General features: G+C 37.6%; 1 long non-coding RNA gene, 1 other non-coding gene and 1 pseudogene across 6 annotated transcripts; 2 read left to right on the top strand and 1 right to left on the bottom strand.

Annotated features, from left to right (window-relative positions):
* Positions 1–1,468: 1,468 nt before the first annotated feature.
* On the bottom strand, positions 1,469–1,540 carry TRNAG-UCC (transfer RNA glycine (anticodon UCC)). Its single transcript has one exon. It is a non-coding gene; the product is annotated as a tRNA-Gly (tRNA).
* Positions 1,541–65,704: 64,164 nt separating this feature from the next.
* On the top strand, positions 65,705–137,385 carry LOC143677592 (uncharacterized). Of its 5 annotated transcripts, none has more exons than XR_013172706.1 (5): positions 65,705–66,017; positions 79,185–79,476; positions 80,065–80,226; positions 109,512–109,656; positions 137,103–137,385. It is a non-coding gene; the product is annotated as an uncharacterized LOC143677592 (long non-coding RNA). The 5 variants fall into 5 exon arrangements; XR_013172705.1 differs by lacking the exon at positions 137,103–137,385 and adding an exon at positions 113,601–114,097; XR_013172709.1 differs by lacking the exon at positions 109,512–109,656.
* Positions 66,075–67,242, top strand: LOC143676781 (citrate synthase, mitochondrial pseudogene; annotated as a pseudogene).
* Positions 137,386–144,179: the final 6,794 nt, after the last annotated feature.

Here is a 144,179-nt window from a genome sequence, read left to right as displayed (position 1 = left end):
AGCTCAACATAGCACAGCCCAAGCAGTTCAGCATACCTCATCTCGGCACTAGCAGCTCAGCCCAGGCCTTTGGAGGTGCAGAAAGAAACCACCCTGGGGAAAGTTGTTGGAACCCAGAGACCTGGAGAGAAGGCCAGCAGAGACCATCCTGTGCCTTCCACGTAAAAAAGAACCTCAATGGAAAGTTAGCTGCCTTTCCTCTGAAGAACTAACAAAATAAATCCCCTTTTATTAAAAGCCAATCTGTCTCTGGTGTGTTGCATTCCAGCAGCTAGCAAACTAGAACATCCATAAAAGATGGATGTTTTAATCTATATCAAAATATAGATTAAAACCAAGCCTCAATAAAATCAAGATAACTAACCAGTCAGGAATTTTATAGCCTGCTAAAACAAAATTCAACACAATATAGAGGGAAATAACAAAATTCTGTTTTTTCAACACATTATAACATACAACATACAATAAATTACTAGACATTCAAAGGTACAAGAATATGTAATAAACTCATATTCTGGAGAAAAAAGTCCATAGAAACAGAGGGAAACATGACCCAGATTTTGAAATTAGTAGACAATGTCTGTAACATAACTACATTATTTCTGTTTCTGGCTGTAATGAAATAACTGGGAGCTGATTTGCCCTCATGCTGTAAGCATCTAAAAAACTAGACAAAATATTTAAAACAAATAAACAAGCAGTTTTTGGACATTGGGCATTAGAAATTGCCCAATTTCTGAGGAAAAGTGGGAAATTGTGATCTCTGAGGCAAAAGGGGAAATTGATTTCTGAAGAAAGGGGGAAATTAGGTGAGATCTACAATCATTCCAGCTTTCTGTCAGAAAGCGCATTTCAAAGCACAGAGCAGGGTAACAGAAATCAAGCATGGCAATCTCATTAAGTTTAGGAGTGAGAGATCACGGTAGAATGAGGTGGTTGGAATTTTAAAGTAATGAAGCCAAGAGAACTAACTGGAGGAAGAAGTTCAGAAAACGGGTTAAGATTCCCTTTTCATTCATTGCTATATTCTATGTCATGTAAGTATAAGATGAAACTCCATGAGGTCAGGCAAGGAATGACTAGGGAGCGATATTCCCAGAGCTCATATAGGGCTGGGAGAAACTGACCTCCACCCATCAGAGTGGACATTCTTTGTTTAATATCCAGGGTATTCAGTAGAGACACTCATCAAAATCATGTCTTGGAAGGAGAGCTAAACTAATCCTGGGTTAAAGGATATTTTAAGACCGCTATAACAAACTGACAAAGAAGAAGGCTTAAATGGATCAACCTGGTCTGTAATTTAACTACCTGTCAGAACAAAGACTATATTTTTTCATTTTTTATTTTTATGTTTTGCATGGGCAGGCACTAGGAATCAAACCTGGGTCTCCAGCATGGCAGGCAAGACCTCTGCCTGCTGAACCATCTTGGCCCGCCCAAAACTATTTTTCTTTTTGTTTTTGGGTGCATGACCTGGGAATCAAACCCAGGTCTCCTGCATGGAAGGCAGGCATTTTAACCACTGAACTACCCATGCACTCCCAAGACTAATTTTTTTGAAGTAGAAAATTATGATAAAAATTCATCACTTGATATAATATTCACAATTTGAAATATCAAATAAAAATTATTAGACATAACAAGAAGGAGAAAAATGTGGTCCATAACCAGGAAAATAGTCAGTTAGAAATGACAGAGATAATAAAATTACTAAAGACTCTTAAAAGAACCTTTACTTACAATCACATAAAGAATAATGAGAGAAATAGAAGCCAAAAAGAAAGAGCAAAATCAAATATAAAAAAAATAATAATACAACTGAAAAATATAATTCTTAAAATGAAAAACACTGGAGAGGTTAATAGAAACTTCCAGAAAAATGACCAAATAGATTTAAAGACATGGCAATAGAAATTATACAAACTAAAACATATATAGAAAAAAGACAGACCAAAGATCAGCAGAACTTTAATGGAATGATATCAAGGCCAGCACATTGTAATCAGTGTCCCATAAGATAAGGAGAAAGGATTAAAAGCATTTTTAGAAGAAATAATAACCAAAATATTTCCAAATTTAATGAAAAGTGTAAATCCACTGACTGAAAAATCGTAATGCATCCCAAGCAGGGCAAACACAAAGAAAGCCACATAAAGGCACATTGTAATAAAATTTCTGAAAACTAGCAATAAAGAAAAAAATCTTGAAACCATCCTTAAAAGGCCTATTACATTGGGTAGCAAAAGTAAGAATGAGCACAGATATCTTGTCATAAATTCAAGCTAGTAGTCCAGTTGTTTCTTGTTGTAAACAAGAAACAACACTTAGTAAAGTGTTGAAAGAAATTTTTTTTTTAATTTTTGAAAAAATAATCGTCAAAAATGTAGGGAAAATAAGTCTCTTTCAGGTAAACTAAAGCTAAGAAAATTCATCCCAAGAAGACTTGCACTATAACATATGATGAAGAAACAAATTTTAAGACTGAAGGAAAGCAATCCCAGACAAAAATTTGGATTTACACAAAGCAATAAAGACTTCCAGGCAGGATAAAAATGTATGAAATAGAAGTGATTTTTTTCATTTGAAAATATGTTTTATTTTTAATTGATGGTGATGAATGTACAATGATGTGATGATACTTTGAGCCATTGATTGTAAACTTTGTATGGACCATATGATGTGTGAATATTGTGATAGTAGCACAAAAAGGACAATTGAGAACTTGTTTCAGCTCCAAATAATAAATAACTTGGAAGTTATCCCGCCTGACTGTTAGGCATGGAGTCATTAAGGAATTCATGCAGGACAGTGAGTCCAGGTTTATTAAAGGGAAAGAAAACAGAGAGAAAGCAGGGAAAGAGCCAGCAGACAGAAGTCAGTGAAGCCTGCCAGCAAAAGGAAAGGAAAAATGGCTCCAGCTCTGTTCTGGAAGCTATGTTTTAAAGGAAAAGTAACATTGGGAGGGGAGGGTTCCTTTCTGCTTCCTTCTTCACTGCATCTGTTCTGACCTGTTTGCTCCTTATTTTTTGCCTCGAGGAGCATTTGGCAAGGGGAGTCATGAGTTGCAGCAAGAACGAAAGTGGGGGGGGGGGGAGGGTCACTAGTTTCAGCTGTTGTAGCAAGGGGAGGAGGGGATGGGATCATGAATTTTGTCCCTTGTGACATGTCACTGATCTTACAACAAGAAAAACCTGGACTAGCTGAAAACCAATGAGTTTTCAAGGATCCATCAGAGAACTAGCATTATAGGGAAAATTTGACACCAAAATCTAGAGACAGAAACTCTATTAGTCAAGATTCTGCAGCAAAGCAGAACCAATAGGATATATATATATATATATATATATGTATATATATATATACACACACACGTATATATAAGATTTCAACATATATGGTATTTATTACAGAAATCAGCTCATGTGACCATGGAGATAATCTGAATTCCATATAGCTGGCCACAAACTGGCAACTCCAACCAAAGTGACCCTGAATTCTGTCAAGTCCTAAATCTGTAGGCAGGCTGAAAGCTGGAAACTCCCATAAAGGTGAAGTTGAATTCCATAAGGTACACTGACTGGCTGAAGTAGAGGCAGAAATTCTTCTTTCTAATTTCTGAAATGCTCAGATGGAGTTCTGCAACTCCAAATAGTTAGAGTTTCAAGACCTCCAACTAATTGGACAAGGAGACTCCCCACATTGCTGAAGGCAATGTCTTTTGTTGATTGTAGACACAATCAGTCATAGATGCAATCAACTGATTATGAATGGAATTCTATCTATGGAATACCTTCACAGTAACAATCAGGCCACTGCCCATTTGACCAAACAATTGAACACCATAACTTAGCCAAGTTGGCATCTAAACTTGGTCATCACACAGGCCCTACAGAGTTATAGACAACATAAATTTGCATACTGGTAGCAGAAGCTGCTCAAAATACAAACTTATAGGAGGGATAAATAATACTTTGATGAATTGCTGGAAGCAATGTAGAGTAGTGTAAAGGTGAGAAACTCCTGGTAGCCTCAGTATTAGAGAGGGCCCCATACTTGTGTAGACTTTCTTTCCAGGAATTCCACCAGGTTCTCACAGTGAGGTTCTGAGAAAGACCTCCTCACAACCCTTCCAGGGATAGGGAAACTAATCATTGTTAGACCTGATAGCAACATCACAAGATTTGGAAAAGAGAAGCTTGGAATACTCTAGAGACTTCAACACCCACTGTCACAGATTGATAGATCAAAAAAAAAGCAGAAAATCAGTGAGGCTGTAAATGACCTGAAGAGCATTAGCAACTGTCTTGATCCAATTGAAATTGAGAAAACACCCCATTCAACAACAGCAAAATGCACATTCTTCTCAAGCTCACATGATATATTTACCAAGATAAACCATATTCTGGGCCGTAAAACGCATCTTATAAATTCAGAAGGATAGGAATCATAAAAAGTATAATTTGGCTGGGTTAGGGATAGGGAGGTAATGCTTAAATTGTGCAGAATTTCTATTTGGGCTGATCATAAAATTTTGGTAATGGGTGGTGGTGCTGGTAGCACAACATTATGAATGTAATTAACAGCACTGAATTAAATGTGCCTAAAAGGGGAAATTTTAGGTTGTATGTATGTTACTGGAATAAAAATTTTTAAGAAACGCATAGGACCATATATCACAAATAATGAACCCTATTGTAAAAGATGGACCATAGTTAACAGTACAATTATAAAAATGTTATTTTATAAATTGTAGCAAATGTACCACACTAATACAAGGTATTAATAATAGGGTGTTATATAGGAACTCCGGATTTCATACAAATTTTTTTTGTAAACCTATAACTTCTCTAGTACAAAAAAACAAATAAAAAGTAAAGGAGTTGACTTAGATTTGAGTTCCTCTAGGGTCAGATCTGTACTATTCGTCTTCTTTATCACTTTTGCTTTACCTGATATATGCTAATATATAATAATATAATATCAATAAATACCTGTTAAATGAAAAAAAAATAAGAAGAGATACAAATTACCAGTGTCAGAAATGAGAGAGGGCTCATCATTACTTATCCTATTATATTAAAAGATAATAAGGAGATATGACAAACAACTCTATGCAAACAAATTTGATACATGAAATGGACAAATTGCTTGGAACTGCTAAATAATGAAATAGAATTAATACTTAAAATTCTTGCAAAAAATAAAGCATCAGACCTAGATGTTCTCACTGTTTAATTCTGCCAAATATTTAAGAAAAAATAAAACCAATTTTCTGCAGTTTCTTCCAGAAAATAGAAACAGAAGGAACATATCTCAACTAATTTTATGAAACCATTATAACTTTATTATAATTATATAAAATAATATAATATATATTATAATTTTATAATACCACAACAAGATAAAACATTACAAGAAATAAAAAAGTTACAGATCAATATCTTTCATGGGAGAAAATTACTGATATTACTATAATAATCACTCATCAGATATTAAAAAGTCCTTAACAAAATATGGGTAATTTGAATCTGGCAATATGTTTTTAGATAATACTTCCCAACTAAGTGGGCTTTATTCAAGGAATGCAAGATTGGTTCACCATTCATAAATCAATCGGTGTAATTTATTGTATGAATAGATGAGTAAGTAAAGCTATATATCATACCAGTACATGAAGAAAAAACATTTGAAGACATTCAAAAGTTATTCCTGTTAAACCACTAAAAAAATTAAGAATAGAGGGGAACTTCCTTGTCCTAGCAAAGAGTATATACAAAAATACCAACAGTTAACATCACATTTAATGTTGAGTGACTGGACCCATTCTCCCTTAGAACTGGGAACAAGACAAAAATGTCTTCTGTCCATACTTATGTTCAACATCATACTGGAAGTCCTAGCCAGTGCTATGAGACAATTAAAATAAATAAAAATATATGAATTGAAAAATAAGAAATACATTTTCTTTTTTCACAGGAGTTATGTTTTCCTATATAGAAAATTTCAAAGAATGTAAAAAAAAAATTCTGAAAGTAATATGCAAGTATAGCAAGTCACTGGGAGTAAACAATAAAAAAAGTCAATTGTATTCCTATATACTAATAATGAACAATAGGAATTCTTTTTTTCATTTCAAACTCTGTTAATATCATGGCCATATTTTGAAATAATACTTTGTTTAAAGTACGAAAATTGGTCAGATGTTTGCTTGGTAACCAAACTTTCAAATTTAAACATTGAAAAAATCTAGTACTCTTGTCATTTCCCAGTATGTACTCCTTGATTCATGAACGTATTTCCATCAAATTGAATTTTTTCTCAACAGTGCTAAAAAATACACAGCATTTTTTTCAGATCTAAATTATTATACACCATCTATATGATAGTAAAATTACAATATGGTTCCATCAAATAACATATTAGGAGAAATTACTGATATTACTATAATAATCACTTATCAAATATTAATATTTTCCTTTGAACAATTGGAATTTAAAATCTTAAATCAGCTTCCATTTACAAATGCACCCCAAAAATGAATTTCTGTACTTAATCAGATCTTCCTAAATTTCTTTTATCAGCATGAGATAGTTTTCTGCATATACAACTTTTCCACATTTTGTTAGTTTTACAAGGATCTTGAGATGGGAAGATTATTCTGGTTTATGCAAATCCTCCTTCTTCTAAGTGCATCATTCTAATCTCTATTTCCATTATTATACCTTCTCTCACTGACTTTGACACTCTTGTCTCCCTCTTTTAAGGACTTCTGTGATTACATTGCATCTACTTTGATAATCCAGGATAATTTTCCCATCTAAAGATCCTTTATAATCACACTGGCACAGTCCCTTTTACCATTGTGATGATGGTTAGGTTCTGGTGTCAACTTGGCCAAGTGATGATGCCCAGTTGTGTGGTCAGGCAAGCACTGGCCTAACCATTGCTGTGAGGAAATTTCATGGATGGTTGATAAAGCTGAAGGCTGGTGTATTAAGCCATCAGTCAGTTGATTGCATTCATAGTTGATCACATCTGCGATCAACTAAGGCGTGTCTCCCACAATGAGATAATCCAATCAGGTGAGGGCTCTTAAGGAAGAAGAGAGACTTTTTCATTGCTTCTTCAGTCAGTGAGCCTCTCCTGTGGAGTTCAACCAGACCCTTCATCAAAGCCGCCAGCTTCACAGCCTGCCCTATGGGTTTTAGACCCTTTGATTCCCATGGTTGCATGAGACACCTTTATAAAATTCATATTTACAGGTGTCCTGTTGGTTCTGTTTCTCTAGACAACCCTGACTGACACAATCACAGTCACAAATTCTGGCATTTAGGATGTGAATATCTTTGAGGGGACATTATTCTCTCTACCAGAGAGTGTAAAATGGAAATTTTTCCTAGAGTTTCTCATTTAGGATCAGCATATACCTACCTTATGATCCAGCAATTTCAAACAATTCTAAGTCCAAAATAAATAAATAAATAGAAGCATACATCTACAAAAATACTTATTCAAAAACATTCACAAAACCCTTATTTATAATTGGTCAAAATTGAGAATGCAAATGTCCATGAATAGTTGAATGCATAAACAGATTGTGGATTGTTCATAGTAGAATATACTACTTGGAAATAAACTGGAATAAACTACTGATACACAAACAACATGGATGCATCTTAAAAAACAGAACTTAAAACATCATGTTGAGTGAGAGATGCTTTACCAAAGCAGTACTTTCTGGATGATTTCAAGTTACGTGAATTTCTAGAACTAGCAAAACTACTGTAGTAACAGAATCAGAGCAGTGATTGCCTTGGGACAGGGAGGCAAGGAAAGAAGGCTATTGACTGAAAATGGGCACAAGGAAATTTCTGCTATGAAGATGGTCTATATCTTTCTTGTTTAGTGTGATGGTTTCATGGAATTTACATTTGTCAAAACTCATCAAGCTGTGCACTTATAATTGTTGCATTTTATTGCATGTAAATTAAAATGAAGTAAATGAAGTAAACTCAGTCTCCTACCCAACTGCTTAGTGTTTTCAAGAGAAAATATATTTCAGTGTTACTTGAAGAATGAGGAAAAATCCATTTATAAAAATTCCAAACCGTTTTCTACTTGCTTTGTCATTGCCAAAGCAGATCATAAAGGAATGTCATTATGGTACAAATGGACCAAATAAAGGGACCAGAGATATTGCAGAGGTACTAAAAGTTTATTTTATATCTACCTTTATGTGCCTGACTATTAATTTAAAACTTTTCTGGAGGTTTTGGGGCAACGTAAAGGAAGGATGCTTTACCTTAGCCAGCTGCCTGAGGAGAATTCGAGGGGCATGTGTCCAGCCCAGTGGATTAGAAGTCCACTTGGTCTCTGAGGCTACAAACAGCCCACTTTCCTCAGCCAATCCTACTCTGCACTCCCAACATACTTTTAAGCACTACTGAAATATTTGCATACATCTAGAAAGGTGCTTATGAATGTTCACTCTGATCACAAACTCTTACTTTATATCCCTCCTATGTACGTTTGTTTTTCTCCAAACAGAATTTTGCCACATTACGGCTTCTTGTTTTTAACTCCTGTTCTATTTTCCTAGTTTACTGGTTTCCCTACCCAGTCTAAACCCCACATTTAGACAGTTGAATTATGCGCTCGCTGACATCTTAGAAATTATTATTACTCAATATTCTCCCAGAAACAATGACAATCTACACACTCATATTAGGTCCACTTAATGTATATATTTTTTCTGACCAAGATGATAAAATTAACTGATAGTCTCCATATCTCAATCTCTACGCTTTACTGTGTATACCCTTAAGCTGCACTCTCTCTGCTGAAGAGGTGAAATATTTTTCTTCCTCTCTTTTTTTTACCTTCTAGTTACTTTTTATTTGTAGATACTTCTTCAATACTCACTTCATTGCTTTAACCTCAATATCTATTGATAAGCTACTGAGTACATTTTACATTTTATTTACATCAAGATCACTTGACATAGGCTTCCTCAAATTTTTACTGTTCTGCCAAAAAAGGAATATCTGTCTCATATCTGTTTGCTTAATCTTTCCTTGTGTTTTAATATTGACTCTTACCTGCAATGTTAACTACGGACTAAGTGCTCTTAAAAATCACAATACATTGGTTTTTATTTACAAATAAAGTTTATATTCATGGTACAAGATATGCAGATATTCAAAATGATGCATTTTTTTTTACATTTTAATTGTAAAATATAACATATATACAAAGCAAAGGAAGACAAAAACAATAATTATCAAAGCACACTTCAACAAGCAGCTACAGAACTGATCCCAGAGTTTGTCATAGGCTACCATTACATCATCTCAGATTTTTCCTTCTAGCTGCTCCAAAACACTGGAGGCTAGAAGGAATATTAATATAGCGATTCAGCAGCCATACTCATTTGTTAAATCCCATTTTGTCTTTTATTACCTCCTCCGTCTCCTTTAATCCCTCTCCTACTCTATCATGTTGGCAGCCTTTTCCTCAACTGAAATTATCTTGATATTTATTTACTTGACCATATAGTCTACTTCTCTCACCAGAAAATAATTTCCATGATACTAAGCCTCATAATGTATGGTTTAAATGTTGCATTTTTATACAACACATATTATTGAGTAGCTACTTTGTGCCATGTAATTTTCTACATGGAGGTAAGTCAATATATATTTATATTTGGCTGAGTATCAGGGAATTTTTTTTTCTGTTGAGAGAAGCAGAACATATGTTCAAGTAAATAAATATCAGGATAATTTCAGTAAAAGAAAAAGCTGTCAATGTTGTTACCTGGGGTCACTTGACATGGATGGGGAGATGGGGCAGAGGGGAAGGAGGATTATAGAGGGTGGTATGAAATTCCCACTGAGGAATGATACTTGAAGGAGGAGGAGGCACCTTATGAAAACCTTGGGAAAGGGTATGCCTGGCTCAGATCACAGAAAGAACTAAAGTCCTAAGCAAGGAACAAACTTGGTGAATTCACAGAATTGAAAGAAATTTAATGGTTGCATAAGCAAAAGTGATTGTGCAGGAGTATAAAATGTTCACATAGCCCTATCACTCAGGATTATTATGGCTAATTACACTCAAATACTTACGTATGTACTTTCTTTTGCTTTAATGCCACACACGCGCGCGCACACACACACACACACACAAATCCCTAGCTAACTTAAATAGAAAAGATATTTATTTGAAGGAAATGAAGGAGCTCAGAAAAGTGAAAGGAGACCTGAGGAATCAGACAGAAAGGATAGAAACCAAGCATTTCAGGGTGCCAAAAATATATGTAAATAATATACCCTCTGCACCTAGAATGGTTATCAGTTGTGTACAACTACTCTTTAGAAGAATTAAAAGAAAAGTCACTCAAATGAGTTTCTATAAAACTTATTTCTTTTCTAGAACTCTGGTTGAGAAAAGATGATGTGTATTGATACAAAACAAATCATTTTAGCCGTACAGCTCAAGATTCTCTGTCAAAGCTGTGTCAGGATTTGATTTAAAGCAAGCAGGACTCCTTTATTTTTTATAGTCCTACCATGACTTTGATAATTAGGGAAAGGTAGTTCCCCTAGGAAAATTGGGCTAATATAGAAAAAATAAATAAACGGATTCAGAGCAGCAAAATTCACAAACTATTCATATTTACGTATGACAATCTTTCCACATTCAGAAGCAAGTGGAAATTCAGTAATCGAGTATCTCACAATTTGTCAAATCCTCATTATCAAATATTAATGTGTCCTCTAATACTTTGAAATTATACAAAAACATTTCAATGAATATATGCATACCTATTTCTACAAATACAGCCTTAATTATTTATCTTAGAGATTTTTAATATTGGGTGTCGGTTTGCCCTCCAGAGTTCATAATCTAACCAGCCAAGGAAGAGACCACTTGTTTCCCCCACAACTTTATCATTTAGCCATGCATATTTGATAGGTTTCCATTGCTTCCTTTTAAACTAAATCAAATTTAATTTGCATTTATCTGGTCAGAAGTAAAGGTAAACACTTTACTCATATATAATTTGCCTTTTTAAAGAATAAACATCCTGTTCTTGTCTGCTGTCCATTTTTCAACTAAGGTCTTCATCTTTTTATTATTTTTTCTTAATAAATTTTATTTTTAGAATAGTTTAAGATTTACTGAAAAATAGAGAACTTTATGCCATAAACCGTATATCCTGGTACCATATATCCTGCATCCAGTTTCCCCTATTATTAATATTTTACATTGGTATGTACATTTGTTACAATTAATGAACAAATATTGATACTGTATTATTAACTGGAGTCCATCCTTTACTCAAATTTCTCTGGTTTTTAACAAATGTCCTTTTTCTGTCTGAGGACCCCATCTGGAATACTACATTACATTTCGAAGTCATGTCTCCTTAGGCTCCTCTTGGCTGGAGTAGTTTCTCAGACTTTTCTTCTTTTGATGACCGCAACAGTTTTAAGGAGGTCCACCAGGTATTTTGCAGGCTGCCCCTCCAGTGAAATCTATATGATGTTTCCTCATGATTAAACTGGGGTTATGGGTTTGGGGAAGAAGACCGCTGAGTTAAATGAAATCTTCATCACTTTATATCAAGGGAATATACTACAAATACTACTTATCACTATTCATGATGAACTTGAAAACATGGCTGACTTAATGTCTGTCAGGTTTCTCCACCATAAAGCTATTCTTCTCCTTCTTTTTATTGTTTTTAAAATATGACATGGGGTGAAAGTATAGTTCAGTGGTAGAATTCTCTCCTGCCATGCGGGAGACCTGGATTCAATTCCTGGTCCATGCACTTGCCCCAAGGAAAACAAACAAATAAGCAAAACAAGCAAAAATTCAACAAATGATACTGCAATAATGGGATACTAGCATGGAAAAATATTGAAATGTGACCCCGCCATATATATATATATATACACATATATGCTGTTTATTCTCATATATCCTATAAGCTGTAAATAATTGTTACATTTTTCTGCTTGCTTACATTTCATTGTTGATATTTCTGTTGAATATAAATTTTAAATATTTGGGTGATTTCTCTGATATTCTTTAAGGCCAGCTCTCTGTCAACTAAAATGATATATTGACATGTATTTTTCTTTTAGGAATTTATGTTTTTATCTATCTGCCTACCTAATCATATTTAAAATGTGTACATTTTCTGAAGATGACCAGTACCCTCTTCCTTCCCAGATGCCTCTAACTCTCATCTCTATCTATTGCTGTCATGAGTTTTCAAGACCCAACTCCAAATAGACATTTTCTGAGCCTTTCCAAGATACCTCCATTAAATTTTAGGTACCCCACCCCTCTATTCTCTTTGGGACCTACCATCTATAGTACTTACCAAACCAGTGTCATATTTATCATTTATAATTGTGTCATTTTTTCCTCCTGACCCTAGATACTTGGAAGACATCCATGCCTTATTCATTTTGCACACTCCGTAATGCAGAGAATAGTGTAGAGTATCCATAAATATTTGTTGAATTGGACCAGGTCTTTGTCTCTGTCTTTGTTTTTTATTTTGTCACATATCAATAAAACAAGCAAATTAAAAAAAAAAAAACTCAAACCAATCACTCCCCATTGCCAAATGAATATATTAAAATGTCTCAGCCAAATCTTCTCTATCTGGCCCAGATGGAACTTTGTAATTAGTTTTTACTGCTGTTTCCTTATGTGCATTACTCACAATGGACTACTTGCAGTCTCTAAGTCTCCTGGTATTTCCCTACTCTCAGTTTTTAGCTGGTATTGGTGAATGTTGTCACAGATCTACAAATTTTTTAGAAAAAATGTTGAAAAATTTCAAGAAATCTGCTCTTGGAATCTAGTAAGGAAAAAAATCCTAAATTATGGTAATAGGAGATGAAAATATTTAGTCCAAATAAGCAAGAACAAAACATTCATTCATATAATCATTACATTTTGTTACAGCTTTATTTATAATAAATTATTTCATGAGACCTGGGAATAATCAATATAAAACTTCAAAACTTATTTTCATGGTATTTGGGTAGGCTTTAAACTGGGTAAAATTTATTTCTAATGCTCCAGTTTTCTTTTCTAAATGAAAAATTAACTAGAAGCATTCTGCTTTCCTCTTTGCCTCAGAACTTTACCCATCCCATGACAAACTTTAAATTAGTACTACAAATAGCTCATTTACTTTCACACTCTTTTCCATGAAGAACTTAAAATACACTGGCTTACTTGCTCTTTCTCTCTCTCCCTCTCTCTAGCTCTCTTTCATATTAAAGAAATAGATGCAAATAATTTTTAAAAATCAAAAAGTCCTAAGATATTTTACAAAAAACAATTGTCCTTCCTTTCCATCCTACTTCCTCCAATTTTCCAGACACAACCATGTTCAATTATTTCATTATTTTTTCATCTATACACATCCATATTTCTAACAAATAAATATATGCTGTTGTGTGATTGTCAAAACAGCATCATGATCCTGACAAAGTTAGTTTAGTAAGGTCTTTAAGAAAATTCATGAAGATGCCTTGCAAAACAGGAGACACCACAGGACACTCCCAGACGGACCTGGAGCACAGGACATCTACGACATAAAGCTGTCCATGATATGCCCTTGGTGACTCATCTCTGCTCCAACAGACATGAGATGTATTTACCTCCATTAGAACTAGGTTGCCCATCAACATATAAGGAAGAATCCCTAAGAGAAGCCAGATTGAAATCTCTGTGTGATTGGGTGGTGCTTATAGACTGGGAATTCTCCTTACAGAGCTGCTTTTTGATTTCTTGACCGGCATGTGGGGGAGCTCCAAATTTCAGTGTCATAAGTCTTTTCTTTGTGTGTTTTTATTTCTTCAGAGAAGGACCTTCCAGGCTTCTTTTTAGTTTTTATCAGCCTGGCTGGTGGTTCTCTGGAATTAAGTGGGAAAAAGACACTAGTGAGCTTTACTAGTCAGAAAACAGAGTTTTACTCACTGTTTCAACTCTCAACAGGAGCCCTCCATTTGCCTTCCTCTAATGTCAGATATCCATTTCATGAGTCCCTCTGATTTAGTTTTGTAAAGGAAAATAAAATCAACTACAGAACTGGGAAACAGTAACAAGGAGTCCAACTATTCCTTTATATGATCGTTCTAACTATTGCTTAGTTTTCAGCCCCTGTCTTACTCTAACTCTCTGTAGCACCATTAGTTCCTGAGCCTTTAATACATAACATTTAAATGGAATTTGGGGGATGTCAGTGATCTCCTCATTAGTACTTCTCCTTATGAGCATGTGAGTTGGATTATCTGTCGAGTAATTTACCCCTTGTGATGGTTAGGTTCTGGTGTCAACTTGACCAAGTAATGGTGCCCAGTTGTCTTGGTCAGGCAAGCACTGGCCTAACCATTGCTACAAGGATATTTCATGGCTGGTAAATAATCCAGAAGGCTGGTTTATTAAATCACCAGTCAATTGATTGCAGTTGTGGCTGATTACATGTATGATCAACTAATGGCACATCTCCTGCAAATGAGATAATTCAATCAGTTGGATTTGATCCAGCAGTTGAAGAATTTTAAGGAAGAAGATAGAATTTTTCACTGCTCCTTCAGCCAGCGAGCCTCTCCTGTGGAGCTTGTTGAGACCCTTCACTGCAGTTGCCAGCTTCCCAGCCTGCTCTATGGATTTTGAACTCTTCCATTACCATGGTTGCATGAGACACCTTTATAAATCTCATATTTACAAATATCGTCTGTTGGTTCTCTTTCTCTAGAGACCCCAAGTAATACGCCACTGTTCTGATTGTTTTCCATATATATCATCCAAGTTACTGATAGCCCCTTGTTTCCATCAAAGATGGGATTTCTGTTTCTCATTTTTATATATTATAGAGCAGAGTCATTTTCAACAGTTATTTTGAATACAGAAGTTGACACAATCATGTTTAAACATGTGGATGTTGACTTCAGTATGCCCACATGGACATAGCAGGCAAAACACCTAAACACACTCGGCACCTGGTTAATAAGGGCCCTGAAATGTACCCAATATTTTCAAAGCCCCTAAGACTGCAATATGAGTGCCAGATGGGGTACCCATAGAAAACTAAAACTTCTTTCCTTCTGTCTCCTTTGCAATGGCTTTTGCTAAAAATGTGGGATATGGATTGTTACAGTGGGGTAGAGTTGAATTGAGAAAAACATTTTTTTAAACCTAGATTAAAGCTCAGATAACATATGATCAGGAAAACATTTTACTTCATTTAGATGGGTTTTGGAAATCACATTATCTGTTCCCATCATGTTAGTTGGCATCATGAGTTCCATCAAGTTTCCTTAGGGTCTTCAAGATAAACTAGTCTTTATCAGCAGGGACCCACAGGTTGACCTTGGTCACGAAAAGAAGCAGAACTCCAAGGAGTATTAATAATGCAGTAATAAGAAATCATGTTTATTAAGGCTGTGGGGAAATGATCATAGAGGAATGACAAGGAAAGAAGTAGTAGCAAATTATAAAATAAGACATTATTTTCTTTTTTATTTATGTGGAATAAGACTTGAAAATATACCAACATACTAATAGAAACTATTTTGGTAACTCTGAATTATTCATTTTTCATCTTAGTTTTCAAATTTTCTTTAATGAATGTATATGAGTGTTTTTTTGTTGTTGTTTGTTTGTTTTGTATGCTGTATGGTGGCGTCACACTTCATTATTTTTCCATGTGAGTATCCCATTACTGCAGCACATTTTGTTGAATTTTTGTTTGCTTGTTTGTTTCTAGGGAAGTCCATGGGCCAGGAATCGAACTGGGGTCTCCCGCATGTCAGCCGAGAATTCTATCCCTGAACTACTCTTGCACACCCCCGTTTAATAAATGCATGTGACTTTTAAAATATGCATTACTTATATAGAATTTAACTTTACAATATATTTCAAGCCTGACTCCAATGCCACTTCCTCGCTGCATTTTATCCTGATATCTTCAGCTGCAATGATGTTTTGCTCCCTTTAAAATCTACAAAATTTATTTTGGTACAGCTTTTGTATCACTCACCACATACTGCTTTGCATTTTAATTAGCTGCCTCGGAATTTTCTTTTCCAGTTAAGTGCCAGCATTCAGTAGCATGTGTGTCAGCAATCCCCACCGTGCCAAGCACAGTGCTTTGCATATAGTGGTTTTTCAGTAAATGCGTATAAAGTGAATGAACTGACTTTTCCAGGGTCCACGGTCATTCTGGTATATTCCATAGGTTCATTGCCTAAAACTGATTTTCTTTCTAAAAGTACCATGCTGTGAAAGCTTCTCATTACAAAACTCACCATATTTATTACACCCTGAAGGTGGGGGATTTTTTCCATTTGCTTTTTATCAAATATTTATCCTTTTTTTATCCATGTCTGTTGCCATAGTAGCAGCTCTAAGACAGAGATGAGCACACCATCAGAATTCTTATTCATACTGTGGTGGTGGCAGCTTGCTTGTGGTGAGTGCTTTCGCACGCCCCGAACGGCCCCCTTCCTTCAAAGCCAGATGTATCACTTGCCTTAACGAAGGTGCTTGCCTATTAAGGCTCTAAGTGCACAGTTAAGCAGAACGGTGCATGTAAGTGTCCGCTGAATTCCTGAATGCATTTGTTTCCATTTCTTAAGGCACCATAATAACTCTAGCTTTTCATTGACTACTCAAGTTCTTCCCTTCTATTGAGGCTCAATGCATGTTAAAGGTAGATACTTTTACATTTCCTAAGAGGAAAATGATCGTGCAGTAATATAACCCTTAGAGTCCTCTGGTCTGGCTTCTCTTGCCTTTAAGGAAGGCCTGGACTCTTCATAACCAGATATATGCCTATCTTTTCCCTTCAACTTTCCTGCTGCAACTTTGCTACTACTGTATCTCTGTGAAACTTTCCTAATGTCTACCCTAGGTCTTTGCCATTTTTGTCCTCTCTTATTCAGCCAGTTGGAAAAGACACTTTTAGGAGTCGAGTCAAGGGTCATGGAATGTTCTGTGGTGGAAAGGACCCTAGGGAATGTGTATAGCAACATTTTCATTTTATTTGCTGTGCTTAGAGAAGGAAAGTTCACTTTCAAATCCCACACAGTGAGTTAATAGCATATTGTTATAACCAGCATGTTCTGATTTCTAAACCAGGGTTTATTCTAATATCGTAATCTTCCTCGCCACCATTAACTCCTTTGTCCCTGGCATTATCTAAGTTTCAGTGAAAGACATGGGCTCTCCTTTAAAGTATGAAAAAAAAAATTCTGTTGAGAAGTGATCTGGGAGGTTGTAATAAAAAATGAAGGGTGGGTTGGGGCAGTTCCCCAAAGTGCCATATTCTCTCATGTCTTCTTATCATTTATTAGAACATCCCTCTCCCTTTATACTTCTAGCCACTATTTCATATCATTTAAGCAAGAATCCAACTTCCACTGCCTCCTCTTCAGATACTTTTCCCGAGTATACCCATTTGGTCCCTTTTTCGGTAAATGTCTCAGTTGTTGCACTTAGGCCGTCACACCATCTTATTTATTCAACCATGCTTTCATGCATTCATTTTGTCAAGTACTTATCAAGAACCTACTACTTGCTCTTCAGAGTTGTAGGTACTGTGGATGAATAAGAAAGAAACAATGTTTGTACTTCTAGAACCTTCCATCTAGTTGTGAAAATCCATAGCACATTTCTGTCCATATTTGATATCTAACTGTGAGAATGCTGAGAGCAGAATTTGAGTTTTTTGCATTATTATATTCCCAGAGTACACTATATAAACTTGGATTTTAATAAACATGTATTGAAAGAACTAATGAATGAATGAATCAGGTATAGACTGTAACATAGTAATTCTGGGAATGAAAATACCGATACAGACTACAGTCTTTTTAGAGAATTTGTGGGCCATTTGAGACTATAATTTTGTATTACAAGCACAGGAGAATTGGAAGGGAAATAAAGGAGAAAAGGCAGAATTCTAGACAGTGGAAAAAACATGGGACAAGTCCATAAAATGGGGGTAGGTTGAAATTCAAGTGCTATTCATGGATTCAGACAATAGCCATTGATGTTAGAGAGGCAACAACACAGCGATGCATAAGAGCAATCTGAGTATAAATTGTAATATTTATTTGAATAGTGCTTTTGCACTTAAATTATTTTATTTGCATTAGCAAAGTGTTAGAGATTAGTGAAAATATAAATAAAAGAAATTATTTCTATTTAAGAGCAGTATATATATATATATTATATATAATGCATATATATATATAATATATATATATATATATACTAACATGGGCAGGCACCGGGAATCGAACCCAGGTCCTCTGGCATGGCAGGTGAGCATTCTTGCCTACTGAGCCACCATGGCCCACCCTAACAGCAGTATTTTAAGATATGCTTTGTGAAGGAGATAATTCTGACCTTTTATTCACATCTTCAAGTGGGAAGAATATTTTATTCCTCTTTGTTTAAAAAAGCTTAACCAACTGACAAATCATCCATTCAGTGAGAAGATATTGCATGTGAATTTTTCTTCCAGGATTTTTGATATTCCAGTGTTGATCACCCATATGCTTTTGTCCTAAATTCCTTTTCATAAGGAATTATCACTGGCAATCTATAACCAATAAAAGAACATGAAATTAACTAACCATCCAGGGATTAAAACCAGACTAGATATACAATGGAATATAATATAATATAATATAATATAATATAATATAATATAGTATATTAACATTAGAATTCTTATATAAATATATTATTAATAAAATATAAGTTGAAAGTCTTAGCAGATTAAAAACAATTCTATAGTCCTGTATTGGGCAGAGAAATACTTTTACCCCCATTTTTAACTTTTTTTTTTGCATGGGCAGGCATTGGGAATCAAACCTGGGTCACCTGTATAGCACGTGAGAACTCTGCCACTGAGCCACTGTGGCCCACCCCCTCTTTTAACTTTTTTCTTCCTAATTAAAGAATGAATATAGAAGAGGTGCTTCATTATAACACAAAACTCTTCAGACCTCTAGGACCATCATATAATTATAACATTGCCTAATTGTATATCCAGTCATTATTTCTCTTGGGTAATACTTGGCATTGTATATAAGTAATTGAATATTTTAAACAGAGAAAGGTGGTGGATTTAAAGGAAAATAAGGTAAACGATGGAGAATAGTAGATCTGAGGATAAATAAATACTGTTCTTTTGTCCACTCTCCTTGGTGAAATTGAAGAACGCAATTAAAATTTTGATAGAGAAAACTATGACATGCTGTCCTTTTTTATCATCTTTCTTTTAATCTACTATTTTCTCTCCCACTCTCATCTACCAAAATTGAAAATAATTTGGAATTTATTTTATCTCCTTTTATGGCCCAAGAATAAATTTTTAGATCACGGATACTAAAGGTGACATCTCACAAATAAATAAGCTTCTCCTAGGCCATAGGCGATTTCAGTCATCAGGATACGGCATGGTGCTAATAAAGCTCAAGATGATAAGTACCCACCACATACGGTGAAATAGCCAGAAGAAATTCACTCATCTATTAAAATGGCCTACTTTGTCTCAGACACTATTCTGCATGCCAGAAGTAAAATAAGAAGTAAAGAATAAAGTCAAGGTCTCCTTGACTTTTTATTAATTGGGGTAAGCTAGCAAGGCTGCAGTAACCCCAGCATGTAAGAGACTTCACAAAACACTACATGCACAACAAGGAGACAGGAAATCTGCTCCACCCAGTAACTCAGGATCCTAGGCTTATGAACGCTTCCTTATCTTGTAATCAAATAGAAACACACGGCTTTCCTGGTCACTGCATCAGCAGAGAACAACCTTGTAAATTACAAGTAAACCGTTCATTGCCTGCTAGTGACCTGATATTCTCACTCACATTTCCTTGGCTTAAACTGATCACTTAACACAATGAAACTGTAAGAGGCTTGAGAGGAGCAGTCTACTGTGTGCCTAGAAGGGAAGAAGTACCAGATATCGATAACCATTCCATCCACTGAGATTATATTCTAGTGTGGAAAGCAGATAATAAACAAACAAGCAAGCAAAATAACTTCAGTAATAGAAAGGATAATATGTGGAGAACAATACCGTAAGCTATTTTAGATAGAGGCAGTCAGATAAGACCCCTATGAGGAGTTAACATTTTATATAAGATTTGAATGAAGAAAAGGAGCAGTCATGCAAAAATCTGTGGTCAGGATGGACTACATATTATCCTCAGGATGGAGGGGTGGGATAACACCAGGCAGAAGAGCAGCAAGCGTGAAGACACTGAGACAAAACTCCTTTATACATGAAGAACAGAAAGATGGGTGGTATGGCTGGAAAACAGTTAAATATAGGTAGAATGGAAAGAGATGGGGCTATACTGGTCACGTAGGACTTTTACAGTGAAAAAAGTGGCTATTTAGATGTCTTATAAGTACAATACCAACTTATTTGTAAGTTTTTAAGCCATGTGTGTGATAGTATCTAAATCACATTCTGAAAAAAGATGATTCTGCTTACTCTCTGAGTATTGAATTATGTAGATGGGCAAGAATGAAATCAGAGCGGAAGATGATGGCTTCCTAGGTTAGAAGGGAAGCATTACAGTTGAAGAGAAATTACTATATTCTCAATTTACATAGAGGAAGAGTTGATGGGCTTTCTTGATACATGTAATGTGAAGAGTGAGAGAAAAAGAGAAATAAAGGAACTTTACAATGTTTTTCTTCTGCACAACTAAGTGAATTCAATTTATTATAGTAGGGAGTAGTAGGTTTAAGGTTGGAAATTTATTGTTCCTGGGGCATGATACATTTAAGGGGTCTTTTTGAGCTTCAGATGACGATGTCTAGAAGCCAGTTGGACATAGAGATCAACAGCTCAGGTACAGATTAGGCTTAGAATAGTACTAAGCAGGTCATCAGTAAAGGAAGGGATTTTAAGTCAAAAATGTTGTTGAGATTACATAGCAAGAGAAGTAATGTGACAATGGCCCAGGACCATCATCCTGGGAAGTTCTAGGATTCCAGAGTCTTAGACTCTACAGAAATCAAGGAAGATGTTTGCTACAGATAACAGAAGAGAAAAAGAGAGAGAAAGGGGAAGGGGTAAGAGAGAGAGAGAGAGAGAGAGAACATATGAATCATAGAAAGATTGTCCCACACCGGCAGCAGACCAAAATACCATCTGTGTGTGCCAAGGGCAAATTCAGGTCAAATTTAAATAAAATCAGCAGCAGAAAAACAATTAAAAACATAAAACCATACCCTAACAACTGATGATTGCTGTCCATTTGAAAGAAGAGAAAGAGGATAACCTTTGCAGTTCTGTCTCACTGAACATCATTAGTAATGCACACTTCCAAAGTCTAATTATTAAAAACATGAGTGGAAATAGTCCACAGAACCCAAGTCACTGAGGATCATGAGGATCATAAAAAACACATTTACATTCCAAAGAAAGGAAGACACTTCTAAAACAGTGGGAATATGATTTGATGGGCAAATATTCTTTAAACCATTGAAAATTGCTCATTAATCCAAAAAATTGTGTCATTGCATCAGAATCTTTGGTAAATTATAATTCTCTTAAATGGATATCAAAAGAAGGTGCATTATACCATAGATTTGTTCTTGATACAAACTCTCATTTTCTTATCTGGAGGTTCTGTGTGAAAGAGAAGATGTGAGCAATGCTGTGATATCAGAGAAATTGGATTAAGTGTATAACAACAATTCTGAAAGAAGTTCCCCAGGAAATTTACAGCAGAATTACCCCCAGGCTTTTTTTATGCATTATTGGCAGTTGAGTATGCGCTACATATGGAATTAACAAGGCAAATTTGAGTTTAAATCAGAGCTCTTTCTGCAGGTAACAATGTATCAGAACCTGAACCAGTGTGGCTATGTATGTGTGTGTTCCTGTGGATATATGTATACCACATTTATTTTAAAGAATTCTCTCATGCAGTTATGAGGGCTAGCAAGTCCAAACATCTGAAGGGCAGGCCAGCAGGCTGGAAATTGACCAGAGATGAGATTGCAGTCTTGAGACAGAATTTCTTCTCTGTCTTTTGGCTCTTCAATTGATTGTATAAAGCCCACCCATATTATGAAGGGTAATCTCTTTTATTTAAAAGCAACTGATTGTGGATGTTACTCACATCCAAGAAATAACTTTACAGCAACACCTAGACTAATGTTTAACCGAAATAACTAGGCACCATAGCCTAGCTAAATTGACACACAAAATTAACCTCTATGAACTTCATTTTTTCCATATATGAAGTAAGAATGATCATAATTATCTTTTAAAACTATAATAAGAGGAGTTAAAGTATAAAATATATTTAAAACATCTAAGTGCCTAACATGCTACAGGCCCATAATTTCTTATAATGTAATTACAATATTCAAAAATGCTAGAAATAGTTTATATAGTTACACAAAAACAATTTATGTGTTAAAACCTGACTTAACCTGAACTTATTAGGCAGCAAAACCTGACCTGAGCTGACGTAAGGTTATTTATAGTCTCTTTATCCCACTTCGTGTGAATATTCATATTTTCATTAGAGACGCATGGCACTTGATTTTAGGGTACTCTCCCAGATCTCACTGTCAGTGTTACATAAAGTTCAGCTCATGCATATATTACCATTTTGAAACCCAGGAGATTCTGAGAAGGAATCACGGAACTTTTATAAGGTAGAACTAGGCAGCAGAGGTCATTCTTCTCTGTCCTCATTTCTGGATTCCCGAGTCACTTGTCTGTGCATCTTCTGATGAGAACAGACCAAAAGGAGTAATTCAACTAAAGGGTTCTGTTGACCACAAGTCTGAGCCAAGCCAGGAAACACAATACAGCTCGCAAGCGCAGGGAAAAGAGATGCCCTTACCCTGGGAGGAGATGGGATAGAACATGTTTCACACTTGGTAGCTTAATTCATCATTCTAAGTATTTAGACACGCAGAAAGTGGGCTCTATGTGTGTTCTTGTCCCAAATGCCTACTGCTAGCAGAAGGAATGGTAGCGTGTGAGTCAGCATGACCACTGTTCCAACTGCAAAGCCTAACTGGGTTCAAGGCTGGAAAACATTCTCGTGCTTCTCTTCCTTCCTAGCTGGTCCCTGATGCCTGTCAACTTTAGATCAGATGCATCTAATCTATTTAAGGAAACATCAAATTATTGTATCTTCATATATAAATGATTTCCATACAAAAATAATAAAACTTTCCCTTCTTTTAGGAATGATGCCTAGTGGCTGCAGCCACTTTGACCATAAGCACAAAAGCATGACAAGGAAAACCCACATTTTATTGGTTTTGTATTGGTCCCATGCTCACAACTGAAATCATCCTAGTTGATTCAAATGGAAAGGCCATTTTTTTGTTTAATACAAGAACATCATTCTAATAATTGTAGCTACCTAAAATGGAGTGGGCTGTTTCCCAAAGCAGTGGGCTTTTTCTTTTAGAGAAATGTTCATGCAGGTTCTGTGGGACCATATCTTGGTGACAAGAAAAACTCATGGATTCAAAAAGAAACAGGTTGTTGTTTTTTGTCATTGTGATTGTTGTAATTGGTTTTGTTTTATTTAAGCTTATTTTGTTAATGTTAAAGAAATTAAAGGAATCTGTACTTAATTCTTCAATGTGACATTCTGGAAATTACTGTCAATGTTATAAAAAAGTTTTCCATTTCTTTATCAAATCAAAATTGCCACTTCTTTAAAGTCCCTTGGCCTACATGAAATCCTCTCCAACTAAGCAGAATAGAAGCATCCACACCTATTCCTTCATTCTTAAAAGCTCAGCACCTATCCTAGACCCAGGTACACAGTAGGCAGTCAATAAGTGCTATTGAAGTGGTTGTCATTTCTATTGTAATCCTCCCTCATGTACTCTGACAAGGAATCAATTATTTTTCCTTCTTACTTTCAAATTTCCAATTTCTCTTATGCTGATGCTTATAATATTAACATAATGTAATATAAATATAATCAAATTTGATTACTGCTTTTAGCTTTTGTCAAAGGTCATACAAGAATCTGCCATATGAAATTGATTGCTACAATTGCAGTAAAGATGTTGTTGAAGACATTCCTGATTGCATTACTTTCGTGTTTCTAATGTAATAACTCCTGTGAGAAATTAATTTTAGAATTTGCTGTTAGAAAATCCTTTCCTCCTGGAGAATTTTCAGTATTGCACATAGTAGGAGTTCTATACATATCTGCTAAGTGAATGAATAAAAGGATTGCTCATTGCTCTTTGAAAAGACTTGTCTGTCAGCTCAGAGAAAAAAATGAGAATAAGCATAACACCTGTACTAGTTCTTATTGTGATTATATTTTTACATTTTCTTGATAATGAATTTTTCTATTTTACTAAATATCTGAATGTGTTTTTGTTTCACCTTGCCTAATTATGTTTTAAAAAGGAAGAAGGGCTAAAACTTGTAAACATAAGTGTGCATAAAAGCAAGGATTTTTGTAATTTTGTGATAAAAATTATAAATGAAATAATGTATGTTGAATTTAGAATTTACTCTGATGCTTTTTATTAAATATTTAGTAATATATGTTTCTCTTTACCTAATAAAATTAGTTTCAAATTCCCAGAGTTCAAAAAGAAAGTGAGAAAAAAAGACCCCAAAAGAAGCAGAGAAAATATAGTTTTCGTAATTATTGAAGGACAATACTAACAGTTACTGAGTGTTTCTTATGTTCCAGATACCAGTCTAAATGCTTTTACATACTATTTCATTTATGAAGTAAAAACTATTATTCTATTATTATCTTTACTCTCAGATAAGAAAGGTTAGGCCCAAAGAGGTTAATTAGACTTTCTGAGATCACAAAGCTAACAAGCACCTGCATTGGGATTCAAAATCAGACAGTCTAACACCAGAGCTTCCATTTATAATCATACTGCCTTATTCTGTCTCAAATAGGATTCATTTATTCATCCAAAAAATTATTGATGGCCTACGGTGTGCCAGGCATAAAAACAGGTACTAGCAATATGGCACAGAATAATAATTCACATGCAGAAAATGAAGAAATGATTATACTTTGCAAGTTCATATTTTAGTGTCACTTTTTGGTCTATTGCAATGCCTACCCAAGTGCAGGCTACAAAAAGACAAACAAGACAAACAATATAACATCCAGGGGATGTTTAAATGAGGTTTTCAGATTTTAGCGTGTGTTTAATCACAGAACAGACATAGGCACCTACCATACACAAGTCTAAATAATTTATTTAATCAATTCATTTCACAAATAAAATTTTCTTTCCTTGGGGTAATAACAAACATCATTGAATTGCATTTTCTTTTTGTCATCCTGCTTTGTTTGTTTTGTATGAGTGAAATGCTTTGGTTGTTTGCTTGTTTCCCCCATTTAATATATTTTCCTGCATTGCTCTCCATTGTCTTACATGATAAGCTACCAGAGAGCAGGGGCCCTTAATTTGAGAGGATCCCAGTTCATGGACCATGCAGGTGCCTGGATATTAAATTTGAATATGTTTCCTGTAAACTGGAGAAGGTTGAAAATGAAAAGCTTTTTCTCAAACAGATGACAACCAGGTAGCAGTACAGATTTCACAGTTAATATAAAAGAATCAGATTCCTTTAAGAAACAGTGGGTGGCTCAGAGTCAACAAGAACTGGAGACAAAGCTTCAAAGGACAGAGCTGTTTATTTTAACAGGAATTCAGTATTGAGTGGGCTTGTTTCTCTTCCTGACAAATATCCACATTATTTGAAAACTATTAATAGGCAGCAAGAGTACTACCACTAATGTTCAAAATGTTTAGCAAAACTAACCAAAGTCCTCTCTGGTCATTTGTATAGAAATTTAACTTGCTAAATTTTATATTCTTAGCTGCTGGTAACTTTTTGGATTGATGTTGGTAAAACAGGAATGAGTCTGAGAGTAGGTCCTCCCATATCAATTTGAATAATTTTAATGGCTGTGTGGTCTGTCAATCACCAGTAGTCATAATGAAGTGGGCAGACTAGTGGACTGCAACCTGACGTCATTGGGTGTCAAACTTAGTGAAGACATCATTGATTAAGCTGATTGAAATAGAAATAGAAAAATAAGTGCATCATAATCCATATGTGGATGCCAATCTTTCCTTGCATAAAATACTCTTAATGTTCTTTAAAAAACCCTTTATTATAATCTTTGAAAGAAAAACCCAGGGCCTAATATCGCCAAGCCTTAGCATGTTTTCTTTTACGTCACACAAATGTATACCAAACAGTTGATTCCTTAGCCCTCAAGGAGTCTATTCCAAGTTTTGTCCTCAGAAGCTGCCTACTCCCTCTAAAAACACTCTGGAATCCTCACCCATTTTGGAAAAGGTCCATAATTGAAAGTCAGGTTGAAGAAATGTCATTCAATTCCCTCTTCCTGACATTCTTTAGTACTAATTACACTCCCTGAATATTAAATAGAGACTTCTTCCATGTGAGAGCAATTATAAAACTTGTTAAAAACACGCAAGTGGCTTGTAAAAGCAATGTACACATTAAAGGCAACTTCCTAAAAGGACTTTTGAAAAGGTCTTCTGAAAACATCAGGAGATGAGTAAAAATGCATGAGATCTTTGATGATAACACTGTTTACTAGAGAATGGTATGAAATGGAAGTCAGGACAATGTCAGCGAGAACATTAGTTACCAAAGTCTGAAAACAACTTCACTGTAACTGTGAGGAAGTTATGCTTTCAGGCCCCATAACACAGTATTATCAGAGGGCTTTCTATTATCAGAGGACTAGCCAATGAAGCAGAGTAATTACTGAGTCTCCTTACCTGAGAAGAAATTTTGCATCACAGTTTCAGAAATGATATTGATATCTACGTATCAAAAGAGTATGGTGTACAGTGCCCGCCCATGCAAAAACAAAACAAAACAAAAAGAGCATGGTGTAGCAACAGGCAGAAGTGAATATTCTTTAATTCTTTTATTCAACAAATATTGCCTACCATTTGACTATTCTATGCTATAGACTGGAAATACAGTAATGGCTCTAAAAAGACGCATACTTTGAAGTCAAATAGACCTGCGCTCCTGTCTTACCTTTGCCACTTACTGACAGCTGATCTTAGGCACATATGAAAGATTAAATTATTGGCCCAATCCTTCAGTTTCTCTGTAACATTGCTTCTGTGCCATGTGAAGTTCATTTTTCCCCAGCAGAGGTAGAATTACTCTGTCCTACTGATGTTGAGCTTTAGCAAGTGTCTTGCTTTGGCAGATGTTTGACATGTGCTCATGCGGTTGAACTTGTTATTTCATGCTTCTGCCATCACTGTAAGAAGAGCACACTCCCGCTAGCCCAGCCAAAGACAGATGATGTGAAATAGAGCTGGAGTCAGCCAGCATCTTAGAAGAAGTTAGTCAAGCTTGGCCTAGAAAAGTTGACTCCCAGGTAATTCCCAATCTATTGGCAGCTATTGCAGGGCAAATAGATAATTCTTTTAAGCCATTAAAATATTAAAGTTGTTTGTTAGAGAGTAGTAGTAACTGATCTGTCATGTAACTGACTCTTTCTTGGACTCAGTTTCCTCATCCATAAAATGGAAATAATAAAAGTATAAACTACATAGGATTGCTATGAGAATTGTTAAGGTTTTCCACAAAAGGAACAAGCACAGTGCTGGTGAATAATAAGCACTCAATAAATATTTTTTAGCTTTCAATAGACTGTTATCTTCATGACGGTAAGTCTGTTTTTGTTATGGCTATTCTTTGGAGCTTAGAAAATTGGTTCCACATAGTAAGCACTAAAAAGCCATTTGTTCAGGGACATGGGTAGTCAGTGGTAGAATACTTGCCTTCCATATGGTACAGCTGGTTCAATACCTAGACCATGCACACACCCCTTCCCCCCAAAAAAATGTTGGAATAATAAATAAAACAAGAACTGCAGTATTAAAAACAGGAAAATTTTCTGCATTTTTTACACAATATTTTATAAGTATATTTCCATTTCTTAAAAAAAACTTATTTGACTTCCACTTTTGGGAAGATGGTGTAGGCCTTTGTCATGGTCAGGTTCCTGTGTCAACTTGGCCAGGTGGTGGCACCTCTGTGGTTGGGCAAGTGCTGGCCTGTCTGTTGCTATGACGACATTTCATAGAATTAAATCATGATCATGTTGACTGCATCCACAGTTGATTGTGTTTGTAATCAGCCAAGGGGAGAGTCTTCTGCAATGAGTGACATTTAATCTAATCAATGGAAGTCTTTTAAGGAGTATTCAGAAGAGACAGCCTCTCTTCTCTTCCTGCATTGGTCAGCAAGCCTCTATTGTGGAAATCGTCCAGAACCTCCATCAGAGATGTCAGCTTCACAGCCTACCCTACAGATTTTGGACTATACATTCCCATGGTTAAGTGAGACACTTTTATAAATTTTATATTTACAGATATTTCCTGTAGATTCTGTTTCTCTAGACAACCCTAACTAATACAACTTGGTATCAGGAATGGTTCTTAAGAAACAGAATCTTAAAAATGGGTTTTTATGGTTGGTTATCTACTCTGAGTGAACTCATATACACTAAGGACGCTGATTCCTGTTATCACAATGATACTGCCGATCTATGGGGAGAGTTGACAAAAGAGATAGTCAAAATATCACCATTTGATTCTTCTAATACTTTGTCTGTATGAAGCTAGGCTCTAGGGGATAATGTCTTTGACACTTCTACAGAGTTTTGTGGAAATAGGAGGTAAAGAGATGTTGGCTGGTTGTTGTTAGATACACTGAATACATTAATGAGTGAAAGGGATGGGCTTAAGGCTTCAAATGAGAAGCTTAGGTGCCATCTGACAGATGTAAATGCTTCTATGAGTGTCCTGAAGAAAAATCTTATTTCGTGTAGCTGTAGACTTGAGGTTTTTGAAAATCAGACTGTTCTAGTTTGCTGGCTGCCAGAATGCAACACACCAGAGATGGATTGGCTTTTAATAAAAGGGGATTTATTTTGTTGGTTCTTCAGAGGAAAGGCAGCTAAATTTCCACTGAGGTTCTTTCTTATGTGGAAGGCACAGGATGGTCTCTGCTAGTCTTCTCTCCAGGCCCCTGGGTTCCAACAACTTTCCCCAGGGTGACTTCTTTCTGCATCTCCAAAGGCCTGGGCTGAGCTGCAAGTGCTGAGATGAGGAATGCCAAGCTGCTAGGCTCTGCTACATTGCTTTCTCTCATTTAAGCACCAGCCAATTCAGTCAAACATCACTCATTGCAGCAGACCCGCCTCCTAGCCGACTGCAGATGTAATTGGCAACAGATGAGGTTCATGTCCCGCTGGCTTATGTCTGCAGCAACAAGTTAGGTGTGCTCACCTGGCCAAGTTGACAACTGAATCTAACTAACACACATACTCAGAATCTTATTGTTAGAGTAGCAACTTTACAACATAAACTGAAATCTCAATCTGGCATGGTGTCTGCCATTAAAGTGAGTGCATTGATTGGAAAGGATTGGGACCCTAAAAATTGGGATGGTGACATATGGATTGATAATGATGTTGGTGGAGAGGTTGAAACCCTAGGTCATGCTGAATCCTCTCTAGATAACCCTGCAATGTTCTCCCCAAAGGACATAGCAGCACCACCTCCAGCCTGCCTTGAGGAGTTGGCCACCCAACCTCCACCTCAGCAGATTAGCTCTAGAGTGATTAATCCTCTTTCACCAAATGAAACTGCAAATGAATGCCCTGAAGAAAATCGCTTGAAAGAGATTTCTAATTCTTTTCATGACCCACCCCCACCACCCCTCATTTCTTCCAGACCTATAATTAAATTAAAGTTCCAAAAGACCCCTAAAGGTGAGGCATATAAGGAGGAACATTATACTCCAAAAGAACTGTTTGAGGTTCCCAATTTATATAGACAGAAATCAGGGGAATATGTGTGGCAATGGATTTTAAGCATATGGCATAATGGTGGGAGGAATAAAAGGCTGGATCAGGTGGAATTTATTGATATGGGCCCACTAAGCAGAGATTCTGCATTCAATGTTATAGCTTGAGGGGTTAGAAAAGCAATTAACAGTTTGTTTAGATGGTTGGCTGAAACATGGATCAAAAGGTGGCTGACATTACCTGAGGTTGAATGCCAGAACTGCCCTGGTATAATAATGTAGATGAGGAGATCCAGAGGCTTAGAGAGATTGGAATGTTAGAGTGGATTTATCATGCAAAGCCTGCTCTTACACCTCAGGAATGTCCGGAGGATGCACCTTTTACCAGAACAGTGAGAAATAAATTTGTGAGACTAGCGCCATCATCCCTGAAGACCTCTGTAGTTGCACTTCTCTGTAGATCAGATATTACTGTGGGAATTACCGTCACTGAGGTGGAATCCTTAAACAGAGTGGGGATGATGGGATCCCAAGTTGGCAAAAGCCAGGTGGCAGCACTTAATCACCAAACACAGGGTGACGTGGCTATTACAATAGACAGCAAACTCAAAGCAGGAGTCAAAATAATCTGACTCACAGAGATTTGTGGCATTGGCTAGTAAATTATGGAGTACTTAGAAGTACAACAGATGGGCAGTCTACTAAATTCTTATTTGAGCTGTATAAACAAAAGAGTTCTAGGTCAAGTGAACAGAAATCTAACTTGAATTACAAAAACACAGAGTCATGGCCCCTTAATCAATTTCCAGGCTTGAAACAGTTTACAAACCCAGAATCCCTTGAATGAAGGGGGGGCAGATCTTTTGTGGGGAGAACCCTGTTATACTCCCACAAATTTATATTGTTTATCTTCCTCCAAGCCTTCCCCAAGGAGAAAAACCACCGTTTTACCAGGGTAACTCTGCACTGGGGGAAAGAAATGATCAGATATTCCAGGGATTATTAAACACTGGTTCAGAAGTAACATTAATTCCAGGAGACCCAAAACATCACTCTGGTCCACCAGTCAGACTGGTGATCAGGTGATCAATGGAGTTTTAGCCAAGTCCATCTCACAGTGGGTCCAGGGGACCCCCGGACCCATTCTGTTGTTATTTTCCCAATTCCAGAATGCATAATTGGAATAGACAAAATGAGCAACTGGCAGAATCCCCACATTGGCTCTCTAACTTGTGGAGTGAGAGCTATTATGGTGGGAAAAGTCAAGTGGAAGTGACTAGAACTATCCCTACCTAACAAAATATTAAATCAGAAGCAATACTGGTTTCCTGGAGGGATTGCAGAGATTACTGACACTCTTAAGGACTTGAAGTATGCAGGGGTGGTGATTCCCACCACATCCCCATTCAGTTCTCCTATTTGCCCTGTGCAGAAAACAGATGGGTCTTGAAGGATGACAGTGTATTATCACAAGCCCCACCAGGTGGTAACTCCAATTGCAGCTGCTGTTCCAGATGTGGTATCATTGCTTGAGCAAATCAATATATCCCCTGGTACCATGGAACTATTGATCTGGCAAATGCTTTTTTCTCAATAGCTATTAGTAAGGATCACCAGAAACAGTTTGCTTTCACCTGGCAAGGTCAACAATATACTTTCACTATCCTACCTCAGGGGTATATAAACTCTCCAGCCCTGTGTCATAATCTTGTCCGCAGGGACCTTGATCGTTTCTCCCTCCTACAAGACATCACACTGGTCCATTATATTGATGATATCATGTTGATTGGACCTAGTGAGCAAGAAGTAGCACATATTCTAGACTTACTGATAAGACATTTGCATGCCAGAGGATGGGAGATAAATCCAACAAAAATGCAGGGGCCTTCCACCTCAGTGAAATTTCTAGTTGTCCAGTAGTGTGGGACATGTCAAGATATCCCTTCTAAGGTGAAGGACAAGTTGCTACATCTGGCCCTTCCTGCAACCAAAAAAGAGGCACAATGCCTAGTTGGTTTCTTTGGATTTTGACTGCAACATATTCCTCATTTGGGTGTGCTAATCTGGCCCATTTATTGAGTAACCAGGAAAGCTGCTAATTTTAAGTGGGGTCTTGAACAAGACAGGCTCTGCAATAGGTCCAGGCTGCTGTACAAGCTGCTCTACCACTTGGACCATATGATCCAGCAGATCCAGTGGTGCTGGAAGTGTCAGTGGCAAATAGAGATGCTGCTTGGAACTTTTGGCAGGCCCCTATAGAAGAATCACAATGCAGGAACCCTTAGGATTTTGGAGGAAAGCTTTATTATCTGCTGCAGATAACTACTACCCTTTTGAGAAACAACTACTCTCCTTTTGGCCTGCTACTGGGCCTTAGTAGAAACTGAAAACTTAACCATGGGCCACCAAATTACCATGAGACCTGAATTGCCTATCATGAGGTAGGTGTTGTCTGACAAACCAAGACATAAAGTTGGGTAGGTGTAGCAGCACTCCATCATAAAATGGAAATGGTATAAAAAAGGATGTATGGACCCTAGAAAAGCCATGTTTTAATCTAAATCCCATTTTGTAAAGACAGAATAATCTCTATTCAATACTGTATGTTTGAAACTGTAATCAGATCATCTCCCTGGAGATGTGATTTAATCATGAGTGATTGTTAAGCTGGATTAGGTGATGACATGTCTCCACCCATTTGGGTGGGTCTTGATAAGTTTCTGGAGTCCTATAGAAGAGGAAACATTTTGGAGAATGAAAAAGATTCGAAGAGAGCAGAGACTGCTGCAACACCATGAAGCAGAGAGTCCATGAGCCAGTGACCTTTGGAGATGAAGAAGGAAAATGCCTCCTGGGGAGCTTCATGAAACTGGAAACCAGGACAGAAAGCTAGCAGGTGATGTCATGTTCACCATGTACCCTTCCAGCTGAGAAGCCCTGACCATGTTCACCATGTGTCTTCTCACTTGAGAGAGAAACCCTGAATTTCATCGGCTTTCTTGAACCAAGGTATCTTTCCCTGGATGCCTTTGATTGGACATTTCTATAGACTTGTTTCAATTGGGACATTTTCTCAGCCTTGGAACTGTAAACTAGCAACTTATTAAATTCCCCTTTTAAAAGCCATTCTGTTTCTGTTATATTGCATTCCAACTGCTAGCAAACTAGAACATGGTAATATGAGATAGGGCCAGAGCAGGTCCTGAAGGCACAAATAAGTTACATGAGGAAGTGGCCCAAGTGCCCATGGTCTCCACTCTTGCCACATTACCTTTTCTTTCCCAGGCCAGAGCTATGGCCTCTTTAGGAGTTCCTTACAGTGAACTGATTGAGGAAGAGAAAACTCAAGCCTGGTTACAGATGGTTCAGCATGATATACAGGTACCACCTGAAAGTGGACAGCTGCAGCACTCCAACCCTTTTCTTTGGTGTCCTTGAGGGACAGTGGTGAGGAAAAATCCTCCCAGTGAGCAGAACTTCACGTAGTGCACCTGGTTGTTCATTTTGCTTGGAAGGAGAACTGGCCAAATCTACATTTGTATACTGACTCATGGGCTGTTGCTAATGGTTTAGCTGGATGGTCAGGGACTTGGAAAGTCCATAATTGGAAAATTGGTGACAAGGAGGTCTGGGGAAGAGGTATGTGGATAAAACTTTCTGAGTGGGCTAAAAACATAAAGATGTTTGTTTTTATGTGAATGCACAGCATGTGAATGCACACCAGAGAGTGACTTTGGTAGAGGTAAGTTTTAATAACCAAGTGGATAAGATGACCCATTCTGTGGATACCAGTCAGCCTCTTTCCCCAGAAACTCCTGTCATTGCCCAATGAGCTCGTGAACAAAGTGGTCATAGTGGTAAGGATGGAAGTTATGCATGGGCTCAGCAACATGACGACCAAGGTTGACCTGCCTACAGCCACTGCTGAGTTCCCAATCTGTCAGCAGCAGAGACCCACACTCAGCCCCTGATATGGCAACATTCCCTGAGGTGACCAGCTACCTACATGGTGGCCAGTTGATTACAATGGACCACTCCTTTTATGGAAGGGGCAGTGATTTGTTCTAACTAGAATAGACACATACTCTGGATATGGTTTTGTTTTGCCTGCACACTATGCTTCTTCCAAAACTACCGCCCATAGGCTTACAGAAGGTCTTATACATCATCATGGTATCCCATGCAGCATTGCTTCTGATCAAGGAACACACTTCATGGAAAATGAAATTCAGGAATGGGCACATGCTCATGGAATTCTCTGGTCTTACCATGTTCTCCATCATCCAGAAGCTGCTGGATTAATAGAACAGTGAAATGGCCTTTTGAAAACTCAATTATGGTGACAACTATGAAAGGTTGGGGTAATGTTCTCCAGGAAGCTGTGTATGCTCTGAATCAGCATCCACTGCATGGTGCTCTTTCTCCCATAGCTAGGATCCATGGGTCCAGGAACCAAGGGGTGGAAATGGGAGTGGCAATACACACTATTACCCCAAGTGATCCACTAGGAAAATTTTTGCTTCCTGTCCCTGTGGTCTTGAACTCTCCTGGTCTGCCAGTCTTAGTTCCAAAAGGGAGAGTGTTTCCACCAGGAGAAGCATCAATGATTCCATTGAACTGGAATCTAAGACTGTCACCTGGTTGCTTTGGGCTACTCATGCCCATGGATCAACAAGCCAAGAAAAGGATTACATTACTGGCTGGAGTGATTGGCCCTGGCTATCAGGGGGCAAATAGGACTGCAACTACACAATGGAGTTAAAGAAGAGTTTTCCTGGAATATAGGAGAGCCCCCTAGGGCATCTTTTAGTACTACCATGCCTCATGATTAAAATCAATGGAAAACTGCAACAACCTAATCCAGGCAGGACTACCAATGGCTGTGAAACTTCAGGAATGAATTTGGGTCACCCCACCAGGCAAAGAACCACAGCCAGCTGAAGTGCTTGCTGAGGGTAAAGGGAACATGGAATGGGTAGAGGAAGAAAGTAGTGATAAATATGAACTATGACCATGTGATCAGTTACAGAAATGAGGACTGTAATGCTGTTCTGTTCATGTTATAGTATTTAAGTTGAAAGGTATCAAGTTTAAGAATGAATACTACCCAAGGACTTGCACCTTATTCTGGGGAGACTTAATGTGTTTCCAGTTATATGCAGGACAGTTGAGTATTGTTAGGTGAGGTAAAAAAAATGTGTTTTTTATTGTTTTCTATTTAGAAATTAGGTATGGTTTAAGGTGATGTGAATGGCTGCCAAGTTGACCAGGGGTGGACTGTCATAGTCAGGTTCATGTATTAACTTGGCCAGGTGGTGGTATCTGCTTGTCTTGTTAGGCAAGTGCTGGACTGTCTATTGCTATGACAACATTTCATAGAACTAAATCACAATGATCACATTGGCTGCATCCACAGCTGATTCTATCTGTAATCAGCCAAGGGGAGTGTTTTTTTCAGTAAGTGACATTTAATCTAATCAATGGAGGGCTTTTAAGGAGGATTCAGAAGAGACAACCTCTCTTCCTGCTTTGGCCGGCGAGCCTCTATTGTGGAGTTTGTCCAGACTCTCCATTGGAGTTGTCAGCTTCAACACCTTCCGTATGGATTTTGGACTCTATGCTTCCATGGTTACATGAGACACTTTTATAAATTTTATGTTTATAGATACTTCCTGTTGATTCTGTTTCTCTCGAGAACCCTAACTAATACAGGAGGTAATACAAGTCAGAAAACGTTTAGACAGTAACCACTTTGCTCCAACCAAAACAACAGAAAAATCTTCAACCTCACCTCTATTTCTGCCCAAAATGCCCAAATGGGGAGCTTAAATTCCCACTCTGACAAGGCTGTAAGGAGGCACCCCAACACCCCATCCCAGGGTTGTGACAAAGACCAAGTAAAGAGTGGGGGCTCTCATCCCCACCAACCATTAAAGCTCCAGACAGTATCAGTGGGGTTGACATGGGGAGCCTGGAATTCCACAGTCACAAGTTTCCCCAACCCATCCTCCCATCCTCACTGGGTGGAACCAAGTGGTGGAAATGAGAGTGGTGGAAATGGGGTGGTGTCAGAGTCCTAATGGGAAGTCAGTGCTTCAACTGCCATAAGATAGTGATGAGGCCACCCCTACCACGGTGTCACCGGAAACCACAAAAGGATTAGGAACTTACACACTTGCTTAGCAGTAATGTGGATCCCCCAATCTTGGATGCCCATAGTAAGTTATGTGGGAAACCTGGATTTCTACCTCAACCTAGCAGTAAAGTGGCAGTTCCCTCCTCCCTTCTTCTGCTGTAGTGATGTCAGTAAAAGCCAGCTAAAACAGAAGATTTAAGTAACACCCCAAGTCTCATAACATAATACAAAAACATCAAAATTTCAATAAAAATCACTCACATACCAAAAACAAAGAAGATATCAGAGTGAAAAGACAATTTACAGATGTCAACACCTAGATGATAGATGTAGTTAGAATAATCTGACCATGATGTTAAAGCTGTCATGATAAAATGCTTCAATGAGAAATTATGAACTCATTTCAAACAAGTAAAAAAAAAACAAGACAGCCTAAGCAAAATGATTAAAAATTTCAGGAAAAATAATAGAAAATATAAATTAAACAAAATAGAACTAACAAAAATAAAACACTCATTGAATGAATTCAACAGAAGAACATAGAGGATAGAAGAATGAATCAGTGACCTAGAAAACAGAACCATAGAAATTATCCAATATGAACAACAGAGAGAAAAGAGAGAAAGGAAAAAAAGGCTTAGGAACCCATGGCACTGCCACAAAAGGTCTACACATTTGTGTCATCAAAATCCAGAAAGAAGAGGAGAAAGATGGTCAGGCTGAAAAAACTTTGAAGAAATAATGACTTTTCAAATTTGGAAAGGGACACCAACCTATAGATTCATGAAGCTAAAATAATTCATACAAGATAAACACAATGAGGATGGGCCATGGTGGCTCGGTGGCAGAGTTCTTGCCTGCCATGCTGGAGACCTGGTTCAATTCCTAGTACTTGCCCATTGAAGCAATAAATAAATAAATAAATAAACACAATGAAATCTGAGTCAAGACACAAAATTAAACTCTTAAAGGCAAAAGCAGATAAATTTCAAAAACGCCCAAGAAAAAATGACACCTCATCTATAGGAGGAAAAATTCATTGGGATGACAGTGAATTTCTCATTAGAAACCATGGAAATCAAAAGGCAGTGACACAGGGTGGTGCAGCAGTGGCTCAGTGGCAGAATTCTCACCTGCCATGCCGGAAACCCAAATTTGATTCCTGGTGCCTGCCCATGCCAAAAAAAAAAAAAAAAAGGCAATGACACAATATTTTTCAAGAGCTAAAAGAAAGGAACTGTTAACCCAAAATCCTATACCCAGTAAAAATATTCTTCAGGAAGAAGAGGAAATTAAAATATTGTCATATGAAGGAAGACTAAAAAAATTCATAACCAGCAGAACTATCTTTAAAGAATAGTAAAAGAATTTATTGAAACAGAGAAGAAATGATAAATGAAGAAACATTGGAACAATGGAAAGAAAGACACTAAATTAAAAAAAGGGTATAAATGAACATAGAGAATATACTTAAAACAATTATATTATAAGTAGGAGAAGATAAAGAGAAGTAAAGGGAGAAAAAATTTCAATACTTTACTCAGGCCAATAAAAAATGGCACAAGTAGAGTGTGATTAGTTATGTATGTATATCGCCTAGAGCAACTACTGAAAAAGCTATACAGGAAGAAACGTTGAAAACCATATAGATAAATCAAAATAGAATTCTAAAAAGTGTTCAAATAATACACAATAAAGCAAGTAAAAGAAAACAGACAGGAGAACCTGTGAAAATTTACAGAAATCAAAAAAGGAAAATTGCAGATTTAAACCTAATTTATCAATAATGACATTCATTGTAGATAATCTAAATGTATCAATTAAAATATATAGATTGCCACGGTATCTTAAAAAATTGACCTATTCTGTCTATAAGAAATTCACTTCAAATATAATAATAAAGGCAAGTTGACATGAAAAGAATAGAAAAAGTGCATCATGAAAACATTAATCAAAATAAAGTAGTGATGGCTATATTAAAATCAGATTAAGCAGATTTCAGAATAATAGAAAAAATTAACCAGAGATGGAGAAGGATGAAAGAGTAAACCCAACAAGAAGGTACAGCAATTCTAAATGTGTATGTATCAAACAACAAAGCTGCAAGTTACGTGAAGCTACATTGATATAACTGAAGGGAGAATTAGAAAAATCCACAATCACCACTAGAGAATTAATTGATAGAACAATTAGACAGAAAATCAGCAGGGATACAGAAAAACTCAAAAGTACCATTAAACGGCATGATCTTATCAGCATTTATAGAACACTGCTCTACAATACAGAATACATGTTCTTTCCAAATGCCAAGGGATGATGTGCCAAGATAGATAAGCCATCCTGAGGCATAAGACAAACCTCAACAAATTTAAAAGAATTCAAGCCAAACAAAGTGTATTCTTCAACCACAATGGAATAAACATAGAAATCAATAACAGAAAGATACTAACAAAATCTCTAATACTTGGAAATGCAGCACACTTCTAAATCATCCATGGGTCAACAAGGAAGTCCTAAGGAATTGAAAATGTGTTGAACTGGATGTAAATGAAACGTAGAAGTATCAAAATTTAGTTGTGTAGGACACAATTAAATCAGCGCTGGGACAGGAATTCATATTACTAAATGTACACATTAGAAAAGAAGAAAAGTCTCAAGTCAGTATTCTGAACTCCCACTTCAAGAACCTAGAAAAAGAACAGCAAAATAAATCCAATACGTGAGGATGAAAGGACATAATAAATATAGGAAACAAAAAATTATCGAGAAAATAAATGAAATAAGGAGATGTTTTTTGAAAAAATCAATAAAACTAACCAACCTCCACCAAGACTGACAAATAAAAACAGAAAGAAGATACAATTACCAATCTCAGTGATAAAAAGAGGGATATCACCACAGACAGGTAGACATCCAGGGAAATAAGAGGGAATCAACTCTACAAATGTAAATTTAACAACTCAACCAAAGCTGTTTCAATGAGAAACAGAAACTACAACTTACCCAATATTACAAGTGCATAGGCCTAAAACTGTTAAGCACACTCAGTTTTTAATTTCAAACCTCCCTAAAAAGAAATCTCCAGGCCCAAGTTTTCAAGTATGAAAAAATGACAACTACAGTGAAATATCCCTCATGAATAAAGACTCAAATGTCCTAACAAAATAATGCCATATAATTATGATTCCAGCAATGTATAAAAAGAATTATATCCTATAGCCAGATGGGATTTAATTCGGGGATTCAAGTCTGTGTCAATATTTAAAAATCAATATAATATACTATGAACAGGCTAAAGAAGGAAAATCACATAATCACATTAATCAAGACTAAAGCAGCGTTTCACAAAATTCAACAGTCATTCATGATAAATCATTTCATAAAAATAATAGAGGGGGCTTACTAATTTTGATAATGAATGTCTACAAAGACCCTATAGCTAATTTTTATATAATGATGAAAAAATTAATGCTTTCCAAGCATTCACCACTCTTATTCAAATATGGCTGGAGTTTCTAGCCATTGCAATAAAGCAAGAAAATAAAATAAAAGGAACCATATTAGAAAAGAAGAAATAAAACTGTTCTTATTTGCAGGTGATATTTATCTGTGTAAAAATTCCCAAGGAATCTAACAAAAAGCCTCCTAGAACTAATAAGTGAGTTCACTCAGGTCACAAGATAAAAGATAAACATTAAAAAGTTCTATTATATTTCTTCGTATAACAATGAACATATAGACTCCAAAATTAAAAATATGATATAATTTACAACCACCCAAAAGAAATGAAACCCTTAGGTGTAAATTTGTGAAACATATTTAGGACTTATATGCTCAAAACTTCACAATGCTTAATAACAGAAATCAAGGAAGACATAAATAAACAAAGAGTCATATCACATTTATGAAATGGAAGACTTGACATAATAAAGATGTTAATTCTCCCCAAATTGATGTGTGGGTTTTAACACAGTTCCTATCAAATTTCCAGAAAGATTTTTTGTAGCTTTAGACAATGTTATTCCAAAATTATATGGAGAGACAAAGGAATAGAAAAGTTAAAATAATTTTGAAAAAGAAGAATTAAAGTGGGAGGAAACAGTCTATCCAATTTTTAAGATGTGTTATACAGCCATAGTAATCAACAATACGTGATGCTGATCAATGGACAGACAGATGAATGAAACAAAACAGAGAAATCAGAAGTTAAATAGCACAAATATACCAATCTCCACCCAATCCAGGTGGGTCTTGATTACTTTACTGGAATCCTATTAAAAAGGAAATATTTTGGAGAAAGCTGGAGATTCAGAGAGAACAGAGGAGAACAACAGAGCCATGAGACAGCCACAACAGAGAACATCACAGAACCACAAAGTAGAGAGTCTACCAGCCAGTGACTTTTGGAGATGAAGAAGGAAAACACTTCCCAGGAAGCTGGAGAGGAAGCTAACAGATGGCACAGTGTTCACTGTGTGCCCTTCCAGCCAAGAGAGAAACCCTGATCATGTTTGCCATGTGCCTTTCCACTTGAGAGAGAAACCCTGAACTTCATCGGCCTCCTTGAATAAAGGTATCTTTCCCTGGATGGCTTAGATTGAACATTTCTATAGACTTGCTTTAATTGGAATATTTTCACAGCCTAAAAACTTTTAACTTGCAACTTATTAAATTTCCCTTTTTAAAAGACATTCCATTTCTGGATTATTGCATTCTGGCAGCTAGCAAACTAGAACAGGGTTTTATTAATTTACAAATACATTTCTAAGGCCATGAAAATGTCCCAATTAAGACATCAACAGGACAATATCTTTTCTGAAGAAAGGCTGATGGCATCTGTCACATGGGAAGGCACGTGGCTGGCATCTGCTGATCCTTTTCTCCTGGGTTCTTCTCTGAGCTCTCTCTGAAAGCTTCTCTGCCCTTTATCTTCTCAAAAATGACTCCAATAAAGGACTAAGACAAACCTGAATTGGGTGGGTCACATCTTAATTGAAACAACCTAATCAAACTCCCATCCATAATAGGCCTCTACCCACAAGGATAGATATAAAAAACATGGCTTTTTCTGAGGTATATATCAACCACAAACTACCACACTTCAACCTCTGAACCTGAAACAAGCATGTTCTTTCCATATTCAAAGCACATTAACTTTATCACAGTATCACAAAAAACTTAAATCATTTCAGTAACAGTATTAAGCACAAAGTCTCATTAAAAATCAGTTACAAGGTGTGGTCTTTCCTATGGCAAAATTCTCCTCAGGATGTAGACCTGTGAAACTTAGAACAAGTTATCTACTTCCAATACACAAGTGAGGGACAGTAATAGGATAAACATTCCCATTTCCAAAAGGAGAAATTGGATGGAAAATAGTGGTCACAGAACTCAAATAGTTATGAAAACCTGCAGGGCATACTTCATTAGATTTCCAGGTCTAAAGTCATCTACTGAATAATGTTTTATCCTCAGGGCTTGAGAGACCCCTCCAAGAGCTTACACAGTGGCCCTATTCTTTCCAAACACTGGAGTAAGGGTTCCAAAATCTCCAAACATTGGCGGGTACGGGTGCTGTATTCTCCATTCCACCCTCTTCAAGCATCTGGGTGGGAGCTGAACTCTCTACCATCTCCAGGACACAGACTCACTCCTCTCTGAACAATGGGTCATGGCCAGGCTCTCCCGAATCCCTGGGGAATGTGCTTCACCCTCTCTGAGAACTGCAGCAGCAGCATTCTTCCTGAACAACAGGGTAGCCAAGTTCCCCTCAATTTCCCAGGCATCAGAGAGCCCTGGGGCAGCAATACTCTTCCTGAACAATGGGGAAGAAGGCCCACCCTCTGCAAACTCCAGGGCAAACTCACCATGTTCAAGTGCATGGGTGGGTCCACTCACCATTTCCATGTGGATGGGTGGGTCCACTCTCCTGGCCCAAGATTTCTTGGCTCCAGACCTTAGCTTTCATGATTCGGCCTTTGAAGTAATTTTTCCTTCAATCTTCCCCTTTTCAGACACTTTTAGTCTAGAATAACAGTGGTTCTATTTATACAGACACTGCAATAATCTTGTCAGTTTCACATACAGCATGCAGGGGTCCCAACTATAAAATAATAGAACTTTCCACAAATCCTTTCTGGATAACTCTATTTCCAATCCTGACTTGTCCTGAAATAGCCGGCTACTTTCATGTTTTGCTAAATCTTACGTAGGCACTATCCTCCAGTGAAAGCTCAGGGTTTTCCAAACTATCAATTTCTGATTTCTTTGTACCCAAGAGCTCAGTTCTCAGGTTATCCCTTTCCCTTGCATTTTACTATAAGCTACAAGGAGAAGCCAGGTTGCATTTTCCACAGGAAAATGGACATCTCTTTGGCTAAATGTTCCAGTTTGTCACTTTCAAATTTTACCTTCCATCTGACATCAGGTCTCAGTTTTGCCAAATTCTCTGCCACTTTAAAACAAAGATCACCTTTCCTCCAGTTTGCAATGACACGTGTATCATTTCTGTCTAAAGCTTCATCAGAAGTAACTTTCACATATATATTTCTATCAAAAGTCTCTTCATAGCAACCTAGACCTTTTCTATTATATCACAATTCTACTAGAAGCTTCCTCTCTTCTATTTATAAAGCCATTCCAGCATTTCTGTTATTTGCATCTCAGTACCCTACTTCTCGGTACCAAAATGTTTTGGCTTGCTAAAGCTGCTAGAATGCAATATGCCAGAAATGGGTTGGCTTTTACAATGGGGTTTTATTAATTTACAAATCTATAACTCCAAGGCCATGAAAATATCCCAATTAAGGCATCAATGGGACAATATCTTCTCTGAAGCTGCTGGCATCTAGGATTCCTGCTGGCATCTAGGAGTCCTCTGTTATATGGAAAGGTGCATGGGTAGCATCTGCTGTTCCTTTTCTCCTGGGTTCTTCTTTGATCTCTCTCTCTCCAAATTTCTCTGTCCTTTATCTTCACATAAAGGACTCCAGTAAAAGATTAAGATCCACTTTGAATTGGGTCAGTCACATCTCAATTGAAACAACCTAACCAAAAGGTTCCTGCCCACATTAGGATCTGGACCCACAAGGATGAATTAAAAGAACATGACCTTTTCTGAGGTGCATAACAACTCCAAACTACCACATGCACTTACCGTATAATACAACATTGCAATCTTGGGTTTTTATCCCAGAGATATGAAGACTTACAATGATGCACACACTTGTAATGAATATTTATAGCAGCTTTATTTGTAATAGACAAAACTGGAAATACACAGATATCCTTGAACAGGTGAATGAATGTCCATACCTTTGAATATTTCTTGCCAATAAAATACTTTTGATAGCATTATTAATGCTATTTATACTCCAGAGAATAGGCTGAGTAAAAAAAAGCCTATCCAGAATGATAACATGTTATATGATTCCATTCATAAAACATTCTTGAATTGGTAAAATTATAGAAATAGAGAACAGATTATTGACTACCAGGGGTCAGGATAGGAGGTGGGGGACAGAAAAGAAACTGGATACTATAAAAGGCACACAAGGGATCCGTATGGTGATGGAACTGTTCAATATCTTGACTAAATAAATGCCTAGGTCTTGGTCATTATAATTGTATTATAGTTATGAAGGACAGACTAAAGGGCACAGAGATCTCTCTGTTTCATTTCTTACTACTGCGTGTGCCTCTACAATACTTTCAAATTAAAAAGTTTAATAAAAAATATTCATTTTAAAATTCTAAGAGTAAATGGTATCTTTTCAAGTTTCCCATAAACCTTAGTAAATGAAACATAACCATTTACTCTTCTAAGAGGCATTTTATTCTTTCAATTTTAGGCAGTCTGTTCAGATGCTGAACAACTTTTTTTTACTATAGAGAGAAGCATCAGCTCATTAGGCAACCATTAGACTAGTGGATTCATAGCGCAGATATCAATATGGGCAACCAGCTGCAAATTCAGTGTCCCAAAGCCCTAAAGTGCCATCAGCATTTCCTAGGCTCACTCACCATGGTGAGCACATAGCTTCTTCTTTGGGTTCAGAGAATCACAGGTTGGCATGATTTCCTGTGTTGAATCAATGGACTCTAATCCATTTATGGCCTACTGAAGAGAAAGTTTTCATGTGCATGAAATCAGTGATTCCTTCCACTCCTGAAAAACTTGGAATTAGGTACAGAAATAGTTATTATCGGTGAGAAAAATATTCCTAAAGGTGGAAATGGAAATTTTTGCCTAACATGTAATGAGCACTCACTAGTCACTAGTCTTCTTTCCCTCTAATGAAAGGTGTAATTGAATAGTATCCTCTACAAAATTCATAATATCAAATAGATTCCTAGTTTCCTGAAATCTTTATTGCATCATATTTATTGTCTAAATGAACTTTTATGGTCTCTCTTAGTATTCTCAGATTAAGGTAAAATGAGCAACTTCATTTTAACTCAATCTTTTCATTGACCTTTAAGGAACATAGGTACATATGAATTTATATAATCTTTCACATAGGTGAAAATAAGGACACCATCCTTATAATCTTTCCTTTTTCAAAGTATAATTTTATCAGCATTCTCCTTCAGGATATAGATTACAGGGATTTTGTAACCTAATCTGGTTGTTCTTCTGTTCTATTAATAAAATATGAGGTCATCTAAAGCTTTATTATCATAAATCAGAGTCCAAAAGTTAGCTTCTTTTGAGTCCATTCAGGGGGTCAGCTTTCTCTGATTTTTCTAGATGTGAGAACTCAAGCAAGCCATTTTACCTATATGGGCTTCAATTGCCTAATGTGTAAAACTAGATTTTGGTAACCATACCAAACTTCTCTCATACACCACTTCATAGCCTATTTTCCCTACCTGTATCTTATTCCAGCTCCCTGCTTGGTGTAAACTCTAATGAACTTCATGCAAATGTAACTGCACAATGACTTGCCTCATGCGCATACAACTTGCTTTTCACTTTTTATCACAGGGCTTCCAATTGATCCTGATGCTACTCAGAGGCCACGCATTTGTAATATGGAAGAAGCAAGTAGTTAATAACCCCTGGGGAAATTTTTGATCAATGGAAAATTGAATATGGTGGAAAAATTCTTTCTTCTCACTCCCCCTGTGCAGACAGTCCTGAGATGTAATTTATATCATTTCTTGGAAAACTGTCACAAGGGTTTGAAGAATCAATTATACTTACTGGTGGGCAGCTTAGTAATGTATCACATATTGTCTCTTTCTATGCCCCTACTTCATTCCCTTTCCCTCATTATAAGTTACTGGGCTTGTACTTCCTAGTAAAGTAATTGCATATAAACCTTTGCCTAAGGCCCTGCTATCTGGGGAACTCAGGCTAAAAGGAGCAGCGATTACAAGCCTCAAATGGGTTTAGGGGCTAAGTCACTCATTTAATAATCCCCATTGCTGGTAGCACCACAATTACTAAGGCTTTCACATGAGATTAATCAGGATAAGCAACATGTGGAAGGTTTGGTATGTGGATATGCACAGGTAGCATATGTGTGAACTATATGGGGCAATGATAGGTTTAAGAATTTTAGAGTAGGCTATCTACTGTCACTCCCTTAGAGTACTCAAATAAAGAAAAGTTCCTGGATGCCACCTGCCTACTAAAGGCAAATTATGGAAGTCTGAAGGTCTTTGACAGCAACTCACAAAATGCACTTGTTTTCCTTATTATCTCCCATGCCATTTCTTGTTGCCTTTAGGCTAACATTCAAGGTCAGGTCCCCAGCAGAGTCCAAATGGGTAAGTATTTCTTGCTAACAGAAGATATAACTCACACACTGAAGGCATTGCACAAAACTTTCAGGTACGTATTAACACAGACTAGGAACAATGTAGGGGTGGCTCTTGTGGGTTGGGAAATATGGCTAGACTCTAAGTGGGTGACACAGAGCAGTCACCCATGAACTGGGATTCAATGCTCTTGCAAGGATATATTATGGTCCTAATATCCTACTGCAATGGGTTCTTGAAGCTTGCTAGGATGATGGCCAATCACAAGGACCAGACGTTCTTAAATTGATACTGAGAAAGTGGTCAGTAGGCTCAGGGAAGGTGGAAGTTTACTATATTAGACCCTCAAACCCACTACCTGACTATGTTCCCCGTAGACCAGATACTCTCACTACTAAGACAGTAAGGAATGTTTTAGTGTTAAGGACATTATCATTTCTTAAAAGCTTGACAGTGTCTGTCTTTTGTAGGACACAGTCAACAGTAGGAGATGCTGCCTTGGGACTGGGCTTCTTAACAACAGTGGGGTGATAGGACTCTGGAACTGTGACGATCAGGTGGCTGCATGTAACTGTCAGAGGTATGACAGACATAATTGCCATAATAAGCAGCTAAGGCTAAATAGTGATGAGAACACCTTGACCTGGCAATGAATAATAAATCATGATGTTCTAGGAGTGAGAGAATTGGATGACCCATCCAGTAATGCCAGACTGGTATAATAATAATAATTTAAAAAAATCAAAACCTGAGAAGCTCATGTCAGCTGCCAGAATGAAAACTGAAATATTGCATCCAGATACCAGATCTAAGAGCTCATTGATTGAAGTGGGGACTATGAGTGTTTGAGGAAGGGCTCGATACATGGTCAATATGCCCTCAATTCTTCCCCAATGTAACCTATGGCCATTTGTGACAATGAATATGCACTGAGGAATAAGGAATACTCAGACTTTTGAGGACTAAACAGTACAGGGTCTGAGCTGATATTGATACCAGAGAACTCAAAATACAGTCTATGTTTTCTGGCAAGAGAAAAGCTTTTGTAAGCTAGGCAATAAATGGATTTTCAGCCAAAGTACATCTCTACAGAGCCCAGGTGGTTTCCATTGTTCAAGTTTATAATCAGGATAGAAATACTTAGCAGCTCTCAGAATCATTGCATTGGCTCCTTGACCTGTGGCATAAGGACCCTTATCAGTAAAGGCCAAGTAAAAGCACCTAAAACTGCCCCACTGCCAGCTAAGATAGCACATTATAAGAAATATCCTATCCTGGAAGGAACTGCAGAGAACTGAACTTCCATCAGAACCTTAAAGGATGAAAATGCTGCAATCTTGATCATATCTCACAAAAAAAGGAAGAGAAGAGAGCAGAGAGGAGAGAAGGAGAGGGGAGGGAAATGGAGGGAGGGAAGGAGGTGGGAAAGTGGGGAGGGGTAAAGAGGGGAGGAATTTGCAGAAAAGAGAGGACTATTGTAATCAGATGATTGTCTCTGCTCTACCAGATATGTTACTTTTACAGGAGCAGATCAACACAGCTTCTGACCCTTGGTTTGTGGCTATTAATTTGGCAAACGTGGTCTTGATCCCCTCAGTGGGGAAGATAAGAGAAATCTACCTTCCCATGGCAGCAATGCAGTATAGACTCACTCTTTTGCACCAAGGCTATGTTAACACTCTTGCTTCATGTCATAATAGTGTCTTCAGAGAAGTTTTAAAATTCCATAGATTAATAGGCTGGTCCACTAATTGATGAAGCCATACTGATAAGACTTAGTGAGCATAAAGTGGTGGTATTGTAATGTCCTAGTATGATACATGTGTCAGGAGGGAGGGCGATTAACTAACTCTAGGAAGATTCAGGAGTGGGGGCAAGGGTAGCTCCGTGGTAGAATTCTCATCTGACAAGCAGGAGAACTGGGTTCGATTCCTGGAGCCTGCTTGTATTAGTTAGGGTTCTCTAGAGAAACAGAATCAACAGGGAACACTTGCAAATATAAAATTTATGAAAGTGTTTCACGTGACCGTAGGAACGCAGAGTCCAAACTCCACAGGGCAGGCTGCGAAGCCGATGACTCCGATGGATGGCCTTGATGAACTCCACAGGAGAGGCTCACCAGCCAAAGCAGGAATGGAACCTGTCTCCTCTGAGTCCTCCTTAAAAGGCTTCCCATGATTGCATTTAGCATCACTAATTGCAGAAGACACTCCCCTTTGGCTGATTACAAATGGAATCAGCTGTGGATGTAGCTGACGTGATCATGACCTAAGCCTATGAAATGTCCTCATTGCAACAGACAGGCCAGCGCTTGCCCAATCAGATGAACAGGTACCACAACTTGGCCAAGTTGACACCTGTCCCTAACCATGACAGTCCACCCCTTGTCAACTTGGCACCTATATATATATATATATATATATATATATATGATATATATATATATATATATATCACCTTAGACCATACTTAATTTCCAAATGAAAACAAATAAGCACACATTTTTTCTTTTACCTGACAATACTCAACTGTCCTGCATATAACTGGAAACACATTAAATCTCTCCAGAATAGGGTGCAAATCCTTGGGCAACATTCATTCTTAAACTTGATATCTTACAACTTAAATAGTATAACACAAACAAAACAGCATTACAGTCCTCGTTTCTGTAACTGATCACGTGATCGAAGTTCATATTTATCACTACCTTCTTCCACTACCCATTCCGTGTTCCCTTTCCCCTCAGCAAGCACTTCAGCTGGCTGTGGTTCTTTGCCTGGTGGGGTGACCCAAACCTTCATTCCTGAAGTCTCAGAGCCATTAGTGGTCCTGCCTGGATTGTGTTGTTGCAGTTTTCCATTGATTTTAATCACAGGGCATGGTAGTACTAATAGAACTCCCAGGGGATCTCCTATATTCCAAGAAAACTCTTCCTTACCTCCATTATGTAGTTGCAGTCTTACTTTCTTCTGATAGTCAGGGTCAATTACCCCAGACAATAATATGTTGTCGCCAAAATCCAAAAAGACCAACTAGGCATTGTGCCTCTTTTTTGGTTGTGGGAGGGGCCAGATGCAGCAATTTATCCTTCACCTTAGTAGGGATATCTCGACATGCCCCACACCACTGGACACGTAGAAATTTTGCTGAGGTGGAAGGCCCCTGTATTTTTGTTGGATTTATCTCCCATCCTCTGACACGCAAATGCCTTACCAGTAATCCCCTTCTTGGTGTGTTGATCCAGAGGCATAAGTAGCCCAAAGTGACCAGGTGGCAATCTTAACTTCCAGTTCAGTGGTATCACTGTTGTTTCTCCTGGAGAAAGCACACCCCATTTTGGAACTAAAACCTGTAGACCAGCAGAACTCAGGGTAGCAGGGACAGGAAGCAAAAATTTTCCTAGTGAATCACTAGGAGTAATAGTGAGTGGCACCACACCCATTTCCACCCCTTGGTTCCTGGACCCATGGATCCTGGCTATGAGAGAAACAGCACCATGCAGCAGACACTGATTCAGAGCATACACAGCTTCCTGGAGAACGTTACCCCAGCCTTTCAAGTTTTTGCCACCTAGTTGGCACTGTAATTGAGTTTTCAAAAGGCCATTCCACTGTTCTATCAATCCAGCTGCTTCTGGATGATGGGGAACATGGTAAGACCAAAGAATTCCATTAGCATGTGCCCATTCCCGCACTTCATTTGCTGTGAAGTGTGTTCCTTGATCTGAAGCAATGCTATGTGGAATACCATGACGATGGATAAGGCATTCTGTAAGCCCACGGATAGTAGTTTTGGCAGAAGCATTGAGTGCAGGGAAAGCAAACCCATATCCAGAGTATGTGTCTATTCCAGTTAGAACAAATCACTGCCCCTTCCATGAAGGGAGTGGTCCAATGTAATCAACCTGCCACCATGTAGCTGGCTGGTCACCTTGGGGAATGGTGCCATATCGGAGGCTGAGTGTGGGTCTCTGCTGCTGGCGGATTGGGCACTCAGCAGTGGCTGTAGCCAGGTCAGCCTTGGTGAGTGGAAATCCATGTTGCTGAGCCCATGCATAACCTCCATCCCTACCACCATGACCACTTTGTTTATGAGCCCATTGGGCAATAACAGGAGTTGCTGGGGAAAGAGGCTGACTGGTATCCATAGAACGGGTCATCTTATCCACTTGATTATTAAAATCTTCCTCTGCTCAAGTCACCCTCTGGTGTACATTCACATGGGACACAAATATCTTCATGTTTTTAACCCACTCAGAAAGGTCTATTCACATACTTCTTCCCCAGACCTTTTTGTCACCAATTTTCCAATTATGGTCTTTCCAAGTCCCTGACCATCCAGCCAAACCATTAGCAACAGCCCATGAGTCATTATAAAAATGCACCTCTGGCCAGTTTTCCTTCCAAGCAAAATGAACAACCAGGTGCACTGCTCAAAGTTCTGCCCACTGGGAGGATTTCCCTTCACCACTGTCCTTCAAGGACACCCCAGAAAGGGGTTGTAATGCTGCAGCTGTCCACTTTCGGGTGGTACCTGCATATCGTGCTGAACCATCTGTAAACCAGGCCCAAGTTTTCTCTTCCTCAGTCAATTCACTGTAAGGAACTCCCCAAGAGGCCATAGCTCTGGTCTGGGAAAGAGAAGGTAATGTGGCAGCAGGAGTGAAAACCATGGGCATTTGTGCCACTTCTTCATGTAACTTACTTGTGCCTTCAAGACCTGCTCTGGATCTATCTCGTATATACCATTTCCACTTTACAACAGAGTGCTGCTGTGCATGCCCAACTTTATGGCTTGGTGGGTCAGACAACACCCAACTCATGATAGGCAACTCAGGTCTCATGGTAACTTGGTGGCCCATGGTTAAGCATTCAGTCTCTACTCTCTACTAAGGCCCAGTAGCAGGCCAAAAGCTGTTTCTCAAAAGGAGAGTAGTTATCTGCAGCATTTGGTAAGGCTTTGCTCCAAAATCCTAAGGGTCTGTGTTGTGATTCTCCTATAGGGGCCTGCCAAAGGCTCCAGACAGCATCTCTATTTGCCACTGACACTTCCAGCACCATTGGATCTGCTGGATCATACGGCCCAAGTGGCAGAGCAGCTTGCACAGCAGCCTGGACCTGTTGCAGAGCCTCCTCTTGTTCAGGTCCCCACTCAAAATTAGCAGCTTTTCTGGTCACTTGATAAATGGGCCAGAGTAGCACACCCAAATGAGGAATATGTTGTCGCCAAAATCCAAAAAGACCAACTAGGCATTGTGCCTCTTTTTTGGTTGTGGGAGGGGCCAGATGCAGCAATTTATCCTTCACCTTAGTAGGGATATCTCGACATGCCCCACACCACTGGACACGTAGAAATTTTGCTAAGGTGGAAGGCCCCTGTATTTTTGTTGGATTTATCTCCCATCCTCTGGCACGCAAATGCCTTACCAGTAAATCTAGAGTAGTTGCTACTTCTTGCTCACTAGGTCCAATCAACATGATATCATCAATATAATGGACCAGTGTGATGCCTTGTGGGAGGGAGAAACGATCAAGGTCTCTGCGAACAAGATTATGACATAGGGCTGGAGAGTTGATATACCCCTGAGGTAGGACAGTGAAAGTATATTGCTGACCTTGCCAACTGAAAGCAAACTGTTTCTGGTGGTCCTTACTAATAGCTATTGAGAAAAAAGCATTTGCCAGATCAATAGCTGCATACCAGGTACCAGGGGATGTATTGATTTGCTCAAGCAATGATACTACATCTGGAACATCAACTGCAATTGGAGTTACCACCTGGTTGAGTTTACGATAATCCACTGTCATTCTCCAAGACCCATCTGTTTTCTGCACAGGCCAAATAGGAGAGTTGAATGGGGATGTGGTGGGAATCACCACTCCTGCATCTTTCAAGTCCTTAAGAGTGGCAGTAATCTCTGCAATCCCTCCAGGAATATGGTATTGCTTTTGATTTACTATTTTGCTTGGTAGGGGCAGTTCTAGTGGCTTCCACTTGGCCTTTCCCACCATAACAGCCCTCACTGCACGAGTTAGAGAGCCAACGTGGGGATTCTTCCAGTTGCTCAGTATGTCTATGCCAATTATACATTCTGGAACTAGGGAAATAACTACAGGATGGGTCCGGGGGCCCACTGGACCCACTGTGAGACGGACCTGAGCTAAAACTCCATTGATCACCTGGCCTCCATAAGCCCCCACTCTGACTGGTGGTCCAGAGTGACGTTTTGGGTCCCCTGGAATTAATGGCACTTCTGAACCAGTATCTAATAATCCCCAAAATATCTGATCATTTCCTTTTCCCCAATGCACAGTTACCCTAGTAAAAGGCCATCGGTCTTCTTGGGGAAGACTTAGAGGAAGGTTAACAGTATAAATTTGTGGCAGTGTAACAGGTTTCTCCCCCATAGGGACCTGGCCTCCCCTTCACTCAAGGGGCTCAGGGTCTGCAAACTGTTTCAAGTCTGGAAATTGATTAAGGGGCCGTGACTGTGTGTTTTTGTAATTCAGATTAGACTTCTGTTCCCTTGACCTAGAACTCTTTTGTTTATACAGCTCCAACAAGATTTAGTAGACTGCCCTTCTATTGTATTTCTAGGTACCCCATGATTTACTAGCCAATGCCACAAATCTCTGCGTGTCATATAATTTTGATGCCTCCTTTGAGTTTGTTGTCTATTATAATAGCCGCATCTACCCTGTCTTTGGTGATTAAGTGCTGCCACCTGGCTTCTGCCAACTCAGGATCCTGTCATCCCCATTGTGTTTAAGGATTCCAGCTCAGTGACAGCAGTTCCTGCAGTAATATCTGACCTACAGAGAAGTGCAACCACAGAGCTCTTGAGGGATGATGGTGCTAGTCTCACAAACTTATTTCTCATTGTTCTGGTAAAAGGTACATCCTCTGGACATTCCTGGGGTGTAAGAGCAGACTTTGCATGATAAATCCACTCTAACATCCCAATCTCTCTAAGCCTCTGGATCCCGTCATCTACATTATACCAGGGCAGTTCTGGCATTTCAACCTCAGGTAATGTTGGCCACCTTTTGATCCATGTTTCAACCAACCACCCAAACCAGCTGTTAACACCTTTTCTAACTGCTCGAGCTATAACACTGAATGCAGAATCTCTGCTTAGTGGGCCCATATCAATAAATTCAGCCTGATCCAGCCTTATATTCCTCCCACCATTATCCCACACTCTTAAAATCCATTGCCACACATATTCCCCTGATTTCTGTCTATATAAATTGGAAAACTCATACAGTTCTTTTGGAGTATAACGTACCTCCTCATGTGTGATACTTTGTACCTCACCTTTAGGGGCCTGCTGGGACTTTAGTCTAGTTATAGGTCTAGAAGAAATGAGGGGTGGTGGGGGTGGATCATGAAAAGAATTAGAAATATCTTCCAAGCCATTTGCTTCAGGGCTTTCATTTGCAGTTTCATCTGGTGAAACAGGATTAATAACTCTAGGGCTAATCCCTTCAGGAGGAGGTTGGGTGGCCAATTCCTCAAGGCAGGCTGGAGGTGGGGCAGCTATGTCTTCAGGGCAGACTATTACAGGGTTATCTAAAGAAGGCTCAGCATGGTCTAGGGTTTCAACCTCACCCCCAACATCATTATCAATCCATATGTCACCATCCCATTTTTCAGGGTCCCACTCCTTTTCAATCAATGCCCTCACTTTAATGGCAGACACCATGCAAGACTGAGATTTCAGTTTACGTTGTAAAGTTGCTACTCTAACAATAAGATTCTGAGTCTGATTTTCAGAGATCTCAAGTCTACGGCTACAGGAAATAAGATTTTCCTTCAGGATACTCATAGAAACCTCTACATCTTTCAGACGGCGCTTAAGCTTCTCTTTTGAAGCCCATCCCTTTCACCCTTTAATGTAGACAGTGTATCTAACAACAACCAACCAACATCTCTATAACTCTTATTTCTACAAAACTCTGTAAAGGTTTCAAAAACATTATCCCCCAGAGTCTGGCTTCGTACAAGCGAAGCATTAGGAGAATCGAATGATGATACTTTGACTATCTCCTTTGCCAACTCAGTCCATGGATTGGGAGTGTCATTCTGATTATGGGAATCAGAGTCCTTAGTGTCTCTGAGTCCAGTCAGAGTAGAAAACCATTCATAAAAACCCATTTTTAAGATTCTGTTCCTTAAGAACCACTCCTGGTACCAAGATGTATTAGTTAGGGTTCTCTAGAGAAACAGAATCAACAGGGAACACTTGCAAATATAAAATTTATGAAAGTGTCTCACGTGACCGTAGGAACGCAGAGTCCAAACTCCACAGGGCAGGCTGCGAAGCCGATGACTCTGATGGATGGCCTTGATGAACTCCACAGGAGAGGCTCACCAGCTAAAGCAGGAATGGAACCTGTCTCCTCTGAGTCCTCCTTAAAAGGCTTCCCATGATTGCATTTAGCATCACTAATTGCAGAAGACACTCCCCTTTGGCTGATTACAAATGGAATCAGCTGTGGATGTAGCTGACGTGATCATGACCTAAGCCTATGAAATGTCCTCATTGCAACAGACAGGCCAGCGCTTGCCCAATCAGATGAACAGGTACCACAACTTGGCCAAATTGACACCTGTCCCTAACCATGAAACTGCTCATGTGCCAAATATTTAAAAAAAAAAGTCTTCCTTTGGGTGCTGTAATGGTGACTCAGTGGCAGAATTCTCGCCTGCCATGCTGGAGACCCGGGTTCGATTCCTGGAGCATGCCCATGTCAAAAAAATAAAAAAAATTAGGGGCATGCCACGTTGTGAGATTCTTCTTTAAGATGCAGTGATCTAAATTACTTGAGATTATCTACCTTAAGAAGGAAACTAATGTGCTGCCCCTCAGGCCATCTACTATTAAGAAAGCAGCCTGTTTGGTGTACCTTTTTGGACTTTGGAGGTAGTCAATACTGCTCTTGGGAATACATCCCTGACCTATTTATGAAGTGACTTGGAAGGTTTCCAGATTTGAGCAGGGCCTAAAGAAAGCATGGACTTTGCCCCAGATTTAGGCTGTATTACAATCTGTTCTGCCTCTCAGGCAGGTATTTCAGCCAAGCTAACCTTGCTACAGTTGGCCTCTGTGCCTTAGTAGGAGGGTCACAGTGTAGAGTCCTAAGGTTCTGGAGCAAGGCTAGAATTCTGGAGCAGGGAATTACTCTGCCTTGTCAGCTACTGGGCACTAGGAAAGGCTGATCACCTGACCTCAGGACATTATGGCGGAACTGGGGTTGTCCATCTTCAGCTGGGTATTCCACTGTATCATAAGGTAAAGCAGGCAGAGCCGCAATTCACTGCATGGAGGAAATGGTATTTTGGGGATTATGCCAAAACAATTCCAAAAAGTAGAAGTAAATTATATGAAGATGTGGCTCATAATAGTATGTTGCCCACCTAAGATTTCAGCTTTGCTTCTCCTCAATTTATTTTTATAAACATATGGTGGATTAAGAGCAAACAGCTGTTCAGAAAGGAAAGAGATCAGGTTGGTGTGTTGATGATAGAGCTAGCACATTTCAGCCCCACTCTGCGTGACCATAAAGAAACGTAGCTAGGGAAATCCTCCCAGTGAACTACACATGAGCACTACTACATTTGGTCATTTGCTTCATGTAGAGGGGGAAGTGATCTGAGTTGCTCCTGTAGCAGCAAATAGTTTGGCTGGCAATTCACGGGTATAGAAGCAATAACGTTCAAAGACCAGAGACAAAGAAGCCTGCAAAGGAGGTATGTGGATTGACTTATGGTAGTGAACATAAAGTGTGCAGATTTTAGTATCTCTAGTTAATGCCCTTAAGAGAGTATCTACTGCCGAGGAGTTTCCTAACAATAAGGTGATTCATCTTGTGGATGTCAGGAAACTGCTCTTCTTGGCCATCTCAGTGGTGATATAATGAACTCATCAACAGAATAATCATGGTGGTAGGGTTGCAGGCTATACACAGGTCAAATAGCATGATTTCCTTCTGATGCCACTATTAGATTTCCAATCTGCCAGCAGCAGAGACTAACAATGAACCTACCACAGATCAACATTCTTAAAGGAAACCAGCAGGCTGCTTGATAGTAGGTTGAATGTATTGGACCCCTAATAAATAATAAACAATAGTAATTTTTCCATACCAAAACTGACATATTCTCTGATTATGGTATCTGCTTCCATGCCAGGAATGCCTGCAAAGGAAAAACTTCAGACCCTATAGGATTTTTAAAAAATCTATTGGCATGGTATCCCATGCAATATTGCCCCAGGACAAGGGACCCATTTTATTGCAAATATATGTGATATAATATAAAGTGATGACAATAGGATCCACTGGTCTTTCACGTGGAACTCAGTCCATCATCCAAAATAGACTGGTTTATTCAAAATTTTGAATGGACTGTTAAAGGCTCAGCTATGGCACCATCTGCAGCATTGGGATGCTGTCCCAGAGAATGTACTGAACATACAATTGATATAGATTGCTGGAATAAAAGGATCCAGAAACCAAGGGTGGAAATAAGAAATTGCTTTCACCATTATGAGCACAATCCAATTTTGCTTTTTTGGTCTCATAATTTTAGGCTCTGGCAAATTTTCTATGTTGGGGAGCTGTATCTTCAGTAGACTAGGGAACACAGGAAGGATTTCACTGAACTTTGAGCTGTAATTCGTCCTGTTCTCTTCGGATTCCTCATTCCAGTAAAGCAGCAGGCAAAGATAATGACTGAGCTGGCAGAGGTAATTGGCCCTGACCATCATTTCAAAGTTTCTCACCCTCACTTGTCTTGGAATCATTGGTTATTGAGATCTTTATGGATTCTAATTAACTTCAGGCAGGCCACCTGTCAGTTTCTTACTTCTACTTCAGGCTTTCCTTATTGCCTCCAAGTTATATGTCCGCAGGGACCTGACTCATCTTCACACATATGACAAGGGGACATGGGAGAGTTATTATCTCACGGGTTAAACTTTAGACCATCGGGGCATAGATAGGGTCCAGAAGATAAATTTCCCCACTTTCTTCCATATAGGCAAATGCTTCTGAGGTTCAGTTTTTATAACATCTTGGAGAACGGCTCTAGAAAATTGGAGGTTAGTAGTAAAATGCATGCTGTTGTCAGCTTTCCCCTCATCCCTGCATCACTCTCTCTGCCCTTCAATCTTGCTTTCTGGGATTGCACCCCATTATAAACTATTTAGAGAGGCTCTGCTTTCTAGGATACCAAGGCAACGACAATGGATCAGATCAATGTAGTCTTCAAACTTTTCTGTCCACACATCTTAAAAGAAGTTAGAAAAAATATTTATCTTTTTCACATTTTAAAATTTGACATATAATATTTTCCTTATAGGATAAATATTTTAAGAGATGTAATTTATGGTATATTGACAAATATTTGGCCCTAATATAACTATTTCCTCTTTTAGCATTGTCAGACAATGCTCGTTATCCCTGGATTCCATATTTGCAGCTACCTACTCCCTGATATTTATATGTAAACCCCAAATCAAAACTCATGGTGCTTTCACATTCATTCACAGAAATGTAGAATGCAGCAAGAGAGTTCAGTTGCCCAATTTGCAATTCCCAGCCAAGGTTGAACAAGGTGATGCTCTACCTTATTGTTTCACCTCTCATATGCTAAACTAGTGTCCTTTTCAAGATTTAATTTAGTGGCACATTTTCACATTTTTGTGCTTTTTTTTTATTTCACCATTTAAAATGGTCCCCAAGTATAGTGCTGAAGTTCTCCCTAAGCGTTCCTACATGCAAAAAGGCTGTGACATGAAAATACGGAGAAAATATATGTATTAGGTAAGCTTCATTCAGGCACAAGTTATCATGCTATTAGCCATCAGTTCAATGTTAATAAATCAACAATAGATAAATAGGTAGACAGATATTAAATAAAATGTTTTTAAACAGAAAGACTCATAAAATAAGGTCATATATTAATCAGTTGATGAAATGTTGTGACCAGACACTGCAAAAAACTGGTGGTTTGTATATGCTAATTACAGTATTCACAGGAACTACATAGAACTTTAGTATGAATAACAAAATTGCCTTTCTTTCTCTCTCTCTCTCTCTCTCTCTATATATATATATATATACATACACACACACATGCACTTCATATACACATATACACACCCTATGTATAGGTACACATACAGACACAAATTGGAATTTTTTATGTTGTTTTATTTCTTCTGACCAAAAGATTATTTTTCCAATTCATCATTACATTTATTAGTTTATTTTTTATTTTTTTTATTTTTTTATGGATGGGAGGGGAGAGGAGTGAGAGGAGGGAGGGAAAGGCCTGGGATAGAGTGTCTCACCAAGGGTCAGAGTGGCTGTGGAGGTGAAAGATAGGGGAGCCAGGGAGTCTGAGCCAGTAACTATTTACCAACTGATATGAAAGCATTTCATTCAATGAATTCTTAATTTCAGATACTGCATTTTTCAATTCTAGAATATCCATTTGATTCTTTTTTACAAATTCCAGTTCTTGGTGAAATTCTTCATTTTTTCATCTATTTTGTTCTTTTTTTTTTCCCTTTACTTTTTTTTATTAATTAAAAAAAATTAACTAACACAACATTTAGAAATCATTCCATTCTACATATGCAATCAGTAATTCTTAATATCATCACATAGATGTATGATTATCATTTCTTAGTACATTTGCATCGATTTAGAAAAAGAAATAGCAAAGACAACAGAAAAAGAAATAAAATGATAATACAGAGAAAAAAATAAAAACCAAACAAACAAAAAAAACTATAGCTCAGATGCAGCTTCATTCAGTGTTTTAACATAATTACATTACAATTAGGCAGTATTGTACTGTCCATTTTTGAGTTTTTGTATCTAGTCCTGTTGCACAGTCTGTATCCCTTCAGCTCCAATTACCCATTACCTTACCCTGTTTCTAACTCCTGCTGGTCTCTGTTACCAATGACATATTCCAAGTTTATTCTCGAATGTCGGTTCACATCAGTGGGACCATACAGTATTTGTCCTTTAGTTTTTGGCTAGTCTCACTCAGCAATAATGTTCTCTAGGTCCATCCATGTTATTACATGCTTCATAAGTTTAGTCTGTCTTAAAGCTGCATAATATTCCATCGTATGTATATACCACAGTTTGTTTAGCCACTCATCTGCCGATGGACATTTTGGCTGTTTCCATCTCTTTGCAATTGTAAATAATGCTGCTATAAACATTGGTGTGCAAATGTCCGTTTGTGTCTTTGCCCTTAAGTCCTTTGAGTAGATACCTAGCAATGGTATTGCTGGGTAGTATGGCAATTCTATATTCCGTTTTTTGAGGAACCGCCAAACTGCCTTCCACAGTGGTTGCACCATTTGACATTCCCACCAACAGTGGATAAGTGTGCCTCTTTCTCCGCATCCTCTCCAGCACTTGTCATTTTTTGTTTGTTGATAATGGCCATTCTGGTGGGTGTGAGATGATATCTCATTGTGGTTTTGATTTGCATTTCTCTAATGGCCAGGGGCATTGAGCATCTCTTCATGTGCCTTTTGTAATTGGGTTTTTCCCATTTTGTAATTGGGTTGGCTGTCTTTTTGTTGTTGAGTTGAACAATCTCTTTATAAATTCTGGATACTAGACCTTTATCTGATATGTCGTTTCCAAATATTGTCTCCCATTGTGTAGGCTGTCTTTCTACTTTCTTGATGAAGTTCTTTGATGCACAAAAGTGTTTAATTTTGAGGAGCTCCCATTTATTTCTTTCTTTCTTCAGTGCTCTTGCTTTAGGTTTAAGATCCATAAAACCGCCTCCAATTGTAAGTTTCATAAGATATCTCCCTATATTTTCCTCTAACTGTTTTATGGTCTTAGAGCTAATGTTTAGATCTTTGATCCATTTTGAGTTAACTTTTGTATAAGGTGTGAGTTACGGGTCCTCTTTCATTCTTTTGCATATGGATATCCAGTTCTCTAGGCACCATTTATTGAAGAGACTGTTCTGTCCCAGGTGAGTTGGCTTGACTGCCTTATCAAAGATCAAATGTCCATAGATGAGAAGGTCTATATCTGAGCCCTCTATTCAATTCCATTGGTCGATATATCTATCTTTATGCCAATACCATGCTGTTTTGACCACTGTGGCTTCATAATATGCCTTAAAGTCCGGCAGCTTGAGACCTCCAGCTTCATTTTTTTTTATTCGTTTATTAATAAATACATTTAAACAAAAATTTTGATAAACTGTGAGATACAAAATAAATTTTGCATGTCCTAATGAGGTAAATTCATTTAAGCATTTCCTAAACTTTTAAAATAAGATAAATGTGTATGATGATAAAAATCTAATTGTCCTGAGAGATGGCATTTTACTAGGTTATGAAAGTATTAGATATTGCATGTGAAAAAATAAAATGAATATTGGCTATAATTGAAACAAGGATTTAATAAAGAAGTTACACGTTTCTTAATGAGTAAGACACATCAACTCTGAAAAGATATCAAAAGTGAGTTTTATCCATGAATTTTGTCCTGTATGAAAACATTGGTAGTCCTAGAAAATTCTTCAGAAATATGTAGAAGATTTAGTATCACTAATCCATTCATCTCTTCAAGAATCTTTTCAATTATTGGCACTTTTTATTGATAATTAATAATGATAATTGAAAATAATTGCTCATATTTACTATATGAAAAACTGGCTTCAGTGGTCATTATTTCCTACTGTCATGGTTAGGTTCATGTGTCAATTTGACCAAGTGGTGATACCTGTTTGTCAGCTTGGGCAAGTGCTGGCCTGTCTGTTGCGATGACGACATTTCATAGAATTACATCATGATCATGTCAGCTACATCCACAGCTGATTACATTTGTAATCAGCCAAAGGGGAGTGTGTTCTGCAATGAGTAATGCTTAATCTGATCACTAGAAGCCTTTTAAGGAGGATTCAGAAGAAACAGGCTCTTCCTGTCTCAGCTGGCGAGCCTCTCCTGTGGAGTTCGTCCAGACCTTCCATCGGAATCGTCGGCTTCACAGACTGCCCTGTGGATTTTGGACTCTGCATTCCCGCAGTCACGTGAGACACTTTTATAAATTTTATATTTGCGAGTGTTCCCTGTTGATTCTATTTCTCTAGAGAACCCTAACTAATACACCTACCAATATTTTTTGCTTTGTTTTCACAGGACTGTCCCCCAAGAGCATTTCATTCTTTGACAAAGGTCAAGGGGTGAAATAGGCAAAGTCCTTAAAGGAAATTCTCAGTGAGTGGATTAAAACAACACCCCTTTATTATTTTACAGGTTCCATAGACCTACCCAGTGGCTCTATTTATAGTCTCACAGGTCAAAATCAAGGTGTCAGAAGGGTTATGTTCCTCTCTGTAGATTCTAAGAGAATGTCTGTTTCCTTGCTCATGTGAGTTATTGGCAGAATTCATTTCCATGCTGTTGTCAGAATGAGGTTCAGTTTCCTTGCTGACTGTCAGTGGGGAGTTGTTCTCAATTTCTCAAGGCCACCCACATTTCCTGGCTTGTGACCCCTTTTATCTCAGAATCAGCAATAGCAGGTAGAGTCTCTCTTATGCTTTAAATCTCTCCTGCAGCTTCTTTCTTCCTTGCATCTCTCTGATCCTTCTATGTTACTTTTCCAATTTTAAGGGCACATGCTATTACATTGGACTCACCCAGATAATCCAGATTAATCTCCTTATTTCTAGGTCCTTAACCTTAATTCCATCTGCAAAGTCCTTGATGCTAATTAATGTGACACACACAGGTGTAGCATTAGGGTACAAAGATCACGGAGACTAAAATCTGTCTACCACATATGCCCACATCATTCTTCCATCCAAATTTTATTGACTCAAAACAGACAGAAAAACAAAAACAAAAAACAGCAGTTTACCAGATGAATTTATTTTGAGTTGGAGTCCACTTATGGAAAATTGCAAAATTATTTCTCTTAGAACTGAAAATCTCTACCTATCCTCCAGTATTTAAGCATTCTCCACTCACAATCCCCCATTATTATTTTCCAAATATTATTATTTGAAAGCATTATTACTTTTCAAAGCACTCATTCAAACCAGGGGGAAGGATAATCTGTTAAGCCAAATATTTTGAAGTGGGCAGATCTAAAGCCCTCATTATATGGGAATCATGTAGATATAAACCGTAATTGAAAAGGCTATCAGATTAAAAACTTGGTTGAATTCTCTGGTTAGGTCATGAAATAATTAACCTGAGTGGAAGTTTTATCATTGCCTAGAAGATTTAATTGAGCTAATTAGACTCAAATTGTATTAAATTAATCCGCTGGTGGACTTTGCATTTGATATTATACCCTCACAATATATTAGATGTGGGTAAAGTCCATTTGAGCTCTCAAGATATAGAATATATTTCCAGAGAATCAAGCTAGCTAAAGGATTAGCTTGGGAGGAATTGCTTGTCCCTATTCTCACTAACTTATCCATATGGTGAAGCAAATAGAACACTCGTAATATCAAGCATTATAAGGCTAGAAAGCTATCTATTGATTGATGTCTGTTGCAAAACAACAATGTAATATTAACTGCCCATTTTCTCAAATCATAATCCTTAATTTGTGCAGTCATTTACAATGATACAGCCAGCACAAGCTATGCTTCTTGGACTGTAACTGGACTCATTTCTTCAGTTGCTTGTTCAAAGGAGGACGATGTGGCATCTAGACCTACACTGTCCATTAGAGGGGAGACACTACCCAAATATATAACTGAGCACTTGAAATTCATCTGATCTGTACTGAGATTTGCTGTAAATTTAAAATGAGCTAGTGAGATTGGTCAAGCACAGAGGAGAAGAGCTGCAGCCAGGCTGGAGAGGTACCGAGAAGAGGGGAAACAAGTCAAAACTAGTGTGTAATACATGAAGTACAAATAAAGTAGTACAAATAACATAATGTAAAAATAATATTTCACTAAAAAATTTTTATAGTGGTTATATATATTGAAAGATATTTGTAACTATATTTGGCTAAATAAAAGATATTACTTAACAATTTCACCAATTTCATTTACATATTGTTATGTGGCTACTAAAAAATTCAAAATTATAAATGTGGCTTATACAACATTTCTATTGGACAGTGCTAGTCTAGACCATATCAAATCTAAAAAAGGCTTCCAACCACATAAGATGGAGCCTAGCAGTCTTCTTCTTGTTTCATGACAAATGTTCAATCTTCCTAAAATTCTTTCCCTTCCTCCTCTACTGTTCATTTGAAGCAGAGCAACAGAACTATTAGCTCAGAAGAAAATGCTGATTTCTCATTAACTTCCTACCTTCTGAAAATCAGGGACTCAATTTTCATAGGATCAAAGTTTATATAGAAAAAGAAATAAATTTTAGTGATACTGAACATCAAAACACCCTTTGATCAGATCTTCTTGACTAGTGTAAGGTTTTTAATCTTGAATTTTAATCACAGTACTTCTTCTTCATGAACAAGCTGACACTTGCTCTCCTTTCACTTCCCAAGGCAAGATAAACACAAACAGAACTTTATTTTTTTTCTGTATGAGGATGAGTTGGATATGACTGAAAAAAAAATTGTTGGAACTAAACTGTCTATACTCTCAACACTAAATAGAGATGAATTCCATCTCTGATTAGCATGTAGAGCTTCTGGATAACTGTTTTTATACAGGAGGCTATCTTGGAGCCTTAGCTTTAGCCAGGAACATAGAAAAAAGTGGTATGCTGTATGCACTGTGATGACTGAGCTAGTGAGATTGGTCAAGCACAGAGGGGAAGAGCTACAGCCAGGCTGGAGAGGTACCGAGGAGAGGGCAATCAAGTCAAAACCAGTGTGTAATGGATGAAGCCAGCAGCAAGGCAATGTTACATAGAAAAGACTTGAAATTAAGTCATAAGAGTAAACTGAAGAGGTATAGAAATACTAACTGGTCAGAATTCTGGCTCAGCTCATGGAGAAAGTCACTGTTAATGAACCAAAGCCTGTTGACTGGTATGACTTTGTGCTCCACGTTGATATGATTTGAGCAAGGTTAGAAATCAGAAACAGGCAAGCTGGAGGGCAGTCTTGTGAAAAGCAGATGAAACACAGTTATTATTTGACAGAAGATGAGTGGAAAGATAAGTAGACAGGAAGATACAAGTTGAGGTGACCCAGTGTTTTAGTTTGCTAAAGCTGCAGGAATGCAATATACCAGAAACAGAACAGCTTTTAAAAAGAGGAATTCATCAAGTTGCACGTTTACAGTTCTAAGTCCATGAAAATGTCCGAATTAAGGGAAAACTATAAAAATGTCCAAACTAAGGCATCCAGGAAACGATACCTTTCCTCAAGAAGGCTGATGAAGTTCAGGGTTTCTCTCTCAACTGGAAAGGCACGTGGTGAACATGGTGACATCTACTAGCTTCCTCTCCAGGCCTCTTGCTTCATGAAGGTCCCCAGGTGCATTTTCCTTCTTCTGGTCCCTGGCTGGTAGGCTCTGTAGTTATCTCATCATTCTGAAGCTTTCCCTAAAAGGTTTCCTATTTTAAAGGATTCCAGTAAACGAATCAAGGCCCAAGTGGAATGGGTGGAGTCACATCTCCCTGTGAATAAAAGTTTGTACCCACATCTCTGTGGAGATAATCCAGAGGATTTAAGAGAGACAGCCGATCTAGGATTAAGACATAACTTTTCTAGGGTGCACAAATCCTTTCAAGCCAGCACACCATCTAATCAAAAGTTACCACCCACATTGTGGTTCACATCTCCATGGAAACATAAAAAAGATCCCACCCAGCAACATTGAATGAAGATTAAAGGACATGGCTTTTCTGGGGTACATAATAGCTTCAAACCCGCACACCCAGTACCAGAACAAAAAATAACCAACCCAATAAACACAGTGAAGGTTTATAGAGATCAACATGACAGTTAAGATAGGAATATTTCCTTCAACATTCCAAGGAAATAGTTAAGTAATTAAAGCTGAAAGTAAAGCAAATTACCAAATAACTATGAAACATTATAAAGAAAGAAAAACCAAATATATGGTAAATTCTTGCAGAGACAGAGTCAAGTGCAGGCAATCTGCCTGAAGGGATGGAGGGAAATGAGGAACAGGAATGGGCAGGTCCCGATAGAGTGTCCAGAATAGGGCACTCAGTCATTATGATGGCTCCATACCACAGACATGGCCCCGGTTTTAAATTTAACTGAACAGCGAAAGGATTTGGGGAGAGGATATCCTAACTTTCAATCATTTCTCCTTTAGTTCAAAATACTTCAGGTGCCCTTGCATTCCGCTACACTTCACTGCAGCATGTCAGCTCAGGAAGTGGGTCTGTCCGGAACTCTGAGGTCTATGATCTTGTTCAGCCTGTGCATGATCAGTGATGGTCTCAGACAGCATCAGCAAGTGGTAGGAGGAGCCAGGTGTGCCCACGGTAAACCTGGACTCTGCAGTGAAAACAGTTTAAAGTTCACAGTTCCTTCTAGACCCTTAGTTTTCACTGCACAAAATAGGAAAGAAAAAAGTAAATAAAGGTTTCTATTTCAAATCTGGCTCCTTCGTAAAGAACAAATGAGGTAAAGGAAAGCAGAAAAAAAGTGAGCCCCCCAAAATGGCAATTTTTGCCGCCATCACTCCTCTCACTGATAACGCTCCTCCCCTGTAATTTCAGAACTGCCATTAGGATAATGTAGCTTACGCTTCGGTAAGCCTCTAGCTGGAAGGTACATTCAAATATATCACTAACAGAAAAAGGAACCTGCCTTAAGAAATTATGAGGTTCCCGTGCCTGCCCATGCGAAAAAAAAAAGAAGAAATGATGAGGATCTTGCGTCACAACAGCCCAAGTCCCGCTCCTCCTCCACGGAGAGCAATAGCCAAGCATGGCTGGGAGGGGCGGTGCCGCGCTCAGGGCAGGAGGCAGGGCCAAGAGGGAGTCCCAGGCCTGGGCCCCTCTCCGAGCTTCTGCCTTGTTTCTCGCCTTCCTGGCCCTTTTCTGTGCCCTCCTTCCAGATCCCCTATGGAGCCCACAGTAGCTTTACTCACTCTGGCCGCCAAGATCTTCAGAGTCAAAGAATGCTTTCCTGTCTTTTCTGGCCGTGGGGTATACTGGAGCTTGATTCACAGATTTGAAAGGCTTGTTAACTGACGATATCTAAGCATCAGGTAAGAATTAAGTCCTTCAGGAAGCAATGTGTCAAGAAGGTGGTGGGTCAGATTGCTGTGGGCATGATGTATGGGGGGCATGAGAGGCGTGAAGGGACTGGCCTGAGAATTCTTAGTTCTTGACCCTGAAGACGGCGTCTGCTCTGGGGGCTATAGTATCCCCGGATGCCAGAAACTGCTCCCCAAGACCAAGGGTGAAGAGGAACCCCTACCCCAAGGCTAGTTTGGCTTCTGGTGACTGGACAGATTCCAACACAGAAGCAGGTCTTTTGGCTCTGCAAGGAGTAGGCTAAGGGGCCAGCTCTGCTCTCCCATGTGCTCACCATGCTGGACAACGTTCTGCAAAATCTACCCCTCAAGTCACAGTTCAGTGCAGTCAAAATTGCCCTCTATAGGGAAGTCACTTTCTGCAAGTGTACGCAAAGGGCATGCACCGAAGCAAGTACAGGGAGTATGCTTATGAAGACTCTGTGGATCTGATTAGCAGGCTATCACATGTTGCAGCAGAGCTTGACTACAACCTCTCCCGGAAGGGCAGCAGTTCTGGGACTGTGGACCCTACACTGGACTGGCCCCACAACTTCACCAGCATGTTAGGCTATACTAATGCTCAGTTCACTGAGCTCATGCACATGCACTTCACCATCCAAAACGATCATGAGAATGGTAGCATAGGTGCCCACACCAGCCACTTGGAGAGTGCTGCCGTTTCAGACCTTTGCAGCAGCCATGAACAGGCTAGCAGGGTCCCTACATGCGCTGACAAATCAAAAAGCGCTTGTCTGGCTGACATAGTTACAGAAAAAAGTTGGCAAAGATGTGTCAGATGAGAAATCATGAGACTCGATCTGGAACACCCTCGAATTGGGGCTATGGCCATGCAGTGCTAAGGAAGATGGAGCCATTATATACATGTCATAACAGTTTGGTCGAAACATATATCCAATGCCTCCATGATTAAAATGGTTGCTCAGCTCTGCAAGATTGTGGCCAAGATCCTCTTGGGGAAGACCCTCTGGCCCAGTGTAGATTTTCACAGCAGGGCACTGCTCCAGTGCTGTGGCACGATGGAGATGAATTACTGCACACTCCCATTTAGGGTGTCACGAGCCCTGGAGTGCTTGCACTGCTCATGTGGAGCTGTGCCTTTGGCCACTCTTTAGAAAAGCCCAGGCCCACGAACGCAAAGGGTCTGACGAATTTTGTGAAGTTTAAGTCAAAGTGAAACTGAAAACAGGGGTGGAGGGATGGGGTGGGGGGTGGGGGTGGTAATCTCTACCCGAAAGGAAGGGAAAATATAAAATAAAAATGTAAAAAGTATGCTTTGTCTTTTTTGTTCCTGGGGACCTTTGAAAATTTAAGATTAAATATGTCTGAAGCAGCGATGGCAAGTTTGACTTTAAAATATGAATTATGACTTTAAAAGATGGGAAGTGACCCCTTTCCCCCTAAGCAGCTCCCTTCCCTAGCCAGGTACCTACTGTTGCCACTGAGCAGGACTAGTGCCTGCGGTATGAGTCAGATGCGGTCCCTTGTCACCCCTAGAGTGGGAGTCGGGTCCCTTTCCTCGGGTAGAAATTGGTTACAGAAAATGTGCAGTCGCTTTGGAGTTTTTGGTTCTTCTACTCTGCCTGCCCTTAGTAGCCAGCAAGCCGGCATGCTGCTCTTTCTTTTTCCATAGGAGTTGTCTTATACCAGGCCTCACTGTCCTCTCCCATACACACAGAACACCCCCCAACAAGACCTCTTGGCTGGCTGGATATGCTTTGATGTTGTTGTTGTTTGGTTTGGTTTTGCTCCCAGGGTAGGGTAGAAGCCATGGTGTGTGTGGTGACTGGCACCCAGCATTTGAGTTTATTTCCCTTTTTAAAATTATCCTGTTAAAGTTAGGGTCTGAGGGGTTCCTATTCCCCAGTATTTTAATACTCACCTCCTTTCAGACCCTTTATACCTGCTGTGCCTTAGGCTGAAGATGCCTTGCCCACTGCCACCCCCTCTTGAGGGCTACCAGACATCCCTTTCAGGAGATTGTATTAGCCTGTCTGCCTGTGTCTTTCCCAGTCATTTGGCTTTCTCAGGGCTTGCTGTGAACTGAGCTTTTCACTTCCAGATGACACAAGCCACCATCTGACCTACTTTTTCTTTGTTCTTACATGCTATGGAGCACAGAACAAGGACTTGGGGATGACCAGGATGATACCTTTGTGGTAGAGCCCAAGGGTACTACCGTGTCTTTTTAAAGAGAAAAACGATTCAAGATTGTACATGGTCCCCTTAGATTATCAGGTTCTGGGTCTAAAAATAGTTAGCCTCCCGCTTCATCCCTGCCACAAGAAAATACTCCCTTATTTACAAGGTCCTTTCCCTGCCCCTTTCTCAAGAACTTAAAGAACAGTGTTAATTTAGAAGCCCCATTTGCACAGGCTTTTAGTGACTCAGAATTCTGCACTTCCTTTTCTTTAAAAAGGACTGAAATACGCTCCTGCTGTACTCCTTCTTCCCTAACAACTCCTTCCTGTGTGCCTGTGGATTTCTAAGCCTCAGAACCACATTTGAGATGGGCTCACTGTCTGTAAACCCCTGGGCAACTGTCAAATCATGTTGCAGACTTCAGGTTGTTCAGCATAAAATGCAAAATGAAGGCTTTTGGTAACAACAAAAAAATAAAAACTAAAAAGAAAACATCACAAAAAAGAAATGCTGGGGAATCTGTTAAAAATAGATCTCTGCCTTAACAGAAAGACTGATAACCCTGAATGTACAGCCTGTCATACACACAAATTCTTGATTTGGTCAGGTTCATTAGAGATAGTAAATCCAAAGAGATTTGAAGCAGAACCGATTATGAACATTTACCTTATACTGAATTCCGTCATGTTTGTATTTACCTTTTGCACTATTTTAAGGCTTCAAATAAAACCGTCTGGAAGCTGTTCTCCTGAATGTTGCTTGAGAGTTTGTGATCCAGGTCTCCAAACACAGAATCTTGGTGGCTTTATTATGACAATCATCATTAAAAATTACTGTGCCTATTTTCATATGGCAAAAGTGACAAGTGATACACAAAATTAGATGCATCCATAATCCACATGCTTGAGGATTCTGAATACAAGGACAAAGATAAGCATTGCTTGTAGACAATAACCTAAAAAGTAACTTACAATACATTTTTTGCACAGCCTACGAGTGAAGAATAGTTATTTGCATGAAACAATAAGTTGGAGGGATGGATTTCTCCACTGAGCAGAGTATACCGACATTTGATTAGTGCATAGATAATGGTTATCTCTGTTTTGGTTTGCTGATGCTGCCAGAAAGCAATATACCAGAAACGGATTGGCTTTTACAAGGAGGATTTATTAGATTACAAATTTACAGTTCTAAGGCCATGAAAATGTTCAAATTAAAATATCAACAAGAAGATACCATCACTCAAGAGGGATGACCATATCTGGGGTTTCTCTGTCACATAGGAAGACAAATGGCAATGTCTGCTGGCCCTTCTCTTCTGGGTTGATTTCAAAATGACTCTCTCAGCACATGTGTGTCCTTCTGGCCACTCCTGGGGTGTTTTCTTTCTCGAAGTGTCTGTGGGTCCTCTTTTAGCTCCTCTGGGGCAAGCTGTGGATTTCATCTCTTAGCTTATCATCTCCAGGGGCATGTTCTGTCTCCAGGCATCCATGTTTTCTCCACTTGGTTTTGTCACTCTGCTCTCTCTCTGTTTTCTGCCTTTATTTCTGTAAAACGATTAAGACCCACTTTGAATTGGGTGGGTCACATCTCCATGGAAACTACCTAATCAAAAGGTCCCACCCACAATAGGTCTACACCAATGAATACCTACCACAGTTTTCTGATTATATGTATGTAGTTGACCTATTATGAAAGAATTCTACAAATTCTATAAATTCAGAGAAATGTAAACTTCAGAACTAAGAAGATGTTGGAGTGATCAATCCCTGAGGTCCCAGTTTGCAAGACCAGAGAGGAGGAGTCCCACAGGCAGAGTCTGAGGATTTCATCAGTGAAGCCATGGCACCAGGTCTTCTGACTGATTCTCCTTCCATTTCATGGAGCAAATCAGTCATTCCCAGTCCATATGAAAGCAAAAGTTGAGAACTTTTAAGACAAAGATTAGCAGAACACCACATAGACAAACCATTTATTCGCTTTATAATTAGGATTTATAATGGTTTGTCCTCTAAATCAACCAGTGTAACTGACATTAGAGATAGTCACCTAAAACTATAGAGTCAAAACTTCTCAGGTACTATTATTAAGAATATTAAAAGTGTTTACTTATGATGCAAGTGTTTTTCAGACTAAGGAAGGCGTTTTTTTTACAGCAGTAGAAAACTCTGTTCCATTGCTGCCTTTTTTCTTGAAGCATTTGAGTTATTGAACGCAACATCTGCACAGAACAGGTAGTTTGCTTTTCAAAAAACTTTAGCAGAAAGAGATATTTGATGAATTTGTAATGTGTTTGACCTTGAGAAACTGATGAAAATATCTGGTTACTTTGATGCTTCAGTAAGTAACTTTTTAGAGCTGGATTTTACAAGCCCCTTAGCAAATTGGTTTTGCAACGGTGTTTTTCCTTGTATCTGATATATTACTTGGATGCTGACAAACCTGCTGGAAAAGAAAAACAAAAAAAGAAAAGGAAGGTCTAGCCAATAGCTTCTGCAATCACTATAGATGCCCAGTGGGTATTGTGGGGCCTTTTAATTGAAACCAAATTATGTAAATCCACTTCGATGTGTGATGAAAATGCAATAATTCCAAAGAGTGAAGAACTAGACCCATCAGCACAGTTGAAAGTTAACTTCTGAGACGTTAAAAGATGTTCCTAGGTCTGCAACTTCTTGTTCTTTGTCCAGGAAATTTATTTTCCAGACAATTACCTCTATAGGGAAAACCCAGGGCTGGAGGGAACAATTTTACAGAATCTCACTGTTATTGAGTCAGCACTGCTAGCTATTAAATAACAGGTGGCAGACTGTGATTTATATGCGGAAGTTGCACTAAGTAGTCATCCTACAGAGGCCCTGGCCCTCAGGAAAGGAAGCAAAGATGATACATCAATTACTATAAAAATAAAGCATCTCACTTCTTTAGTTCAAATTGCTTACCTATTAAATAATAAAAAATATAATTCATGATTCAAGATACAATGTCACCAGACACTATCCACATATGTGACACTATCCACATATTTCATTTCAGTCTTCAATCACCCTTTACATGTTCATCACACATTGGAAAAAGAAAACATTAATGAATGCTGCCTTTCATACAACAGGCACTGGGTATTTCCTAGTGATGTTTGTGACAGCGAGCCACAAAGAACTTGAATCAAAGTGTTTTAATTGAACAACCCCCGAAAGTTTATTCAAAGAATGATTATGAAATATTTATTTTAAAGTATTTTTGTTTTTTCATTTGGTATTAGTCATTGGTTTGTTTGTTTGTTTTCCCCAGTAATACCGGATGTATTCCACATGTCATGTATTTTTGTCAATTCACCAGGGCTTTGGGTTTCATAGACATATGCGGGATAAACTGGCATTCTAACTAGTCTGATACTAACCGCAAACAAAGAGCTTTTGGAATTGTGTGGGAGTGCTTTTAGCTGTTGGGGATAATATTGGAATTTGTTGATTGATGATTAGTAATGCAACACACAAAGCAGTCTGCACAATGAGGGATGTCCCACAGAAATGTAGATAGTGCCACCCTGAAACAATACCCGAGGAGTCAGTCACCCTGCCAAGCAAGCAATCTAAATAATTTAATTCACTTCAGGTCTTTATCTCACTGGTGAGTCTTATGCACTGCTATAGCATGAGGTCCATTCTTCCCTGTAGCTTGGGGCAAAGTAAGATTAAACAGATCCAATTTTGTAGACCCTAAGAGAATGTTTTGGCCACCAGACATACTCCAGGCTAAAGGAGTCAAGAAATACCCTAAACCCAAAATAGAAAGAGAGGATTTTCAAACATTTTATAAGGTTCCAATATATAATAACTTCCTAAGACTCCTCTTAAAATTCATGCTGACTCTCCTGGATGATGCAACAAAGAAGAGGAAGAACAAAGGAACATTATGGGGAAACTAGCAGTCTTCATTTTTTTTATCTCAGAGAGGATCCCCTCCACTTTTGGATGGTTGGCTGTTGGCATGGATAGTTTCCAGCATCCACTCATAAATAGTGAAGCATCAAGGTGTTATTGGATATTTTGCAGATATTTTTCAGAGCCATATTGCTGTCACACATTCCCTTTCAGGGAATGAATGAAGGGTGGTAGATTTGAAGTGTGCTGCTTGAGTTAACCTTTTATATCTATTAGTATGAAATAAGTTTAAGTCAATCAAGTTAATATTGAAATAAAAACACACCAACTGCTCCACTTCCAGGGGCCAGCCCCTGACCAAGACAGCTGTGCAACTTTGAAACTATCATGTACCCCAGAAAAGCCATGTTTTTAATCCTCATTCAATATTATTTGGTGGGATCTTTTTGAATAAGTTGTTTCCATGGAGATATGACCCACCCAGTTGTGGGTGGTTCCTGTTGATTAGGTGGTTTCCATGGAGATGTGTCACCATTCATTCAAGGTGGGGTTGCTTACAGGAGTCCTTTAAGAGGGAACTATTTTTGAAAAAGCTTCAGAGCCCCAGACAGCCAGAGACCTTTGGAGATGCAGAAGAGAAACATCCCTGGGGAAGCCAATTTGAAAGGAAAAGCCAGGAGAGAAAACTAGCATACATCGCTATGTTCCTTCCCAGCTGACAGAGAAACCCCAATGCCATCAGTACTTTCTTTGGAGTTAAGGTATCTTTCTCTGGGTGCCTTAGTTTGGACATTTTTGTGACCTTAGAACTGTAAACATGCAGCATAATAAATTATCCTTTTAAAAACCAACCGACTTCTGGTATATTGCATTCTGGCAGCATTTAACCAACTAATACAACGGCCTTCACCTCCCTTTAACTTGACTATTTAAACAGGCCTCACCTTGGCCCCAGGCCCCCAACCTCCCTCTCTGTCCTTACACAACCTTGATACACTTGAGAGGCTCTTAGCTAGGTAATGCCTTATCTCCCTCTCCCTTTCTCCTTGATCCTTACCAACTTCAGGTGGCCTAATTACTGCAAAGGTTCAAATCCACATTAGAACACATCCATTAAGAAATAAACCAGTTTCTGCTTGATGTCATTACTAAGGAAGTACATTACTTTCTAGCTACCTCCTCAGTATTTCCTTAGTTAGTCCTCCCTTCTTTCATGTCATACCCAAACTATTATACTCATTCTTAGAAATGACATGTGATCAATAGACCTTTGATTACGTTCTTATATTAGCCCCTGAGATGTTTCCAGCTTGAAAATGATATATGGAACATAAATGATACATATAATTGAAGTCTAACACAAATTCTGACCCTTCTGATATTAACAGTGTCCTGAAAAGCCCCCCAAACATTTGATAATATTCTTCTACTGTTTCCCCATGACAGTCCATTGAGTCTCCCAGGGATGCTGATTTGGAACCACCCTATGTATTTTGAGCCTCTTCTTGCTTTTATTGCCATTTTCATTTTGATATTTCTAATTCTTAAAAGAAAAAAATAGTGCTTGTTACCTTTGAAGGTTAAGGCCAATTTTGTAACCCACCTATAAAAGTCAAGATGGACCAGTTAATGCTGCAGTAACACCAGTCCCAAATCTTAGTGTCTGAACACCACAAAATCTTTGGTTCTGAGACTCTACAATAAGTTAAATTTAAATGAAGAAGAACAAAAATCCCCAGATAGTAGACATCTGGTCTGGTTAGAATCTGTTATGTACCCCAGAAAAGCCTATATTCTTTTAATCCAATCTTCTGGAGGCAGATCTATTGTTGGGTGGGGCCTTACAATTAGGTTGTTTGCATAGAAATGTGACTCTGCCCATTCAAGGTGGGTCTTAATCTACTTGCTGGAATCCTCTGAAGGGAGAGACATTTGGGGGGAGAGTTCAGAACTGAGAGAGTTTAGACAAGCAAACGAAAGAAAATGCCCCAGAAGAAGCCAGAAGGACCCACAGTAGCTGAGAGAGTCATTCTGAACCCAACCCAGAAGAGAATAAGGACCAGCAGACATTGCTATGTGCCTTCCCCTGTGACAGAGAAACCCCAGATGCCATTGGCCTATCTTTAGTGAAGGTATCCTCTTGCTGATGCCTTAGTTTGGATATTTTTATGGCATTAGAATTATAAATTTGTAACCTAATAAGTTCACTTTGTAAAAGCCCATCCATTTCTGGTATATTGCATTCCAGCAGCTTTAGCAAACCAAAACAACATTTTAACTCTTTGAAGACAAAAACAGAATGGACTGTTTTGACTAAACATCCATATGCTCATTATGTTCTTCATTGATTGAAATGTTTAAATACACTCTATCTGTTAGAGGGGAGTACAAAGATCTCTATGAAAGAAAAAGAAAAAAAGATTTCTCACTTTCACTTCACATCCAGTGTGGGCCAGTAGGGTTTCTGTTCATTCCAGTACAATAGGCTTCATCTTTTTTTAAAAATATTTTTATTATAAACAACAAACGTACAAACTTCTTGACATAAAATATACTTGACATGATTACAATCAATGGCTCACAATATCATCACATAGTTGGTTATTCATTACCATGATCATTTTTTTTAACATTTGCATCATTCCATAAAAAGAAATAAAAAGCAAAAGAAAAAACTCATACATACCATACCCTTTACTCCTCCCTCTCACTGACCACTAGTATTTCAATCTACTAAATTTATTTTAACCTTTGTTCCCCCTGTTATTTGTCTATTTCCTATCCACATTTTTTACTCATCTGTCCACACTGTAGATAAAAGAAGCATCAGACACAAGGTTTCCACAATCACACAGTCACATCAAAAGCTATATCATTATACAATCATCTTCAAGAAACGTGGCTACTGGAACACAGCTCTACAGTTTCAGGTACATCCCTCTAGCCACTCTAATACACTATAAACTAGCAAGGGGATATGTGTAGAATGCCTAACAATAACCTCCAGGATAATCTCTTGACTCTGAAATCTCTCAGCCACTGACACTTTGTTTTGGCTCATTTTTTAATTCCCCCTTTTGGTCGAGAAGGTTTTCTTACTACCTTGATGCTGAGTCCCAGCTCATTCTAGGATTTCTGTCCCATGGTGCCAGGGAGTTCTACACTCCTGGGAGTCATTGTTCCATGAAGGAGGGGGAAGGGCAGTGAGTTCACTTGCCATGTTGACTGAGAGAGAGAGGCCACATCTGAGCAGCAAAAGAGTTTCTCTGAGGGTGACTCTTATGCTTAATTTCAAGCAGGCTAAGCCTATCTTTTGCAGGAATACATTTCATAGGGGCAAGCCCCAAGATTGAGGGTTTGGCCTATTGATTTGGTTGTCCCCATGGCTTGCAAGAATATCAGAAATTCTCCAAATGGGGAAGTTGAATTTTTTCACCTTTCTCCCCATTCCCCCAAGGGGATTTGCAAATACTTATGTATTCACTGTTCAAATCACTCTGGGATTTTTCGGGGCATCACACTAACCTGGACAAATCAACAAAATCTCATGAATAGGTTTCATCTTAACCCATACCTCTTTCACCTGGATGGGGAGTGTTCTAGTGTGCTAGCTGCTGGAATGCAATATACCAGAAACAGAATGGCTTTTAAAAAAGAAAATTTATTAAGTGGCAAAGTCAGCTAGCTTTCTCTCCAGGCTTCTTATTTCAAGAAGCTCTCCCAGGGGCGTTTTCCTTCTTCATTTCCAGAGGTCTCTGGCTATGTGGGCTCTTGTGGCTCTTAAGCTTTTTCCAAAATGGTTCCCTTTTAAAGGGCTCCAGTAAGCAACCCCACCTTGAATGGGTGGAGACACATCTGCATGGAACCCATCTGACCAAATGACCACCCACATCTGATTGGGTCACATCTCCATGGGAACAATCACAAAGCTCCCACCCAGCAATACTGAATGACGATGAAAGGACATGGCTTTTCCGGGGTCCACAAGAGATTCAGATCGGCATAGCAGAGAAGAGTGCAGCATTTACACAGTGTCTTTTGAAGGCTTCTTTCTGGAAGAAGCATGCAGGCCGCTTTGGGCTCCTGGTCACATGTCATTGATCAAAGTAAGGCGATAGCTCACTTCAAAGAGGGCAGGGAAGCGCTATGTCACATGTGCCCAGACATGGAAGAATGAGAATGTTCATAAAGATCTCCAAGGGCTTACTCCCCACCTCCCAAATCTTGTTCTCAGCAGTCTAATGCCTTGGAATAGCATACTGGCACTTGGTTTTGTTTCTGCCAAATCCTCTACTTAGGGAAGACAATGATAATCCCAAAAGCATGTCTGTTAAGACTCATTTACGACACTATATAAATTTTAAGTATGTTAGTTAAGTTCACCATGTTACATTTAAGTTCAACTTACCCCAAGAATTCAATTATTCATTTATAAAACTGCCATTTATAAAACTGGGTCAAAAAGAAAGTATATTCACGATTCTAGTTAAGACAATAATTGGTGACTAGAAAAACCATTTTCTATTCATATGGTCACTTCGTGTTTTCCCAGGACTCTTTCATATCCCAAACTCATTATAATTATTGTCCATGATCCTATACTTAGCAAGTTCTTTCTGATCACCTTCCACCCCTACTGCCAAACTCAAATGGTGCTGCTGCTCACGTCTAAAACGTTTAACATTATCTACATTCAGTGCATCTTCCAACCTCAATTCTATTCTCCCTCTTCTCCAAATTGTCTTCTCTCACCTATTTTCAAGGTAGTGCCACTTATTTTCTATGCTAAATAAGGCTTGTCTGAGGAAAAAGAACTAATTGTTACAACTCCCATTTGGAAACAGCAAAGGTTGTTAGAAACTGCTCCCTACTGCTTGAGGCTACAAGTGCTTCACTAGGTTTTACACGTTTGTTTGACAATCTCTCAGCAGGAAAGGCTGTGGGGAGAGTTAGAAAATGAAATAACAAGGAGATTGGATGTCAAACTTTTTTTTTCTATAAGTTCTCCAAATAAGAGTATCACTTCATTGCCGAATATTGAAGACTTAAAATTTTGGCAGACCCACAGTTTTGACAGCCTTGGAATATGGCTTTCAGTTACTATATCTCATCAGTTTATCCTATAGAAAGTCACTTTCTTATCATCCTGGGCCAGACTTGATCAGCTCAACTATAGATTATTGCCACTAACTTCAAACTACTTCCCCAGTTTCCAAGTTGCCCCTCATCCAATGCATCCTACTGTTAAAAGTTAACTTGCTTAAATACTTGTGGCAGGGTAAATTATTGAGATGTTAATTTTACTTTAATCTCTTTGTTTTGCAGACAAATAATTAGAGGTAGATTTTATGCCCATTCCCAAAACCTGTTCGTTCTGAACCTAGGCTGTTAGGTTTTTGTGAAGTAGAGCTATAAGCAGAAATTTTCAGAATCTAGAGTCCATCCCCCATATTAAGTCTTTTGTTTTGTGGGAATAAGCCAATTGAGGGAGGTTAGTGCTTAGGGGGAAGAAAGCAGGACAGGCTCCCTAATGGAGGAGACATGGTTAGTTTTAGCAAGATGGTGGAGGAGTCAGAGTTGTCAGGTTTCTAGAGTAATATGGAACTGTGTCTCCTTCCCATACAGGTGCCCAAATGGTGAAAGGATCCATAATAGAATAACAGGCCTTCACCACAGAAGGTCATGGTGTTGGAGCCATGGAGAAATAACATGTCTTCATCCTTGGTCAGGGGGTCTGTAGCTGTCTGCTTTGAAAGAGACACATGGGTTGAACGAGGATATGGGAAGTGCAGCATCTGTGGACTACAGATTAGAAACCCTTCCCCCCACGCCTCTTTGACCTGAATCTCAGGGAGGGTGAAACCGACCCCCACCCATCCCCCCAAAATGTAAATATGACCGAGGTTGTACTTACTGTCATCTCTGGTAGGTAGAGGTCAAACCTGATGTTTCTGATCTGGAAAATAAAATTAGGTGAAGATTTCCTCATGTGAGTGATGCACTTTATGAAAGAAAATAAAGTTCTGGACAATGTGAAACAGGCAAGGATGACTTTATTCATAGGTGCCATGGTAAGGGAGAGAGAACTAACTGAACTCAGTTGAAAAAAAAAAGACAGCAAGCTTTCCAAGAGCTGGGTTGGAGGATGGCAGGGGCAGGGCCTGTTGATCACTGGGGTGGGTGAGGGATTTACTGAGGTTAGAATTGGGACCGCTTGGTTCTGAATGTTTTCCTCTGCAGTTAATAGGCCACCTGTGGTCTGTGAGGGCAGGGAAAGCAGGAGAAGGAGATAAATACCTAGTTAAGAACCACTCAGGTGCCTGGAGACCATTAGGGCTTGGTGAGAGGGAGGGCAAGGGCCTGGAGTCAGGGAGAAGATGGTCAAAAGTTTAGTCAAGCTACAGGAAAGTTAAGGCAATCTTGGTCAACTCTAAATTCATAGCCATCTCATCATAGCTAAATTCATAGCTAAATTCATAGCCACTTTCAACAGTGTACCATTGACCCTCCTGCTCAGGAACCTTCACAGTATATCCTTCACCTATCCCAGTGATGAGACCTACTTGCTGTATTAAATCTAAGCTCCAGGGGTAAGTGTTCAGAGGCCTCTAGAGTTGGTCTCTGCCTTAGCTATCAAAATTATTTCTGCCTATACCCAAATACTCATTTCTTACTCTGTTCGGACTTCCATCTTCACTCTGGCCCCATGGGCCAGTGTTTGCTCATTCCTTGATCTCTACAAGCTTTGTCCCTATGTAACTTTAGGGTATGAAATAAAGCACTTTATCTGTACAAGCTAGAATTATTTTAGTTACTTCACTAGGGTTAAAGTTCTTAATAAGATTAAAATCTCCTTTGGGGAAAGAATCATTTCTTACATTTCCATCACTCTCATAATGACTCATAAGGGGTCAAACGTGAAATAAATAAACACTTCTTAATCAATTGCATTATATGTAAATGCTTCTTATATAGCACAGAGTCTGGGTCAAGTATCTCATTCAGAGAGACAGCACACCTTTCAGGATAAATAATTGATATAAAGTCATCACAGTAGAGAAGTACAAAAGATGATTGGTTGTTTTATCTGCAGATATTTTTAACTGCTTCAGAAGACATGGAAACTGGATTGACCAATAACCTGCTACTTCAGCTCTGTAGAGTACAAACTGGTGCTGCCTGGAAGGTGAATATTTCTGCTCTGAAGGAAGAACTGAAGCCCAACAAAACTGGACAGATGCTCAAATCACTGAACAGTGAGGTCAGAAGCATCAGGTCCTGAGCTTGTATTTTCTCTGCAGTGCTACTGTAGTAACTACTAACTTAAAGGAAGCAAAATTGGAGAGACCAAAATCAGAGGAATTATACAAAGGAAAAGACCAGAGGTAACCCCGATAAATAACTTGGCTGTTTATCTCATTTAGGAAAAGACAGTAGGTATAGAAGTCTCCTTTGCATTGCAAATGCTAAACTAGGAACTATCATTGTACCAATTTTTGTGTAGGATCTTAGACTACTATATGTGTGTTTTTGTGTGTGTGTATATACATACATACATATATATATATACCAACAGGTTTAATTATTCACCTTTCAAATGTGCCCTGAAAAGCAGAACCAGATATCTGATTCAGTACTTCAAAAGAGAGAAACATGTCAAAAGATGAAACCAAGTAAATTAACGTTGTCTTGATGTGATAATCCAATCTTCATTAAAATGCAGGCAATAAAACTTAATATTGCTTATGTATATGCTCTTGCCATATCCCCCCATGACAGGAAATTCTAAGAAAGTGACTGACTCTTACAGGTCTCCCTTTTCTGCTAACCTTTCTTGTTATGAAAGGCACAAGACAAGATCAGTCATTGATTGGGGAATTGAAGCACTTCCATAAAAAATGAGTATGTCGACAGAAATGCCATCAGTTCCCCGGCATGCAGGTCAAATATTCCTTAATCTCACTTGTGTCAAGGGATTGTATGACCCCCCCCTCGGACAAGGACAGCCAATATTGCCTGCACCAGGGACCGGACCTGTGGAAAACGTGTTGAAAAGAGACATTACGAACCGAAGAACAGCAGTGCCTCCCTCAGACCGGCAGGATTGTGTGTAACTGCCTCTCAAACGCCACACGGTATTTTCAATTTTACTGTCTGACATTTACCGGAGGGAAAAAGATACATAAGTAATGAGGCAAAAGGGCATTATGAGCCTGGTGTGTATTTTCTCATTACATTAAGAAATGAGCCTGGCAAAAATTGCCCTCAGAATTCAGAATTAAAAATGAATTAAGTGAGTATCCTTCACAATTGTCAGAGCATCCTCAACACATTCAACAATTCTCAATGCATACATGCGGTTGATCTTTTTTATGACTCACCCCTGCGATATCACTCACTTGTTTTCACTGTATTAAACTGCACATTTTTTTTAAGTTGGTATATAAATGCCTGCATCTGTGCCTGTCTCCTGTAACTATGGTATTTTCTTCATAACAAGAGCTGCTGCCACTACCGACTGTCTCATATTTGGTAGGCACAGAATTAGTATTGTATATGCATTCTATCATTTAATCCTTTTAAAAAACCCTGCACAGTGGGCATGATCACTGTAATTTTGCTAAGATAAAGAAGTTAAGTGAAGTCATGCAACACCTAAGCGGTGGATCTAGTTTCTTGAGGGCAAAATTGAATCTTTCCCCCTTTACGTTTTCCCCTTATAAAGCCCAGCCTTCTCTGAGTTCTCAGTAAAGACATTTCTTCCTGGATCAGCTTGCACACATGAACAAAACAGCAGGTTGAAGTGTAATTAATGTGGCTGTATAGTGTATACACAGACAAGTCTCCGGGTCAGCTCATTCCGCTCTGGAGTGACTGATACTTACACATGTGCACACTCAATCTCTCTTTCTCTCTCTCTCTCCTGCACATGTGCGTGCACACAGATAGAGTTGGACTGCATGTTCGGGTCTTAGCACACAGAGTCTGATTCCTGATGATACTGAAGGGATCGGACATTTTTTCAGCTGAGAGTCACCTAGTCATGCTAGCCGGGGGGTCTGTGCAACCAGATTTGCATCAGATTCTTACCCAACAGCTACAAAAGGTGCTTCACAACGAATAGGTGTTTAATTTTCTGGCTTTTAAATCCCCAAAACACTTACTCCTTCCTTGGGATTTCCTAGTTCTTGGGTGGTTGCTCTGACAAGGAGGAAGGCAGGTGGTCAGGGTTGTAATTATAGTCTAATGGAAACTGCTCTTTACCTTTAAAAGGCACCTCTATATCTGGCTTGGTTCCAGGAACTTAGAAGTTCTTAATGCTGTCTCATGTCTAGAAAAAGAAAAAGAAAGAAAGAGAGAAAACCTCTCCCAGCACCTGTATAAGGTGCTTAAAATGTCATTACCACCTGTAATTACATGGAGAATCCAATTACACAGCTAAAGAATCAGATTTGTACCTATAATTTGTACCTGTTGACCATGTTGCCTATAAAAATGACAACTGTTGAAGCACACATAGTGGGTGATTGTGTGCATCTTGAATAAAAGCTCCGAAGAGCAATTAGAATATTAAAAGTAATAAGGAATAATAAGAATAAATGAGTTTCACTAAAAATAATAGAATTTCACAAATGTTAGGCTGTCAAAGTAGGAGAAAAGTGTCCTTGAATGAAAAAATAATTCATATAACATTGGAGTAAATAAGAAAGAAATTTAATACCATTCTAATCGAGACATATTGCAGTTTTCATATTCACTATAGAGACTTGCCTCATGTCGCATAACAAAATGTGAGGATCCTCTACAGAGATGTAAAGTTTCCTGGGAAGAGACAAGTGGGTGGGACATAAATGAATGTTGGAATCAGTGAAACAGAGCCAACCAAACTCCTTGTGACATTCATCGTAGCAATTTCATGGTGACAATAAATTATGATCCTTTTTCTTATAGATCGTGGAGTGATAAATGCAGAACTGTCTGATAACCTATTACATGGTCGGTAGCAGGGAAGGGAATGGAAAATGACAGGAATAAATAACATAGTCTGATCAGTTACTGGCACACAAAGATTTCTGGGGCCTCTGCTCTGCGTGACAATCCCTGGTCTCTTGGGAGCCGATTTAGGAAAGATTGCCTGTTGCCACAAATAAGTTCAATTGTGTGAAGAACAGAAAGCATCAGTTTTTAGAGGCTCTAGTTAGGTTTTTTCTATACTGCTTACTATATGAAGTAAATTAACTTTATAAAAGGGTTGGTTGATACAAATTAAATTAGCATGCCACGTGAAAAAAAAAAGACAAATTCCCTAATTGAATTATAAATCCTTCAAGGGACAGAGTTTATGAGTCCTAATTTATTTCTAAATAATCTGCAGATGTCCATAAGTCTTCTAGAGGAAATAAGATATACAATAAATGCTTTTTGCTTAATTTCTCTATGTTGAATTTGTTACATGTGTATTTGTTATATATACCATATATATATGGTATGCGACTATATATAATAGAACATTTTGTCTCATAAAAAGTTCCTGGTCCAGACATGAGCAATAATCTGACTTTCAAAAAATTGAAATAATGGTAACTATTAAATAATACCCCAAATCACACTGTCTGATTTAAATGCCAGTTGGCTTATTATTATTTGATTCTTGAAGCTGTTGTTGGATTCTCCTTTTTCATCCTTTACATTGAAAAGCATTGTTGAGGCTCTCTCTTTTTAAAACTCTTACCTCTCTTGCTGTGATGACACAATTTTCTCATAATTCTCCTCTGGCCTCAAACCATCCTTTTCAGTCTTCTTTGCTGACTCCTGTATACTCAGCCCTCTTTTCTCTCAGAAGTGCCCCCGACTGATTTCATATATTTCTGTGGCTTTGACCTTCATGTAGGTACCATTAACTTTTGAAGATATATCTTCAACAAAGATCCACCTCGTGCCAGAAAAGTACTTGTAACTGCTGGCTAGACAGGTGTGTCTAGTTTTCCAGAGCCAGGTAAAAGCCAGCCAATATTGAGCCATCTTCCCTTTCCATTCTATAATCATCCTCTTAATTCCAATCTTAATTCTCAGCATCACCATCTACCCAAAAGCATAAACCAGACTCCAATGCCAACTCCATCCATTCCCTACCTCCTCTCCTCCCTCAAATCTAAGTGTCTACAATCTGGATTGATTCTTTCTCTGTATGCTATTACTGGGGCCTGTATTCAGGCTTTCAGCATTTCCCTAATGCTTTTCTGTGGTCTCCTCATTTATTTTCCTGCTGCTAATTTTGGCCACCACTTTAATTTATTCTTTGGCATACTATAAATCTGATCCTATCACTTTACTGCCTAAAACCCTTTGATGGCTTTCATCTCGCACAAGATAAAAGCCAAACTTGTTAATGTGGCCTTCTGGTTCCTTCCCAAATTAGCTGTCTCTTCCTTTCTTACTCCATAATCTCTTATCTCTCCCTGTATCCCATCCTGCATTTTACCCACTATGAAAAATAACTTTCTCCTTGTTTATTTCATTGTTTGCTTGGCAAATCGTATCTATTGTTTTGGTCTGCTAAAACTGCTGTAATGTAATATACCAGAAGTGGGGATTTATTAAGTTATAAATTTATAGTTCTAAGGCCTTAAAAATGTCCAAACTAAGGCATCCAGGGATATCTTGGCTCTGAAGAAAGGCTGAATGGCATCTAGGATTTCTCTGTCAGCTGGGAAGACACATGACTGGCATCTGAGTTCCTACTTCTAGGTTCATTTCTTCCAGCTTCTGATTCCAGTGACTTCCTCTCTAAGCATCTGTGGGCTCTCACTTAGCTACACCAGGGTAAAACTTTGGGTGTCATCTCTTAGCTTAGCATCTCCCAAGGCTGGAGATTTCTTCACTTCAAATTCTGGCTAGTTCTGTGAGTTCTAGTTTAGCACCTGGGCTTTTTCTCTCTTGATCTCCAAAAGTCTGCTTCTGAGTCAGTTCTGTGTCAACTCTTTTAAGGACTCCAGTAAATTAATCAAGACCTACCTTGAATGGGCAGAGTCACATCTCCATCTAATCATAAGGTCACATCCACAATTGGGTCATGTCTCATCTCCGTGGAAGCAAGCTAATCAAGAGGTCCCATCCTACAACATTGGATCAGGATCAAAAAAACATGACTGGCCCACAAAATTGGATTAGGATTAAAAGAACATGGATTTTCTGGGGTACATAGTAGTTTCAAACTAGCATGCCCATCCTTCAAGATTCTGAACAAGAATCATTTCTTCTCTGAAACTTCTTCCTCAAGCTCCCTGGAAAACCCAGATGTTTCTTCCTCTGTGGTACTACACAACTCTGTGTGATTATCTACCATAAGATTTCTCCCATTATACTGGGATTATTGTTTAGCAGTAGACTTTGAGCTCCTTAAGGTAAGGGTTCATTTCTTACCCAAGTCTTCGTCCTCCTAACTTAGCATAGGTCCACACAGTTGGGCTTGAGCACTAGTTGTTGAATAGGTAGTTATAGTTATAGAGTTAGTTCATTAATATATCATTAGATGGTTATTTAGAGACCTGCCCACAGACATTCAGATAGTTTTGTTGACTAAAAGCTAATTATCTTGAAAATTTTTCCTTTAGGAGTGAGATAAAGTGCAGTGAATCAAGTGTGTCATTTTTATTCTTCACCGCCTTCCTCATCACCTTCCTCCCAAAAATATTTATTGAGAATTTCTTTCCTGCTTCGTGTATATATGAACATTGTACACCAATGTTAAGGCAGTATTATTTGCAATAGAGAAAAGGTGGAAACAACCCAAGTGTCCATCCATAACAGATGAATGGATAAATAAAATGCAGTATATATATATATGCAGTGGGATATTATTCAGTCATGAAAAGGGATGATGTTCTGATACATAGTGCAACACGAATGAAACTTGAAATCATTATGCTGAGTGAGATAACCAGATGCAAAAATACAAATTCCACTTGTATAAAATGACTACAGAAAGCAAGTCCATTGAGGCAGAAAATAGATCAGAGGTTACCATGAGCTGGCAGGGAGGGGAATGAGGGGCTCCTGCTTCATCGACAGAGTTTCTATTTGGGGTGATAAAATATTGTGATAATGGGTGGTGGCAATGGTAGCAAAACATTGTGAAGGTAGTTAATTCTACTGAATTGTTCACTTAAAAATGGTTAAAGTGGGAAATTTGAGTTATATATATATTACCACAACATTTTTTTAATAAAAATAAGCAAGACCATTTCTCCACTAAAATATGATGTTACAACTTGGTATGTGATCAATATCATAAGACTATATAAACCTAAGAGCCATAGGAGTTTAGAGGAAAAGGAGTTTGAGATCAGAGTCCAGGAAAGTTTTCACTGCAAAAATGGCATTCAAATTGGGCATTGGTGCCTCAATTGTATTTCCTCGCATGGAGATGATGGAAGGGTCTGCTAAGCAAGACAATCATGTGGGAAGAGAGGACAAAAGAGGGAGGCAAAATTCTTTAGTGAATCCACAATAATACGCTCTGAATGGTGTATCTGCAAACTAAGGGAAGTAGTAAAACCCCAGGCAGGAAAGATGAGAGGGCTCAAATTGCGGAGATTTTTAATGCTGCTAGACTTGAAGTGGTCAGAGTTCCCCAAGCCACGGAGAGTTTTAAACTGGAAAGTGACATCATAAACCTACATTAAGGACTGCTAATGTATTGATTGTTTATAATACACTTCAGAGGAGTTTTTAGTTCAGAAAGTGAAATTTAAAATATCAGCTTTCGCGTGGTTTCTTGCATATGAAAATAAATGAATTAGAATTTATTCAACAGAGACACAGAAAATTGGTTTATTTGCATAAGGTTTAAGAAATGAGAATAAGTAAACTTCTAGACTCCTATATATCAACATATGGTAGCTTTCCAATGTTTAAACAGCAAATAAAGCAATTTCCATTGCTAGAGTCGTACGGTCTTTTCGATAAACAATTACTGCAGCGCAACCTGCTTACTCTGAACAAATCCTTATCACAGGGGGAGAGGCTAACACAAATGTACAAATAAAATATTTTGAAGGGGGGAGTATTCACTAACCTTTAAATAGCACTGCTGGAATAAGTTTAACCTTTTTTTTTTAACCAGTTTGCCTTACTGGGGAAATGTTTCTCTTTGTGTTGGTAGGTGAGACCAGTACTGCACATCAATAGTTGAGCATTGTAGCTTAGAAGGAAGGTGTGCGTCCATCCTCTAGTATGTGACCTTGGACCAGTCGACCAACTCATGGTCTGATATATACCAGCTTCTCAACTAGTTTGAGCAACATCATCCTTCCTCTATTAAGCATTTTACCATTTTCTATAGACTATGTAAAAACATTAAGAACACTTGATAAGCATATACGATGTCTAGAAGAAATACAAGTTTAATTTTTAAGGCTTTCAATGGTGTAACCGTTCCATTATCCCCAACTGAAAAATGGCTACAGATTCATATTATAATTCATTATAATATGAATTATCATGCCTCATATTTTCTCCAAAAATAGACTTAAATTGCAGGAAGGTTGGGCATATACTTAACATAAGTCACAACATATTTAAATTTCTCTTCCTGCAATCTCTTAACAATGCAAAATTTAATATTCCATATCAAGAATGGGAACCTTAAGTTTCATATGAGTACCGAAAGAGTAAACACCCGTAAAGTGCTCTGAATACTGACTAGTACATAGAAAACACTAGAAAAGGATTTGTTAACCCCATCATCGTTATTAATATGGGAACGGGTTCATATTCCTTCATACAGCTTAGAGAAATCACCTGTTAGGTATCTTATGTTTACACTTGTTAAAATGTTCTAGAAATAGCGTTCTTGTTTAGATGCCAGATCGTAAAACCTACTGCTAAGAGGCATGGTAAATTAGTCATATCCAACCTAAACTAGTCTTGATTCAAGCTTTGGTCTTCAAAAGGCAGGTTTCCAAGGGTAAAATAAATAAATATACAAATAAAAAATATAGGGCAAGATCCTTAGCAACTTCATTGAAAAGAACAGACAATGGGAACCCAATCCAGAATAAACAGTAACAACAAAAAACAGCCATATGTATACCAGTGGTCATTGTCTCCTTTTTGCTCTCTTTGTTTTGGGTGTTTTGCTTTATTTGTTTCTGTTCAAGAATTACAAAAGAAAATCTTGAATCCTTGAATTCAGGGATTTTAGAAAGCCTGATCTAATAATCTTTTGAATCAAGATCATTTTCCCCTCCCTGGAAAAACTTAAAGCCCTAGTAAAGTTAGATAAAGAAGTAAAGCTGTTTAGAAAGGCTTCAGGTCAGTGCTCAGGCATAGTGAGAACAGCCCTCCACCATAGCTTTATGGTGCAATGACATAGCCTATGACAAGCTCAGAGAGGTTAAGTAACTTGTCCAAGGACACACAGAGGAATGGGGAAACCACCAATCAAATTGACGCTGTCTACTTTTAGAGCCCATGATCTCAATCAAGACAGATAGAAGCATTCTAGTCAAACTTAGGTTGAGAAGTGAATCTGAGATAACAGAGGGAGGGAGAAGCCTACACTTGAAAAGGATACCCTAAACTCCAAAAGAAAATAAGTAAGTCCTCCACCCCCAAATAACAAGGAAATAGAATAATTCAGATTGGTCAATTTCACACCAATTTGTGAGTATAAAATCCAGTGAAAATGAGACACCTGTGCATCATCACCTGCATTAAATGAACATAATATTGCTTACACCTATTTGGAAGAAATCAACTGGCATGAGAGAAGGACTGCCTGGGCACCAAACCCTATCCCATAGTTACAAAGATGAATACACAAATACAAGGAGGTAGACCACACTGTGGGAAGATTCAACTACTCAGAGCCAGGCACTGGGTGGAAAACTGGATTGTGTCAAAAAGGAAAATGGAGTGGCATTTCGGGGCTTTATAAGAATAAATAAACTGGAGCAAACAGTGTTGAGAACTTGTGAATAATGCAGACCTGTTGCTTCTCCAGCTGTCTGTGATCAAATCAGTCTCTGCTCGCTGGGCAAGGGCAGCCCTCCAAGGAAGAAACAATAACAGTGAACTATTTAAACAGCAGCATCTTGGATCTCTATTTTTCTGAGACTTCTTACACAAGGAACCAAGAGAGTGAGCCCTGATTCTGCCAGTCCATGTGTGCTGGTTTGAAAGGATGTATGGACCCTAGAGAAGCCAAGTTTTAATCTAAATCCCATTTCATAAAGGCAGAATATTCCCTGTTCAATACTGTATGTTTGAAACTGTAATTAGATCATCTCCCTGGAGATGTGATTTAATCAAGAGTGGTTGTTAGCAGGATTAGGTGACGACATGTCTCCACCCATTTGGGTGGGTCTTAATTAATTACTGGAGTCCTGTAAAAGAGGAAACATTTTGGAGAATGGAAGAGATTCGGAGAGAACAGAGAATGCTGCAGCACCACGAAACAGAGAGTCCACGAGGAAGTGACCTTTGGAGATGAAGGAAAATGCCTCCCAGGGAGCTTGATGAAACCAGAAGCCAGGAGAGAAAGCTAGCAGATGCCACTGTGTTTGCCATGTGCCCTTCCAGCTGAGAGAGAAGCCCTGACTGTATTCACCTTGTGCCTTTTCACTTGAGAAAGAAACCCTGAACTTCATCGGCCTTCTTGAACCAAGGTGTCTTTCTCTGGATGCCTTTGATTGGACATTTCCATAGACCTGTTTTAACTGGGACATTTTCTCAGCCTTAGAACTGTAAACTAGCAACTTATTAAATTCCTTTTTAAAGCCATTCCATTTCTGGTATATTGCAGCTAGCAAACTAGAATACCATGGTTCTCTTTCAATGTGGCCAAGTAGGGTGAAACAGGTGAGGATATATGGAATCATATCGTAATAATTCCACCTGGATTATATAAGAATGACTGGGAACACAGTAAATAAGAATATATGCAAAAATGATTTGGAAAACCTGGGGAGGGGGGAAAAAGTAAAGCTACTTAATGGCCACAGTTCCTGTGAACAAAATAAATGTATTTGTGTATATTGGTGTGTGTCTAACCTACATACCTAATTTCTTTATAATCTGTATGAATGCATTATGTGTATTTTAAATTCAGAAACATTTTTTAATGCTTGCACAAATTGTTCATTTTAGGTTTTTAATTTTAATGTTTTTTCTTTGTTTTAATATTAAACCTACTGTATCCTAGCATATTATTTGACTTTATGAATCCTGTTTGTGATGAGCAGGGAAATGTTTACCAAAAAATATGTGTGTTGCTACTGTATGGTACCAAATGCCACTAAGCCCTAAAAAGAATTTGCCTATCACTCTCTCCTTAGCCTTGAACATCATTAATAATCTTTCGACGGACCATTCCTGATCACACAGCGCCTTTTGTCTCCTAATCTCAAATGCACAACAAACATTCATTTTCCACACCGGCTTGGTGAAAGCAAGTACTGTTATCCACAGTGTTATAAATGAGTGAGGTGAGCTGGAATGACAACCCAGAGGGACTGGGAGAGTGGGGGAGCTCAGAACAAACCTTTATTGCCAGAAGCTCGCTCAGGTTAGAACTGTTATCCACATGCTGCATTAAATCCTGCTTCATTCCTACCTGTTCATTTAAAATTTCTGGAAGCATCTTCAATTTTTCCAACAGAAACTTCTTTTATTTTCCCCACTTACCTCGCCAGGTAAAATTCCAGGTGCTGATTATATATCAGTGAAGAAAATAAAGAAAATCTCTGTGATCCACAACTACTGCCTAGACTTTTTACCCATCTGTGCTGGTTTGAAAGGATGGATGGACCCTAGGAAAGCCAGGTTTTAATCCCAATCCCTTTTGTAAAGGCAGCGCTTCTTCTAATCCCTATTCAGTACTGTATTAAAAACACTTGAGAATGAGAGATTCAGAGAGAGCAGAGAGGAACGACATAGCCACGAGAAGCAGAGAGCCCGCAAGCCAGTGACCTTTGGAGACGAAGAAGGAAAATGCCTCCCAGGGAGCTTCATGAAACAGGAAGCCAGGAGAAGAAGCTAGCAGAAGAAGCTGTGTTCACCATGTGCCTTTCCACTTGAGAGAGAAACCCTGAACTTCATCATTCTTCTTGAACCAAGGTATCATTCCCTGGATGCCTTTGATTGGACATTTCTATAGACTTGTTTTAATTGGGACATTTTCTCAGCCTTAGAACTGTAAATGAGCAACTTATTAAATTCCCCTTTTTAAAAGCCATTCTGTTTCTGGTATATTGCATTCTAGCGCCTAGCAAGCTAGAACACTATCTTTTTCCTTTTCTTCAGTCAGCATCCAGGATTCCACAGCCAGTATTTCTCTGAGAACATTTTCGCCTCCTAATCACTGTGCACAATGGTTTCCTCAGGTTTTTAGTATGAGCAGCATGAAAGGTGTCTGAAGTGAAAGGCTGTGGTCATATCCATTTTTTATGCATTTTTATTGAGATATATTCACACACCATATCGTCCATCCAAAGTATACAATCAATGGCTCATTGTATCATCATGTAGTTGTGCACTTCTCACCACAATCAATTTTAGAACATATTTATTACTCCAAAAAAGGAATCAATTTTTGAACATTTTTCATTACTCTAAAAATATGGAATCATTTTAGAACATTTTCATTACTCTCAAAAAAAGGAATAAAACTAAAAAAGAAAACCCAAAACATCCCATACCCTTTATGCCCCACCATTATTATTATCATTTGTTTTTATTTTATTACTCATCCTCCCATAAAAGAGGGAGGGCAGTGAGCTTATTTGCAGAGGTGGCTTAGAGAAGAGAGACCACATGTGAGCCCTACTTACAATTATGCCTAAGAGTCATAATTGCTTTCTGGGGGTGACTCTTAGGCATAATTGTAAGTAGGCTTAGTTTTGACATTGTAGAAATAGATTTCACAATTTCTCGAGATTGAGGGCTTGGCTTATTAAATTGGAAGTCCCTAATGCTTCCCAGATGGGTAAGTTTAATAGTTGTACAGTTTTCCCCAGTCCCTCTATATATTTTTAAAATATATATATATTTTTATTTTTCTGCCCAAAATACTCTGGAATGTATTGGGGTATTACATTAAGCAGTACAGAACAAGAAGATCTCATTCCCTGTTCTATGTTTCATGCAATTATGTCATCTAAATAAACTGACCAGACAGTTAAACTAGATAGTGTGCTACAGAAAATATAATTTTTTTACCAAATAAACATCACTTCCCTTGGCCTCACACAGAGGTTGAGGTTTTAAGATACAAACAATATCATCTTTTACCCTGAATTCTGATTTACCTTAGTCCTAATAAGGTCCATTTCATTCATATCTCTAACTGAAGTCTGATCTCTTTCTCAGCATCTTTAACAGTTGCTGTAGAGAGTAATGCTGACTTTCAGAGCTGCAGAGCTGTAGCTCTGAGTCTCAAGTGTCACTCAGAAAAGTTCCCAAAGTTCCAGGGAATGACTAGGTTACATACAATGAGCACAGCATCTCAGAATTTAGAATTAGCAGTTGCAACTCAGGGAGAGATGTGATTGCTATTAGAGTTTACAATCTAGGAACCTTCTCAATAAGCCTTATTGAACATTCTATACTCCTTTATCATCGATTGCCCAATCTCTGCTCACATTCTATCCTTTAATCACTTATGCTTTCGAATTCAATTCTCAAAGTTTGCTCATTATGGTTAGTTTATGTTAGTGAGACCATAGAATATTCATCCTTTCATTTATGGCTTATTGCACTCAACATAATGTCCTCAAGGATCATTCCTCTAGTTGCATGTCTCACAAGTTTTTTCCTTCCTGCAGCCACTCAATATTCCATTATATGTATACACCAGTGTTTCCCCTTCTGCTCATCAGTTGATGTACCTTTAGGCCACCTCCATCCATTGCAAATTGTGAATAATGTATGGCCATATCCCTTTTAGCTTGTAAATATATTTGAGACTTGACTTTAAGAGCAGGGGAAAGCACAATGAAAGATTAAAAGCAGATTTGCAATGTCAAATTTTAGTTTTAAAAAGATCACTCCAGCTGCATGAAGGACTGAATGATATGAATGTGAAGAGACCAATTCAGAGGCAATTGTGAGGATAATAGCAGTGAAGAAGATGTTGGAGTGCATGGAATTTGTGTTATAGAAGATGGAGGGAAATGATAAGAGAAATATTTGACTTAGAGATCTATTGAACTTGCAGTGCCAAAGATTCCCATGCTTCTGGGGAAAAAAAATGAAACAAAACAAAACAAAGAAACTGTATATATTTTGATACTGTGACTCTAAACATATAAGCAAAACCTCCATGAGCCAACTCTATGGTGATTTAACTAGATAGTGAGGATATTGGCATGGCTCCTTCAGTGAAGTCTCCTTCAATTTCCCACTTCAAACTTTTGTTCTGAATGCCTTTGTATATTGGACAGAATATTATCTTGCCATCTACGCTGGTTTGAAGCTGCTATGTACCCCATAAGAGATCATGTTCTCTTGATCCATCCCTGTGAGGGCAGACCTGTTGTTAGGTGGGACATTTTAATTAGGTTCTTTCCATGGAGATGTGACCCACCTTATTCAAGGTGGGTCTTAATCCTTTATTGGGTTCTTTGTGAAAGGATAAAAGACAGTAAAAACCCAGAGAGCTTAGAGAGAAATTCCTTGGAGATGCTAAGAAAGGACCCACGGGAGCTGAGAGAGAAAGGAACTGAAATTAGAGGAACTCAGGAAAGAAAGATCTGTCACATGGGAAGGCCAGCCATATGCCCAGATGCCAGGAGGAACCCCAGATGCCATCGGCCTTTCTTCAGAGAAGGTATCTTCCTTTTGATGTCTTTTCATGGCCTTTGAACTGAAAATTTGTGAGTTAATAAATTCCTTTTGTAAAAGCCAACCCATTTCTGGTATATTGCATTCCAGCAGCTTTCACAAAACAAAGCACCCCTTCCCAAAATTCATAGCTGAAGACAATTTGACCAGTTAGAACCAATGACACAAAAAAATAGAATTTTAGTGTTAGGTTTCTAATACACAGATGGGACAGAGTTAATTGATGATAACCTAATATTTTCTGTAATTTTACATGAATCCACTTACAATTTCCCATGGCAACAAGAATTTTATAACAGGATTTAAGTTGAATATAGTGCCAAATTGTAATTCCTCCTCTCATGTAGATTCCTTGTATTTTTCACTCCTCAATCATGCTTTTCAAAACAAGAATAAGAAGGATAAATCTAACATTTTCACAAACATAGACTAGATGAACCATTTTTTATGACTGTATTAGATATATATGAAAACTATATGATCCTAGTAAATTATGTAAGGTTTATTTTCTTATCCTACTTTTATTCATCTTTTCAATACCCTGGTGTCAATTCTTGTCATTATTATCTAATTTTCAGTTTGTTCTTGTTGCTATAAAACTCCCCAGAACTTGCTATAAAATTCTTCCAGATGATAGCCTCTCAAGACTCCTTGAATTACAGACTTAAAGATTCATATAAATTCTCTTGATCAAAACCAATCCTTTCTGTCTCATTTGCTCAAAGCTCTTCTCACAATACAAGTAGATAAAAATAAATCTCAAGATTAGGAATAAGTCCTTAGTGCAATTTAAAACTACACGATTGTCTTAGTGTCTACTGCTAAGAATATGAGCAAGGAGATAGTGAACCTATTGTGGAAAGGATAGATTTTTGGTTTGAAATAGATCATTGGATATATTTTCCTTGAATGTGTGTGTGTGTGTATGTGTATCATGTATTTTGCTGCATTTTGTTTTCGTTTTGTGGATATTATGGGAAATGAACTGGTTAAGCTATTGCTAAAACATTAAGAATTTAAAGAATCAAGCCAAACCCTGGAGAGGAGTGAGTAGAACAAGTGGCTTTAAGAGCTAATCAGCCAAGTTCTACCAATCCTTTGAGAAACAGGTGTATCCTCAGAACAGAAATCACCCTCATGCTTGAGCAAGAAATGAAATCCTGTGCAGTGGATGTGTATTTGCAGTCTAGATATTGAAAAGGAAAAAGTACCTTTGCCTGCAAAATACAACTTACTAGCCCAGTGTGGTTAGAGAAACTATCTGCCTGTGCTGAAGATCAGAAAGTAGGGGAGTAAGAGGCTTCCAAACCCTAGCCCATCTTGATACTTTAGCAGCTAGGTTTCTATTAAACTTCTACTATTCACTTTATTACCTTGCTAGTATTTAGCAAAGTGCTTGTATTTGATCCACTCTCTCTTATATGTGCCAATAAACATGTATTTTTGTTCTTTAGCAGAGATTGTTATTAGTAAAGTGTTTCCTCTGAGAGACAAACATAATTGTGACAGCAGTGTTCCAAATAAAAAAACCCTCGAGCGAAGTGAAGATAAAATGTAGTCATTCTGACACACGTGCTGCTGTGCAGCTCTTCTGTTTATGAGGATATTCTGTTCTCAGAGCAAAGTTTGGGTTTTCTGGGATTTTTTAAAATTGGGATAGGGTACAGGGAACGATATGTTCCACCCTCATTCATTGTCTGTCATAAATGCTGGTGAAATTCTCTTCCCTTGGCTGAACCCCCCCCCTTAGCTAAGCCACAGTCACCCAGTTAATTCTTTTCTAGGAGTTGTGATCAAGGGACTCAGTTGGCTATGCTTTCAATTTGTTCAATTTCAGAGAAACCATAATACCTACTGATTTCATTGTCACCTCCTACATTGTTCTTTTCTGAAAGTGCTGGAGTCTGAGCTCTAAGGCAATCAAAGAGCAGTGAATGTTTATACTTTTGCTTGGTGTGGGAAACTGCCTGTGATTGTTTTTGTTGTATACTTTGTTGATGGTGTTTATTTTGTGAAGAATCTACTATAACTTCTGAAATGTGCTTGGCCAGGAAGAAAAAGGGAAAAAACATTTCAGAACTTTCAGTATTTGCTCTATTAAGTTACTTCCACTAATCAAAAGTACCACAAGCCCTCCTACTTTCAGGGCTTGGCAACCACTGTACCCTGCCTGTACTCTCTGCTCACCCTCCTTTTCTAAATTACTTCTGCCAATCATTCAAAGTCAGCTAATAGTAAAATTAGCCTGTGGATCACATGGAACATCAATTAATACTCCCCAGCACCCCATTTAATCTTCTAAGTAGATACTATTTTCATCTTGATTTTAAAGATAAGACAGCCAGATATTAGAGAGGTTATTTAACATACCCAAGACACACAGCTAAGAAAGTGGTGAATCCAGAATTTGAACCATCTATTTAACTCCAAATCCAAAGTTCTTAACTACAAAATGTAGCATCTCCTCTGAAGATGATATAGATACCCTTTTTAGTGTTCCCTGTTCTGTCCGCTCTCCTTGCTCCTACACACTGCAGTGTGTGCATCGAGTTACTTGGGTGCCATACTCCGAACTCATGGGCCTTGTCTGTCTTGGTCTCCAGAGGCACCTGGTGCCCAGCACAGTGCCTGGCACATAGTAGATGCTCAACAAATATTAGGTACACCTTCCTGATCGTGACCAACAAAAGAAATTACCACAAAGGAGCTATAAAGATCACAGCTTTGTCATTATTTTTTCAAATGTTAGTCCTTTAAGTCACCTCCTTTCTGGTATTGTAGTGCATTGCATTGCATTATCTCTTCCTTAAATTGGCCTTTTAGCTATATTTATTATGGTACTGATTTGAATAGAGTGCTTCAAAAATAAACCAATCTTCAGGGAAAAAACTAATCTCTTTGATCCTAAAAATCATATCAGTATGATTTTTAGAAAACAATATAAACTGCTGACTATGTAATCTTTTTTCAGTCTGAGAATAAGTATTTGATATTCTTTTTCTTTGGGGGGGTGCATGATCCATGAATTGAACCCGGGTCTCCCGCATAGAAAGCAAGCATTCTACCACTGAACCACCTGTGCACCCTTGATATTCTTTTAAAGTCAATTTCCATGGATTGTGTAACTGTCAGACTATTACAGAGCCAGCTTGGAGTTTTCAAATAGGAAAGCAATGTATGTTAAAAGGATTGATTTTGAAAGCCCTTAATTATTTGAAGGTCATCAAAAGTCTGCTTGTTCTTCAGATTTTAGTATTTCTATTTATACTTAACTTGTAGGATGAAAAAGAGAAAATAAAACAATTTTTAATAGAACTAGTTACAAATGAGTTTTAGCGCTGACATCCGTTTGAAGAGTGACCATTTGATTTAAATCATTTTGTTCCTTGATCTGAAAATGTCATCCACATTTCCCAGGCATACCATTTTATGAGATTAATTACTAGATAGTAGCCAGTCTTGGAACATAATCCACTCTCCATGCCCCACTTTTTAAAAGACATATTCAAGTAATTGAGAGCATGTGAGAGAATAAAAATACAATTTTCTTCATAAAAACAATAACTTTTTAATGGGGTAGAGATGGGTGCTTGTAACAGCATGCATGCGTAAAATGCTTGTGGTGAAACATGGTAACAAGCTTTAGATCATAGAGAAAATAGGTTTTAAGTTAAAGTCCAGAAGACAATGCTATGAGATATGGATTTACTCTAACAAAGCACATTTTCTTTAAAATTGTCAACCTTGTCACAATATGACCATCCAAAATCCACACAGAGAAGATGTGTCATTTAGTAGTTCTGCCTAGATACCGACACATTCGCAAATTAAAAATGTAAATGACCCAGATGTTCCATCTACTTGTTGCAAATTAAACATATTTTTAAAAATACCTGCAATATTTTCAAGAATAAAATGTAACATCTCCAATTTGGGCACATAAATGACAGTCTCTCAGTTAGTAAAAGGCATATAAGTAAAAGACCAGATACTACCTCTGTGTTCCCATCTCTGACTTTATACCAGATTGCGGTACGTGCAAAGGAGCAAAATCCTCAAATCCTGTTTGCCATTCAATACTTTATTATTATTAAGAAGAACATGTATACAAAAAAGGCAATAAATTTACATGGATTTGAGCAAATTCCTCGGTCATTTTGTACCTTATTATACTAGAATCTTTAAGTTGAAAGAGGAGTCCAAGCTTATCTTGTCACCCATCAAACACACTGATGACCAGCAGAGATACAAAAGTCAAGTGTTTTCAGTGGCCAAGCAGGGGATATAAAAGCACAAAGGTGTGCAGTGGTTTTGTGGAATAAAATAACGAGTAGCGGGAACATTATCTACTTTGAATTTGCCTGGTTTTTCGGAATGTCATTCAATACAAATTTTAAAAACACGTTGTTGGCCAAATCTTTGCACTGCCCACTAAAATTTTAATTGATGTTTTACCAGACTGTGGTATGTGCAAAGAAAAAAAATCCTCAAATCTTGCTTGCCATTCAGTATTTTATTATTATTATTTTATTGTGAAAAACAACATATATACAAAAAAGCAATAAATTTCAAAGCACACCACAACAATTAGTTATAGAACAGATTTCAGAGTTTGGTATGGGTTGCAGTTCCTCAATTTTAGGTTTTTCCTTCTGCATTATTGTGATTTTCCATTTTAAATGAGTAAATGAAACAAAGAGAGTTACCTACCATTCAAAGTGCACTAGAATCTTTTAATGAAACAAAAGTGTCAGATTAAGTGGCCTCTTAATGCACATCTACCTCCAGATTACTATGTTTTCTAAACCTTTGTACCCTAAATTTGGTTCCTGGAAGAGGAGCAGCAGCCCTGAGAACTCTGCATTTTATGCTTTTTCTCACAGGATCTGCCTGCACTTTAAAATTTGAGAAGGCCTGCCCTAGCTCTAATAGAAAAAAATAAGACAACCTACTGAGAAATAAGTCATTTGTTAGTACTTATGTAGAGAATTGAGAAAGGCGTTCTAGAATTTATGGAATCTTTGTTACTTTGAGATCTTGATATTATTTCCTAGAGTCTTTCTAGTGTGGGTTAAGCACCTTATTTCCAGAAATGAGAGAAATAGACTACCTGACCTCTTAGTTCTGGTCCAGCCCTCCATTCTCAGGATCACCTGTGTTAGCTCAAAACTTAGTGTTGTTTTAAATGGCTGCATTCACTTAATGGGTTTCCATTTCTTCCTTTCCTTGAGGGAGTGGGGAAAGGTTGAAAGTTCAGCTTTCATTTACACACACAATTTAAGCTGAACACTCCACAGGACTATTGGTTTTAAGGAGAAATATTTCCCAAGCGTTGTAGGTAAAATTGAATACTCTTGGTAAGTAGGAATTCAGACCATTGATGAAAGGAATGCTTTGTTTTTATCCATTAGTCAGTTATAAGTCTAAAATAGCTCTGTTAGCATACTTTCTCTGCTCTGAATCGTTAAGGGTAATTTCCAGCTCCTCTGGTAGAGAAATATTTTCAGGCAATTCTGAAACATATTGTTTCAATATTAATTATAAGGTAAATTCTTAAAATCTTTCAGGTCCCCTTTAAAAACTGAGCACAGTATCTTACTTTAAAGATTCACTGAAGAAGTGCTCAGTTCAAGACAAATATCATCTCAATTTATTCCAAGTGTTACTGTTTAGGATTAAATTTGTGAATGTACCAGTTTGTGTCATTAACTTCGTGGTTTTCATCTATGAACCTCCACTTCCTGGCATAGTGCTTGTGGTTACATGCATAAAAAGTGTCTTGAAATGTGTAGAGATGCCCCATGGATCCATTTCTTTTGTTTTTTTTTTTTTTTTACATATGAATGCATCTTATGTTATTGATATGTTGTATATATGGGAAAGTGAGCCTCACCCTTTCAGTGAAATGTAGTGGTGGCTAATTAATAAAAAGTAAATTCAATCAAGATGGTATGTCAATATTCATTTAATTGCAATTTTTAGAACAATCCTCTGATTAGCTAAACAAGCAAGTTATGTATGGCTGCTGTGCTTGTTAGGAATTATCTAGGGACCCTTGGAAAGATGACATCCTGACCTTGCAGGCAACATTAAACCTTGTTTCTCTTCTCTGTTATTGTCCGCTCTATAGCAGCAGGCAGAGAGCTCCTTATCATGCCCCAATTTCTCTATTTTAAGTGTTCTTAATGCACAGTTTGTTGAGCTCTGGCAAAGAGATAAAGAGAAGTATTACTTTTGCAGAATGATCATGAAAGCGCAGGTCAACATTATCTTTTATGGAAAAATTGCTATTGCTCAGCAAACCACTTTTGGAAACAGGCTTTATCTTTGGTCATTCTGGAGAGGAAACTTTTATTCCTTAAGAAAAAAAGGAAGATAATTTGACATTATGAGTCTCTCAAAAAATTGCAAGCATGCATTCATTCTTATTCAAATAGGGAGATAAAATAGATGAAATGAACCAAATTATTTGCTCCCATCTCAACATAAGGCAACCAGGAAATGCAATCCTACAAACACACACACACACACACACACTCACACACAAACACACACACACACACACGGTAGTGAGAACTGTGAGAATTCTGGTCATCTGTTCAACATTTTCTGTTATCAGTCAGGTGATTTAGTCAAAGGAGGGTAAGAAAGCTTTGTGTCATGGGTGACAATCCACAAGGTACATAATGTAGAATTACCCATAATAATAATTTAGTAAAAAAAAAAAAAATCAGACTCCCACTGTGTTTTGGCACAACATAAAGAGCTATTCAGTTAACACTTCTAGTGATGCTAATTAGTATGAATTAATGAGGGATTGTGATTGACACAGCCATTACATTAAGCTAAAAGTGAGTTTTGGTAAACGGAAAGATAGGAAAACTTGTGAATGACCAAGTAGTGCATTTTGAGAAACCAAAGATATATATGAAAAGCCTCCTGAGGGTGGCATGAAAATGAACACCTACTATCCCAGACCTTTTGAAATTTTTTGAGAGCTTTTTAAATTTTGCATAATGCTGATAATTTAAAAGATTCAATCTGTTCAGTTGACCTCAATCAAATAAATGGTGGGCTTCTCCTGGCTGCTCTGTTCTCTTCCAGCTTTTGTTGAGTTTAAGCTCCTTCCCAGATGTTGTATTTAAAAAATACACAGCCATTAAAACAATAATTGTTACACACATTCCTTCAATATTACATGTACTAGGCTTTTGCTATGAAATAGACACAAAACTAGTAACTTCATTTCATAACTGGCAAACTGGATTACATTCATGAAAAATAGCCCCCAAATTCAAAAGCATATGTTTCAGTCCCCTTGGCTGCTCAGACAAATACCATGCGCTATGTAGGCTTAAGCAACGGGAATATATTAACTTGCAGTTTTGAGGCTAAGGGAAAATCCAAGTCAAGGATCTGAAGTTCAAAATCAAGACATCATCAAGGGCATGCTTTCTCCCTGAAAACTGGCATTCTAGGGCTGGCTGCTGGGGTTCCTTGGTCCTTGGCTCCTCTGTCATATGATGAAGCACATGGCAACCTCTCCTGGCTTCTCTGTTCTCTTCCAGGTTTAGTTGAGTTTAAGTTTCTTGCTTTCCATGGCTTTCTCTCTATCTGCTTGAATTCTTTTTGCTTACATGGAACACAAGTAATAGGATTAAGACCCATCTTTTTGAGGTGGACCACGCTTTAACTGAGGTAATCTCACCAGAAAGGTCCAATTCACAATGGGTTTACACCCACAGGTGGATTAAGTTTAAGAACATGTTCTTCTGGCATGTAAACACCTCCAAAGTACCACAGCATATCACACCAGAGGGTTGTTTCTTCTCATACATGTCCATCACAGTCAGGTGAAGGATCTGACCCAGTTCTTGTCACTTGTGGACCCAGGCCTACATAGAAGCTGCCATTTGCACTTCCCTTGAGGGAGGAAAAGGTTGTTCTGGAGCGTCTCCACAGACAAGTTCTCTGGTCTGATACTGACACGTGTCACTTCTGTTCATAAGCGATTATCCAGAATTAGTCATGTGCCCCACAATAAGATGGCCCAGAAATGTGGTCCTGCAATGTATCTTAGAAAGTAAGTGTCTGGAAATGTTTGGTAAATGGCACTAATAGCTATCAAAATGATTTCATTTAATTTTCATACACTTCTGAAGTATAGTTACGATACTCAGCCAACATTATATAATTATTAAGTGGTAGTTCTGATATTTAGAAACTTTTCTATTTAATTCAAAACCTTCTAGTGATGATGCAGCAATGTTTCTAATATTTTTTCAAGATTTGAGTTTTTCTGTGAAAATTGCATTAAAGTTTAAACAGAAATGGAAGGAAAATAGTGAAAGACAGAGAAGGAAAATGAGATGAACAAACTTGTAAACAAAATGGAATTCTATATTAGTGATTGAACTCTTCCTTTTGATCTCATTTATTTTTCACTGCATGGAATGTTTTTAATATACTTGATATTTTATACGTACAGCTAATTTCACTTCTACTCAAGAAAAATGAGCTCTTTTCGCTAAAATTACATACTGTGTGTGCCCCACAGTTATTCCATGATGATATTGCTTATTACTGTAAAACAAATGGCTCCCTGCAGTATTATTTTCAGATGAGATCATATCAGATCTCATAAGCTGAACCAAGTAGGGTTATGCACAAAGAAGATCTCCAAGGAAAATCTACATTCTCTAAGAAAATAGTTTCAAGGACTCAATAAATTACATTTGGATGTGATTAAATAATAGCAACAACAAGATACCTCACCCTTAGAAAGATGTTAAAATTCAACAAGTTTCTTATTTGGGGTGGAATTGAAACAAAACCCAGGATTGTAGCAGTATTTGTGTCTATTTTCATTTGTATAAGTAATGAAAGCCTTAGGAACTAACTAGATTAAAAAATAAAAACAGAATATTGTTATTTTGGTTTGTACTACACTCCTTAAAGCATCATATGAACTACTTTTCCCTTCAGGAGTTTCTATCTACAAAGAGTCTCTCTCTCTCTCCGCTCCCTCCCCACCCCCCTCTTTCTCTTTCTCTCTGTTTCTCTGTTTCTCTCAATATTCAGGTGAATAAAGAACTAGAACATATTCAAAGACAATCTACACCGCAAATTGTTCATACTATTAAGCAATACAAATGCATCAATTAACAAAATGTCAAGTGAGGACAATTTTTAAGTCATGCCTTACTAAGGTATTTAGATGTATCTTTTTAATTGCCTGAATAGAATAATCTCACTGAGAAGTTAGATTTCTGCTTAGTCTTTGAAGACGTTCATATAATTACAGTTGCCGAACAATGTAAAAGTCTTTGTTGGATGGGGCTGAGCTCTATAATTTTAGAAAAGTTTTAAACAGAAATTAAATGCCTGCAAAGAATTAATAGAGAAAGTATCACAACAGGAGACTGACCATATGGCATGTAAGCTTCGTTTCCATTTGAAAATTTTATGATTCAGCAAATAAGTATATTCAAATACTTAACAAAAATGAATCAGCATTTCACAGTACTTCTTAGGACCCAGCAGCCCAGACACCCAAGCAAAGACCTAATGAATTTTAGCAAATTCAACAAGAATTGATGCCCATTTACTTAAGATCTAGCAATGCCTGGAAACATGTTGAGATTGGAAATAGGGTTGTATACACTCTGAGCCCCACACTAGAAGACTATGAAATGACCAAATTATAGTGTGGGTATTGGGGAGGAGGTACATTAAATGAGAAGAGACAGGAGGTGGGGGGAGAAACAATTTCCAAAGTTGGGAAAAGGAACATCCGCCTTCAGGTTGTACCCTATTATTAGTTAAGAGCTTTCTGAACAATGATGAATAAAAGATTAAAAATCCCTTTTCAAAGATTAAGCTCATACCAGCTCCCTAGGGAGGGGAGAAGGGGTTATCAGCTGTTATGATGGCAACTTTGAAGATCTCAAGCACTTAGCTAGCACCCTCCTGAGTTTAAAAGACCAAATCAAGTCCATTAAATACTTAAGTTTTAAAAGCTCCCTATGTTTTATCCTCTTTATGTGTGGATTTTAGTAGTTGGCTTGGCAAAGTTCAATAAATAGTTCCTAGGGGAACTCAGATGTACAAAGTACATGAGTGTATTGTTCTTATTCACAATTTTAAGTACCTAAGTGCCTCTCAAATAAATGCATTTGCACTCCGGCATTTTAAAAACACCTTGCTTAGGAAAAAAAAGTCATATTATTATAGGTCAAGAAGAAGGAGATTCATGGGGCTGTAAATCTTTAAGAGTAAAGCAATCTAATAAAGGACCAAAGGAAATCCCAGCATAGTATTAATAAATTACATGATGCCTTTCATTTCAATGATCAAGACCTCAGAAGAAAAGACAAGATATGTATAGAAAAAGATCAATCTATACATCATTTTAATCAACCTACTTCCACATGACAAATTCATCAGTGTCAACAACAGTGTACCCAGTTAATAGAACAAGCAGAAGAAAATGCACCTGGTAAATCTACTAAGCAATATATAGGCAATAGGTGAAAACGTTTCTGGAAAATTGCTTTTTTTTGGGTGTTTTGCTTTGTTTTGTTTTGTTTTACTTTGTCTGTGATGACTAGGTTTCAATAACATCCTGGAGGAAATGGGAAGGTGGGTGGACGCCAATAGAAGAACACTTTACACAGGCCTTGAGAATCTCAGCTTTGCGGTACATTTCTCTGGATAATGTGCCAGGATTTGGGACACCAGGGCTAAGCAAGGGTCTACAGAGTCCCCCATTTTTGTCACCACGATTCTGAAATACAGACCTGTCAGCTTCCAGGTTGCCCATTGTCAAACCTTCTGAGAGCCTAGTGTTAGAGTCAGGGTATAGCTGCAGTGCAAGCACTGGACATGAGTGAGAAATAAAGCTCAAGAAATCAACACCAAGAAGCTGGCTGTACATACACAGTTTATTATTCATAATATTATCTAATAAAGTTAAGCAAGGTCCTAATTGGATAACTGTCAGCTTCCCTCTCTATAGGTGATCGCACTTCTCTTTCATTGCAACTCCTCTTTAATCTTTTATTCATTATCCTCCTATATGTTTGTGACCTCCATGACAGGTTTGGGGATCGCAATAATCTTATAAGATCGAAAAGATGAGCAAATTGCATACATATTTAAACCAAGGGCACGTGGGGTGTCAATTTTGTCTTTTTACTCTTCATCTCTAAGATGTCCTTAATTAACTCAACTCTTACCTTAACTGAAATATAATTCAGCCATAGTGGTTTTGAGTCTTGAAATTAGGATTTAGAACAACAGAAAAGTGATTGGAATGGTCATTTTGGATTTGTCTAGTTCAACATCAAGGTGCCTTCTTTTTTATATAGCTCGCACACCCGAAAAACAAGTAGGTCCAGTTCATTTAAAAAAAAATTCCTTTGCTACCCAGTTGGAGCATAGTCAGGCAGAGAATCCATTCATTCTCCTGTTTCCAAGTCAGTGGGGGTGGCTGGAAAAAGTATCATATTAGTTAAAATATGGTGACTGCATCATTCAGATGTGCACATTTTCATTTGCTGCTTCTAAGAAGATAGAGTGAGTAAAACAATTCATCCAGAGTCATTTATGTGGCAAGCATTTAACAATTGTTTAGTTCAGAATTTCTATGCTCAAGTTCAGTGAAGCTTGAAATCACAGTATTATTTCTCATTTTGCTCATATGTTATCTGTATGCTTGAATGTGCTGCTAAATAGATTTGAATGTGAACTATCAGTACTAGGCATAAAGTTTCTTTTGCATGATTAGAGTATCTTTCTTGTAAATATTCTGGGTTTTGCGGTGTTTTATAATATGTTTTAGATTTTTGTATTGTACTCCTTTCTTTTGGGTTTCTGGGAGTTAAAGAGGGCTCTACACGAACAGTCTAGATAACCTACAATAGAATGTTTTTTCATTCCTCATGTGGGTCGTGTTAATTAATGCAAAGTTATTTATTTTCAACACGTGTGAAATATTGCTCTGTAGATAAGGCCTCCTTTCAAAGAGGTCACAATTTGCCTAAAATTTAACTTCAGATTACTAATGCACAATGAAGTCTCCGTCCTCCCCGCTCAGGACACAAGCAGTTGTGTAATCAGTCACTCAGAAGCTGCAGCGGCTCATAGTTGCATGATTCTAGTTTGGTAGATTAGCTTCCTTCTCCTGAGATAGGTATTATCCAGTGTATCATCCACGGGGTAAACCGCTGCGGTCTCCTCAAAGACAAAGCAGCCAATCAAGTAAATTGGAAGAGTAAGGGGTGGGGGAAGGGAACTGGGGTCAAATACTGAGTATTTTAGAGAATTGTAGAATTGTATAACTAAAAGGCTTTTTGTAGGTCATTTAGCTCAACCCTCTAATTTTATAAATTATAAACCCTCTAATTTTATACATTATAAACCCTCTAATTTTATAAATGAGAAACTTAGATCTCAGGGACTACATAAGCCAGTGAAATTTAAAAATCAAATTTAGGTGATAAAAGGAGTGGTTGAACAATGACAGAGTCATAGAGCTGCCCTCAGAGAGGAGTAGCCAAGATCAACTATGCATGATCTGAAAGCAGGAAGCAAATTAGGGTTTAATGTAGTCTGGGACACATCTAGAAAGGACCAGTGTAGCACGTGACGGCTGGTACATGTCAGTATAAGCAGATGTGTTTCTAGTGACTCCAGCCAATGGATAAAGGTAAGGGAGGCTTGGATAAATCTTTCCAGAAAAAAAAAAATGTGTGGCATGTAAGACCCTTACAAAGTCAGCTGAGTTGCAAGAGAAATTTGGGTAAACCAGCTGTACCAACACAGAGTAAACTGAAGGATGGTAGACATTGAAATTCCCAAAACTCACTTTAGCCCTACTGACCACTTCTAGACCACAGACAGGTCTTAATTTGGTGTTTGTGTTATGGTTGTTTGTGTGTCTATGTACTTTCAATTAAATTTCAACATTTAAAAATCATGAAACTTTATATCAAAATCTGTATATTTAAATTTCCCAAGCTCCTTATTGATCTGCATGTCTTAAGACTAAGGATAAGATACAATATTTCTTTTATTAGAGAAGTTGTAGGATTTACAGAAAATTCCTACATGAAATACAGCGTCCCCATACACCACCCTGATATTAAAATGTGGCGTCAATGTGGTACATTTGATACACTTCATGAAGGAACATTTTTATAATTGTAATATGAACTGTGGTGCATCATTTACAGTAGGTTCACTGTGCTATCCAGTCTTATGTTGTTGGGTTTTTTTTTTAATTTTTATTCTAGTAACATATATACACCTAAAATTTCTCCTTTTAAACACATTCACGTATATACATCGATGGTGTTAATCACATTCACAGTATTGTGCTACCATCACCACCATCCATTACCAAAGCTTTACAGTCAACCCAAATAGGAATCGTAAATTTAAGCATTAGCTCCTTATTGCCTGTAACTCACCCCATCCCCTAATAAACCCCGTCCCCTAGCAATCCATAGTCTCGATTCTGCCTCTAAGAGTTTGCTTATTAGAATTATTTTACATCAGTGAAGTCATAGACTATCTGTCCTTTTGTGCCTGGCTTATTTCACTTAACATGGTGTCTTTAAAGTTCATCCATGTTGTCACAGATACAATTTTATCATCTGACTTGATGACACCGCACTTAATACATGATGGGGCCAACATGTTGATACAATTTCCTCACTTAACTACCAACAAACTGATATCATCATGCTTCATAGAGGATATTATGGACCAGAAGCCCAGCCTTTCAACTATAGCAATTTACTACTATGTGAAATTGGAGTTACTAGTAGACCATAAAATAGTTAAGTAACTATCCTTTTTTTTCATTTAAAAATTAAAATTAAATCATAAGTCCATTGAAGTCCATTTGATGGATCATGTCATCATAAGATAATTAGTATAATATAATTAGATTGATGTAATTCCAGGCAAAAACAAAACACAAAGGAATTAATTTTTAGTAATGGAATTTTCATAAATCTGGCAGAAAATATGCAGGAGGTTGTCCCTAGTAACATATGCTGCTTTCAAGAGTTTTCCTAAAGCCTTGAGATATTCATATATAAATATGGATTCTTTGCTTTTATCAGTATTTGGGGAGGGAACATCATGTGAAGTGAAATAAGCCAGGCACATATATTTTGAACTTAAATTAGTTGTGTAAGCTATTTGTAAAAATTGTGTAAGCGATTTTTAAAAAGCTATTTAAATATAAAAGATAACGAATGTAAGATGGCTTCATAAATTGTCATGTGTTGCACAAATGTACTACCCCTTCACAACATCCTCAAATGATGTTGCTTTCCCTTCCTACTGTGCTACACTGGAGCGCTATAATGCACAGCGGAAAGGGCATGAGGTTTGGGTCAGGCTATCTACTTAGTAACAGGTCCTTGGTAAATTCACTTCACGTTTCTTGGCTCTGTATCCTCACTTCAAAGTAAAATGGGCATACCATCAAGTAACTCATAGAGTTGTGTGGTATAAATAAGAAACAAAGATTATAAAGTGTCTAGCAATCAAGTACTCAAAGCTGCATTATTATTATTATTTTAGTAGATAAGCAAGTATTGTAGTGCGTTTTGCAATATACGTATTATACGTATGAATGTGTTCTAGCAATTTAAGAAAAAAGAAGATGATTCAAATATTTGGCATCATAAACTAGTTCTCTCCCCCCATCCACGCGCCCTGAGGTCGCCCTCCCCATACCACGAATATAGGGTTGCATTTATATCCAGGCACATGGAGAAAAGGAGCCTTTGATCCCAACATTTACTAAACTATCCATGGGTGTACCGATATCTTACTTCCCAAAGTTCTTTAGTATCTAATATCCTATTTGAAACACCCAATAACTCTTTGTGGTAGGAAGGTCTTTTGTTATATTACAGATTGAAAATAAAGGCCCCAAAGAGGTAAACAGCTTGTTAAAGGTCATATATTAGATGTAGAAAACTGAGTAACACCCAAGAGTTCCACTCCCCCTCCTGCAGTCTCATGGCAATGTTCCATCTCAGAGCAGATTTTTTTCTTAAAAATCACACACATGCACACACACACACTCACAAACAAATTATGAAATCCTATTATTTGGGGGAAAATAAATTCAGAAGTTACAGTTTAAGTATTCTCTGTGACATTCCTGAGAAAATGATATAATTAAAATATAATTGGACATAAGTAAATGTTGGGCATTCACTATCTCTCAAAACATTCGTATCCATTATAAAAGTATCTGATGACTAAAGAAAGCTGTCTTCCCCACACTTAGCTAAAGTCAGCTTCTCAATCACTTTTACTCAAAAAGTTAACTCCTCTCATTGTCTTTTTTGAGTTTTCCAGCAAAGTTCCTGGAATGATTTTTCTTTTACTTTGTAAGAAGGTTGTTGTACAGTTTGAAAGGATTAACTGACATCCTTATTAAAAGTTTATAAACTCATATGTAGCATCTCTGGACTATGAGCTACATTACTTTGAACAATTCTTTTGATATTGTTCACTCATTTATTCAACAAATTTTTTAATAAAATAATACCAGTTATTTTGCTAAGTACTGAAAACACATACATGAACGAGACACAATCCTGACCAATTTATAGCTCAGAGTTCTCTCTAATAACTTGCCCTGATCCCAGGACCTAAAAAATATCGTCATCATTTTCATTTCACATTCATTCAATCCACTGACTTTGGTTCCTATGGTAACAACCCTGTTGCAGAAAGAATTGATAGAATTAATGACATTTCCCAAAAATTTGACTTTTTTTTAAATTCGACTTTTATCTTCAGGATACGGTTTATGTCCAACATTACATCAAAATCCCAGACCCACTTACTCACTTCTCAAATACATCTGTTGCTACCATGACTACCATTGGGTAAAACTATTCTCAAACCTCCTTTTTATAATTTGGATTCAAAGCTCTGTCTTCCTAGTGCTTATATCATATTTTATGGATGTCATGTGCCCATAAAAGATCAATACACACATCATTGTATTGTCATTTTTATCATTTCTATTTAGACCCTTTTGCCAGCAACAGCAAATAATTTAGATTCTCTAAATTGTTCCTTGAGCAGTGTTTCCTAAAAGTTACATGCTATTCTGACTTCCACTTATCTTTCCTATCTGCATACATTCTGTAAAATACTCAGATTTCAGTCTTTTTTAGGTCATCTCAAATTCAAGTAGCAGGCATGCCCACACTTGCCATAAAAAAGGTGTGTGTTAAATATACATATAACATAAATGTAAAATAGAGAGTAAATTTAATATACAGTAAATATCCCCTCAGGGATAGACACCAAACAATTAATGACCCAGCACAGTGCTTACAAAGGAAGCCCCAAGGGTCATTCTACACACATTTCCATACAGAAGGAAGCTAATGCAAAAATAAACGTGAAAACGGTCATATAGACAAGAGAGCGGTTATTTAGTAATTACTTACATGACCTACAGCACTGCGAGTTTTCTATGATGCTAAAGCAGCAATATATTTTGTCTTAAATGTATCTGATCTCCTCCAAGGAAATAAAAGCCAGTCCTATCTACCCAACCAGAGAGGTACTTCATTTCCGAAAATGTCAGGAGCCCTGGAGGACAAGATTGCGCAGAATTTAAACGTGAGGGGTGCTGTAAGATCTGCCTCTGGAGGTGTTGTAGACTACTAAAGGTAAACCATGGGGAATTACACAGCTCCCGAGAGTGACACCACATTCCCAAGCGTTTGGTGTGTCTAGAGGTAAATCATCCTCATCTCATTCTCCTCAGAGACCAGGCGACATGGAGTGTAAAGCAAAGTGTGCAAGGTTTCTGGAAAATCGTTTTTGTGAGGAGAAAATTGATACTTTTTTCCCTCAAAAATTCACCTAAGTCTGATATCTTCTAACTGGAATAACCTAGGAAGGAAAGACCACTGTCCTCATTTCAAAATACTGACAAGTTAGGCTAATGTCAGCAGGAAATGGAGGAGTCCTGAAGGTATTTTCCCCCTAAGAGAAATCTTTTTGTTCAACTCTTCAAGCTGCCCTTATAAAAATGATGATGGACCTTATCTAATTAGGATTGATCTGGCTCATCATGTGCTTAGGTGTCTGTGTGTAGTCCACAGATAAATTTGCCAGAGGGTCAGAAATTGTCTCTACCTTCCTTAATGGCAAGGATTATGTCTTATTCTTCTTTTAATTTATTTAATGAATATTAATTGGGTACCTACTATAAGCCAGATAGAATTTTAGGTACAGATAGACCATAGGATATAAAATATACAAGTTTTTGTTTTCATGACTATTAGATTCTTAGTGCTAATGAATTTGTTCCCAAGGAGAATAAGCAAATAAAAATATATTTTCAGATGGTGGCAGGCAATATGAAGAATATTAAGTAGGTAAGGAAAGCAGCAAGATATAGTTGGTCAGGGAAATCCCTTCTGATATAGCAGACAAAGATCATCCTAGTTAGAGGGAGAGTACTGAAGTAGACTGAGGTGAACAAGAGGCTCTAAAGGTTTAAGAAACAGAAAGAAGCTTACTGAGGCTGGTGCATGGTAAGAAAGTGGAAGTTCTGAGAGCTGAAGTCATAGATGCGAGAAAGGTGCAGATCCCAGAGGACCTTGCAGGCTATGGTAAGGGGACGGGATTTTATTATAAATGCAATGCACCATGAGTCCTAGAATGAGGGTAGGCACATAACTGGTGGTTAAACATTTATTTAATATTGAAATAATATTGGGAACCTGTTACAATTTGCATTTGCTTTCTTAAGTCTGGTAATTTCTCCATTGAAGTAAAGCCTTCGGTCCTACACAAATGCCTGAGTTCCATTACTGTTTAAAGTATTCTTGTTAGTGCTCAACTTTATCCTCTATAATTAAGGCAATCTAATTGATCAAAAGTTATATCCACCTTCATTTTCAAAGAAGGTTATTTGTCATTAAAAAATAGGAAAATGCATAGATTTTCTCATCCATCTTACTTGCTGTGCAAATTTGCTAGAATTTACTCATTGATCATAGATTATAAATAGCTGTGGATAAAGAGGTCATATCCAAACTATATTATTTTTTCGTCTACTGCTGTATGCATCAGCTCTGGGACATTAGCTTTATAACATTTTTTCCTGAGACCAGATCCTTGTTTTTCTGCATTTCCAATAGTTTCTAGACATTCTTGGTTTTCACCTGAACTTTCTTAAAGGTTCTGTCCTTTCTTAGCACAGTATCTTTAAGGAAGTGAAAAGATAGTCCTGAAATAATATTCCTATTATTTAATATTTATAGACTCATCTCCCCTTTTAGGCTATCATGTTTGAATCTTTATTTTTATTTTACTTATTTAACAAAGAGTCATATACCCTTTCTAAATGCCAGCCACTTTAAATATTGTATAAATAGGAACTCATTAAATAAAACATGGAGATAATACTGAAGTGATGTTCACAGTACACATCAGGTTCATGAAACACCAGTATGATTTTCATCAACTCGTTCTGGGGACTTTTGTGTGTGTGTATATGTGCATGTGCATGTACGTAAGCGGGTGAACATATATACCATGCAAAATTTCCTAACTTAACCATTTATAAATGTACAATTCAGCAACATGAATTATATTCATGATGTTGTGCAACCATCATCACCATCCATTACCAAGACTTTTTCATGACCCCAAACAGAAACTCTGTACCTATTAAGCAAAAACTATCCATTCCCCAACCCTCCCAGCTCCTGGTAATCTCTAATCTACATCATGACTCGACGAATTTGCTTATTCTAGATATATTACACATATGGAATCATACAAGATTTTTCCTTTTCCTCTGGCTTATTTCACTCAACAAAATTGTTTCAAGGTTCATCCATGTTGTAGCATGTATCAGAACCTCACCTCTTTTTACAGCTGAATAATATTCCATTTTATATATATGCCAAATTATATTTACCAATTATCTATGAATATCCGGGTTGTTTCCACCTTTGGGCTATTGTGAATAATACTGCTATGAGCATTGGTGTAGAAATATCTATTTAGATTCCTGTTTTCAATTCTTTGGGTTTATATACACAGAAGTCCTCATGTGGTAATTCTTTATTTAACTTTTTGAATAACCACCAAACTAGTTTCCGCAGCAGCTGCACCATTTTACATTCTCATCAACAATGAACTAGGGTTTCAATATCCCTACATCTTTGCCATTTCTTGTTATTTTCCATTTTTTAAATAATAGCTATCCTAATGGGTATAAAGTGAGTATCTTATAAGATACCTCAAGGGTATCTCATAGTGGCTTTGATTTGCATTTCCTTGATGACTAATGATGTTGAGCATTTCTCCATATGCTATTTGGCCACTTAAATATTGTCTTTGGAGAAATGTCATGTCCTTATCTCATTTTGTAATTGGATTGTTTCTCTTCTTTTGTTGTTAAGATTCTAAAAACTCCTATTCATTGCCAGTTAACATTAACATTAGCTTTTTTAGAGAAAGTTTATTTTTGAAAAAGAATACAACTTGCTAACAAAATTGCAAATTTTGTATCATGTAATAAGTGCTTAGTGTTTATTTGTGAAGAGGTTTGGATTTACCAAAGAAACACTGTTCAGAGGAATAATTGGTTTTGGAAATAATGGTATCTTTTTTTTTTTTAATGTTAAGTTTGAGATAACAGCAGAATATTCAGGTAAAGAAGAGCTCCTGTCCCTTAACGAGCTGTAAAAAACACTGAAGGTCTCAAACAAAACCATCATCAGGGCATGTAACTATTGTTAACTCTTTAAGTCAGCCAAAATTTGGTTGTAGATGGACTGACTGACAGACCAGCAAATAATTACAACTGCCAACACAGTGGTTAATGTCAAAAGAAGAGGAGAAATTTTTCAAGTAAAAAATTGTTTGTGCTTAACGAAGGTTAAAACATCCATTTGTTAAACTGAGGGTTCTGGCTTTGAATAGATCCATCAAGATAATTAATGTGTATTCAGATTTCACAGTGTTGTTGAGCTTGAACATGTACTGCATTTTATATGACCAAGAAAAACTTAGAAAATATATTTCTATATATAATTGGAAAGAAGCTTTGATTGAAAGCAAACAATTAGTCTTGAAAATGAGGGAACACAAATTTTTAATTTGTTAATGATTGAATCGTAATCCATTGTTAGCGATATTTTTCACTTAATCAGATAGAGAATGCCTCACCATGGATATTCTTGCTGCTGTAGTTTTTTTTTTATTCCTCATGTTAGCCCAGGACTCCATGGAAATGTTTGGTCTTAAGAAAAACTGTGTTGATCATGCTACAACAGCAGAGAATGAGATCTAGCATAAGCTCAGCAAACATTCTGTGATACTTTGGACATATAACCACTCTAACTTCTACCAAGTTTTAAGCCTACCATACGCATCCTATCAATATTACCAAGATTGGTTACTATAGAATTTAGCATAGCATATCATTGAAATTTCTTAGTCTGTGTATTTATCTTTTAATATAAAAGAAGTTTTTAGGAGATTCTGTTCCCTACACCCCTCAACCCTACAACATCCCAAATTGGGCATGAAGAGGAATATGAGCCTAATTCAAGCTGGGATAATTGGGTTTTCTGTTTTATGCATTTAGAATTGTGTCATGAAAAGCAAGCCTGCCAACAGTGGAGACCCAAGCTTGGAAGGTCATGTTGACTGAGGATTGAGGCTACCATTCACGAACAAGTATGATGGAGACATGAGTAAATTGATGAATGAGCATAAAAAATTTCTAAAAGAAAAATGATGCATCACTGTGGAGAAACAAAAAACCAAGAGATCAGAACACTGGAGTAGATAGAGTCAATAACTGTAATCTCTGACTTTCAAGTTGCTTGTGCTATTGTTGAAATACATGGTTTTTATACCTCCAAACTTTAGGTGCATTGAGATACTTCTAAGTCCCTATATTAGCTACTCCCCAGCCTCTACCTGCCCTTTCTTTACAGTCAATAGACCTATGACTGATACAACTTTTATATTGTCACATTATCTTCTAAGGACAATAGTTTATGAGTATGTACACTTACTGGTGTGGGGAGAAGGAGGAGATGGACGTGAAATGTGAGCATAGATTAAATAAATGTGAAAGTTGTTTTAAATCCGAGAATGGTGCCCCCTCATGACAATTCTAATTCCAAATGGAGTTATCACATGTCAAATCACACTGCAAAGATTCCCACCTATTTATTACATAAAGTTGGAATAAAATCAGTTTCTGTTTTTGCAAAGGCCTCAAATTCTTAATGTTGGTGCGATAGCATCCATGTAGAACACATTAAAAGACTGTAAAGCTGATTTGGGCACTTTAATTGTACCATTCCCTTCCATACCATTTAAAAGAAGTCCACAGATTCATAAGGCAAAAATAGTGAGGATTTCTTTGGAGAGGGTTGACTGTGACCTAGGCAACTCATTTACCTCAGGCCAAATTTTGGTAGAAGGACTATATCAGTAATTTTGAGGTTGGATAATGACAGAAGTCAAAAATCACAAGTACTTGATTTTGATCTAGAAGTCTTTATTGGAAAAAAACTTTGGATAGAGTTGCCTGTGATGGCAGAAAAAGGAAGAAAGAGTACAAGGTACTTCTACTCAATGCACAAATGCATGAGTTTCCTGTGGACCCATGGAAACCCCATCAAAAGTAGACAGTCTTTAGACATCTTGGAAGTATCTTGGCTACAGGTTTACCTGCTGGAATTGGGTGACTGTAACAGAAAGAGCTTGTACAGAATCTACTACAAAGTAACCGGAGCTAAAGGAGAAATAGTCAGTGGCTTTGCAAAAGAGGGCACAGTGCAGTGGGAAGCCCTCACAGAGGAAGCAGGTAGTGAACACCGATAACCACGCAAAAGCAAGTCATGAGAGAAAGAAAGAGCCATTTCAATATCACAGAGGATGCCATACCTGCTAAACAAGAAATTTCTCTTCCATTACCTCTTCTGCCTACATCCTGGATAAGCCAGAGACAGTAGCATGAATAAGGGGGGAGTAGAAGACTAAGGCAGATAAACAGCAAAGAATGTGATCATGCTCAAAATCCTCAATACAGGTTTCTTAGCTAAACTCAAGTCCAAAAAGATCTGATTATAAATTAAATGAGAGATCTAAGTTTTGATTTATATCAGACTTCTCCATTCATACCTAGTAATGAAACTGTCAGTAATTGAAAGCAGCTAAGAGGCTATTATTCTGCCATAATATTACTCAGGGATAAGGAAGAGAAACTCTAGCCTGTTTAGAAGCCAATAGTGTGAGAAAAGTGAAGCTATTTCTGGAGTTTTCCTTAACAAATCCAGTTTGTACAGTAAATTGATTATAGAATTTGGAGGGCTCATTTCCCAATTCAGTTGTTCAGGAAGCTGCCCTGCTAGAAAAATGTGGATATAGCACTATCCAAGTCTCCATGAATCCCCTACCTGTATTTAAAGTTTCATTTCAATAGTGGGAAGATTGAGATGGACCTTTTGCACTTATGCTATTCTTGTTTGTATGTCCTGCCTGCATTCTGCTGTGTATTCCTTACTAAGTCTTCCTTATTGTGGTCTTTACTAGAGTTTCTTGGTCAGCCAAAGATTGGAAAAAGTCAAGGATGTCTTATGATTTATTTCAGATGTAACTAGCTTTGGAAATAGAAGTTTACTCTGAAATTGGCAAACAGGCAACCAGTTGCAGACGCCAAACATACCTTTGCTGGCTCTGTCATATTCTTCAAGTGGCCATTTTTAGGATGTCATAAAACCAGGGGGTCCTGCCCTCTTTCTTATGACCTGGGTCTTGGCATTATACTTGAAGAAAACGATGTTCATATGAGAAGGTCAGTCATTTCCTCTTTAACTACAAAGGCACAACAATGAGATGGGGTGGGGATTAGAGAGAGCAATGAGTTCAACTGAAGTTGACTGTAATAACTTGGAGCAAAATGAAGAAAGGAAAGTAGTTTTCCTTTTCAGGGATTCACTTTTCCATCCCTTGTAGTAGAGAAATAAGTGATGTATCAGAACGCCTCTTCAAATCCCCTCAATCCGTTTTAGTCCATAGGTTTATACATTTAGCATAACAGAATAGCAGAAGACTTGTGCCACCATATTTTATTCTTTAATTAGACTGTACATTCAATTCTAGCATTTCTTTTCAGCATAGGGTTGACAAGAGCACACCTGTCAGATGAAATCCTTTACATTAATTTTTATTCATTGCCACTGCTAATGTATATTACTATTTGCATGAAATATCTATCACCTCAAGGCTCCTGAAGAAAAAGAATACCATTAGAGACAATGTTGTGGTGAATATGAGTATTTTCCTTTTCAGAGGAGATTTGATTTGCAAATGTGCAATGTTATTAGAGATTAAATAAGGGGGATCATTCAGTCTCATGTATGAAGTTCTCTGTCCCTAATTTGACATACAAGGTCATTTATCTTTCAAGATATCAATATTCACACTTTAACTCATAAACCTGAATGTTTGAAGAGTACTTGAAGTTTTAATAAGAATGATAGTAATGAGCATTCTTTTCAATTATGGTTCTTTGGAATAGCTTTTTCTTAACACCCAAATTCAGGTTTCAAATCCCTTATGAATATAATTATTTGAAAAAATTGCTACATTTCTATCTGTGTTCAAATAAATGAACAAAAATGGAATATACTGTTAATCCTACAACAATTGAATGTCACATTCTGAGAATATTTATTTATAAATCATGTGACTTCTGCATTTTCCAAGATGATTAATGGTCTTTGGCCAACTTGTCAAATTCGTTCATGTATTTTTCATGCTCCTCTCATCTGAGGGTTTGTTTTATGCCCTTGAAAGCAAATTGAGTTTTTGACTGAGATTATATCCGTCACTAATTTTACCTTTAAAACTAAATTGACTAGCCTATTCAATTGAGAGAACACACACACACACACACACACATACACACACATACAAGAAACAAATGGAATCAACAATATAAAACAAATTAGCAAAAAGACAATGAATTGGTAGTCACAACAAATGCTAAGAGTTTGAAGCTCCCATCAGCATTCTTATGATTTTATTAAACATAAATTCTGTGGAAGCTAATGGCAAAATTTAGCAGTAATGTCCTCTTTCAATTTTACCTGAATATAATCAGAATTCTCAAATAGAAATTTCTATAGAAGTCTGGATGTAACATGTGACAGACTATTATACTGGTAGAAATAAATATATATAGGTGAAGGAAGAAAAAATTCTAATGTCCCATGTAGACACTATAAGCCAGATGCGGTGGCTAGTATACAGAAATCATCCAGTCGTAGAGGGCAAAAGTAGAATTCATTTTTCTTGCACAAGTACTGGGAATAAAAACTCATGGATCTTTGTAGCTTTCAAAGAACACAAATAGTTTTACAGTAAGAGTTCTTGAGAATGTCATTCATCAATAGTCTCCATTCTGTATAATGTCATACCTTTGTTTACTGGCAGAAAGTTAGCTCAGACAGGATTGTGGTTTTTTATCGGTTCTGTTTTTGTTGGTGGTGGTGCTGTTTTGTAGACTTTTGTGTTAAGAGTATATTACGACTACTCTCAGGGCAAGTAGGAAGCATCCACTTGGAGGATTACTACTAAGCACTGTGTTCAGAGACTACTGGTGGTTCCTTCAAAAGCCCTTCCAACACTCTGAGCCTCTGGGCATGCACAAATCCCATCCGAATGCACTCAGAAGAAAAATAAGGGAAAAGTCTAAAGCTTTAAGACAGAGTTGCTCATTAGCAAATTCTATCTTTCTGTATTGCAGTTGTTCTCAGCCACACATTCCCTTTCTTTCTGCATTATGGACTAGACACCCTCTAGGGTATCGATGGAAGAAAACCCAGCTTGCCTCCATAGTGTCTTTCTGATCAGGGCAAAACTGATCCCCATTATTGTGCTGGTGGAGCAGGTAACATACCAAGGCTAGAATATGCCTTTCTCTGTCATTCAGGCCTGACAATTGTAGGAGTCAGAAAATTGTTTCCCACTGCCAGGTGGAGACCGATTATTTCACATCCTGATTTTAAACTCAACCTTTAATGCCTTTAATTCCAGACTTTACAAATACCACACAAAAAATGTAACCAAGTAGCCAAATATGCTCTAAATATGTAACAAAATAGTTAATTTAAACATAATTTCCTAAACCATTTTTATTAAGGAATTGTCTGTGCCCAGTCTTTTTTTTCCTTCAAAAACATTCTTCATGTTGAAATACCTTTTCTCTTTTCCAAATCAATCTGAATTAAAATGACTCTTCTTTATCTACAGTTCTTATCAATATGCGTAGAAGTTTTTAATCTTTGGTTTACATGTGCTTCAAGTTCACACTTGAAAACAATAGCATTCTGATCAGCAATTTTGTAAGGAATCATCTTCCTCCCCTTAAGAATCTTTAAGGACCTGTTACTAATTACTCATGATTGAGGAATGCGCTTCCTTATTTAAATGGTCCCCTTTGACACTTCCTGAAGATTCTCACTTGATATCTCCATGTGAATTTATTCACTACTAAGAAGTGATGTGTATATCTTTTCTGATGGGCAGCAAACTTACCACCAGAAAACAGAGTTAGTACTAAAAATTAGTCTCTATTAGGCAAATTACACTCAGAAATATTTATGGCTTCAGACCACGAAACTTGGCTGTTATGTGGCTGTGTAAACTTTTGCTGTTAAATCACTGAACTTCCATTTTCATATCTACTACACTACATGTTGAAAGGGAAAACAAACATTTTAAAATCTGTTTTTTATCCTTTCTCTAGCTTTAGATCAGAACAGGAAGGATAGTGGATTTTTACCTTTGACTCAAGTTTTATCTGTACTATTTTTTTTTATGATTTGAACTTATTCCATTAATTAATTTGTTTGGATGCTAATTGTCTGCCTTTCCTCAATAGAATTTAAGCTGTATCAGAGCAGGGATCTTGTAAGTCTTGTTCACCACTCTAACTTTAGAATGTTCCTAGCCTTGATATGATATTGTTAAGAGATTACTATTTCATATTTACCAGTCCATATTACAGGGTGTTTTGTCAAACTCTATGATATACACTGACCGTATTTATTAAACTTGCTTAGAGAAGTCAGGAGTCCGTGCTGGTAAAACTGTTGAAGGTTATGAAGTGAAGAGAATCATTGACGTTACCACCCCAATCTAATAGGTCTTTGTAGGAGTTCAGCCATCCTACCTGCTGGTAATTAATCCCTTCTCTGCCCTCCTGGAGACAGTATCCATTCATTAATTATTGATATTGTAAAGCAGCAATATTTTTCTTTTACATTACTAGATTGTTATTGTATCTAATATGTTTATTGTAAAAATGTATAGAAAATTAAAGTGTTTACCTTTTAAGTCATCATCCATACATATGATAAATGCATTTATGATATAAAATGCATATTTTTATTTAAAATAATCATATATATAATATATATATATGAGAGAGAGACATTTACATAGAACTGAAGATCTGCGGAACTGAAAAGAAAAGACATCATTCCTGACACTGTCTGCTCCCACACAGCCAATACATGGTATTGGGGCAGGCATCATCGACACAAGTCTGCTTACAAAGATGGGGAAAATGAGAGGCTACAGAAGTCTCTGAAATCTAGTTGGGCATACCTTTCCCGTTCTTTGATAAAGACTCAGTCCCCTTCCCTAGGAATTGTTCTCGATGGCTCCTTGCTCTACACTCAAAACTCTTTGGTTTCAAACTCTGAGTCATTCTTCCTTTCCCTTAAGAAGTGTCCTTCGTTTCTAGCTGAGTAGTTTTCTTAGCCTGCTTCCAATCCATAGTTGGTAGATGATTTAAATTACAATCTACTTCTTCAAAAGAAAACCACACCCACAAATGTCCTCTAAATAACTCCTTCTCTACAGAGTCCCTATGAGCCCACTGTGGGGCAATGCCTTTAAGATTCTAGAAGTCCTAATATTTAATGCAAATAATCTATGAGACACATTCTTAAAATATTTCAACATCTTTTGTGTGTTTCAAAAGTTCTACAAGATACAATTTTAAATCTTTCTGAGGTATTACCCAAGAATCTTATAGGCCAAATCTGTATTTGTTCTTTTCCCTCAAGTCAATTCTTAATTTGAGGATCACTTGTCATCTGTTAGGTCTGGAAATGAGAAACAGTTTAATTTTCCAAACAAGCAAATCCTAGCTCATTTATAGTCCTTCAAATTTTGATTGAAAACCGAACTGTTCCTGTTTTAACTCATCTCTCTCCTTTTACACTTTACTATAGGGAGATGGAAGAGCACTGCAAATCACTAGATGCATTTTCTATTTTCAATATTATCACAGGCAACATTGTTGCCAAACTTTCTGCCACTATACAACAAGAATCCCCTTTCCTATAATATTCTCTCATAGTCCTCAAAATCTTCACTGATAACTGAAAACAGTTAGGTTCTAACATGCTACTCTAGACCTTTTAGGCTTTCTCTGAAATACTTAACGATCCTGCAGACTTCCCCCGCTACCCAGCCCCAATCCCAAAGCCAGGGGCCCATATTCACTTTTTGTTACAGCGGCATCCTACATATAGGTACAAAATACGTTCTAATTATCTACTGCCACATAACAAATCACCTCAAAATTGTGTGGCTTAAAACAAAAACAATAATTTATTTTGCTTACAGTCTGCAGTTTTGTCAGGGCTCAATATGGACAGCTTGTCATTGTTCTAGAGCTATATTAATCTATTACATTTAATCAACTTCTATCTCTCTTGATATATAAAAAAAGAGATAGATGATAGAAACATATATGATAGATAAATGCATAGATAATATGTAGAAAAGTGAAACCTTCATTTTTTCTGAAACTTAAGAAAAATTATAAATTGCATTATCTTTGAAATGAGAATTTAAAAAGAAATAAAAACAAATGCCACTATTTTACAATAATGATTATAGTCACTTGGTGTGGTCAAGGTGTACCCCAGGAAGCACATGCTCTTAACTCACATTCTTATAGCTACGAACCCATTGAAAATAGTATCTTTGAATACATCCGTTGAATCAAAGTGTGGCTTCATGTTTGAATAGGATTTTTGAAGATCCTATTTAGTATGGACAACTGAATCAGGATGGGCATTAAATAGTATTCCAAGGCTTATAAAGAGAAGCCAGAAGTCAGCAAACTGGATGAGCAGATAGGAAGAGTTCTAGGACATCACCATGTGATGAGAAGCAATGATGCCCCAAGGATTGGAGCAAACCAGCACCAGAATGCCACAGACTTGCGGGAGGAAGTATGGTCTTGCTGAAACTTTGATATTAGACTTCTAACTTCCAAAACCATGAGAACAAATTCTGATTGTTTAAGCCAACCCATTTGTGGTTTTTGTCATAGAAGCCTGGCAAACTAAGACACTTTGTAAATACAGTTGTCTCCAGGAGATCATGGGAAAGAAAGATCTCTGTGATTAGGAGTGAATAGACTCCTACAAGCCTAAAGAATGTCTCTAACAAGTGATACAAGGAGTTTGGATGGTCAAGTTTGCTGTTGGCTACTTATAAGTGAAAGAGGAAAGAGCTATGATTATTTTCAACGTTTTGCTTACTCATATCTTTCAACTCTTTAAGAAATTAGACAACCCAGTTTTCTAAAAAGACTTAAAAGGTACAGAATAATTCATAAATTTTTACAATGTAGCTTGTATTATCTACTGAATATGAATAGTAATCTTTTCTCAATACACTATAAGCTCCTCCAAGGCATGGCCAATTCTGCTAGAGCCTCTTGTATAGTCCTTCATTTAACCAGTATTTGTTGAATGCCCTTGCTGTGCCTGGCACTGTGCTTGATGCTGAGCATAGAGTGGCAAGCAAGATGAACAAGTTACCTGCCCTCAAAGGGATAGGATACTGAGAAAATTATTTTCCCAACAGATACATTAATAAGATAAATTTAAATTGTAATGAGTCTTCCATGTAAACGGAGAGATGGAACAACATGCAAATGTGCTTCAGAGAAAGACATTTGGCTGAGATTTGAATGATAAGAAGTGTCCCACCAGTACTGCCCACCTGTTTATCAATGAATACAACTACTGAAATGCCATTTTTACTCATGAGATTATTTGTATCAAAAATATGTCTTTAGATCTCCATGACCATCGGAACTTATTCTAGAATGCCTTGCAAATTGTCAGCTCTCAAAGATAATATTTTTAACTTCCCATGTTGTCATGGAAAAATCCTTATTGAAAAATTTGTCTTCCTTCTTTCCAGAAGCTCATTTTCAACATTTACAATGAAGTAACTAGAATATCCAAATGCCATCTGGAAGGCATTCAGTTCTCAAATAATTAGATGATTTGATTCACATTCCAATTCTAATAAAACATACTTATAAAATGCATTTCTCCAGCTTTACTTTTTGGTGTTATGAGATGGCGGTTTGAATCTATCCCCAAGCTAAACTTTCAAAAGCCTGCTGAGGAGAACACAACATTTGAGTCATAGCAATCATGCAATTTAGAACTATCACTGGCAGCAAATAGGCAATTAATCCCAAGAAAATTCTGATATTCTGTAATACTAGTCTATTTGAATGTGTTTCCGAGAGTTTTCCAAGTACCTCACAAAACACGGGTCCTTAATCTAACATGTTTGATAATCCAAGAAAGGTTCATAGTTATCATTCTGCTTTCTTCTTTCCTAGTTCATTTCTCCCTTTTTCCTGTGGAATAGGAGGATATGAGGAAGATTGAATCCAGGCATACCAAATTCCAAAGCCTGCACTTCTTTCCACCTTCTGAACTTTCTATCTTGCCCACTTACCTCAATACTCAGTTTTTTCCTATGGCTCAAAGTTCCAAACACATAAATCCTGTCTTTTGCTTCAAAATCTTTTCCCTCTAACCCTCTTCTCTCTATTTCACTAATTGAATATAACTCTCATTCTGTATAAACTTATCTATATAACCCAAATGTTAGATGTGTGCCAGATTAGTTTATAGGAAGCAACATAAGATAGTTGTCAGGTTTTGAAGTTGGACACATGGATTTCTGACATTCTTTCCACTCCTTCACAGATTTTGAGAGAACTTTGCATAGGATACATTCCTTTAAAATATGCTTCCCACAGTGCTTAGAACTTTCAAAGAAGTTTTAATAAATATGAGCTTATTTTTATCAGTTAATCCACTTACTATACATGTACATTTTAAAAGAGAACTTGCTCACCCAAATTATTTTCCAGACAATTAATACATGGGGCTATACATTTTAAGAAGGTGGGTATTGAGGTTAATGAAATTGTGAACATAAATGATTGCTATCAAAGAAGTGTTTAGGATTCAGTAACATATGATTGAAAAGTTTAGGGTAATTACATACCTGAACCTGAAGCATCTTCATCTGTGAACTGGGAGAAAGAGGATCTTTCTTTCTGTTTATGGTGAGAACTGAACAAGAAAATGCGGACTATCTACAGGATCAATGCATTTTTCTCAGCATCCCGGCAACCCAGACCGAAGGTTGAAGAACCCTGCCCACTATTCTTTCTTGAGTAGGATGCATTAAATCTGGCACACATCTGTAACTTCCACAACCTACAATTTTGTGATCCCCAACATACTCGTTGAATTAGTAAATGAGCAAACTGCCTTAATCTAAGAAAATGGTGTTGTATTTATGAGCTGACTTTTTTGCCCTTCTGGATTAAGGTCCTATTTCAGTTGTGTATCTCATGCCAAGTTATTTAACCTCCTTCATATATAAAATGAAGATAATATTATCTTCTTAAAAATTTTTTGAGTTTATTTTATACTCCTGAAGTCTTCTAGAGGTGTTAGAAAATAAAGGAGAGAACAACAAACAAATTTATTTGCTTTCATGGTACTGACATTCTAGCAATAAACTTATCAGGTTCAGGTGAGGATTAAATGAGTCAAGTGTGGTAATACTTATTAAGCAATTAACACAATGCGTGAAATATGGTATGTACTCACAAATGTTTTATTTGATAGTTGCTTTTAATCTCTTGAAATTTAGTAATTTACAATGATGGCCTCTTGGTTTGTTTGCAGCATTAAAAAAAACAAAAGACTGAAGATGACAGCATAAGATGTTCTGGGTGCTATTACACTACAGAATCTTTCAACAACTGGCAAAAAATAGTGAGGCCATCTTCCTCAGAAATGTGGAAAACAGTTAAAGTGTTGCAGTAACTGAATGAGGGCTAAGTAAAGAAAATATAGCTTTAAAAATCTGGAGGAAAAGCTCTTGGGGCCCTTGCCAGCCTCTCACCCAAATCCTTCCCCAGTGCAGCCATCCTGTGCTTCCATTGTTGGTCCCTGGCCCTGCTCCAGAGGGAGCGGAGCAACACACCAGGTGCCTGCATATCAGTGCCAGGCTTCCAGGTGGCAGCCAGAAAGCCTGAGTGAGGAGAATCGTCTCTGGTTTGCCATCCCAGAAGTTTGCCATGCAGCCAAGAGCAGCTTGCAGACAGTTGACCCATGTATGAAACAATTAAGTCCAAATGGTCTGGGGCAAAGGAATACCTGCTTTAAGTGACAAAATAGAGCATCAGGGAGGGTGAGCAGATCTATCTAATAGAGTACAGAAGGCATTCCTGTAAATGGAGAATTTCAAGCACAAGGCAAGAGGGTAGCTCAGAAAGGTAGAGAGAACCCTGCACTTCATATTCATTTCAGGCTGATCATCTTGGTGGGAGAGCTAAATTCTGAAGGAGAGTACCAGTCAACACAGAGCCAATATGCAAAGACTGCGAATGATGTTTGTAGGATGGTTTTTTGTTTTGGTTAGCTCATAGCACTCAAGGAAATCTCTAACATATCACTGACTATATACAAATTTAAATAAGAAAGGGTTCAGAGACTAAACCCCAGAATTAACACTTTAAAACATTCAAATGTACAGTGACTAACAAAAGATTACAAGACAAAAATAAGCAGAAAATTATAGCCCATACAGAGGAAAAAGATAAAAGTACAGAAACCATCAGTAAAAATTACCAGACTTTGGGTATAAATGACAAAGACTTTAAAACAACAACAAAAAAAGATCCTTAGTATGCTCAAAGAGGTAAAGGAAAACACAGATAAAGAACTAAAGGATATCAAGAACACAATAAAGAATGGTATGGAGTTGAGACCACAATGAAATGAAGAAAAATTCCCCACAGTGTTTTACCAGCAGATTGGAGCTAGCAAGAGAAAGAATCAGTGAACTCAAAGACAAAACAATTAAAATGACTGAGGCTAAGGAGTAAAATGGAAAATGAGTGGGAAAAAAAAAGAGAGAACAAAGCTGTTGAGACTGGTAGGACACCATCATGCATATAAACAACAAATTTTGAGAGTCCTAAAAAGATAAAAAAAAAAAAAAAAGGAAGAGATAGAGAAAGGGAAAGGAGGCAACTCAAACATATAATGGTAGAAAATGTCCCAAATTCAATGGAAAACATGAATGTGTGCATTGAAGAATCCCAAAGAAACCCAAAAAGGATAAATTCAATTAGAATCTTGCACAGACACATAGTCAAACTCTTCAATGCCAAGAACAAGGAAAGAGTTCTGAGAAGCTGCAAGAGAAAAGCAATGTGTTATATACAAGACATTCCTAAAAAGATTAGGTATTGATTTCTCATCAGAAACCATGGAGGCAAAAATGCAGTGGGACGAGATATTTAAAGTGCTGAAAGAAAACAATTGCCAGTCAAGAATTGTAAATCTGACAAGAATTTCTAGAGATTAAGACATTTGCAGATAAACAAAAGCTGAGGCGGTTTGCCATCAATAGGCCTGCCCAACAAGCAATGCTAAAAGGAGTTCTCCAGACTGAAAGGAAAGGATACCAGACAGTGAAACAACCATCAAAAAGAAATAAATAAAACCAGTAAATGTAACTGCATCGGCAATTAAAAATGCCAGTACTATTGTACTGTTTTTTGGGGGGTATGCAACACACTTTTTACTTCTTACAAGTTCTAAAATGCAAATGTATGAAAATAATGATAAATCTATGGTTTGGGTAAACAATGTGTAAAGATATAATCTGTGACAAGTACAGTTAAAAAGGTGGTGGGATGGAAGGGTATAGGAACAGAATAAAAGTATGCTATTAAAGGTAAGTTTGTATCAAATCAAACATGATTGCTATAGATTGAAGGTATTAAATTTTAGTCCCATGGTGGTCACAAAGAAAATATATGACAAAGTATGTACAGAAAGAAATGAGAAGGGACTCAAAATAATACAGTATAAAAATCAAATAAATATGAAAGTAAGGCAGTAACAGAAGAATTGAGGGACAAACAAGGTATAAGGCTTACAGAGATCAAATAGCAAAAAAGGCAAAAGAAAGTACTGCAGTATCAGTAGTTAAATTTTAATGGATTAAACTCTCCAGCTAAAAGGCAGAGATTAGCAGAATGAATTCAAAGGCATGACCCAACTATATGCTGTTTATAAAAGACTCACCTTAAATTCAAACACACAAAGAGGTTCAAAGTGAAAGGATGGAAAAAATATATCATAGAAATAGTAGCCAAGAGAGTTGGGGTAGATACACTAATATCAGATAAAATGCTTTAAGTAAAAACAAACAAACAAACAGAGTTATAAGGGGCAAAGAAGGTCACTATATACTGATAAAGGAGTCAATTTAGCAAGAGGGTATAGCAATTATAAATATGTATGCAACAAATGAAAGAATCCCAAATTATAAAGGCATAAATATTGACAGATTAGAAGGAGAAGTAAACGGTGCTTTATAGTAGGCACTCCAATATACCACTTTCAATAATGGACAGAACGTCTAGATAGAAAATCAACAAGGGAATAGGAGACTTGAATGATACAATAATCCAATTAAGCCCTAACACACTTAGTTTGCTAAAGCTGCCAGAATGCAGTATACCAGAAATGGAATGACTTTTAAAAAGGTGCTTCACTAAGTTGCAAATTTACAGTTCTATGGCCAAGAAAATGTCCAAATTAAGGCATCAACAAGAGGCCCTCCACTCAAGAAAGACCAATGTATGTCACATGGGAAGGCATACGGCTAGTATCTGCTGGTGCTTTGCTCCTGGGTTTTTGCTGCTTTCAGTTCCTGGTTCCAGTGGCTTCCTCTCTGAGCTTCTGTCTGTCTTCAAGCATCTCCAATCACTTGTGTCTATGTTGGTTTGCCAAAATATTACAGTAAACTAATCACCTTGAATGGGCAGGGCCACCTTCCATGGGAATAATTTAATCAGAAGGTCACAACCACAGTTGGGTGCATTACATCTCCATGGATACAATGTAATCAAAATTTCCACCATAAGCAATAAACCTGCCCCCACAAGCATGGATTAGGATTGAAAGAACATGGCTTTTCTGGGGGGTTCAAAACAATTTCAAACCAGCACAAAGACATAGAACACTTCACCCAATAGCAGCAGAATATACATTCTTCTCAGCTGCACATGGACCATTCGCCAAGTTAGACCACATATTAGCTCACAAAACAAATGTCAAGAAATTCAAGAATATTGAAAGTATACAATGTATCTCCTCAAAGCACAATGGATTGAAGTTATTAACATCATTAACAGAGGAAAAACTGGAAAATTCACAAACAAAAATAAAACAGTGGATTTTTCCATTTTTTAAATGTGATTTTGCTACTGGAGAGTGGGGTGCTGCTGCAGTTTGCAAATGCCAGATATGTTGGAACGGTGTTTTGGATGGCTAAGGAGAAGATTTTGGAGGAATGATGAGAATGATGGAGAAATCCTGGAGTGCATGAAGAGACTGTTGGTGTAAACAGAGCCACTGGCAAGCTGGACAAAGGGGGACACAAAGGGACAAATTGGAGTTTGCAGAGTGAGAACCATGGAAGCTCGGATCTGAAGCCAAGAAATCTCGGCCAGGAGAGTGGACCCACCCATATACATGGAGAGGGTGAGTTTGCCCTGAGGGCAGAGGATGAGCCTCCCATTTCATTGCAGTGGAAGAATTGTGCAGCCTCAGGCCTTGGAAAAGGTACAGCATACTTCTTGGGGACTGGGGAGAGCCTGACTGCCACCACATGGAGGAGGGGTTGAGTGTGTGCCCTGGAAATGGCAGAGAGCCCAGGGGTGGCCCCAATGCCTGGAGAGAGTGGAGCCGAGAGAAAGGTGGTCTCTTTAATGTTCCCTGAGGTTGATTTGGAAGAAGGTGGGCCACTGCATAAATGCTTGGAAAGGGTGGGACTGCCACTTTCTAAAGCTGAAGGATAAATGACTTTCAGACTTTAAAATCCAATGGTGTTTGCCCTGAAGGTTTCCCTTCCAATTTCTCTCTATGGATCCTGTGACTGTCCCTCCTTTGCATATTGGCCCCAGAGAACTTGTTTTGAGATTCACAGGTCCACAGCCAGAAGAGAATTTTTTGCACCTTAATATGGTTTAAAGTGATGCGTTTAGTCGCCAAGTTGACAAGGGATGGACATGTGGTAGTTAGTTTCAGTTGCCAACTTGGCCAGGTGAAGGCGCCTAGTTCTGTTCCTGTGGACATGAGCCAATAGTGCATGAACCTCATCTGTTGCTTATTACATCTGCAGTCGGCTAGAAGGTGTGCCTGCTGCAATGAATGATGTTTGATTTAACTGGCTGATGCTTAAACGAGAGAGTGCAATGTAGCACAGCCCAAGCAGCTGAGCATACCTCATCTCAGTATCCACAGCTCAGCCCAGGCCTTTGGCAATGCAGAAAGAAATCACCCTGGGGAAAGTTGTTGGAACCCAGAGGCCTGGAGAGAAGGCCAACAGAGATTGCCCTGTGCCTTCCCACGTAAGCAAGAACCTCAGTTGAAAGTTAGCTGCCTTTCTTCTGAAGAACTAACAAAATAAATCGCTTTTTATTAAAAGCCAATCCATCTCTGGCATGTTGCATTCTGGCAACTAGCAAACTAGAAATACTTTTTTAAAATTTTAAAAATATTTTTTATTGTGAAATATACAAAAAAGCAATAAATTTTAAAGTACATTGTAACAAGTAGTTATAGAACAGATTTCAGAGTTTGGTATGGGTTATTGTTCTACAATTTCAGGTTTTACCTTCTAGCTACTCCAAGACACTGGAGACCAAAAAAATATATATCAATATAATGATTCAGCACTCATACTCATTTGCTAAATCCTATCTTCTCTGTTATAACTACTCCTTCTCCTTTGATCTTTCTCCCAACCTTTAGGGTTATTTAGGCTATGCCCATTCTTCATGTTGTTGACAATGTGGAATAGGTGGATGGAATTAGCTGATGTTCTTGAAGAGGTTGGCATTTCAGGAATTATCTGAAATAGGTTGTAGGTTTCTGGAAAGTAATTTTAGTGCATGAAACTTTTGTAAAATCTCAGATAGAGCCCTAGGTGTTCTTTAGGGCTAATAGGAATGCTTTTTTGTTCGGGTTTGGCAAGCCATGGTGGTTACCATTATCTAGCTGAAACTTGCAAAGTGTAGCATCCAGAATAGCCTCTCAAGTCTATGTAAACTCTATTAACAACTGATACTTTATTTTGTTACATTCTTTTTTCCTCTTTTGGTCAGGAAAGCATTGCTGCTCCCACCATGCCAGGTCCAAGCTCATCCCTGGTAATCATGTCCCACATTGCCAGGGAGATGTTCACCCCTGAATATCATGTCCCACATATGGGGGAGGGGTAATTATTTTTCTTGAAGTGCTGGGTTTAGAGAGAAAGAACCACATCTGAGCAACTCGAGAGAAACAATGCATTTTTAAATGACCAAGCATGTGAAGAAGAAATTACAAGAGATATTAGGTAATATCTAAGGGCAAATGAAAATGAAAACACAACATACTAAAACTTATGGGATGCAACTAAAGGAAGTTTCCTGAAAGGGAAAGTTGTAGCTTTAAATGTTTACATTCAAGAAATGAAGCAAGTGCTCAAATCAGAGAACTAAACTCACAACTGGGGGTTCTAGAAAAAGAAAAGCAAGCTACATGCAAAGTGAGCAAAAAAGAAGGAAATAACAACAATTAGAGTGATATAAATGAAATACAAAATTTAAAAAATAGGTTGTATCAATGAAATTAAACATTGGTTCGGTGAAAGGATCAAAAAATTTACAAAACCTCAGAAAGACTGAAAAAGAAAAAAGAGACTAAAATCAGAAATGAAAGGGAGACACTACTACTGACCCCAGGAAAATAAACAGATAATAAGAAAAAATGGTATGCCAGCAAATTAGAGAACTTAGATGGAATGGACAAATTCATAGAAATACACAAACTATCTACACTGCCTCAAAAAGAAATAGAAGATCTCAACAGATCAGTAACAATAAATAAAGAGATTGAATCAGTAATAAAAAAAATTCCTCCAACAAAGAAGTCTTGAACCAGCTGGCTTCACTAGTGAATTTTTCCATACATTCCAAGAAGAATTAAATCCAATTCTGCTCAGACGCTTAAGAAAAAAAAATCAAAGAGGAAGGAAGGTTCCCTAATTCATTCTACAAAGCCAACATCACCCTAATACCAAAGTCAGATAAAGAGAACACACACCCAAAAGTTATGGATCAATATCTGTTAGGAATATAAATGCAAAACTCAACAAAATATTTGCAAACTGAATCCAACAGTACATTAAAACAATTATACATCATGACCTTGTGGGATTTATTCCTGGTTATGCAAGGGTGATTCTACATAAGAAAACCAATTAATGTAAAATCCCATCTTAATAGAACAAAGGAAAAAAAGCACATGATTAACTCAATTGGTGCAAAAAAGGCATTTGACAAACTCCAGCACCCTTTCTTGCTAAAAACACTTTGAAATCTAGAAATAGAATGGAACATCCTCAATGTGATAAAGTGCACATATGAAAAATCTGCAGCTAGCATTATCCTCAATGGTGAAAGACTGAAAGCTTTCCAAGATTAGGAACAAGATAAGGATATACGTTGTCGCCACTACTATTTGAAAATTTACTGGAAGTTTAGCCAGAGAAATCAGATAAGAAAAAGAAATTGAAAAAGAAGTAGAAAAATTTTCCCTATTTGCAAATAACATGATCCTATATACAGAAAATCTTGAAAAATCCACAATGAAGCTACTAGAATTAATAATGAATTCAGCAAATTGGTGGGGTGCAAGATCAACTGCAAAAATCAGTGTTTTTATAAAATGGTAGTGAACAGGATGAAGAGGAAATAAAAGAAAAACCAATTATAATTGAAATTGAAGAATGAAATATCTAGGAATAAATCTAACTAAAGAATTTGCACACAGAAACTTATAAAATATTCCTAAATCAAAGACCTTAATAATTGGAAGGACATTCCATTTTCACTGGAAGTGTAAATATTGTTAAGATGTCAGTTCTACCCAAAGTGATTTACAGATTCAATGCAATCTCAATAAAAACTCTAAACAGCCTTCTTTGCAGAAATGGAAAAGCAAATCATCAAATTTTTTGACTGGGTAAGAGGGCCCAAATAGCCAAAATCATCTTTAAAAAGAGGAACGAAATTGGGAGACACACACTTCACAATTTCAAATCTTATTGCAAAGCTATAGTAATCAAAGCACATACTGGAAAAAGGACAGAAATATAGACTCATGGTATTAAATTAATAATTCAGAAATAAACCCTCACATCTATGGCCATTTGATTTTGTTAAGGGTGCCAAGTCCACTCAATGGGGCAATAATAGTCTCTCCAAAAAATGGTGCAGAAAAAATAGCTATCCATAGGCGAAAGAATGAAGGCGAACCCCTACCTCACACAAAAACTAATTCATAATGGACCAAAGCCTTAAATGTAGGCACCAAATATAAGGTCCCTGGAAGAAAACATAGGGAATCCCTTCCTTCCCCTTATTTTAGGCAATGGTTTCTTAGACTTTACACAAGGAACAAAAGAAGATAGAGAAAAATGGGATTTCATAAAAATTTAAAATGTTTGGACATCAAGGATTTCATTGTGAAAGTAAAACAAGCCCAAGAAAAGGAGAAAGTATTTGGAAATCACATATCTGATAAGGATTAAATAGCCACAATATATAAAGAAATGTTACAATTCAGCAACAAAGAGACAACGCAATAAAACATGGGCAAAAGACCTGACTGGACATTTCTCCAAAGAAGGTATACATAAGGTCAGTAAGCACATGAGAAGATGCTCAACATAATTAGTCATTAGGAAAATGTAAATCAAAACTACAATGAGATATCATTTCACACCTCTTAGATGGCTACTATTTTTTTAAAGGAAAGTAACTCGTATTGGAGAAGATATAGGGAAATAGAAACACTTGTTCATTGTCGGGAAATGTAAAATGGTATAGTTCCTGTGGGAAACAGTTTGTTGGTTCCTCAGAAAGTTCAGTGTAGAGTTTCCATGTGACCCAGCAATCCCACTTCTAGGTATATGTCCAAAAGAATTGAAAGCAGGGACTCAAACAGATATTTTCATATCATTATGCTTTGTAGCACTATTCACAATCACTAAAGATGGAAGCAACCCAAGTGTCCATCAATGGATGAATGGATAAACAAAATGCAGTACATACACAAAATGGAATTATTACTTAGCTGTAAACAGAAATGACGCTCTATGATAAAATGGATGAACCTTGAAGACATTATATTGAGTGCAGTAAGCCACACACACAAAAAACAAATATTGTATGATGCCAACAATATGAATTAAAAAATTCATAAAATCAGAGACTAGAATAGTTTACCAGAGTCCAGGTTGGGGGTACAGAATGGGATTTAATGCTTAACCGGTACACAGTTTCTGTTTGGGGTGATGATGGTGATGGTACCACAACATTATAATTAACACCAATGAATTACATATTTGAATGTGGTTAAAAGGCAGAAATTTGAGGTTGCATATATGTAATAGAATAACATTACAGAATTATAACATTTGATAGAATAAAATTTTTTAAAAAACACAAAAGACTATACAACACAATCGTCAACTCTAATGTAAATTATGATGATATTGTTTCATCAATTATTAACAGATAACACAATAATACAATTATAACATCTGATAGAATAATTTTTTTTAATTTCATTGTTAATACAATGAAAGCTGTGTAAGTGAGGGGGGGGTATTTGGGACCTTATTTTCTGCATTAGCTTCTGTAAACTTACAACTTCTCTAATAAAAAGAAAAGACATAGACTGACATTGCATTCAAATCAACATGGGAAATATGACCCTTGACCGTATATCCCTTTTTGGCTGATCTCTTTTAGCCATAAAATCATAACCTTTCTGTTTTAGTTTGCTAGCTGCCGGAATGCAATATACCAGAAACGGAATGGCTTTTAAAAGGGGAAATTTAATGAGTTGCTAGTTTACAGATCTAAGGCCGAGAAAATGTCCCAATTAAAACAAGTCTATAGAAATGTCCAATCAAAGGCATCTGGGGAAAGATACCTTGGTTCAAGAAGGCCGATGAAGTTCAGGGTTTCTCTCTCATCTGGAAAGGCACATGGCGAACGCAGTCAGGGCTTCTCTCTCAGCTGGAAGGGCACATGGCAGACACGGCGTCATCTGCTAGCTTACTCTCCTGGCTTCTGGTTTCATGAAGCTCCCCAGGAGGCATTTCCCTTCTTCATCTCCAAAGGTCGCTGGCTGGTGGACTCTCTGCTTTGTACTGTTGCAGCATTCTCTGCGCTCTCTGAGTCTCTCATTCTCCAAAATGTTTCCTCTTTTATAGGACTTCAGAAACTAATCAAGACCCACTCAGATGGGTGGAGACATGTCATCCCCTAATCCAGTGTAACAACCGTTCTTAACTAAATCTCATCAACCAGGGAGATGATCCCATCACAGTCCCAAATACACAGCATTGAATAGAGACTATTCTACCTTTAAGAAATGGGATCCATGTTAAAACATGGCTTTTCTTAGGGGGCATACTTCCCTTCAAACCAGCACACTTTCTTAACCTCCTTTTGTTTCCGAAAATATCTACCTTTATTTTGCTGTGATACTAAGTTATAAGAAGAAGAAATGAGTCAAGTCCAATGAATTCAGGAATGTGAATTGTAGGAGGATTGGGCTTGGAGCATCCACCACAGCTTTGCCAAAGCTTTGTGACAGAGTGTATGCCATTCATCTCTCTTGGCCTCAATTTGTAAAGTGAGGCATAAGACTAAGTGATGTCTAAAGTTATTTCCATCTCAAACATTCTGTGCTTTTGGTAGGCCTAGACTCTAGGCTGCTATTTTAGCCAAGGCTAATATTAATGATAAAGCATCTCATTTGGTTATTTTTGGAATGGTGCAGTCCTGAAGTAAATTAAAATTTCTCTCATCAGAAGTCTTTTATTCTCAGCAAAACCCTCTTCAAAATGTCATTGCCTACACAGTGTGGGTAATTCTAAAAGGATCATGAAGACAAACTGTATTTCATACTTATAAAGTATGCCAATGATGTTCTAATATAGAATGAGTACCTCTAAGATTTTCCCCTTAATTTGTGTTGTATTGCGTATTTCCTTTTAACTTGGTTTTAATAAAACCTTAACGATGTCTGCAAAGCATTTGACTGAATTAAAAGATAATTATTTTTCAAAGAATGATGAAGATCATTATTTAATGGTCAAACATTTAGGGATGTACTTCTCTGCTTTCAAAGTCTGAAAACATTTTCAAAGAGATTTCAAATCCTGTATCTTTCCGATTTCTTCCTTCCTGAGTAATGAACAAAACCCTGAACTATACATATCAAGATTTTGTTTACTCTCTTCAGTAGGTTAGATATTTTCCACTTGATTAATACCTCCCCTTATGGATCTCTTTCATCCACCTAAAAATATTCAATTTCCCTTTCCAGTGTGAACTCACTGCATTGCAAGTAAGAGCTCCGGTTCTTTGATTCTACATTGTTGTTCTACTGACCACGCTTACCTTAGATGCTCAGTAATAGTGTGTGTGAAAACTGCATTCCTGGGTTGATGGATGTTGCTGAAACTGTCTATTCCAAATCCTCCACTCTTCTCCCAAATGTTGGAAATGCTCACTGAAGGTACTCCTAAAATGAGAAAATTGTCTTGAAATGTGACACATTAAGCTGGTGATCCATTAACACTTTAGTACAGGTTAAAATGCATCCCTAAGGATGCTTTACTTAAATTGGCTTAAATTAAAAAAGAAAAAAGACAAATTTAGGATTTTAGGTGTTAGCAGAAGTAAGTAGCTTAGCAGAGTGAGAGACCTGAGCATTGGGTGAGTTTACCAGAATTGTTCAATTGGCATAAATGGGAAGAACTGGCTGCTCTTCAGAGAAGAAGAAGGAGCCATACAAAGTCACCTACTTCACAATCATGCTCAGATTCCTCCTGGACTAGTTTTGCCTTTAATCTAGATAGCAAAGAGCATGGAATTAAATTTAAGGAACCCCATTAGCATCACTTCCATTTTTTAATATAATGAGTAAAGAAAGTCAGGGCACTCCAGAGTAAAGAATTTGTGAGAAAAATGTGACCTTTTTCTGTGATTTCCTTTTAAATCTGTCCCCTTAGAAAAACAGGAAAGGGTCTCTAATCCCCATGACACTTGGAATAGAAAAGTCCAAAAATTACTTTTTAAGCCTTATATCTAATCATATAATTAAAAATTGCTTTTGCTTTTAAGTGAAAAATAAATCCAGAGAGCAGGCTGGAGAGAATTTGCGGATGAGTGTATGTGTGCGGGTACGAAGTGGGTCTTAATTCGCTCTTTAACAAGTAAACTTGTATAAGTAACTTTATATAACTATATGTTGGTGCACAGTGCTAAGAGTGGTTGAAAATAAAACAGAAAGGAAATAGAATGTGATAAAATATGGTAAAAAAATTATATTAATTTCATGAATTTGCCAAGCGTCTGCCTTGTTTATTTTCATCAGTGCTGGGGAAAACAGAAGATAGAAGGTATGGGGCCATTTAATGTTGTGCATGCTTTCTCAAAACCACATGATAATCAGAATCATTATGAGAAGAATAAAAATAATTTAATTCTAATAAGGACAAACTATAAAATGGATTATAAAATGTCATTTCATTTAATTCATATAACATCTATGTGGTATAGGATCTGAGATTAAGGAAATGATGAGGGCCATTAGATTCCAAAACTGAAGTACTTATCACTCTAGTATACTGTTCCCCTAGCAGGGGGTGGCAGGGAATATTGCAGGCCACACAGCTGAGGAAGTCTTTGGCTTTTTTCAAAATGGGTAGAGTCAAGTTAAATTATTTGGGTAGCAGCTGACTTTACCCTGGGAACATAATCCTCTTGGGAACATGAAGAACCAGTGAGTAGCATATTTACAGCTATACAAATTTGAAAAATTTGTACAAGGCGTGTATAAAAGAATTAAACATTTGATCTTAAATTACCAGGTTTGCCACCTATTTAAAAGTTTGCCTGTAGCTGCTCTAGCACTGTGTACCCCATTGCTTTTGTCATCTTCCCAGTTGAGATTTATATAGTTCTCTCAAAACACTGCATTTCTGTGCTCCCAATGAATCTTACTGGAGAAGTCAGAGAAGGGAAGGCAGATGAAGGATAGGTTTCTTAGTCTTTGTCTTTGGATTTGCTCCTAGGACATGCAACTGGAAAAGGTTTGTCAATTTCCACTGAATTCAAAAATTCATTTCTAAGTAATCATGTGATGGAAGCAGATTTGAAAGAACTGGTGCACAAATCAAAAAGCCAATGGTGAATTTCTCAACATACACTTTACAGAAATTATGTTAGGATGAATGAAGCAATAATGAGAAAAAGTATGTCAGCAGTAAGAACAATATTCTTATGCAGAGCTCATGAAAAAAAATTCTCTTTCTAGGATAGAAACTGGCTCATTCTGGTTACATCTGTATTTAAACATTGTTATTGCTGGCAAAGAGCTCACATCATCTCCCTGATGCCTTATAAACAGTGTTAAAAAAATATGTTCTTTGAACTAATTGGATCACAGTGGGGAAGAGGACAGAGCAGAAACTGTGAGATGTCAATTTGAAATTTTCCCAAGCTAGTGCTAAAGCCATTAGTATAAATTGTTTTCTAAATCCGGTTCTTCTTTCTTTCCAGCTTCCCACCCTCATGAGGATGAAAGCAACCCCAGAATCCATCATAGTTACCTCTGCCCCCACCAATCTAGAGAATAAAAACTACAAAGGGAGCCAAAAGGGGTGGGGAATGGGGAGGACAAGAAGTTCAACAAATGAAGAAGTCTTCAAAAAATTAACTGAAGGAAAAATAAAATTAAGATAATACCCACCAAAGGGAGAAATCCAAGGTCATTGCAAAAAGAAGAATTCTCAAAGAAGTTAGTTATAGGGTTCAAAAAAAGGAAAGAAAACCAAAATAATGGCAAACTTATTTAATGAAAAAAGTGACCATAAATCATCCCCGACTAGCAAATTAGCCCTCAAAAAATGATACCAATCTTGAGACTCTGATAGTTAAATTAATCCAGTAGTGTTAATAGGTCATAATCAATTAATAGTGAACAAATGTCTTGCTATCCATTGAGTAACAAATTTTTGCTCAGAAGCAAAAATCTAACAATAACATGTTTTAGGTTCCTAAAACACCTCACAGTAACTATATTCTGTTTTTCTTTTTCTTTCTTTCTTTTTTTTGATAATGTTTTGCTTAATCTTTTTCTGCCTTCATTGAGTTTGACTTGCAATGTACGTGATTGGTGTCAGCAATTGCATGAACTGCAGCAGGGCAAAAGAACCTATAAAATATTAGGAGCAGTCCGATTAGACTTCAGGCTTTGGAATGGCAATTTTTCTCTCCCCCAAGCCCTATCTTTCATCCCCCTGCTAACTTGCCTGCTGCTACAAGCTAGAGTTAGAGAGAACATTCCAGGGCAGGAAGAGCTGAATGGATAGAAGTCAGGAATTGCCTTGGGACAAAAGTGGGGGAGTCCTAACAGAAGGAGGAGTGTTTCATGATCCTTTTCCTAATAGGAAGCAATTGTGTCTTACTAGAAATACTTAAAAGCTTATTTGAACATGTGCCTATATATTGAGGTGATTTATGGAATTAAATAAAAGTGTTAAAATTACCATTTAAAAGTATTGAAACTGACTTTGCCATGTTTCAGTCAGTCATTAATTAATTCACCTTTCAAATCCTTACCTCCTACCCACTAGCAATAGAATAATATGTTCTATTGTTTTTCTGTGTGGATTCCATAATGTTTTCTAGTATCTAAAACACAAGTCTAGGAAAACGTAAATGCTTCTTAAATACTTCTGTATAGGTGGTGATACATAATTCTTGTCAACTCCAAGAGTGTGGGTTGCTTCAGATCCCAGTGAAGAATAGCCAAATTCATGGCCGAATATTATGAGGAGACGTAGATGAAGGTGTGATTGGCAGAAGGTAAGCTTCAGCAATTAGGACAATGGTATCGGAGTTCTGCTGTGTCTGGTTCTCTCCACCCCACCGTCACTTATGCAGTTCCCACTTTCTCCTGTGGCTCCAGGCTACTAGGCCGGTGCTATTCCATTTAGCTCCTTCTCAGACAACGTCATCCTCCCCTGCACTGAACCCACTTCGCTTCTAGGATCTACCAACGTCATTTCCTCCCAGACCCTCTACTCTGACTTCCTCTCCTTTCACTGTTTTGTTGTTTTTCAGAAGTTGAAAGAGTGGCAAAGGTCTGGCTCTTACAGATAAGATTTTTCCTGCAATTTTTATTTATTCCTTGATTCCTCACTTTTCCCCCAAAGATTAGGTTTTTGAAACTCAAAATCAAGGGGGAAGTCTCACTTTTTCTCTGATTTATTTTATTATATACAAAAATGGAGGCAATACCAACACAAAAATGGCCTATGCATTCAAACGAAGAGAAAGGATATGGGAAAAATATTGGTTACATTTCACAAACATCATTCCGCCAATTGGAAAAGCTGTCTTCAGCTCATTCCAGGACCCATTTTAACACAACTAAATTAACTTTCATTTTCCAAAATGTTCTGTGGCTGCTCCACTACCTGTCACTCAACTTTTCCCACCACTGCTAAGCACTCTCTTCTAAGAATTGCACATAAAGTCAACCCTTCTAGTCCTAAAATCTAGGTTTTTTTCACATGGCTACATCTTTCCTCACCTGGGAACTGATATTTTTCTCCTTTCAATCTGGTCTCATGCCAGTCAAAACCAGCCAATCTGATAATGTAGCAGGGTTTATGAGTGCAGATTAATTAAATACATTTGCAAATTCTATGTCCTCCCAGATGATATATGCATATTTTCATAGCATTGCCTTCACTCCTGACATGAAAAAAATTTAAGTCATTCTGCAAGTTTGAGACAATCCGGGAGCCCCTTGAGGTTCCCAGGATTTCACTCGGCACTTGTTCTCTCTGTAAAACCCTGCAGCTAAGGTCTCAGTGTTGTATTGCTTTATTTCCTAAAATCCCACTCTGAAGAAGATCACACTTTCACTACTGCAGGAGGCGAATAGGTATACCTAGAAAAGATATGATGTTGAGGTGGAAAGGAATCTCCAGTAAATAAATAAACAAACAAAGAGACAAACACCTTTTTTCGTCCCTTTGTCAGAAGGCAACAACCTATCTATTGCGCTGTGATTTGAATGTGGTTTCTGTTCTAGGTAATACTTTGTTCTGTTAATGTCTTAAAAACTCAAGTGTTTTTCTTATTTTCTCCTGTGTTTATATGATCCAGCATGGCAGTAATGATCAATTAATCAAATAAATATCCTTCAGAACAGAAAAACTACATATGCAATGGGGAAGAGAAAGAACTAAGGCTGGCTGTTGAAAAGAACACCCTTGCAGAGCTTGTTAGTAGCTCATAATCTGCTTTAAAATTCAGAATCTGTATTTGAATCTGGAGGGAGGAGAACACATGACACCATAAAAAAGCATGTTTCAGCTATAAAGGAGAGATTATAATCCTTGCACAGTGATATTTTTAGAGGCTCCTCTCTTGGTCACTTCTTGAGCTTTGAATAAGTTGTTATATTTGTCCAATGATAGTATGAGGCTAATATGAGAAGTTATAGTTCCTAAATAGAGTAATTTTTTCTGCTCATGAACAATTTTTTTCTGCTATGCTTCTGTCGTAGAATTGGTGAAACCAGTTAGGAAAATCACAGTAAGACTTACACAGTTTGTTCAAATTTGGAGTTAAAAAATCCACATCTTTAAGCAGAACTGATGCATTTTGTAGAGGGGACACTTCCCAAATCTGGGTTTGTCATTAAAAGTCACACCTACGGGCTGAGGAGGAAAAACAGGTTTATTTATGCCAGAGGGAGGACTGGGGACATTTTCCAAATCAGCCTCCCAGAAGTGATTGCTCAATTGGCTTTTATATCTGCCAGAGACAAAGAGAGAGAATCATCTTAGTTAAGAGGTAACAGAGCTCTGGAGAATTTCAGTAGTTTATCTTAGTTATTTCTTATTTCCTTCAGGATTGACATCTTGGAACACCTGGGAAAGGTGCCTCTGAGCATAGGGAGATAGATAAAAGGCTTGTCTATATGTGGGAGGTCTGGACAATAAAGCTTACTCAGGTCTGGGTGCAGACTTTACATTTACATACTGCTCCTTTGTGAGACTAAGAGCTCCCATTAACAATCTGCTTTCAGTTTAAATTTACATTCAAAGATTGTTTTAAAGGGCACATTTTAAGGCTACTTTACAATTTCCAGTTTGCTTACAGTCCCCAGATTATATTTAGAAGTTATTGTTGCAATATCATAATTGGAACCAGGGAGAAGGATGTACAGGAGGCTAAGATTCTGAACCTCATGAGAAAATCTAGTGGCAAAAATAGGTTAGCTCATTACTTATGATGATTTCATGTAAACATTTAAATAAAACATACCATACAAACTGAAAAACATACTGTATTTCAAAAATAGGCAGTTCATAACTGAATAAATGACATACAAATGATGCATTCCTTCCCTATTAAATTTTCAGAGAAAATGTGTAGAAAGATTAAGTTAAGAATATGTACTCCCAAATCACTTTTAGTTTATTTCTTTGGGAAAAGTAAAGGTTAAAAAGAAAAAGAAAAGGGAAGGTCAAGTTAGAAAATTACTCCATTTGAATCTAAAGAAGAATTTGGTAACAAAAACATTGGTGCCATTTCTCTTATTTGCCAAAGACCCACAGGATGAGATGGTGTGAATGACTAATTTCATAGTGTTATGTCTTTCATCCAACCACTCCTATATTAAAAAGGAAGCATGAATAGGAAGCATATGCTTTCCTGGTTTTTTATTTCTTATTTGTTGTTGTTTGCACGAAAGGAAATAGACTTGACTTTTCAATTCATAGAGGCTACGTCATATTGTGTTTTAGAATCCACACTTAAATTTATGGATCAGAGGCTCTACTTGTCATTACACAGCTGTTATGGAAGGTGATTTCTGCCATGGAGATAAAATGTAGAACACTGATCTTATTTTTAGAGATAACTTTATAAAAGTGACAATCCTGGACAAGTTACTCTACCTCTCTGGTACTCAATTTCCATCCTACAAAATGAAAGAATCTAAAGATCCTTTCATCTTGTTTTAGTGTCCTAAGCTGCTCACGCAAATGGGTATGCGTTGGCTCATGGTTTTGAGGTTGAAAAAATGTCCACATGAAAGCATCATCAGGCCATGCTTTCTCTGTGAAGACCGTGGAGTTCTGGAGCTGGCTGCCGGCAATTCCTGGTCCTTAGTTTGGCCCATGGCAAGTCACATGATGGCATCTCCTAGTCTCTCCCTCCTGTTTTGGGTTCTGTCGATGTTCAGCTTTTGGCTGCTCTGTTGCTTTTTTTCTCCATCTGAATTTAATGTCCTGATAAAGGATTCCAGTAATAGGACCCAGACCCATCCAGACTGAGGTGGGTCACCTTAGCCTCATCAAAAGGCATGACTTGTTGCCCACAGGAATGGGTGAAATTTAAGAACATATTTTTCTGGACTACCTACAGCTTCAAATCACCACACATCCATAATGTTCTTTGATGTGGTATGTTTATGAATTCTAAATCTTTCTCCCCACTCGAGTTTATAATGTAAAAAATATTATAATTTTGGAAGAATAAATGCCATTCTCATGCTGTTATTTGCTAAAGTAAGATTAGGTCACAGTCAGATATAATGTTAAATATTTTCTTGAATGGAAGGCAATGAAAAGATATGAATTGTCCCTTTCCTGGGTCTTCCATTAGGTACGCTAAGTGGGGTATGTTTGGAGAACATATATAGAAATGATTGTTGAGCCATGACTCATTAACAGCTGAAATTTGAATGATTTCATTTTGTAAAGATTATTTGATGACTTATTCTTCCACTGCCCTCTGTCCACAAGTAAGAGTTTGATATAAAGCCCATGTAATTGGGCAACTTCAGGAAAGTGAAACAAATTGAAGTGGTCTCCAGTGAGTATTTGAAGAACCAAAGAACTTGCAACAAATCGCTCAGAAAATTACTATACAATCCAGGATGAAATTCCTCTGCCTTTTAAATCATCAAGAACCAAAGGAAAGAGAGATAAATCCAAAGCAGCTAGTTTCACTTCCTTAACTTCGGGCTGTCCATTAAATATTCAATTTGGCCATAAGTAATTGAAGATGTTTATATCTCTGGTGAAAAAAAAATGGTTTAAAAACATACAGACTAAACCCTCTTTCTTTGTCTCCTTTTTTCTTTATAGTATGGTGTATTTTGCAAAGACCTTCACTACTGTATGACTAGCATTTCTAAATGCACATTATTTATAATTATTTTGCACATTATTTCCTGACTTGGCTTGAGTGTGTGTGTGTGTGTGTGTGTGTGTGTGTGTGTGTGTTTGAGTGAGAGAGAGAGGGACAGAGAAGAGAGTGGTAAGTAGTCTTTTTTTTTTTTGAAGACTTCAAAATACTTTGAATGAGTATTTATCTGTAGGTTTCCCACTAACTTAATGAGCATGTTTGAATAGAATGCATCAATTTATTTGCACATAGAATTTAGATATCAGGAGTAGGAAAAAGGTTATATTTCTCTCTGAGACTAAAGCCTTGTCTGGCGGACTTCCTCAGAATAATGAGAAAACAGTTCTCCGTGCCCTCCAAGACCTCAGTGCAGAGGTTGTCAAGTCGGGTGGTAGTTATGATGTGGCTGTCTGACTATATGTACTGGTATGACACCATGACTCATTTGACGGAGAGCTAACAGAAAACTGTCAGACAAAAAGAGCTCCCTCCTCCTCCCATCTCAGGCGAAACCAGTTGCCTAAAGGTGAAAGATTCAGTATATCCCATTACGGATAATTTCTCCCATTTCATTTCCCTGCGCTGAATTTATTCTGAACTGCAGAATTTGAAATAACCTCAATGCCATCTCAAAAGAAAGTAACAATGGTCAAATTTTGAAAGAACAATCCAAATACCTAACAAAACTTTTTAATGATTTAGGCCCTTATAGGATCTTAGCTTAAAAAATGAATGCTGATGACAAAAGAAATATTCTGTACATCAGTGCATATGACTTCAGTACAAAATATGGAGACCTAAAAAATGAGCTGAAATTAGTTGTACCTAAAAATTCCTTTCATGTTAAAAATGTAATAGGCAAAGCCATATGTTTAGCATAAATTCACTTGGAAATGGACAACTTTTAAGTGGAAACCACTGGTACTATGTTCCCACAGTATTAAGAGAAAAGACTCTAAAATCAGACCAGTGGACTTGAATCACACCTTCACTACTTCCTATCTAGCTAACTTTGGAAAAATGGCTTAAACTCCGTTCCTTAGTTTCCTCTTCTGTAAAACTGGCAGCATAGTGGTATCAAAATAATAGGCTTGCATAAAAATTGCAAATAAAATATTTACAACAGGGCTTGGCACATAGAGAAAACACCCCCCCATACACACATGCAATAATATAATGAATAAAATACAAAATATAGACTTTGAAGGGAAAAGTATATGTATATATATTCTTTTTAAATTTGCCAAAATATTGTCATATTTATTCATATTACTCTCTTCTGCTGCTGCTGCACCACTCAATGATGACACCAGCTATACTTAGCTCTAAGATAAACTTGGATTCTCCTCCCTAGTCCTGAAAAGGTGAAAACCTCAGGGAGACTTCTCCTGCATGTGACTGTGAGTTTCAATGACATTGAAT

The sequence above is a fragment of the Tamandua tetradactyla genome, chromosome 3 (genome assembly GCF_023851605.1).
Source record: "Tamandua tetradactyla isolate mTamTet1 chromosome 3, mTamTet1.pri, whole genome shotgun sequence".
Classification (NCBI taxonomy): Eukaryota; Metazoa; Chordata; class Mammalia; order Pilosa; family Myrmecophagidae; genus Tamandua; species Tamandua tetradactyla.
Note: the sequence above shows the minus strand (reverse complement) of the source record. Positions and strands in the feature narration are given on the sequence as shown.